This window comes from Gobius niger, assembly GCF_951799975.1.
Source record: "Gobius niger genome assembly, chromosome: 5".
Taxonomy (NCBI): domain Eukaryota; kingdom Metazoa; phylum Chordata; class Actinopteri; order Gobiiformes; family Gobiidae; genus Gobius; species Gobius niger.
Genome location: NC_136856.1, coordinates 8,579,004 through 8,723,182, shown reverse-complemented (window position 1 = coordinate 8,723,182; position 144,179 = coordinate 8,579,004). Strand labels below are relative to the sequence as shown.

At 40.9% G+C, this 144,179-nt stretch overlaps 5 protein-coding genes across 6 annotated transcripts; 3 read left to right on the top strand and 2 right to left on the bottom strand.

Annotated features, from left to right (window-relative positions):
- The first annotated feature begins 58,513 nt into the window (after positions 1-58,513).
- On the top strand, positions 58,514-76,111 carry LOC306962883 (endothelin receptor type B-like). Its single transcript, XM_079556254.1, has 7 exons — positions 58,514-58,984; positions 69,142-69,254; positions 70,318-70,522; positions 72,398-72,547; positions 72,626-72,759; positions 72,841-72,949; positions 75,700-76,111. The coding sequence occupies exons 1-7, from the start codon at positions 58,598-58,600 to the stop codon at positions 75,841-75,843; spliced, it is 1,242 nt and encodes a 413-aa protein (XP_079412380.1). The 5' UTR covers positions 58,514-58,597; the 3' UTR covers positions 75,844-76,111.
- Positions 76,112-95,484: 19,373 nt separating this feature from the next.
- Positions 95,485-102,123, bottom strand: polr1d (RNA polymerase I and III subunit D). The gene is made up of 5 exons (XM_079556305.1): positions 102,025-102,123; positions 100,310-100,407; positions 100,110-100,186; positions 97,859-97,941; positions 95,485-95,681 (listed from the first exon to the last, which is right to left on the bottom strand). Exons 1-5 carry the CDS (start codon positions 102,061-102,063, stop codon positions 95,634-95,636), a joined length of 345 nt encoding a protein of 114 aa, XP_079412431.1. The 5' UTR covers positions 102,064-102,123; the 3' UTR covers positions 95,485-95,633.
- A 296-nt stretch (positions 102,124-102,419) lies between these two features.
- On the top strand, positions 102,420-107,056 carry sybl1 (synaptobrevin-like 1). The gene is made up of 8 exons (XM_079556288.1): positions 102,420-102,579; positions 103,819-103,998; positions 104,185-104,242; positions 104,597-104,734; positions 104,804-104,894; positions 106,501-106,568; positions 106,669-106,761; positions 106,942-107,056. Exons 2-8 carry the CDS (start codon positions 103,853-103,855, stop codon positions 107,008-107,010), a joined length of 663 nt encoding a protein of 220 aa, XP_079412414.1. The 5' UTR covers positions 102,420-102,579; positions 103,819-103,852; the 3' UTR covers positions 107,011-107,056.
- An 11,719-nt stretch (positions 107,057-118,775) lies between these two features.
- On the top strand, positions 118,776-135,230 carry mtus1a (microtubule associated tumor suppressor 1a). 2 transcript variants are annotated; one of them, XM_079556232.1, is made up of 12 exons: positions 118,776-119,134; positions 119,821-119,913; positions 120,227-120,340; positions 123,535-123,752; positions 127,402-127,468; positions 130,466-130,680; positions 131,465-131,570; positions 131,650-131,723; positions 132,840-132,923; positions 133,592-133,708; positions 133,885-133,982; positions 134,840-135,230. In XM_079556232.1, the coding sequence occupies exons 1-12, from the start codon at positions 118,924-118,926 to the stop codon at positions 135,042-135,044; spliced, it is 1,602 nt and encodes a 533-aa protein (XP_079412358.1). In that variant the 5' UTR covers positions 118,776-118,923; the 3' UTR covers positions 135,045-135,230. The 2 variants fall into 2 exon arrangements, with proteins under 2 accessions (XP_079412358.1, XP_079412359.1); XM_079556233.1 differs by lacking the exons at positions 118,776-119,134; positions 119,821-119,913; positions 120,227-120,340 and adding an exon at positions 120,846-121,083 and having other exon boundaries at positions 134,840-135,227.
- A 1,528-nt stretch (positions 135,231-136,758) lies between these two features.
- On the bottom strand, positions 136,759-143,297 carry pdgfrl (platelet-derived growth factor receptor-like). Its single transcript, XM_079556261.1, has 6 exons — positions 143,102-143,297; positions 142,242-142,518; positions 141,280-141,431; positions 138,514-138,807; positions 137,140-137,276; positions 136,759-137,068 (listed from the first exon to the last, which is right to left on the bottom strand). The coding sequence occupies exons 1-6, from the start codon at positions 143,154-143,156 to the stop codon at positions 136,880-136,882; spliced, it is 1,104 nt and encodes a 367-aa protein (XP_079412387.1). The 5' UTR covers positions 143,157-143,297; the 3' UTR covers positions 136,759-136,879.
- Between the last annotated feature and the right edge of the window lie 882 nt (positions 143,298-144,179).

The following is a 144,179-nucleotide window of genomic DNA, read 5'->3' as shown; positions in this document are numbered from 1 at the left end:
TTTCTTCTTCCCTGATGGCACAGGCATATTCCAAGATGACAAAGCCAGGATTCAGGCTCACATTGTGAAAGAGTGGTTCAGGGAGCCTGATGCATAATTTTCACACATGGATTGATCACCGCAGAGTCTTTGGGGTGTGCTCGAGAAGGCTTTGCGCAGTGGTCACACTCTCCCATGATCGATATAAGATCTTGGTGAAACATTTATGTAACACTGGATCTCATGGCAGAAGCTTATTGAAACAATGCCAGAGCGAGTGTGTGCTGTAATCAACGCTAAAGGCCAAGCACTGGAGCGTGTGACTTTTTTATGGGCGAGGCAGTGACGAACATTCATTCTGCTGTTTTTAGTCCTTGAGAAAGACTTGAATGACGGTGAAAGTGCAGTGAATTTCCTGGTAATTACTGGGCACAAAGGGGTCGGATGAGCTTGAGAGGCAAAGAACATAGTTGACACCTCCCAGCACCTCTTCTGAGGCAGGAATTCACGCTTCCATCTGGATGTTGTTATGAATCAACAGCACGATGCAGGGCCAACAGATTAAAAACAAATCTGACGTGATGCAATTCACCAATTAAACGTTCACTTTTGTTTGCCCTGTGAGGAGGGAGCTGCTGTTGTGATGTTGGGTTCTACCAAAACAAAGAAACCTGGTTGTTGTCTTGTTTTCCACTTTTATGTCAAGGGAGGTTCTAAATTCATACATTCCTGGAAAGCTGACAGAAGTTTAGGGAGAGGAAGCTTGTACCAGGGGTTCACAACACGAGGGTTGGGACCCTTCAGCTCGCTAGCCATCGAATTGGGTCCCAACAACAAAACAAATATATTTACACTATATTTGATTTAAAAAACAAACATAAAAAATACTGTAAATATTGCATCTGAATGTTTATTGAGGTGATCCTTTTGCCGGTGCCTTATAAGTATTTTATCTTGTGAATGGACTCTGAAGTACGGATGCTCACTGGCCACTCACTGAACAAACCTGCTGTCACTTTGCCCCTGCCCAGGGACGACAGATGAAAATTATCTTGTAGTTATGTCTGTGTAATAGCCACATATGTAACACTTTACATTACGGGCCGGTAAGTCTGTGGTACTTCTAGTGGTAATTACTAGTAATGACAGTGGTGCTTACAGTGGTAATAACAGGATAATTACTATGATATTGTTGTGCTACTAAAAGTCATAATTACTAGTCATTAGGGTTAGGGAGACACAGAGTTACCATCTCTCATTACTAAGAGATACAGTGGTAACTCTTAGTAATGAAGGTCATACTTCTATGTACTTTGGTACTTTAAATGATAGTTTCTAGTAGTTTCAGTGATACAGCTATGGTACTTATTGCTACAGCAGCAATTCATAAGTAGTACATGTGGTACTTCTACACACAGACGTAATTTCTAGGATTGTGTGACTATAAAACAATATAAAACAGCATTAGGGAAAACAAGAAGCACAACCTTGATTACTAAGAGTTACCACTGTATCGAGAAGTACATAACTTGTAAGTAAGTAATGTTTATTTAGATAGCACCTTTCACAAACAAAAGTCACAAAGTGCTTCACAAAAATACAAAATAGAAATACAAAGTACATTTACATTGACAGTCACAAAAAACGTGGTTATGAAACAAACCCTATTCCACTGGAATTTAAAATGCTTTCTGAAACAAGTAGGTTTTCAGTTTACTCTTAAAAACATCAACACTATCAAGTAACCGCAAGGAAAGCGGAAGATCGTTCCAGAGTGTCGGCGCGATCTCCTCTGGTCTTAAAACGAGTACGAGGGACCATGAGAAGGTTCTGATCCTGAGACCTCAGCCTCCGAGAGGGGGTATACGGACACAACAAGTCTCTAATGTAGGAGGGAGCCTGGCCATGCAAGGCTCTGAAGGTCAGCACCAGGATTTTAAAATGGAAACGAAAACTGACTGGAAGCCAATGAAGGGCTTTCAGAATGGGAGTAATATGGGCCCTTCTGTTTGTGCGAGTCAGTAACTTCACTGCAGAGTTTTGTACCTGCTGAAGACGAGACAGCTGCTTTTTGTTCAGACACGAGAATACACTGTTACAATAGTCCAAACGGGAAGACACAAAGGCGTGGATCATCATTTCAAGATCATCTCTGGACACAATTGATTCTCACTTGTAATTCTCACTATAGTATCCTTTAAGCACCACGATAAGTACGTAGAATTACCACTGTAATTACCACCACAAGTACCACTGTTTGTACCACTGTAAGTACCACCGTAAGTACCACTGCAAGAACCACAATAAGTACCTAGAGTTACCAGTGTAAATGCCACCATAAGCACCACTGTAAGTACCACTGTAAGTACCAAGGACTTACCGGCCCGTAATGTAAAGTGTTACCTATATCAATAATCAGCTTTGTACTTGGCCTCTCAGAAAATGAAGTCAGCAAATATGCCTCTCACTGTTCGCTAAACCCATTCCTAGATTAGTGATGCTAAGGATGGCCCTGTCAGCTTTTAAAGGGCGTGTAAAACATGGGTCACGGTCTGTGCACTGCTGCCGCTCCCTCTGCGTCCGTCAAACTCACTGCAGCTTCAGATGATTATCCCGGACAGAGTGTGAGAGAGCGGCCGCAGATACGAGCCTGGCGTTTCATAACAACTCCAAGGTAAGTCTCACTTCTCTGGTAAAACTATCAACACGGACCCCTTAACAGCAGCCTTGGACCTACACTCACTAATGCCGAGCAGCTTTTGGCCATAGGCTTTATTGCAAACACATGCACTGCTGGACGAGGAGGTGTTAGAAAAATGTTATTCAATTATAGCAAATCGCTGTAGGTACAAAAGCACCATTCAACCCCGATCCAAGTCCGGGAAATGTTCCTCTCAAGTGAAACAGTAGAAGAAACTATATGTTAACAAGAGGGTCAGGGGTTTAAATCCCACCCCAAGCACATACCATTGGGCAAGACACTTCACCAATCATTGTGTAACTGCAGCGCCAACACAAACAATGCGGTGAAGTGCAGTTATTAACATGAATTGCATTGCCACCGGCTGATTCTCATTGGTGATTTGAACATGAAAGTGGGCTCCAGCGTTAGTATTTATGGACAGACTGTGATTCTGTGTTGCGCACTGCATCAACATGCTCCTCTAAACCGCCGTCCGAGCGCAGAGGCTTCATCAGCCTGGACCAGAGACACTCGAGCCTGGGCAGCGGAGACGTTCATGGTGGGGTCGGCCCGTCATTCTGACACACCTCCATAGCGACAATCTGACACTTTTTGACACTGCTATTCCAACAATTGGTCCTTAAGGTTTGGGCTAATGTAAGGTTAGAGTTAGTTTGTAAACTCCACTATCCTTAAGGCTTGGGCTAATGTAAGGTTAGGTTTAGTTTGTAAACTCCACCATCCTTAAGGCTAGGGCTAATATAAGGTTAGAGTTAGTTTGTAAACTCCACTGTCCTTAAGGTTAGGGCTAATGTAAGGTTAGGTTTAGTTTGTAAACTCCACTATCTTTAAGGTTAGGGCTAATGTAAGGTTAGGTTTAGTTTGTAAACTCCATTCTCCTTAAGGTTAGGGCTAATGTAAGGTTAGAGTTAGTTTGTAAACTCCACTATCCTTATGGTTTTGGTTAAGGTAAGGTTTAGTTTGTAAACTCCACTCTCCTTAAGGTTTTGGCTAAGGTAAGGTTAGGTTTAGTTTGTAAACTCCACTCTCCTTAAGGTTTTGGCTAAGGTAAGGTTAGGTTTAGTTTGTAAACTCCACTCTCCTTAAGGTTTTGGCTAAGGTAAGGTTAGGTTTAGTTTGTAAACTCCACTCTCCTTATGGTTTTGGTTAAGGTAAGGTTAGGTTTAGTTTGTAAACTCCACTATCCTTAAGTTTTGGCTAAGGTACGGTTAGGTTTAGTTTGTATCTGTTCCCAGCTGGAGGAAAGCTCTCCTCTGGCTGAGAGGCTTGTACTGCAGTCCCACCCAGCTGACTGAATCCACGGAGCATGACCACAGCCACTTTTCACTGGTTCACATCAGATGGTTCAGATGGAGGCTAAATCAGATGCAGATGCAAACAATACCAATTGGAACAAGGAATAAAGCCATCTGGCAAAATTTGGCCAAAGTTCTGATAACTTCATTTCCCCCAATTGAACGAAGAAATGGCCTTTTTATTGTAGGAACCTAAACACTCTCAGTCTTCTTTCTGCATCCTCCACAACAGCCCAGAGCACTTTTACCCTAAACCCACCTCTCCCCTCATTTCCCTGCGTCTGTGTTCTGCCAAATTCAACATCCACTGTCTCCGGAGGCCCTCGGGAGGAACAGAGAGCCCTATTAGAGACATTACTGTGTTTTTCTGGGCCGCCTCATCTGAAACTTCACGGCCCATGCTTGAACTCATCAGCGCGCTTCAATGATAATCTATTTTGTCCGTTTCTGTCGAGAGTTAAGTCTCGGGATCTGCCTGAGTTGATCGTCAGACTCCTGTTTTCCCTGTCAGGGGGATTGTAGAACAACACAAAGCCATCTATAACATGTGATAAGACAAATGGGATCAGTGACTATTGTGGACGAGGAAGACAAGACATTTTAAAAATGCCGGGCCGGTTCCATAACCAGCTGATACACGTGTTTTCATTGGACGGAGCGAGTGTCCGTCAAATCTAGTTCAAAAACCCGCGAAATTAGCGTAAATGTGACACTTCCACAGATACACATGTTAACCTCTTACCACCCGCCTTAACCGAGAGCATTTTCTCCAGTTCGGCTGAAAGCTAAAATCTAGAAAAGTGATGGTAACTTTTTGTCACGTTGTTGCTGCATTTTTGTCATGTTTTTGTTGCTTTTTCATTACTTTTTTGTGGCTTTTTGGCATTTTTTCGTCACTTTTTTGTCACTTTGTCATTGTGTTTTCGTTTCTTGTTTTTCATCGCTTTTTTCACGTCATTGTTGTTTTTTCATCGCTTTTTTCATTGCTTTGTCGTCACGTTTTCATCACATTTTGTCACTTTTTTGTTGCTTTTCCAGCACATTTTTGTTTTTGGATGCTTTTCTTTTAAGCTTTTAGATTTTAGATTTGGGTAAAGCTCGGTTACGCCCGGGGGTGAGGGTAAGGTAAAGTGAGAGGTCAGACCGGTGGCCCTAGAGCCGGTGGCCCTTCTGTGCTCTTCCAGATGGACATATGGCCAGTCCGCCCCTGAACACAGCTGTAATGTTTTATGTTTTTTTATCCGTAAAATGGCGATACTGGGGGAAAAAAACTTCATCAGTTTCATCACGGACATTTTGGCATCACGTTCTCAAGAGGAACTCCGAAAGAGATGCGGGACTTTGTGGAGAACAGCAGCGGAGCCGAGGCCCGACTCTGCCGGGATGACGAGAGAGAAGTTTCCCCACATTAGACGCACTGGAACCCGGCACGGATCCGAGGCTCGCCGCGGTCACCGGACAACCGGACGCACGGGTGACACGGAGTCTGAGACACGAGGACGTTTGAGGACCGCGATGGAAGAGGACAGATGAGCTACGGAGTTGGCAGTGACGCATATGGTGGAGAAGAAGGACTCACGAAGACATCCATGGTAAGTAATGCTTTGGTGTCGTTGCTGTTGTGAGTAAAATGGCGATAACCTAAGCCACCCATATAACATAATGTGAGAGTGGTGAATTGTGCACAGCCCGTTCAGTTCCTCCACATTGGCAGGGCTGAAGATCTGGGGCTGCTTTTGGTCCTCACATATTGCATGTGGAGCTAAGTTTGTGATTGTGAATCATCATCACAATTGGTCAGATACAATACGTACAATGAAGTTTTTTCTGAATTGGGTTAAATGTACCATAGATAATGAAGTGATCGAACGAGTAGACAAGTACAGTTTTCTGGGAGTAGTCCTGTATCAAAAACTGGAAATCCTACATACTGTATATAAAATTCAAATTAGCCAAAAGCATTGCACTAATAGGCAAAGTAAAATATATTGGACAGCAAATCCCTATACATTCTTTATTGCTCTCTTGTGTTGCCCCATATAAGTTATGGTATTGAAGTCTGGGGTAATACTTATAAAAAACATATAAGCACTCTTATCGTACTCCAGAAAACAGCTCTGAGAATTGTCCATAAAACAGGGTTTCGTGATCACACAAACCCTCTATTTCTAAAGTCAAACATAATCAGCTTCCTTCAAATATTCAGAAGATGTTCAGCAATAGAGATGAAAGAATAAATCTTCGAGGAAAGATGAACCTTTAAAAACAACTGGTCCGCAGCTGCTTAAAGAGTCTGTTCCTGACTGAAGGGATCTTTGGAATGACCAAGATGAGGAACTTAAGGTTAGCACCTCGTTTGAGCAATTCAAACATAAATGTAAAAAAGCAATATTAGACCAATATGCTAATGTGAAGCCATGACCCAAACTGTAACCTGTTGCATCTTAATGTGATCGTGTGCATATGGACATTATTGTTGTGATTATCAACCAAGGAATTGTATCAAAGGAATGAATTGAATGTCAACGGCTTTGTTTGTTAATGTATGAGGGGGTTGGCATTTATAAGTTATCTTCTGCCTACTCCCTTTGGGAACATTGTTGTTATTAATAACAACCCTGCAGCCCAAATAAACCAAATAAACTAAACTAATAGACGTCTTATATGGTCGTAATTCAGGGATAAAACAAACGACCTCTTGTGTTGTTTTCTGTTGGAGGACAGTCTCAACAGAGACCATGCCCTCACCTCACAGCACATTATCTATGCTGGAGGGCTGGACATTGCCTCCCCCTGCCCTATACAAAAAAGGGGACAGACAAATGAAAAAAACATTACATATTGGATATATCATGTTGTTGTTTTTTTTTTTTTTTTTACTTAATAACCACATCTGGACACATTTCAATAAAGCAGATGTTCTGTATGTCTTTGTATGTGTTTTGTGGGTTGTCTTAAACAAGGAAGTCACAGACCTCTGCAGTTGTTACTTCTATAAACTCCCTTTATAAACAGATTTACATGTTCAGTGACTCACTGTCTCCTCATCCAATTGACCAATTCAAGCAGCATTAGCAGCATCAGTGAAGCGTCCTCCGGGATTAATGTCCTTATTGAGTGTAAGTGGTAAAGCAGTCCAATCAAATACACTATTGTTTACTATAGTAAACAGGCCTGGCTCTGTGCACGTATGACCAATGGTTGGTTTAATGCCATGAAAAGGGGCTTTGTAATGTTGAAATGTCAAAATAAATGTGATTTTAACTTAATTAACGTCCATATAGGTCACAACCCTTTATCTAGTTAAGAAAAAAGATCGTACCCTTTTCTCACACTAGACTGAGCTGCTCTTGTAACTGAAATATAAACTTTTGCTTCCAGTACTTTTATGACTTGGCAAAAACACTTTACAGCCTGTTGAATGTTTATGGCTGCATCTGCCGTGAACTTCACAAATAAACAATGCGAGACACAAGGGGAATGTCAGTAACACTGGGGATTAGCCGGTGCTCGCAGACAACGTGTTGGTGACTCGAGGCAGAGCTCCTTTAATAACCTGTGCGTGAGATCCTGCCTAAGAGAGTCTGAACGAGCAAAACCCAAACTTCATATACAGAGAAACAACAGTGGAATTTATAAAACCCTCCATTTTCAATAAAAGAATTGTACAAGTTACATAAAATTGTGTCACACACATTAAAAGAACGGAGCTTCCTCAGAGGATAAATTCTCTGTTGACCTTTTTTAATAATTGCTTCTGTATTTGACTCGAACTTTAGCTGAGTCAAATACAGTTGCGTTTTGGTTCATATGGCTCTACCCATGAAAAGACTTGTCCACAAGCAGAGCTGTTAAATAAATAAATAAATTCTATTCTCTGAGCGACAGGAAGCCAGTGCAGAGACCGGAGCACTGGACTAATACGGTCGTATTTCCTGGTTCTTGTCAGAACTCGAGCAGCAGCGTTCTGGATGTTCTGCAGCTCTGACAGTGAGCAGCCGTTACAGTATCTAACCTGTGGAGACAAACACATGGATAAGTCTCTCTAAGTCTGGTTTTGACACTATTCCTCTGATCTTAGCCATGTTTTTCAGATGGTAGAAAGCTGCTGATGTCATTGCTTCGATGTGGCTGTTTAAAGGAATAGGCCACCGTTTTTCCATACTGAGATATGTTCTTACCTGAGCTTTGACGAGTTCTTTAGGACCTGTCTGATCTTCCCCCGTGCCTTCAGTCACGTAAACACAGCGCAGACGGCGTTAGCATTTAGCCTCTCCCTCTCTCCACTATAGCTCCAAAACAGGTCAAGATAGAAGCTACCAAGCTCTTCCACGTTTTCCCTATTTAAATATGGTTACGTGAAGTGTTCCACTACAAAGTATAATTACACATTATAACACCAAGAGTAGTTCGAAATCCGTGCAGTGATATCTTCACTTTACTGTGCGGATGCCAAACTACTCCTGGTATTATTACGCCTTACAATATAGTCCCCCCTTTTATCCGCTTAGAAAATCCACATTGTTTAATTTTGTGTAAATATACTTGGAGCTATAGTGGAGAGGGGGAGAGGCTAAATGCTAACGCCGTCTGTGCTGTGGTGATTGAAGACCAGGCAGGCCCTAAAGAACTCGTCAAAGCTAAGGCAAGAACATATCTCAGTATGTAAAAACGGTGGCCTATTCCTTTAAGTTCAGGTCTGAGTGAGTCCACGATTACTCTGAAATTTCGAACCTGATTTTTTTTGTTTTAGAGAGAAATTACAGCTACAGTAAAACTTTCACACACTACAAGCTCACAATTAAAAAGATGCCAGAAGCAAGTGCACAACACTCATTACTCAAAGTCCCAAAGCCTTAAAAAGCTGTATCGCTATAGCATACATAACCTTACCTTACCTTACCTTATATTACCTTACCTTACCTTACCTTACCTTACCTTACCTTATATTACCTTACCTTACCTTACCTTATATTACCTTACCTTACCTTACCTTACCTTACCTTACCTTATATTACCTTACCTTACCTTACCTTACCTTACCTTACCTTATATTACCTTACCTTACCTTACCTTACCTTATATTACCTTATATTATCTTATTATTACTTTACCTTTCATCCCTGTGGATCGTTTCAGCATGACCCCACTCTATAGTTACTCTGAAGATGCAGATGTTGGTGAGTGAGATCAGAAATGTGGATCCACATTTTGGGCCAGAAACACACAATAAATCCCCGGCTATAGTTTCAAACATTTTTTCTGTGTCTCACGTTAGCACACATTAAACTTTGGCGTAGGTTTTATCCCGAATATCCCTCTAGTAACAATCATTTCTATTCATACAGCTGGTATTGGCCCAAATGGCAGCGAGTGGTTTTGTATTATGTATTATATGGGGGAAATGCATGACTTGGGCCATTTCTTTGACAATATTTTCTCAAATCCGCATCCTCCTCACAGCCACCATTATATTGATCTTACTGAGCCGTGACCTGGCCCTGAATGTGTAAAACTATGAATTTCTCACAGGAACTAAAAAACTGACAGAAAAGCGTCACTCCAGCCAGCCTCATGTGGAGTCCACCTGCTAAACATCACACACCCATCCTCTTTCCAGTGCGGATTCACAGTCCTGAAGACCAAAACAGATTTTGGCTGTGCTGTTTGGCGACTGCTCCTCGGTGGGTCCAGATGAGAGACATTTATGCGTCTATTGTTAATGACAAGACTTGGAGATGGACTGGAGATTGCTGATGTACTGTCTTCATACACTGTAACAGTAAAAGCTCCCACTGATCCGCTTCCAAAAGGGTTTACGGCCAACAACTTTGAAGGAGCGCACATAAACGTTGAATCAACTTATGACAACCAAAAGAAAGATGTACGGCTTATGTCAGTGTCATTTACACAAACAATATTTCACTTTGCTGTTTTGCTATTGTTGTCTGTACAAACAGTACTGCACAGGAGTCACTATGGAGTAATGGTTGCAGAGCCGACACAGTGGAGCTGGAAAAACAGGGAATATCTCAGGCACAGAGGATGATACTTTAACCAAAAGACGGGTATAATAAGACACATAAGTAATGTGCATAAAAATATCAATATGTCTGTACCGGGGCATATATCAAAAGTATGGTCTTTATCCGGGGCTGCCAAACACTTTGGGCCCAGACCCCAAAAATGCCCACACAAACAACCCGGGAACCGCATTGTTAAAGTTATTGACTCTTATGCTATTTTAAAGCCACACCACATAAGATTTCAACCAATAGACAGAATAAAATCCAACTTTATTCATATAATAATAATGCATCGGTTTTATATAGCGCTTTTCTGGACACTCAAAGACGCTTTACATTGCATTATTCATTCACTCCATACCCGGTGGTGATAAGCTACTATTGTAGCCACAGCTGCCCTGGGGTAGACTGACGGAAGCGAGGCAACCAGTCTGCGCCATCGGCCCCTCCGACCACCACCACTCACTCACACACTACATTCGCTAGGCTTCCTGGTGTTCCCAAACGGTCTCCCATCCAAGTACCGACCAGGCCCTTCCCTGCTTAGCTTCCAAGGTCTGACGGGATTGCACTTGTTGTCCAAAATGCAGTACACAGAACAGGGCAAATACAAGCATTTGTTTCATTACAGAGATCTTTCTTTAAGAAATGCTTAAAAATTAGCAAACAAACGTGTCGGCTCACCTCTCCTAAGACTTGACTTAACTTTCCTGGGAGCGGGACGTCTCCAGCTCGTCTCCATGGAGACACTGACTAAAGGCAAGGCAGCCAAATATGAAATTTATTTAGGTTAGGTCCTCGTCCAAATCCAGTCTTGTAGTAACTACTGCAATGACATTTTCTGTGTCGAGCTGGTTGTTTGGAAAATGTTTTGTAGTGTGACTTTAAAGAGGGGGTATTATGCTTTTTTCAGTCACATAGCACCAGTCTATATCACACTACAATGATGACCAAACCTTCTGTTGGTCTGTAAATGCAGTCAATTAGAATAACTGCCTTGTATAAAATGTCTCTCTCAAAATGGCTGTAGTGAATGTCTTGAAATAGGCCTCTGTCTCTTTAAGAACCTCTGACCCTTTCCGACACGCCCCCTCCACACGCTGTCTGTGGCATCAGTGGGGAGGGGGTTCTGCTGAAGAGCAGTGGTTGGTTACTCGGCTGGTGACGAAAGCTCGGAGGCGTCTCCAGGAGGTGGGGGCGTTCCTAGGAGGACTCAGGCAAACCTATCCCTAAAATGGCCGCCATCAGAGTTTTTACAGATTACTCAAAAATACGTGAATGTGCCAAGGCAACACTTCAGGCATGTTTTTAATGAGGGAATGACATAATAACATGATGTAAAGCTTGAAAAAGTCGATTTTGCGTAATACCCCCCCTTTAAAGAAACTATTCACCTTATTCCGCCCCGCCCACTTTTGCCACTTTTTGCTCAAAAAGGTGTTAATTCGGGTCATGCACGAGCTTAATATAGAAGCTGCAGTTACGCGTAAGGCCTGAGGTGGCAGTAGTGAGTTTAAAAATTACCAACTTGCATCTAGGCTCTTTAAGACAGAAAAACATTTAAAAATCAAGTTAAGTTTTTTAGTTTTTCCTCACCGTGTAGGAGAGTCTAAGGACAGGGGACAAACACGCGGCTTGTTACTGCCTAACGCTGCCTGGGTACTTCATTTGTCTTGGTTACTTGGTTCTCAGTGTTGTTAAAGCTGTCGTCTGTACTGGTTCTTTACACGACATTTCTCCTTTAACCAAAAAGGCTTTGTCAACACTGAAATTACAACGAGCATCCTGGCTCTTTGACAGCGGAGTGATTTAAACTTATCATTGGCACCACTTTCTTCTCCAGCCTGCGCACCAAATGTAGAATACTTCCCCAAAGGTCAAATAGCTATTTTCTGGTCCAAACTCATCTCAAACTTTCCTAATGCATTTACAACATCAGAATTGGAAAACTGTCACTTCACTGTAAAATATGCCTACTAGCCTGACATTTTATGACTGTTTAAAAGGCTTTAAAACCAGTATTTTTTGGATAAATGTCTGCTTTGACCATATACTAAAGGACAAAGAAAATTTTATTCCAATAACAGAAAATAAAAAAATCAAGGACAGTTCCTTTAATAATGAATGTAGAAATGTCCTCTACTCTAAAACAACCCAGGACAGATGACGACTTAAATGATCTCCCCTGATGTTTTTCTTACATTGTATCCGAAATTGACTTTTTAGAGCTTTTATCATGTGACAATGTTGCCCTCTTTGGATCTTCCCCACTGGCTGGTCTTTGCAGCACAGGCCCCACATCCAGGAAAGGCTTTCTGCTTAACCCTCTCATCAAGAAGTGAAAACAGTCGCCATAGCTACTCGGGCCCGTTTTTTTAAATATATATATTTAACTTTATTGAAACAGCTGTGCAGTGGTGGAGAGAAAGAGGACGGTCAGTTGTGTGGAGGATCAGTAAGTGAAACTACTGGATAGTAACTTTTTGTTGTCTTAGATCAATATTGCATCACCAATTGTGATAAAGATTTGTGTGATGTAATAACCAAATATGTGCAAAAAGCAAAATGAATCTAAAAGGTACCAGAATAAAGAAGAAGAAGAAGATATTTATATAGCGCCTTTCACAGACATGGTCACAAAGCGCTTTACATGAGACAATTGTACATTCACTCCATACTCGGTGGTGGTGAACTACGTTTGTAGCTTCAGTTTCCCCTGGGGGAGACTGACAGAAGCGCTGTCGCGAATGCACACGTCTGCGCCAACAGTCCCTCTGACCAACACCATATATTCACTCACACACATCATTCATCCTGGCCTATTGTACATATTTTTAGTGGTAGGGGAAACCAGAGTACCTGGAGGAAACCTACGCAGACACAGGGAGAACATGCAAACTCCACACAGAAAGGCCCCGTCAAGGTGGGAATCGAACCCTGGACCTTCTAGCTGTGAAGCGAGAGCGCTAACCACTCCGCACGGTAGGAAGACGGATGTTGAGCATATTTTAATGCATGTGTCTCTTTCCAGGACTAAATTTGAGCTAAAAATATGATTGTAAAAGAAAGATATCACTGAAATGGCTTAAACGCGACAAGGGTTTCCAATGTTCCCAGTGCAAGGATTAAATGGATCCATGCATTTCTGTACGCCATGTTGCGTTTCACTGTTCACCAGAGATTTGTAGCCTTTCTGTTTCCTCAAACAAGTCATAAAACTGTCAACAAACCAACGGTCTGAGCGAACAAACAGGCGTAAGCTACAGCAGAGTCACGTTCAGGTCAATTACTTTACACCTTAAAGGTTCACTTTTGGGAAAACTGCTCATAATACACATGTTGAGTTTTCTTACACTTATGCAGTAATACCTCTTAATGTAAGAGTAAAACTTTGTATCCGGGTGATGCAAAAGAATGAAACGGGAGGTATTTACAGCTCCACATATAGGCCCAGGGTTTGCAGTAGATCTCCAGCTGTGGAATGACTTGGACCAATGCAGCTGTTGAAAGAAGACAGATCCGATTCCAGATCATATCAGGAAGCAGCAGAGTCTGAGTGTGCCTGGGCCAGAAAACAAACTGATACAGGCTGCTGAATTCAAGATTTACTATGGTAATATAAGTGTCTTTGGCTTAGGAAACCGAAGCAGGAAAGTGTTAGAATATGTGTGCATTACATTTGCACCAGCCGGCTATTGCTTCATGAAACCACCACTACTTTACAAAAAAGAAAAGTCGCCACCTGGATTTAACTAACGGTTCTGATCTGGAGTTGCTGCAGCTGGTCAGGTCTAGGTTCAGCAACACTATGAGCCCATCAATGAGATCAGCTGAATGACCTGGTTATTCGATCAATGGATTTCTTCTTCCCCGATGGCACGGGTATATGCCAAGATAACAATGCCAGATTTAAGAGGGACATCATTTTCACAGATGGATTGACCGCCACAAAGTCTAGATCTTGACCTCAATGAGAATCCTTGGGATGTGCTCGAGAGGGCTTTACGCGGTGGTCACACTCTCCCATTATAAATACAAGATCTAGGTGAAAAATTAATGCAACACTGGATGGATGGATGGATGGATGGATGGATGGATGGATGGATGGATGGATGGATGGATGGATGGATGGATGGATGGATGGATGGATGGATGGATGGATGGATGGATGGATGGATGGATGGATGGATGGATGGATGGATGGATAGATAGATAGATAGATAGATAGATAGATAGATAGATAGATAGATAGATAGATAGATAGATAGATAGATAGATAGATAGATAGATAGATAGATAGATAGATAGATAGATAGATAGATAGATAGATGGAGGCAGAGGAGGCTCTGATAAGACAGGATCGTCCTGATCGTCGCTTAGAGAGCGTCCTCTGTTCCACCACCTTCTCCACTGAGTCCAGGTCCAGTCCAACCACCGAACCCATTGCAAGGACAAACAACAAACAACAGCATAAAAAAGGACACCGGACACAATGGACTGATAAAACATGTACAATAACTTAGAGCAGACCCTGAATGAGGCCAGCCATCTAAGAAAGTACATCCTACTCCTGCCCCTTCTTGTAAACAGCGTCCATGTTCACAACTTGTTGTCCAACTGCAGCCCCAGGTACTTATAAGAAACTACTTCTACCTCCGCTTGCTCGATGTTGATGGGCTGCAGAGAGGGTGGCGTCCAGTGGTTCAGCCTGATGCGCTGCTCTAATAATATGCACGAGGCTGTGTGCGATGCTAATGTAGAGAAGAGGAAGCTCTCGTTGTAGTCAGTGTTATTCATATAGCACACTACGCCTCACCCGACCCCTTTTTTCTCTTTGTGATGTACTGGTGAAAACACTGGTGCACCATTGTTTGTATTCACCTTATTCCGGAGGTTCACGTGAAAATCAGTCACTACACAAAAAACAAAATATTTTCGGCTGTGCAGAGAAACAGTGCTGTGTTGACTTGTTGGTGCTTATGAACATTGGACATTTTATCCAAATTAATCTGCTGAACATCAGAGTTTAGCGGCAAACGTTTTCCCTCGCTCTCCGTTTAAATGAACGGCTTTCACGCTCGACCGGAAGTGTCAGGACAACGGAAATGCCGCAAAAAGAAGCAAAAGTGGGCGGGGCGGAATAAGGTGAATACAAGATACCAACTTTGTCTTGAGCAATGCTGTTGTTGCACCAGGCCCCTCTGTTTCTTTCCTGTAGAGTTAAATTACATTGGCCTGTGCCCGGCATCTGGGTTAATTATATATCTAGAACAGGGGTGCCCAAAGTGGGGCCTGCGGGCCAAATGTGGCCCGCTGAAACAATTCTGTTGGCCCGCCAGAGAGTGACCTACTTTAGCTCTGCGTGTGGTTAATATTAACTCGCTTCCATTCATTCGCAATAGTAAATAAGGATGCAGTACAGGACGCTGTTTCTCTCCTTTCGCAAAGTTCAGGAAACACTGTTGTGGTGTCTTGGTGTTTATCAATCACAGAGCGTTGTAGCATCAACTTTCACAGTTTTCCAACTTTTATTGCAAAGGTTGTCGACCTTATAAAAAAAATTGATGCTGAACTGACACTTTCAAAATAATCTAATGTGGCATTTTCTTTGAGTTAACGAATGAGGTAAAGTCACTGTTGGTGATTTTTGTTTTTTACATTTTGCACTCTATTGCTACAATTGTTGATTTTGTTCTACTAAAACTAGGCTTTTGCCATAGTTACCATTTGTTTTAATATAGCATGTTATTTGCATAGATAGAATCAAATGCAAATGTCGAAAAAATACTATTATTATATGCAGTTATATGTGTTTCGTGCTTGACATCGCCGTGTTTGACCCGCGACTCACAGGCACTTTTTTATTTTGGCCCTCGGAGACAAAAAGTTTGGGCACCCCTGGTCTAGAACATGCAAGCAACCTTTTTTGAATGAATGAATTAATATTTAAATTTCACTATTCTTGAAGCTTATGTATGCTTGATTGTGACTTTTCCATTTCAGAGTTCTGTGATAAATCTTAATGGAACTTTTATACGACCCCCATTACTCTGACTCGGTGGCACCTGTAGTGGTTATTCAGATTCCAGGGGTGGCACGCTCCAAGGTTGTACAAGGGCCAATGTTTTTTTTACGGTTCCATGGGCTTCACCAAGTCTGAAAAGAACAGTGGTACAGGCTTGTGCTGAAGCTGGAGACGCACTGACCAAAGAAGATTCTCCTGGCGCTGGATCTGTTGCATGTAAATCAGAAGAAACCTCAACCCAAACCTGTCAATCTGTATCACTTTGAGAAGCGGCGCTCATGACAAGTGAGTGGTTTTCTTGTTGCTCAGCAGAGACGTTGTTCAACACAGCAGGGTTTGGTTTGCGGATCAAGGCCGCAGACTGACAGAGGAGCGTAAATCTAAATCTGAGGGATATATTTTCTGTGCGCTTCGATCCAACGCCGAAAATCAAAGTCACGGAGACGGCTGAGAGTTGCAACACTGCTGCTTTGGCTCCGTTTGAGATTGAGACAACGCTCAATATGAAGAAACTGTATAAGAAGCTTTACTGCAGATGGTGAGGGCGATGGACCTTCACTGTGCTGTCTAAAAGTAAAGAAGTTATCACGGTTCAACAGCAGATAATGCCTCTCATGAATATTGATGGGAAATGATTAAAGGATGGGTTGAAAGCATGGATTTTCAATTGTTGTTCAGATGTGTAATCAAGGGTCTGTTTTGCAGGCTGGAAGTTGGCGACCCTAAGACTGCGGCGGCGCCAGACATTTATCTCAGGGGGTGCTGAGGTCTTTCTTTGGAGTGCTGAACGGAGGAACCCTACACTCTGGAATCTGAGGACTGGACGGTCTGTGATCTTGGCCCGTCTGCTGAGGGATCCTTCGGCCCTGGGTCTCTATAGCCTGTCCGTCCATGGGAGTGGATCTCTCCTTCTGTGGTTCTTCCCAAGGTTTCTCTTTTCTCCTGCCGGGTTTTTGAGTTTTTCCTCGCCGTGCTGGAGAGTCTAAGGACGGGGGACGCCCACGCTGCTCGTCGCTATCTGCTGCCGACGCTTATTCGACATTATATTTGCCTGGATTCACCTGAACTTCAAATTGTCATATTTATTGCTCTGTTTTATTGCCTTGATGTTTGGTGCAGCTGTGAGGCGACTTCTGTTGTGATACTGGCCTATACAAAACCATTAAACTTAAACTTAAACTCACAAAAAATTACATTTTTGGGGCGATTAGTCAACATAGCACACATGTAATAAACGTGCGTGCACCTGCAAGTGGTAAGTGGTCTCAACTTACAGCGCAAAGGCATCGTGAGCGGTAAAAGTGCAGTGGATCAGGAGGAGGAGGAGGAGGAGGACGCTCTGGACCTGCCTTTAACTCCAGCGGCACTGAGGAGCCTCCGTGAGACTCACACTCCTCCCCATCCTAGCTTCTATCTCGAATGCTATTACACATGTTAAGGTTAAGGTTGAGCTGATTATCAGACGAATGCCCACGACTTGAGATAAGGGCAACTATTTTCCCCCGCTGTTGTGTGTAGTTTCCTCATCCGGACTCTGTCTCGCTGCTGGAGGACTCGCTCTGTTCCTGTCCAGAGCAGAGTCTGACTTTACAACATCAGTCTAACTTCAGCTCATTGATCCCCCCCCCCGGTGCCTCTCCTGATTACCAGCGGTTCTCAAAAGGAACACAGGTAGTCATGGCGACACATAAGCAAGCAGCAACTTCACTCTCTCTTGGTACAGCAACGATTTTTGCCTTTTTCTGTGAACTGCATTTTGTTAGCCACATAGCATAACTGCCTAAGTCATTTTGTATTGTTAAAATGGCAATAAGAGAAAAACAATGTGTTTCCTATAAAACATCTTTTTACATGTTTTCCAAAATCAAAACAAAATGAGTTAGGCAATTATGCTATGTGGCTAGCGATTTGTATTTACTGCAGAAAGTCCGTATTAGTCATGAAGGATTTTTAAAAAGTAAATAAATTTATGAGCTAAAGACATTGGAGACCTACACATTTCCTCTTTTGAAACACTGACGAGGCACCAAGAGCCCCCCACACCACAGGAAACAAAAAAAGGGACAAACAAGGAGGTATCCAGGCAAGACTAACAGCTAAGCCACACAAGCCTTCTTTCCCTGTACGATTGTTCATTCACTGGAGACAGATTTTATTCGTCTGCTACGCTCTTCCCAGACGATGGTAAAAGACGGAGCGGTGGGAGCGGAGGGAGTGGAGGGAGCTGCGCAGGAGGAAGAGGGAGGAGGAGGTGGAGGAGCGGACCAGTGCAGGACACCATGCTCTGAAACAGGGACAAACCCAAGAGGTGGTGCACTGTTTCGGAGGATCAAGAGGAGCACTGAAGGCAGAACTCTGGTTTCCCCTACCTTTAAGATTTTCTTAATTGGTACTTTGTGTTAAATGTTTGACTGGCTTTTAGATTTTTTTATCAGGATTTTAATAACGATTGTCTTCCTACACGTTAAATATGAGTCAAATACAATATCAATGCAAAAGATATATACAATAATTCACATTCATATATAAAATGGTCAGCACATAAACGTAAATGTAGATATGCCCTAGAACAGGGGTAGGCAAGTTTACTTAGCGGAGGGCCGACTTTCTATAATGTAAACAGACCGAGGGCCAAAGCCGCTGATTTTTAGCCCAAAGTAAAGCACAACACTGGAAAAAAGACCATCTTAAATGAGATAAATGACTTAAAATTGCTTGAATTAAAGGTCTTTTATGTTGAATTTGATTCGGTTTGAACTAATCCAAGATACAAATGCTGTAGCGCCAACGGAACAAGAATAAAACCCACTTGAAATCAGACAAATAATTGTTTTTCACTTCACCAAATTATCTGAATTAAGAGAATAACTACTACTAGAGGTTTTATCTCGTCTAAGACCAGACCAAATCTACTCAATCTTTCGATTTAATCTGTTAATTCAAGTAGATTTATGTCATTTTTACCTTAAAACGATTATTCTTTTCCTGTGCACTTCTTTCAAATGCCAGTGTTGTACATAATATATGACCTAATTGTGTGTATTGACAGTATTTCTACTTTTTTTCCTCCCATTTAACTCTAATAATGTTAAAAAGTACTCTCTGATTTGTGTAGTAATGTTTCCCAAAATCATCTTAAGGGCCACAGGTGCTGTGCTGGAGGGCCGGATTTGGCTCCCGGGCCTGACGTTGCCTACCCCTGACCTAGAATGTACAAAGGTCAAAAGCATTTTTAGCCTTCAAAATGCCTGAAATCTTCTGTACACATGTTCTCTTCATTGTTTTCCCTGTAGGGTGCTATACCTGGGGCTAATTTGTGGTCATATTACTTGACAAGAAGATTATGTGTGCATTGAAAGAGAGTGGTGAGGGCTGTTTTATTACAGTTTAGCATTTGTGTACCCGACCCGTTCTCCACTAATGAGAAGTTCTGCGAGATTTATGTTACATATTTGGCTTCAATTTTAACATGCTACATGGGAGGAATGTGAGCCAAAGGTGCACGTGTATAGGTCTCATTGTTTTTCCTCAGTAGTTTCAGATACAGATACAGTTGTTGAGTGAATAGTGGTTCATTTTGGGCCAATAACACGCAATAAATCAGTGGTTTTGACTCTGGACACTGAACAGAGGCAGGATGCTGCTTGAGCTCTCTCCAACTTACCATCGATCAAAGGCATGTAAAGATGATTTAGTGAGTTTAAAGTCCAGACCCCAAAGCCTTTTCATCCTCTGAAACAGGTATTTGAATCTGCTGGTGCCGCTCCTGAACATCGGGACCTTCCAGAGGCTGCAGTTGTGCATAAACCTTCTATCCGACCTCCCCTAAACTGAAGCTCATGAACAGAAGTGGCTGCAGTGGCCCAGAAATACATGAAGACTCATTTCCAAACAGTCTTGTTCACTGATGAGTTCCGTGTAGCCCTGGATGGTCAGAGGGATGGAGTAGTGGATAGTTGGTGAATGGCCACCATGTCCCAACAAGGCTGTGACGTCAGTAAGGAGGGGGGGAGTCATGTTTTGGGCCAGAGTCAAGTTGCATTTTCCTGGAGTTTTGTTTACTTTATTGAAGTCTTTACAACATGTGCGTCCCCAGTAACAAACCGGCTGATGGACATGTGGCTTCCCATCTGCGTCAACAACTATTTCCTCCAATCCATCTCCGCTCATTCAACACGTTGACAATAGCAATGTGAATGAAGTGTCTTGCCCGAGGACACAGTTACAATCTCGTGGTCATGTGTGAAGGAGAGTGCTGAACAAAGGACTTGCGTGGAGTGCGCTGGGAAAACTTTAAGCGCGTTGTAAATCTGTAAGTGTGAAGAGTTCCTTTGGCTTTTCGCTGCTGCAGCTGTCAACCCCTCATGTCTCAAGTTATTCCAAGCAGTCAGATTTAGTGCTAAGCTGTTGCATCTTTCATCGCCACATCAGCTGCATCTCTTTGAATTATAACTCAGTGAAATGCCTTCAAAACGTTCTCACAGACTGGCAACTATACAATCATAAACCACCGTTAGCATATTATTAGCCACGTTAGCTTCTTGATACTAATTCTGATAGTGGCGCCTCTTCTTTGGCTTTGCACTTTACAGAGGTATTTGTCCACAGTGTTCTGCTGACTTTCCTGGCTTCCTTTTTGTCGCCTCCTTTGTGTTTTAGAAAGCGTAAAGATTTGGCCCGGCCTTTATAATTCTTGTTCTATTCAGGGCTGTCATGGGAGTATAATACATTTTTGAACATAAAAAGCCAAATGTGTTGAGAACAGAGGAGGCTCTATAAAGTGACTGGAGGACAGTGCATATGACTCTTCTAAATGATGAAGCGCTCAATATAAAGTCTGTTTCTGACCAAGGATTTCTTGTGTAAAGTCTTTAGGCACAAATGGATTCAGTGAAGTGGTTATTAGATGTTCCTTTCAAATGGTGTTGCTTTGAGGCTACACATGCTCTTGACATTCGATTACATTTGCTTTTGTCTTGATTCGTTCTTTTCATTTTCAAACTTTCTCCAATTAGAAAAAAAAAACATTGATTGATGTTTATTTTGGTGTTTCAAGGTTGTCAGAAGAATTATTTTGTCCACTCAGTCAGAAAGAAGACATTTTCTACAAGACAACAAGCACAAGGAGGAGTATTAGTTGTGGCATATAGTGCTAGTAGCTGTTGCACTGTAATCCATCCATCCATTTCCTTCCGCTTTATCCGGGGCCGGGTTGCGGGGGCAGCAGTCTCAGCAGAGATGCCCAAACTTCCCGATCCACACACACCTCCTCCAGCTGTTCTGACCCCGAGGCGACACCAGGCCAGCTCGGAGACATAGTCCCACCAGCGTGTCCTGGGTCTTCCACGAGGCCTTGTCCCACTAGGACATGCCTGGAACACCTCCCGCGGGAGGCGACCAGGAGGCATCCGGAACAGATGCCCGAGCCACCTCAGCTGCTCCTTTCGACGTGAAGGAGCAGCGACTCTACTCCGAGCTCCTCCTGGGTAACTGAGCTCCTCACCCGATCTACACAGTAATTAAAAATATATATATATTAAGTAGTAATACTATGAGCTGAAAGGTAGTCACTATTCCAAACCAGGCCACCCTTCTGCACTATGATATTTTCACATATCATACTGCATGACATGGACCCAGGCCACTCCCTCAGCCACTAAACACATCAGGTCATTATACAATCAAACTGTAAAGATTATGGACAAGAAGACAATCCGCCACCATCACTGCAAAATTCTCCAGAAGTATAAATTGCTACGCTTTCAAAGCTTTAGCAATTTATGCAACAAAGTCACCAGACGCTCTATCAATGACAACAGTACAGTTCCTCACCGCAAGACTTTATTTGGTCAGTGTACACTTATGTATAAAAGTGCAAAGTTGTGGAACTCATTACCCACTGAACTTAAAACCATGACTTTAAAATGTCGAGTTAAAGGGACTATACAGAAAAAAAGTTCAAACTAAGTATTTTCCTCCCCCTAATGTTCCAGCCATGTCCTTATGTGTAGAATGAGCTCAGACTTATTCACCACAACTGCCTCTAAAATCCTCTCAAAAAGTTGTGCCCATGCCGAAGTGCCCATGTCCGATCTTAATATAGAACCTGCAGTTACGTGTAAGACCTGAGGTGGCAGTAGTGAGTATAAAAATGACCAACTTGCATCTAGACTCTTTAAGGCTAGGCTGAAATCGAAACAACAATGTACCCATTTGTAAATTTGTAAATAAATATAAAACTGAGTTGAGTTGAAAATTGTTGTGTAGTGTAGAAAGGCCCAACGAGGGACTGGAGTTGAAAATTAGCACAAGCTATAAACTCTTTTTGCATAGCATCAGTTACAAGCTTGTTTGTACTATGTTGAATTGCAATGTCCCTGTCAAATAAATGAATAACAAACGAGTTATCTACGTTTTAATGCAGCATTTGTGAAACAGACTGCGCTGTTTTGTCTAAATATATCTAATTTCTCCAGCGTGGATGAGTAAATCATTTGACACACTGTAGTGTTAGCTTGGGTGGTCCCCTCTGTTCTCATTTAGGTCCAAACAGGGACGAAACAGTCAAACTCTTAAGTCCATGTGTTCGATCTCTTTTGAAAATTCCAAGCGTCTTACGGACAGATGACGGACAGAGCCAGCATTAGCAGCAATAATGTGTCCGTTTAATAGGACAATATTGGCCAGCCTTCACTCCCTGTGTGACTGGCTGCAGGTGCGTACCCAACGCTTCAGCACACTGAAGCACTCTCCCACTTTCCACACGCTTTGAGGACCAAATGTTCTTGTAGACTCATGTTTTCCATCTCCTCTTTCACCAGTGCCACAACAAAAAGGCAGATTTTTTAAATGATTTAATTTTTTTTTCTTTTTTTCCATAAAGGGACTATACCTAATTTTGAAAGTTTTTAGTCAAAATGTGAAATGGTATTTTTACCGTCACGGCCGTCCTTCGAAGTCACGAAGTATGTGATGAAAAAGATTAACCGCCTTTAGTCACATACACAACAAATCATAATCTGAGTGACAGTGCAGGATTTTAGAGGCAGTTGTGGTGAACAGGTCTGAGCTCATTCTACACATTAGGACTGTAACGGCCCCCGGCCTCCAGGCTCCCTCCTTTTGTATATTTTTGTTTGTGTGGCCTAAACCTGTCCGTTGCCTCCATGAAAACCTGGCTGTGAGAGCTCTGGCCTGCGATTGGAGGACTTGTTTCAGTTCTTGGTCCTGATTGGTGCGGTATCGGAACGCCTGGCCCCCAATCAACCACCTGCTGCAGCCACACCTATAAAAGGCCACGCCCAAGAACATTCAGGGCTGCTGGTCTGTGTGGCCAGTACGCCATTTTGTGTCTGTGCACCTTTGTTGTATTAGTTAGGCCTAATTTTGATAGTTCGATTTAGTTTGATTAACTTTGTTTTGGTTAACCTTTTTGTAAATACTGTAAATAGCTTTTGTTTGGTTCACTTTATTTATCCATTTTGCATCTTTGTTTTTGTTACAACTTTTATCTAGCAGAGCCGGGTTGTAACAAGGACATGGCTGGAACATGTAGGGGGAGGAAAATACTCAATTTTAATATTTTTAAACTTCGTATAGTCTCTTTAAGGGGCGCAGCCTAAAATGGAATTTGTATTCACGTAGTAAGTAGTATTTTATCCTGACTTCTCCAGTCCTATGTAAACTAAAAGGAAAGGGACAGGCACAATTCATGGCGGCGTCCACGCAAACTTCTGGAATAAGGTGAATAACTCCTTTAACCATGAAAGTCCCAATGAGTCTTTAGAGTTTCTTTTGTTTGGGAGCTTCGCAGGCCCTGTCCCACACAAAAGGAGAACATGAAAACTCCACACAGAGAAGTCCCACTGGCCAATGAACAAACTCTGGACCTCCATGCTGTGAGTTAAGAGTGATATAATTAAAAACCATGAGGTCCATAGGTTTATGTCATTCAAAGAGTGAAGGAATGGCAGCAGTAGCAACGGCAGCAAGAAGTCCTTCCTTTGTTTTGGTTCTTAAGTTTGTCCAATGTTCAAACTGTTTTTTGTTCTACGCCTTCATTTGCTTTGGTTTATAAGGTTAGAAAAGCTCAATGTTCCAGATCGATCAAAGTCAGAGAACGGTTATGTTCACAAAGTCGACTTCCTGCGGAGTTCGTGTTTACGCTTCTGGACCAAGAGTTTACACAAGTATCTGAGCGTCCCATGGGTCAAGGACGAGGCTGGACCGTCCTTCCTGTGCCCCTATCCTAAACATGTACAGGAGTCCTATACACATGCTGGGGTTATCTGTATTTCATTGAGGGACTATAGAGACAAGCGGGAAGTGGCCGTGTGGTGAACCACAGATTGTTTAGTATAGCGCTGGTAGATGGAGTCGCTAGATCTGCAGATTACGGTGCTTTTATTTAAAAAGATGAACAAGGCATGGGCAAAGGAGGAAATCCACATACACAGCGAGTGTAAATGAAAGAGAAGAAAAAACAAAGTTAACCTGACAAGAAAGAAGACTGCTTTAATTGCAGTTTGTTGTAGCTATAATTCATGACACGACTCAGCACCTGCTTTAAAATTACGTGTTTAAAGGGGACTTAATATCATACAAAATCTACTTTTTTGCATTTTACTTTAGCCGTTTGTTTGTTTTCTTTGTTTTTTAAGAATTATGTAGACTAATATGCCTATGTCTCACGATGTGAGCAGGGCGGGGGGTCACGAACCCCTTCAACTGTTATAATGGGGGTCGTAGCTCCAAAAGGTTGAGAACCAGATGGATAATGGACTTAAACTGTCATTGGACCTGTTCTGAGCAGTTTCAAAGTGGATATATGTATATTTGGGGCCTAAAAATGTAATAACATTACTATGGGGGCCTCAGCATTGATATGTTGCGTTCCATAATTTGAAACTATATTTTTGCAAGGGTAAAATGGTAACAATGAAATACAGATGCTTTAAAGGAATAGGCCACCGTTTTTACATACTGAGATATGCTCTTACCTCACTTTAGCCGAGTTAATATATCCCCGTCTGGTCTTTGTCCGTGCGCTCTGCCAGGCAAACGGAGCACATACGCAGCCTCTCCCACATAGAAGCTACACTGTAAACCCAAATTTTCTTTCACATAATAAGTTAAGCTATTATTACTAATCTTTTCATTATTTTACAAAAGGCGGGACCATTACTAAACCAAATGTGAATTGTAAACGACTTAAAATTAGTATTTGCTATACTAATGACTCTGAGCAGAGATACCTCACATTTACATGTTTTTACCGATTTTGGGAGGGGCTTCACCGGTGAATTCAAACAGGAGCACGCCTCTTCAGACTGTTGGCTGCAGATTGACAGTACCAGAGCTTATGAGATGAAGTGGATGAATCAACGGCAGTCTGGTTCATAATAGTTTATCAACGCATGGTAAGTGCACACATTTGGTTCCGTTAGCAGCATAATATTTCAACTTGCTTAGTAAAGTAACATTTTCGACGCACGTACCTAAGACAATGTCAACCTCGCAATGTATCCCTAACCTGCGTTATAAGTCAATCATATCTGAGAGTCCTTTGTAGTTTTCTTTTCTTTTGTGACTGAAAAGTGCTTGTAGTGAACATAAGGCTTACTGCCACCAACAGACAACGGCTAATGCTAAGTGGTAGCCATCGGTAATGTTAGCTTGCTGTTGTGTACAGAGTCATTTATTACATGCTTTACATTTTTCGTAACTTTGACAGACAGGGAACAGTGCAAACAGTGATTCCTGGCGCTGTTGCCATACATTTTGCTTTAGCATAAAAGCATTCATACAAGTGAAGAGTTCTCCTTACATACATAATGCAAAATCTGATGTGACTTCTTTCCTCTAGATGACGGCACCTGAGAAAAGGACCATGAGGGCCATCTTTACTGAAGCTAATGCACTAGAACTGACACTGGAGACCAGACCCACAGAATCTTCCCCAATAGAGAGTGGTGCTGTGAGTGGGGACCTGGTCTGCACTCCTTACTACTGAGCAGGTATACACAACTATTCTGTATGGTCATTTGCTCTCTAGTTGTACAGCACACTAACTTCTTTCTTCTTCTTTTTTACATTTATCTGGAAATCCAAAGGATTGTGGGAAATTGTCAACATTTGGCACAGCTTTTGCAGCAAATGCAGGTAACACTTTATAATCGGGACAACACAACAAAGCACAAATTGTCTTGTATGTTTGTGTCTCTGTTGGAGTGTATGAGATACTACTTTTTCTTTTAAAGTATCATGCTTTCTGTCTTACAGTCACTGGATCCCTCTGGGAAACAAAGAACAGTTTCACTGAGAGGACTTCATCACCTACTCTGAGACAATCACTGAGTTCTTCAAATCTAGCTTTGTAAGTATACATTTAGTTTGTAATGTGCATCTTTAATAATTTGACATTCATTGTCTAATTTGAACAAGCCAAAATTAGCCTTCATTAGGAGCTCCAGCCAGTCCATATATTCTTAATTTAACACAAAACAAAAAGCGAGATAACGTTTCAACATAACCAAAATTAATAATGATTGCAAACAATTTGAAGTATCTGCCACCTGCTTGCTATATGAAACCGCACCCTTAGACACCTCACAGGTCGTCTTTAACTAGTTCCTGTTCTTGTAAGTCTTAATGGTGGTCTGTTGTAGCTCAGTCATTTTTTTTCAATAATGGTTATATTTCTGGCAATGTTTTTTGTTTGTCTTTAGGACGGTGATGAGTGCTTTGGCCAAATGGACGTTGGGATCTTGTTGGTGAATCCGGAAGATGCCTCTCCCTCAACATCAGATCTTCACCCAGCAAGCCTGAAAATCATCGAGGGCAAAGTTGTGGAAAAGCTGACGACCCTACCCAGCTGTCTGCCTCCTTTTTGAACTCACATATGGACTCCACCTAAACTACCCCATGAAAATCTGAAATACCCTCCAGTTCATTCAACAGGTATTTTATAAAGCAGAGACTTCAAACACTGAAAAATCTATTACTTATGTAAAATAGTGCCGGTCCTATTTTTTTGGCAAGACAAATAGGTCAACAAAAAGTTTGGTGTTTTGAAAATTTATTTAGCAGCTAGAAGTTTGTATTTTAAAAGGTGGCTACAAATATATCCAGCAGTACATATTTCATTAAAATGTGAAGTGAGTTAAAATGTATGTTTACCTGTCTAAGCCATTCCTGGGTTCCATAGTCTTTTGACCACATTAAAGATGTAAATGATGTACTTTACTGTACTTTACTGTACTTCTTTTTGTTTTATATTAATGTTAAAAATGTTTAACGCTTTGCTTATTGGTAACAGAAGACTGGAATACTTACATTTAAATGTTTAAAATGTTGCTATTGCACTATTTTTACAAAAAAAATTGTGGAAAATAAAATGAAATTGTCTTTTTTATGTAAGAAACAACGGATATACAGTCTATTATTGTGTAATGTAAAATAAAAAACATGATTATGATTTACATTTAATAATTCTAATAAACAAGGGTAATACATTCTCATGAATATGATGCATAAATACTCATAAACATGATAAATAAATAATGATAAACATGTATAATGATTACTAATATACACGGGTAATGGTGAAGTTGATTACTCGTAAACATTTGTTTTAAAAGCTTGAGTTCTTTAGTTATGAATTATCTTGGACACAAGACTTTACGTGAACAGAGCTTGATTTGTTAGGTTTTGGATTTTGTAAAAACTAGACATCCCAGTGCAATCACTTACCATGCGCGGCTTTAGTAATGATTACTAATTTGGGTTTACAGTGTACCAAGCTCTTCCACGTGTTCCCTATTTAAATAAAGTTACGTGAAGTGTTTTCATGCTAAGTATATTTACACAGAAATGTAACGTGTCGATTTTATAAGCAAATAAAAAGGGGGACTATATTGTGAGGCGTAATGATACGAGGAGTAAAACGTCCGCGCAGTAACTCCTAAAGGTTATTGACGGAAGTGAGCGGGGGGAAGTCTTTAGGAGTTACTGCGCGGACGTTTTGCTCCTCCACAGACTCCTCCTGCCCAGCTCTGACGTAGCATGTTCCTAATAAGGGCATAAGGGCGGGATCTTCACTCTAGACTCGTCCATCGCAGGGGGTTTAGCTCGGTCATTAGCTCTAATGCTAACGGCCTGTCAATCAATCTATTCTGCCGCCCTTATATCAAGCACTGCCATTGGTTAAGACTCTGACTGGGGCTCCCTCCGCTGGCTGAAGTGGGTATTAACTTAAAAAAGAAATAACCTTCGGTTTCAATTTACACAAATAAAAAAGTAGATTTTGTATTATATCTCTCCTTTAAAAGGAGCCAGCTGAGGTGGCTCGGGCATCTGTTCCGGATGCCTCCTGGTCGCCTCCCGCGGGAGGTGTTCCAGGCATGTCCTAGTGGGACAAGGCCTCGTGGAAGGCCCAGGACACGGTGGTGGGACTATGTCTCCGAGCTGGCCTGGTGTCGCCTCGGGGTCCCCCCAGAACAGCTGGAGGAGGTGTGTGTGGATCGGGAAGTTTGGGCATCTGGATGGATGGATGGATGGATCTCTCCTTTTAACCTGCTTATCACTATACCATTGATTTGTTGGCCCGCCAGACTTAAAAAATGTTTTTTTACCCTGAATAGTGGAAACTTCACTCACAGCACGTCCACCGCAGCCACTGACCCAACAAATTCTACAAATTCTCTCCAGTACGATCTTTTCAATGGACTGTTGAGTTTTTGGCTCAACAACACTGATCTGGACAAGGCGACCGGCTTTACTGCGGCAAAGAGAGGAAAAGATATCAAGCATTTATCTCACAGCTTCTCCGGTCTTTCCCTTAAGGAGTCTCAATCCACACCAGGTCTAACTGACTAGTTTAATCTTAAAGTTATTTATCGGAAGCCTCTCTTCAGTTCTCTCTATGTTCTTAAGTTTTCTTAGTTCAAGTCATGTGAAAAGGTTGATGTTTCTGTAGTGTCTTCTCTTTATATCAGATGGACAGGCACCGAACAGAGACATTTCTTCACCAAACAGCCGACAGCAGCGAGAATAACAATTCTTTTCTTCACAGGGACAGAGTTGCCAACTGAAGTCCCACAAAGACAACCTGCTGTGCCATTTGGAAACTGCATCACTTTGTGCTTTTCCCCACTTCACTGAACCGCTGCATATTTCATCAATCACTCTGTTCGTTTCTCGCTCCCTGCAGCGTGTTTCCAAAAACTTCCCCCAAAAGAAACTCTCAGGACCAAACCAGACTCTGTATTTGTTTGTCCTGCATTTGTGGCTCTAGATTTGATTTGGTTTGGTTGAGCTTGTTCCGCATTCAAGGCAATTTTTCCACAACTTTTATCTTGATTTTCATTTTTAAACTTTTCCAAATAAGAAAATTGATTGATGTTTAATTTGGTATTTCAAGGTTGTCAGAAGCATTCGTTTTCTCCCCCCCAGTTAGAAAGTAGTAATTTTCTATTAAACAACAACAAGCACAAGGAGTAGTAGTGGCGTGATAATAGTGCTCGTAGCCGTTGCACTGTAATTAAAAGTATTAAGTAATTCTTAAAGGAATAGGCCACCGTTTTTACATACTGAGATATGTTCTTACCTTTTTTTTGCTCTTTTGAGGACGTTTGTGACTAGTTCTAAGGTAAATCTCACTTGAAATAAGAAAGTTAAACTGCCAATGAGATAAGATCAATGTTCTTGCCCCATTGGCAAAGAAAATTACCTGAAATAAGGACAAAATGTATTGAAACGAGTCAGAAACGTCTCAAAACAAGGGAAATAATCTGGGTCAGGCGCCCACCTACACCTTTCATTGTCAAAACATCTCAAATTCGGATTATTATGCTCAAATTGAGACTTTTATACTAATCTACTTCATTACTTTTTGCAGTGTATATTGTAAGGCGTAATAATACCAGGAGTAATTTGGCTTCCGCGCAGTAAAGTGAAGATTACTGCGCGGATTTCGAACTACTCCTGGTATTATTACGCCTTACAATATAGTCCCCCCTTTTATTCTTTTAGAAAATCCACATTGTTTAATTTTGTGTAATTATACTTTGTAGTGTAACACTTCACGTAACCGTATTTAAATAGGGAAAACGTGGAAGAGCTTGGTAGCTTCTATCTTGACCTGTTTTGGAGCTATAGTGGAGAGAGGGAGAGGCTAAATGCTAACAAAATAAGAATAAGCTATAATAAAATAAGCTATAATAAAATAGAAAAAGCTATAATAAAAGCTAATAAGCTAATAAAAAAAAGAAGATACAGCATTGTATCGCAACACAAAGTGACCACAGCACCACATCGCCACATCATCAAAGTCCCCATCAGACACAGATCGACAAACTCCACAAAAAGAGAGAGAAATAAATAAACAACAACAATAAAAAAAAAAACCTTCACTTTTACGTAACCGTGCAATTTTGTTTTTGCTGTGTGAGTAAAAACAGGTTTCAGGTTTGAGCACCTGAATCATCCTGGAGCTCTGTTTGCCCTGGGTAGGGTCTCCGAGGTGACGGGTCAGACCAAGAGCTGTTCAGAAGCCCCTTATGAGAGACCAACAGGCCCGGTTTGAACCATGAGGCCGTCCTTCTGTGGACCCACCTGCTGGAGGAGCCATAGGGGGCTGGTGCAATGTGATTTGGGCAGATCCAACAACAACCCGGAAGTGGAAAACTGGAAGAAAATGGATGGATGTGTGAGCAAAAAAGATGATGGTGGATCCCAGTGATTCTGTGACTATTATTATATGGATTTGGCATAATATTGTGCAGCCCAGTTGGTTGGTTGGTTAACTGTTTTGGCTGGAACTTCGATGACATCTTTAAACCTACTTTATGTAAGTAAGTAAGTGCTTTATTTGTCATTGTTCAGTTGTTTGTCCTGAGCCACTGTGGGTCAACCTGAGCAGCATGTTTTCAGAGGTCGAGGAAACAATAGAGGAAACCTGGCTGACTGCCTACAGTCTCCTCTGATCCTCTGAAACGGTGCAGCACCTCCTGGGTTTATTCCTGTTTCAGAGCGTGGTGTCCTGCACTGGTCAGCTCCTCCTCTTCCTTTCTCTTCCTCCTGCGCAGCTCCCTCCGCGCCACAACAGTCCTTCACCATCTTCTGGAAAGAGCTTAATCTGTTTTATTCTCCAGTGAACGTCTATTAGCAAGGCCGTGGGAACCAATGGCCGCTGGCTGCCCTGCTTTTTGACCACAAACGTGGGGGCCGCCATTGCTCCACCGTTGCTGCAGTACCTCCATATCGCCGCTAGGCCCCCATTGAAAAGCATTGGACTTTAGACACGTTAAAAACTACTTTAAAGCCTGGTTTCAATTGTTTCAACACTAGACTAGGCTAGATGTTCCTCCTGAGATAACGCTGGGTTAATAACAATATATGAAACCAGGCTGGTTTTCGTAATATGAATTTTTGAAATCTCGTACTTAATGAGGCTCGGACTGTTAGCATTGGAGCAGCGCGAGCCACACGTCAGGCAAGGGCCGAGTCTACGGTGAAAATCCCGCCCGTATGTCCTTTTTAGGAACATGCTTCGTCAGAGCTGGGGAGGCGGAGCCTGTAAATCCGCCATGAATTGCCCCACGGCCGTGGTCATTCTGGTAAACGGGGAGGAGTGAGCATAAGACGTCCATTTTTTCTACAGTCTATGGTGGGAACCCAGGGTGCTGAGGGCGCTGCAGCACCCCCTGGCGGATAGTTTGTGAACTGCAGGCAATATTAACCAAAATTTACCCCCATAATACTTTTTCTGTGCATAAATCCTATTTCTTAACCTCTTAACTCCCACCTGAAGCAAGCACATATTCTCCAGCTTTACCCCTGTCCAAAAGCTTCTGGAATAATGGTGTGAAAATAGCAACAAAACTGAGACGAAAACAAGGATGAAAATGTGAAAAAAGTCTGAAAACATTGACGAAAAAGTGACAAAAATTGACAAAAATTTGACAAAAAAGTGAGAAAAACTTGACGAAAAATGGCGAAAAAAAGGACGAAAAAGTGATAAGAATTTGACAAAAAAATGCAAATAATTTGACGAAAAATTGACCAAAAAAAATACAAAAAATGACAAAAATTGACAAAAAATTGACAAAAAATTGACAAAAAAGTGACAAAAAATTGACCGAAAAGTGAGGAAAAAAAGAAAAAAAGAAAAGAAAAATTGGACGAATAAGTGACAAAAAAGTCACGAAAACTTGACAAAAATGAGACAACCGCCCAACAAAAAAAGTGATGAAAAAAAAATCTGATGTGAGGAAAAAGATCAATTTAGTTTTGTCGGTCTTTCAAATGAGGCGTTACACTGGCCTACAGGATTTGGGTAAAGCTGAACTGGAGAAAATGCTCTCGGTTCAGGCGGGAGTTAAGAGGTTAAGAAATAGGATTTATGCACAGAAAAAGTATTATGGGGGTGAATTTTGTCCCTCAGCGCCCCCTAACTAAAATATCTTCCCACGGCTCTGTCTATTAGCCAGAACAATAAAAGGCATGGTGGCTTAGCTGTGAGTCTTGCCCGGATACCTCGTCATTTGTCCCTTCCTTGTTTCCTGTAGCATCTCCTGTGACGCCTCCACTGTGCTGCAGGGCTCTTGGTGCCTCTTCAGTGTCTCAGAAGAAGAAATGTGTAGGTCTCAAATGGGTTTAGCTGTTTAGTTTTAAAGCTGCTTTGTTCAGGACCAATATGGACTCTTTGCAGTAAAAAAAAATCCCCCGAACTTCACAGAAACACGGCAAAGATGTACAAACATGTCCAGTAAAACAATGTGCAACAAATGCAGTTCGGAGAAAAAGGCTAAAAATACAGCCGCACCGAGAGGGAGGGACGTTGCTGTCTGTTTACACGTCGCCATGACGCCAAGAAACCACAGCTTTGGAAGTGCTGAGGAATGTGTAAAAGTAGCCACACACAGGTGCATCTTGAATTGGATAATGCATCTAACTATCTCCCTAATAGTGCAGCTAATGGTTTAATGAGGTGAGTGTGAGCTAACTACACCAGTGCCCAGAATAGACCTGCTGTCCCGAAATAGAACAGAGGACAGGGGTCATCAGACAGGACGTTGTGAGGGCCTTTTGTTGGGTTTAATAGCACCTTGTCCTAAGTGTTTGAGAGCTTTGTTTTTGTGGATTTCAGAGGCAGAGCTATAAGCTGATCACAAGTTGAGCCAAAACACAGTGGTGAGTGTTGTTTGGTGGTTTACGGCCGTCAAAATTCACTTTTTTTTGTTTTTTTGGAGGCATGATTTGAAAGCGCCACAGTTGCGGTGGTTTCTTAACAGAATTTTTAAGTTGAACATGAGTCATAAAGCTGAAAATAACTGGAGATGAAGAGATTTTAATGCGTTAAAAGGCAGTAAAAATACAAACGAAGCAATGTTGTAAAAGCAGAATCAGGGTAAATGAACCGTGAAAAGTAAATGAGTTCTTAACCGAAGTCATAACAGATTTGGAGGGAGAGGGTGGTTCTTTGATTTGAGCACAATGTTTGTATTTCATTTACTGTATGTGGAAAACATGTAGAGTGTATTTTAGGCATTGAATTATTGTGTTTGTGTGTTGTATTTGGGAAAATTGTCAGCTGAAAGTTTCCATCTCTATCACAATTTGGTCCAGGTCGTAGAGCAGGGGTGGGCAACGTCAAATCCGGCCCTCCAGCATAGAAGGTCTGGCCCTCTGGATTTTTTGAATGATTTTGAAGATGATATTATTACACAAATCACCCATTCTGTTTTCACTGCACTGGCTCACAGTTTTTGCCCGGATCGACTACAAAATCCTGCTGCTCATCCATAAATGCATTACTGGTCATGCTCCACAATACCTGCAAGAACTCATATCACGGAAACCCTCCAACCGCACCCTCAGGTCATCCAGTAGCCTCCGCCTCCATGTTCCTTTAACCAAACGCCGAACCATGGGGGACCTTTTGTTCTGCTGCACCAAGGCTTTGGAACAGCCTCCCCCTGTTCCCGCTGCCCTTTCCTTTATGAACAAGACGGGATCAAATTGCCCTGACACGGCTTTTTTTTAATCTTTGTTACTGTCAAGTGGCTTAAACTTCAGTTGTTTCTGTACCAAAGGCACATCCTGTTAGTATCTGGAGCACTTACAAGTTTTATATTTAAATATATGTGAGGTTTTACCTTTGGATAATGTGTTTTAATGTGTCGACTAGTTCTCAGAATTGCAAGACGGATTTACCCACGGGTACAAATAAATTGACCTAACCTAACCCGTGGAGTCGAGAGAAACAAAAAACCTGGACTTTTTTAAAGCTATATTGAAAACGTTCCTTTTTAAGAAAGCTTTTAATTGTTGATGTTTTTTAATGTGTGTGTTGTCTTGTAGCACTCTGAGATTCTCTGAATGAAAAGTGCGTTACAAATAAAATGTATTATTATTATTACAAATCAGACGTCAAATGCATGTTTGAATACTCCAAAAATGTTTCAAATCTTTCAAAAATTCTAAGCAGAACACCCAATTAGGTCATGTACCGTTTAACATCTGAACGATGCTTTATCCGATATCTATACTAAAATATGGGTTGTCTAGAACCAGAAAACAGAACAATAATGTGTGGAAGATCTGCACATTTACAATACCGGGTTCATCTCCAATGACAGGAAATGTGTGAAACTTGGGGAATTATTTGGGGGGAAATGTGGCTAAAAATAAGGGGAAATCGTGTTAAAATTGTTTTGGGGAAAAAGGGGCAAAAATAGGGAATCAATTTGGAAAAATTAGCAAGAAGGAAAAAGCAATTGTGAAAACAAAAAAAATGGGAAAAATGAGAAAGAGGCAAGAAATTGAAAGAGATTTTTGGGGGAAATGCTGAAACAACAAAGTGTCTTCCTTTTAATGTTGTTTTTTTCTTGCCTGCTTTACATATCAGTAGAAGCTAAACTTTTTTTTCCGATACCAGACTGGTGTTGTTTAACGGTGTGGCCATAATCATGTACAGACAATGCTGGCATTTGTAGAAAATGGTGCTTTGCTTTGGGCTAAAATTGGCAGATCCAGCCCTTGGTCTTTGAAGAAAATCGTCCCTCCGCCAAGCAAACTTGCCTAGAGGCTGAAGGTAGTTTGTCCCAGAGCAAATGTGGCGACACAACAGTTGTGGCCAGTAACAATATGATCAAATGTAAATGTTTGGGTGGTATTAGTTCAGGCAGACACTGTTTGTTCTTTCCTGGGATTTTGATGAAGATCAGACCACATTTAGTGACCAATTTAGGCAGAAATGTATGAAATTCTAGACGGTGTACATACTTTTTCTCTGCACTGTCCCAATAAATCTGAGTTCGGAGGATAATTCTCTGGGTACTCAACCTTAGAGTTTAAGGGAACTTTGAGTAGAAATGAAAGACTGGGTGGGAAACACTGTTCTACATGAAAAAAAAACTGGATATTTTTGAGCTGATGTGGTATTATTCCTGCAGCAGTTGTGTTTGCAACCAAATGTGTTTATGGTAAAACTCGCAGCTCCACATCACACCACTCCATGATTAATTTTATTTTGCCTTTCCTCACCTCAGTTAAACTCTGCAGAGTAAAAGAATAATCTCTTTGATGTTCTTTTGTTGTCATTTAGCATCACTCGTGACTTTAAAGATGCATTGCGAAACTGTTTACGCAGATAAAAAATGTTTTATTAGTTTGTATTTCACCTTTAAGTCACCCAGCAGCTGTGGGCGGTCGAACTGGCGCCTTTGCTTTCCATCCCGGTGGCCTCTATGATGCTCCAGGATCAATTGTTTTTTAGAGCTGCTGGTAGGTTTTCACCTTTGTTGAAAGCCTCTCACCAGAAAATCTACAAACCAGCTGATCCTGGAGCGTTGCAGAGGCCGCTGTGATCGAAAGTAAAGGCGCCGTGATAACCACTCAAACAGCCATTGTTCACAAAAAGATAAATTATGCACAAATATCAAATTTTGTTTTGGTTTTCTGCATAAAAAAGTTCCAAAGATCACCCTTAAATACTTTGGGTGTTTTCCCTCAGAGATGTGTTCGGAAATATTTTTGCATTGCGGTTTTATATCTCTTTTCTTTGTAATAAAACAGTTTAAGTCAAAGTCAAAGTTGGCCCCTGCAGCACATCATTCATAAGAAACACAATTTATCCATCCAAAATCATCTGCTGCCGGATGCTCTTCAAAAGATCTTTAAATATAGGCACTGTTTTTTGTTCCTTGCAGCTTTGAAACAGTGTCCTCTCACATGAACGCTGAACATAATGTCAGTTCATAATAATAATATGGCCTAACCTAACTCTCATGACTTGCGTTGGGTCAAAGATCCCATTGTTGTGCTGATGTAAATGAGATGATACAGAAAGGGTCAAAGAACACGTGCGTCAATAGATGTGCACGTGCCTTCAACAAACAACTTTACAGCTTTCAAAAGACTTAGGGTTACGCACTTATGAACTGAAGAGGAATATATAAGAAAGTGATGGGGAAATAACAATAACATTTGGTGAAATCTGAGTAATTGTTGACGATGACATAATGCATTGGCGAGGCATACACAGTAAACCTTAACAAGCTGATCGGACTTTGAAGTTACGGCGTAATCTGTTTCAGCAAAACTTTGAGGTTCAGCTTAAAAAAACGGAGAACAGTTTTGGGCTAAATTGAGTTTTGTTGAAACATGGTGCAGCACAAAGGGAGCTGACTGGGTTGAGATGGAGAATGAAAGTTATCCCACTGCCTCCTTACAGGCATTGATTTATTCTTCCCTAAGGACTAAGTTAAAAAGTCTTGTAGTCTCTTATCCTGTTAGTTAGTCATTTTATGCTCACTACTGCCACATCAGGTCTTACGCGTTACTGCAGCTTCTATATTAAGCTCGTGCATGACGGCACTGGTTGTCTACACATTTGGACATGGCTTGAACATGTAGGGGGATGAAAATACTTAACATTTTTAAACTCTGTATAGTCCCTTTAAACCCAGCACTCCGTGAAGTAGCTTTTTCTCTGTGGAAAGCCAAAGGAATACATTCAATACAGGATGTGTTTATTGAAAATGTGTTTGCATCTTTCGATCAGCTGTGTCAGAAATATCAAATTGCTAATGCAGATTTTTTTAAAGAGGGGGTATTCTGCTTTTTTCAGTCACATAGCACCAGTCTATATCACACTACAATGATGACCAAACCTTCTGTTGGTCTGTAAATGCAGTAAATTAGAATAACTGCCTTGTATAAAATGGCTGTAGTGAATGTCTTGAAATTGGCCTCTGTCTCTTTAAGAACCTCTGAGCCTTTCCGACACGCCCCCTCCACACGCTGTCTGTGGCATCAGTGGGGAGGGGGTTCTGCTGAGGAGCAGTGGTTGGTTACTCGGCTGGTGACGAAAGCTCGGAGGCGTCTCCAGGAGGTGGGGGCGTTCCTAGGAGGACTCAGGCAAACCTATCCCTAAAATGGCCGCCATCAGAGTTTTTACAGATTACTCAAAAATATGTGAATGTGCCAAGGCAACACTTCAGGCATGTTTTTAATGAGGGAATGACATAATGACATGATGTAAAGCTTGAAAAAGTCCATTTTGCATAATACCCCCCCCTTTAAATATATTTACAAGTCCATAGTTTTGTTAAATCAATGTTCAAATCTTTTCCTTATCAGCCTCCTCGCTACTTTCCAAATGTTCCATGGGGTGAACACAGCTTGTGACCAGTACAGGAACAGGCTTCACTCACTCACACTTTTTGGAACTGTCCTAACATAACAGTTTACTTGATGTCTGATGTTTGTGGAACACAGTTACACCCTGACTCTGTGCTGTTTGGAGGACCTCCAGCAACTGCTAATCTGATTAACAAGCCGAAAATGGTTGTCAAATGTGTTTCAGTGCTATCTAGGAGGCTGATCCTTATTGACTTCAAGCAGATTCACCAGACATTGCTTCCTGGCTCAGCTGGCTCCTACATCTGAAAAATATGGAGGAAGTCTGCAGAAAGCGAGGAATGTGACCAAATTCAAAATCTGGCAACTGTGTTTTAAACTTACTGTTTGTCTTCCAGAGCTCGCTCATTCTCCTCTTCACATCCAGTCAGAACATTCAAACAAGCTCTCACATGCACGCACGCACATAAGCGCACCCACACACACCCGCCCAGTACGCCTACCTATACAGCCTATGAAATTCTTCCCAAAAGTTTTCTGGTTTAATGTCACATGAGATCTGTTGTCTGTTCTTTGTAATGTCTGTTGTTCTTGTTTTCTTTTCTTTGTAATTGTCACAATAAAAAATAAAAAAAAAAATAAAAAAAAAAAATAAAAAAACATTCAAACAATCTGAAGTGGAGAGCAGCTAATAATTCTGTGGTAGAAAATGGACTTTAAACTGTCATTACAGATGTTATGTTAAGGCGAGACGTTGCAGGTGAATAGGGAAAAAATGAATATTTACAGATATCAATTTGAAACTTTAGCTGTAGATCACTGGCATAAATGTGAGGGGAAAAAATACATAGCAAGTTTTCTGTCATTTTATCTTTTCATATAAGAACAAGGTGTTTTATGCCTAAAAATGCCCCAAATTTCCCATCTTTTCGGCGACGAAATCTGAATAATGGATAGAGCTACATTCAAATTTATGGTTTCATTTTATTGGTAAATGAGTTACCAAGACTTTTTTCAGAGGGGATTTTGGATTTCTTGTTTAGTTTTAAAATAAGCTGTTTTTTAGTGGAAAATTTTGTAAAAATGTAATTTTCGCCTTATTTTTTGACATTCAAAACTCAATAAACGGGGCAAGGGATTAGATAATAAAAAATCCCTCTGAAATAATCTTCCAAATATTGTTCAGTCCAAGGCTGGAAAATGTGAAGTCTTTACATCCGACTGACGTGGACATAGTGTCACCACAATGACAGAAAAATGTGTTTTGAGAAAAAGGCCCTTGAAATTGCATTCTCCCATATAAGTCTATGGGGGGACATTGAATCAGCGCAATATTTAAACATGTTATTGTGAAGATTAGGCATATTTTCTGTTTCCAGGTGAAAGCTTATATGTTCAGAGACCAATTTGGCCCAAAACCTGAAAACTGAAAAAAAAAAAGTTTTGCCTTAAACATTTTCAAAAAACAACTAAAGTTTGAGTTTGTGGAGTCAGTGGAGTTTGTTTACACTGGAAGTATTTGCTGATTTGAGTGGGCCACGTTTGGGAGACCTCTGATAAGGCTGGACTTCCACTCGGGTGAAGGGTGCAGTCGAGAGATAAACAGTGACGTCACAGTAACGGGGCCAGTGCAAGTGTTGCTTCTGTTAGATAAATAAATCTTACTCACCACCCAACGTTTACAGTATGCGGTGTAATAACGGGTGCTTGTTAGGTATTAATAAGGATTACTCATCTTTTTAGAGTTAGGGTCAGGATTAAACCAGGAATAAGCATATTCTTCATGTATTAGCGTGGTGATAGTAGTAAAATGAGCGGCTTATTCATATCTAGGACATGGATATTGATTTTAGACGCACTTCATCCTCATCATCATTCATGGAGAAGTGGTTGAAGTGGTGGACAAGTACAAACGGTTCTTGCATTCAGGGGCGGACTGGGACGGAAAAACAGCCCTGGACTCTGGTCAGCCTGGCCCAAATTAGCGTAAATGTGACACAAATACATATGTGAACCTCTTAACCCAGAGCATTTTCTCCAGTTCGGCTTTGCCCAAGTCTGAAAGCTTCTTGACTGGAGAGCAACACTGTAACCACTGTAACGCCTCATTTTTGTGTTGCTTTTTCGTTGTGTTTTCGTCTCTTGTTTTTCTTTTTTTTTTTTCATGTTATTATTTTTTCGTCGCTTTTTTCATTGCTTTGTCGTCACGTTTTCGTCACATTTTGTCACTTTTTTTGTTGCTTTTCCAGCGCATTTTTTTTTTTTGGATGCTTTTCTTTTAACCCCTTAACTCCCACCTGAACCGAGCACATTTTCTCCAGTTTGGCTTTACCCCAGTCCAAAGGCTTCTGGAAAAAAGGTGTGAAAATAGTGACAAAACTGAGACGAAAACAATGATGAAAATGTGACAAAAAAGTGAGAAGTTTGACAAAAAAGTGACGAAAGATTGATGAAACATTTACAAAAAAATTACAAAAATTAGACGAAAAAAATGACAAAAAAATGACAAAAAACAACAAAAAAGTGACAAAAAAGTGACAAAAATTTGATAAAAAATTGACCAAAAAATGACCAAAATTAGACAAAAAAATGACAAAAAAATGACAAAAAAATGATGGAAAAAAACGTGAGGAAAAAGATCCTCTCGGTTCAGGCGGGAGTTAAGAGGTTAAGCTTTTAGATTTGGGGAAAGCTCGGTTTCGCCCGGGGGTAAGGGTAAGGTAAAGTGAGAGGCCAGACCGGTGACCCTAGAGCCAGTGGCCCTTCTGTGCTCTCCCAGAATGGACATATGGCCAGTCCGCCCCTGCTTGCATTGGTAACAACACAGACTCAGACATTTTTAATTGCAGTCAATAGAGAATCTATCTTTGAAGGAAACTGAGCCCTTTTACTGTTGTGTTTCGAGACCCTCTGAACTTTTTCATTTGCTGGTTCAAAGGGTTTGTCTGTGAAAGATAAAAACAAACCGCAAAACATTGTTAAAACCTGCCGTAAAATCACTTGGGTTAAACAAAGAGACTTCTCTATGGGAGGAGCAGGCGCTAAAGTGGGCCACATGTACCTTGAGTCTCCAGGCTCTGTCCTCAGAGTTTTCGCTCATGGCTTCTGGAGGTCGCTTTTATGCACCTTCTCGGAAAACTAATCGTATCTCCAACGCTGAACTGTTGAATTCTGAAGGGAGTGTGTTTATTAAGTAACATAGATGATTTATGCTCTTCTATTATTGTTGAAGAACGATTCCCTCTTCTTTTGGGAGTGACTGACTGTGATGTGTTTGTGAAATGTTCTGAGGTTTGCTATAAATAAATTGCTCTTTGGGATCAATAAAGTTTTCTGAATCTGTATATGCATTTTATTCATGGCCTATTAATTGCTAATGCTTATTAATATCTTATACTCTATACTTAAAGGAATAGGCCACCGTTTTTACATACTGAGATATGTTCTTACCTTAGCTTTGACGAGTTCTTTAGGACCTGTCTGATCTTCCCCCGTGCCTTCAGTCACATAAACACAGCGCAGACGGCGTTAGCATTTAGCCTCTCCCTCTCTCCTCTATAGCTCCAAAACAGGTCAAGATAGAAGCTACTGAGCTCTTCCATGTTTTCCCCATTTAAATATGGTTACGTGAAGTGTTCCACTACAAAGTATAATTACACAAAATTAAACAATGTGGATTTTCTAAGCGGATAAAAGGGGGAACTATATTGTATGGCGTAATAATACCAGGAGTAATTTGGCATCCGCACAGTAAAGTGAAGATTACTGCGCGGATTTCGAACTCAGACAGGTCCTAAAGAACTCGTCAAAGCTAAGGTAAGAACATATGTCAGTATGTAAAAACAGTGGCCTATTCCTTTAAAGGGACTATAAGGAGTTTAAAAATGTTAAAATTAAGTATTTTCCTCCCCCTACATGTTCCAGCCATGTCCTAATGTGTAGAATGAGACCTATTCACTACAACTATCTCTAAAATCCTGCACTATCACTCAGAAAGGTGTTAATTCGGGTCCGCAGTACCGTCATGCACAAGCTTAATATAGAAGCTGCAGTTACGCATAAGACCTGAGGTGGCAGTAGTGAGCATAAAATGGCAAACTTGCATCTCGCCCCTTTAACAAGCACCCTTTAAGTATTACCCTCAAAAAGAAGTGGGAAGATGTATGTACTGAATTCTTTATTACCATAAGCAAGTAAAACACTTCACACAGACCGGATACATTGAGGCTTACTGCATTAAACAACCATAACAGACATGATATAGCTGTTGTGTACTTTATTAAGTTGAAATGAAAGTTGACAGTCCCCGGAGAAAAAATGTTAAGCCCTTCACCCAATCTTGTACCACATCACTCACTGTCTACCACTTGGCACCGCATTAAAGCCTCTGCGTGAGACATACGGCTTATAAAACATGGCCGTAAAGAAATCCAGCCCAACGCTGCATGTGTAATAAAACTCAACGTACCGTGAGGGAATAGAGAACGCATAATGTATAAGACAGGGAAACCCACTCGTATGTACATGAACATGCGGCTCACGTATGCGGTCGACCCGAGGGGCGTTTTGGCAGAGCGTCCGGGCTCTTTGGGGGAGAACCCTCCATTTACCCCCTCCACGGACATGAGGATCAGTGCCAAACCGCCGCCTGAGCCTGACGTGAAATATCACATGGAGGAACTCATATTAGATAAAGACCTGCAAAAGTGATTTCATTTGCTCTTATCCCAAAACACTCATAAGCATAGCAATGGGTAATAAATAGTTTTCCTTGAGGCTCTGCCCTCTTCATTATGATCAGATTCAAGTTCGGGCCAATTTTTTTTCTTGTCAAAAGACTGGGACATCCCGTGACCCAAAGTACTTTCATCCTATAACGAGGGGGTTTGGGAGGGCGTCCCAAAATCCTCTTGTTGACGTGTTTACAACTTTGTTTTATTAAAGCGCTTTTAGAGTTCCACCTAATGGTTCGACATTGCTCTACGTCATTTTCTGTAAATGTGCACAATGTACTTGAGTAACTTACTGAAGTAACTGAAGAGCAGGCCCGTGCAGAGGGGGGGGGCGAGGGGGGCTTGAGCACCTGCCCCTTTTGCTCCATGCCCCTGAAGTGCCCTTTTCCCTCCATACCTTTTATTTATTTGTATTATAGTTTGTTTATCCAAAGCTTTGCCAGGGTCCTTATTGTTGGTTTTGTCCCAATAAGCCTTAATAGCTTATATTAATAAATTAAATCTGAAATGAACCTGCCCTGTGAGCATGCTGGTTCCTCGTGTGTTCTCGGCCCTGCAGCAGCAGAGAGCGGCGCTCAGAGAGGAGGAATGATCTCTGCACCTGGTGCTTCAGATCGCTCTTTATTTTGTATCAGTCGGCCTCATAATCACAGACCAATGAGGTCAACAAGCGACAGTTTTGTATGATCTAAGTAATAAACCTTGTGTCAGACACTAGCGCCGTTTAGCGCGGCTCAGCGCCGCTTTCGCACAAAGTATTTTTGTCAAAATAGTTCAGCTCTATGTTCTCTTAAAACAACGTGAAACTCACGGCCAGACATTCTCAATAGTTTATGTTCTTTTCTTAAGCCTCTGTTTTCAGCCTCAGCCCAGAGAAGAGAGAGACATCAGGGAGACAGGTGTGAAAGTCTGTGTTGCAGGAGCGCTGCTAACACACTTGGGGCCTGGGGCAGAGGCCCCTGAAAAGCACCCCACTAGCAAAGGATACTGGCAAGAAATAGTGTTAATAAACTGAAAAAATAATAGCAGTTGGCTTTCCCCAAATCTATATTTTTAGCTCCTATACAGCTCCTTTTATTTTTGTATAAAATAAATAAATAAAATGGATTTGAAATAAATGTCATTGTGATGAGAGTGTAAGAGGAGCGGGAACGGACGGTTTGTCAGGGGTCGCGGGGCGAGAGGTTGGGTGTAGTGCCCTTTTGATTTTTGAGCCCCTGCCCCTCTGTAGCTCTCTGTACGGCCCTGCTGAAGAGTAGCCTTATCATGGTACTTTTCACCTCTTAAGTAATAATGAAGTATCTACTACTGCAGTTAAATGGTAAATGGACTCAACTTATAAAGCACTTTTCTACCAGTAGTTTTGATTTTTTTTTCTTTTTACCCTACATACATAATTGCTGAAGCACAAATCAGACGTTTTACCCCAAACAGTTACTCAGTCCTCAATAATCATTTGTACTTTTTTGCCTTTACCAATGAGATCATTTACGAAACTATCAATTCTTCTGAGGGACGTTATTTTAACCTCTTACCCTGCCTTAAAGGGGCTGGAAGCAAGTTCGCCATTTTATACTCACTACTGCCACCTCAGGCCATATGTGTAACTGCACCTTCTATATTAAGCTCGTGCATGACGGCAATTCGGGCCGAAGTGACAGCTTTTTGAGTGACCGTACAGGATTTTAGAGGCAGTTGTGGTGAACAGGTCTGAGCTCATTCTACACATTAGGACATGGCTGGAACATGTAGGGGGAGGAAAATACTTAATTTTAACATTTTTAAACTCCTTATAGTCCCTTTAAAGGAACAGGCCACCAAAACGTGATGAAAACACGACAAAAACGCGCTGGAAAGGCATCAATAACACAACAAACAAGTGACAAAAAAAAAAAAAAAAATATTAATGAAAAGGTTTTACATACTGAGATATGTTCTTACCTGAGCTCAGATGAGTTGATGCTCCAAACGGGGGTGAAGTTGGAAGCTACGCTCTTCCATGGGCACAAAGACTAGACAGGTACGCATCAACTCGTCTAAGCTCAGGTAAGATCATATCTCAGTATGGAAAAAACGGTGGCCTGTTCCTCTAACTGAGCACATTTTCTCCAGTTTAGCATTACCCAAATCTAAAAGCTTCTGGACTGGAGATGACATTTTTGTCGCTTTTTAAAATGATGTTATTGTCACATTTTTGTCGCTCTTTTTTTGCTTTTTCATCATTTTTTTAGTTGTGTTTTCATCACGTTGTTAGTTTTTGTCACTTTTTTATTGTGTTATTGTTGCTTTTTTTGCTGTTGTTTTTTTCTTAGCTTTTTCATCACTTTTGAGTCGTGTTTTTATCACTTTTTCGTTGCTTTGTTGTCACTTTTTTGTTGCGTTTTCAACCTCATTTTGACGCTTTGTTCAAGAAGCTTTTAGATTTGGGTAACCTCGACTGGAGAAAATGCACTCGGTTCAGGCGGGGGTTAAGAGATTAAACTATGACCATACTTGTAGACATATTCAGCCTCTCTAACCCAGAGCACAACCAGAGGCGGTTCAGTCGGTCACCCTATCCACACCGCGCTCTGGTGCGAGGATGCTCCGCTCTCGGATCTGATTGGTCGCCTGCCCAGCCTCCGGACTCGCGGCTATAAAACTCCGCTCAGTCTGCGGGCACCGCAAAGGCTCGTCCTCAGAGCTGCCGGGACAGAGCGCGCGCAGCATGACGCACGGCACGCACCGCATACTTTTAACGGTCTGAACTTAGCAACCAGACACATTTAGGAAGCTCTCGCTGCGCGCGGGTGGATTAGCTGTCCGGAGGGGGGAAAGAGTCGCCTTTCAACCTGCGGATTTGGTAAGTCTTTGTTTTGGCTACTTTTGTTGTCTTTGTTTACTGGAAAATTACTTGGAAAATGAGGAATATGGGTTTATAAACGGTCGCGGTTTCAGTTACCGCGACCGTTAAATTGAATTTAACGGTCGCGGTAACTGAATTCGCGTAGCTATTTTTCATTATTTCGCTCCGCTGTTGCTTATTTTCTGTTTCAAGTCAACATTGGCCTGTTTACTTCTTCGTATGATTTCATGCGGCTGTCGTGAAGTGGTTATGTTGTGTTTGATCAATTTTACAACCCGAACCTGGTGACTTTGGGGATTAGCCACGTGATTTTTTGGCTAGTTAGAAGAGGACGCTTTTAGTAAACAACGTGTTTTTCTCACGCAAAATAATGATTTACTGAAGTCGAGGTAAAAATAATAATAATAATACATGAAAAAATAATAATAATAATTTGTGACACAAACAGTTACTTAAGTAGAAGTAAGAAAAAAATAGGCTAGGCTAATGTTTGAGGGTGGTTTTTGTTTTAGTGTTGAAGTAATCGGGCGGACAAAACATAAAATCATATGAAAATTGTGATATTTGAAAGATGATTAAAAAAAAAATAGATACATTTGAGAAACAGTATTTAACCTCTTAACCCGAACCAAGCACATTTTTTTCAGGCTTTACCCAAATCTAAAAGCGTGAGCCGCCACTGAGGATGAAAAACGCAATAAAAAAGTAACAAAAAAGAGACAAATATGCAACAAAAGAGTGACAGAAAAGTGATGAAAAAGTGACAAACGCCACAAAAAGCAGCAGACGAGTAATGAAAAGAAGTGTCTAAAAGGTTGCGGCAACACGGCAACAAAAAAAAGATCCGTTCAGATCAGTTTTGTAGGTCTTAGCTTTCAAATGAGGCGGAACACTGGCTTATGGGCTGTAAGCTTAGATTTGGATACAGCTGAAATGGAGAAAATGCTCTTGGTTAAGGCAGGGGTTAAGAGGTTAATATAATACAGCCTACCAGAGCAGTGGTTCCCTTATGGTGAGTCGTGACAAAAAAGTGGGTCGCAGAACCATTTTCAGTGGGTCGCGAGCCTTTCCTAGAAAACATTTCTTTTCATTTTCATGGACAGATAAGGTTGAGTCATAAGTTTTAAATATATGATCATAATTTCAGCTTTTTTAATGCTCATTCAACAACAATTTTGGAGGAAAAGACAATATTTTACATTGTAATCTATGTTGTATTTGGGTCCCGACGCCAGTTGAGAACCACCGTAGAGCTAGGGCTGGGCGATATGGACCAAAAGTCATATTCCGATATATTTAGGTTGAATATCGATATACGATATATATCCAGATATTTTTTCCGCAAAGTGAGAGCTGTGAAATGAAATGTTAAATCAAAGTCAAAGCCAAATACGAGTAGTTTTATTGAAAACTCACTATAAAATGTAAACATAAACACTGCATAACAAAGCTCCGTTAAATAAAAAAATGTCTTGGATAAAAATTGCCTGTAAAATAAAATAGGTCAATCTTTTTCTGGGAGCAGCATTTATATACGAGATAACAAAATAAAGTACTCTGACTTTAAAAATCAGCTTGAGATTACCCATTTCCTTTTGTTAATAGCTTATCTGAATTTGAAATATCCCGATATACATATAGATATATATATATATATGGTCTAATTCCATATCTCATTTATAAATATATCGATATATCGCCCAGCCCTAACTAGAGCGTTAAATAAAGCTTTAATTAATTACACTTTGATCCATTTTCATTATTACACATTCACTCACAGTGCAAAGAGTAGTACACTGTGGTAAAACTACTCCAAGAAGTTCAGTTCAAGTGCATGTAGTAAATGTACCGGAGTATTGCCCCCCTTTATGAGTTGGCTTTATATGAAAAGTACATTAGCAAAAGCAGATATCTCCATTTTCTATTTTGTTGTATGTGTTACTGTACTCGACAGATGCCACTTATGGAAGTAAAGTTGTGCGAGTTTATTCATAACAAGCGACTTTCATATTTTTATGGCACTGAAACAAATCTGGTAATGAAAAACGCTGCTATGTAAAGAGAAATGTTCAAGCGTTGAGTATTTTCAATGGCACTTTCCTGTTTTTGCAAATGATATGTATTCCTATAAGTCATATACATCTGGAATATGAATCCATTATTAGTCTTCTGGAGGCTTAGAGCTGTAGACTTGTAGGAAAAGTGGGCTTCATGTCACTGTCCTGTGGAGAATCCCACATATCCAGACGCTCTACAGCTATTGAACCATTAGTTAAAGTAAATACGCACGCCAATACAGAATTGCAGAAAGAACTGGTGGTGAATTAATGAATCCTATTTCCCTACATTGGATTCAGCCTCTATTTAAAGCAGGAAAGATGTGTTACTACTTTCCACACAATGTTTACTTAAACTCACAGAGAACTATCGGTTTGTGCAGAACTTCCCTTTGACCCAGACCAAGTATTGACGCTTTGCATGTGCTTTTTGTCTGCTTGTTTATTATCAGCCAGCGCGGTGATTATTTGTAAAGTCTGGAGGGAAAAGCTGGAGAGCAGTTGCACAAACGGAGATCGGTCCATGTTTGCAATAGTTTAGATGAATGTACAACAAAAAAGCCACAAAAGTTGTCTCCGGTTATTATGTAAATCCACAAACATATATTACTGATCTTTGTCTTGTGCCTGCCACAAGTTTAAGATTGTGTTTGAGAAAATGATTTCACCTTTCATTTGCGGTTTAACTCAGAGCAATGAACCTTAAACCGCAGTATTTTTGGCTGATCCTGTCCTGACTCCTGAAAGTACTAGCCCTTTACCATTTCATAACACAACGTGATCGCAGCCTCTGAGACAGATTAAAAAAGCAATAAAAGATACAGCTATTTTCAGTTAGCTGTATCTAATTATCACGCTTTGGTCCTATCGTCCGACATCTGTTTGGACCTGATTTGACCCATGATCTCGCTCTGCTTCAGATTAGTTCTGGTTCAGTCCTGTCTGTCCGATTTCAACTCTGGACGTCTTAGATTAGAGTCTGTTTAAGTTTGGTTTAACTCTAGATTAGTCCTGGTCAGTCATGTTTTGACCCTGTCGATCATTATCTACCAAGATGTTTGTCTTGGATTTTTCAGAACTGGGTGAAACTAAATACTATCTCTGACTGGGGGGATTCGGTTCTGTTCAGTGCTGAGAATCTAGCAATGTGTTTCCAAATGCACACGTGTTCCTCAAAGGAGATTTACATCACAACAAACTAGAAAAATCGTTTCGTATATCCTTCTATTTCATCACTTGTTATTGAAATTTCTTCCAAAATGTTTGTGTAGGCTGTCATCATCCAGGAAAGTAGAGATTTTCACATATAGTCGACTGGACTGTGTTGGTTTAGATGAGGACAATTCTTCAGAACCTTCTTCTCGTTCTTTCAAAGACAAAATGTAAAATTTGAATTTCTCTACGACCAACAATTTCCACATTCCGTCGAGGACAATGTGCTCCAGACTAGGGCGGCGCGAGTGACATGAGAAAATACAGCGGTATTCAATAACTGACGTGAACATTGTGAAAGCATAATGATTTCAGCACATTTCAACACAGAACTTTCCATTGTATTGAAACAAAAATAACTAAAACAAGAACTAAATGGAGCTCATTTGGGAAATTCATGACTGACAAAGAACTCTTGGACATTTTGAAGTTCACATCCTTTTTGTTTTAGGCAGCATTGGTGAATATCATTTCTAATTTTCAGAAACCTCAGTGATTTTGCAATATTTGTTCAAATGGATGATGCAATATCTGTAGTTGGTAACACTTTATTTTACATTACCCTTGATACATTGCGCCTGCCACATTTTGTACAATGTAATGTTCTATGTATCAATGTGTAATACATGTAATAATACACGTGATACACAATGGAATAATATGTATTAGTACTTTGGAGGTGCATAATGTAATAACATATGCCCAAACTCTAACCCTAACCTTAAGCCCTAACCCTAAGGGTCTTATGACTTATTACAGTATGTGTACCTCCAAAGTACAAATACACATTATTCCGTTGTTTATGTACTACAGGTACAGGTTATTACACATTGTTACAGAGCAGATTACTTTGTACAAATTTAGTTTGCTACACTGTATCAAGGTAGTGTAAAATAAAGTGATCCCCAGTAGGGGGCGATATATTGCGCAGCTGCACTATTGCACTTCTACAGTCCACGTCTTGTCCTTATAAACTCATTTGGTCCAATTTAAAAATCCATTACTCGTGAATCAGAGTTCTTTAGTGCCTTGGCCTGAATATTCCCCAATCTTGTTTAGCCAATTTTTCCCCCTCGTTACCAAATAACTTGTTATCTCCGGTTGAGCTTGTTTCGATGCCAAATTTCCACATCAAAAATGCTTCCTGTCTCACGTCAAGGTCGGACTTAGTTTCGGCGGTGACCGGTATTAGATTAAGTCTTATTCTTGGAAACTGTAATAAACTGCCATTCAGGCCTGGTCTAAAACAGAAACGCGATTGACAAAACACAAGCGATACGTGTGGAAAACAGACAAACTTTCTGTTTGTTTTTTCAGACTGATTATGTCTTTGAGTTAGTTCATGTGACTTCTGTGTCTTTTTGCCAATAAAGCGCTCTTTGTTCAGAGGCCCCATAGGAATACTGGGTTTATGCACTGACGGTAGACATCACTATAAGTTGGTATTAGGCACTATCTGGTTTTCTAGCCATGAAATTCAAGTCTTGAGTCAGTGTGTTGCCACCCAAAAACACCGATGTCTAAATAGATCTCGGGCTGTGAAAAGTTGTCCCGAACTGACACTGCTGTTTATGTAGAAGTGTGTTGAGGACGTTACACAGATGATTCAAAAAGCTGCTGATGCTTTACCTCTGACATCAGAGCAGTGTCCGACCATTATTACCCCGGCTACAAAGACACTGGAGGGTTAGTCGCCATAGCAACATTTCAACACAATTAAAGAGAATGACTCGAGTTTTCCAAATTGTACTTCATTTGCCTCATCTCAGCTTCAGAGCAGAAAGAAAACGTGGCTCATCATGTAGAGATACATCAGACCTGATGGTAACAGTCTTGTTCAGTTTCTTTTTGTTCCAGTTCCTCCTATTCGTTTCTAGGACAGTTCTGATACTGTTCAAATGTCTTGAACCTTACCCTATACATTTTCTTCATCGTCAAAACACCAAGAGCCAAACCTTCTGATTGTAGCTCGAAGTAAAGCACCACTTTTAACAAACCCCGGTGTTTTGCATCATGTTTGACCTCATGGCGTGTTTAGACGGAAACTTTTAAACGAGTTTACAGTCTTTTAGAGTACTTGAACAGGTATTTGATAGGGATGCACCAATCCGATACTGGTATCAGAAATCGGAGCCGATACTGGAAAAAATACAATATCGGCTACAAGTATTTTTCATCACCGCGCAAAATGCCACGGTTTGCATCAGCATTGTATTTTAGTTTCAGAAATATCTGATCATATTTGTAATGATCAGATTACTTCATGTGAGTTCATATTAATATAACCTAAAGCCTGTCACAAACCCAAGGATATTTAGTGTAGAAAAGTTTAGTGATTCTTGTTAAATGTTTATGCAGGAGTTTATCAATAGATATAATTGATCTGTAACACCATGACAATAAAATATGACTTTATTGATCTTATTGAAAAGAGTCAACTAAATTTTTCACTCAGAGAAATCCACTTTTAAGAACGTCTCTTGGTATCAGTAAATATCGGATATCGGCAGATGCTCAATCCCCAGTATCGGTATCGGTAGCAAAAAAAGCTGTAACAGTGCATCTCTAGTATTTGATCTCTGTGTTTGAGTATAGATTTTGATCTGGTCTTCGATAATATAAAACCTCTTATTGCCAATGGAATAAACTTTTTTTTTTCTTAATTCAGATTCTTTTGTATCATTTCAAGTGAAAAAGCTTCATCTTTATGTTAAATTAGTTCAAACTGACTCAAATTTGCCATAAAGAACCTTTTATCAATCGATTTTCAGTCATTAATCTCAAGTAAAATGGTCATTTCCCCTCGTGTACTCCTGTTATACAGTATTTGGACTGGTCCCCTTTAGCTTTAGGTGTTACCCCTAACTTTAAAAGTTTAAACTCGCTCCCGGTGGCACTGACTGAAGAGCGACAAAAACCTCAATTTAAGCGGACGCGCTGTGGTCGACCAAAGAGCAAATACACAGCACATGTATCATTTTGAGTCTGTGTCGGGTGGAGTCCTGATTGAATATGTCCGTTTGTGCCGAGCCGCCCCGGGGCATGCTGGGATACAATGATACACATGACTGGAGTGAGGCCCTGTGCCTTTGTAAGGGAGAGCAGCTGCTCAGCTCCTTCCCAACGTCACTGATACTCATGATGCTCGCTCAGAATGGAATTGAAAGATCATTTCATTTTTGGCTTGTGCTTCTTGAATATAGTGAAGCGAACATGTCAAACAAACACAGAAAAGTCCAAGTCCATCATTCAGGCCTGGATGGTGAGTCTCAATCAAGGGCCGCTGGTTGCTCTGCTGTGTGACTGCGACGCTAGGGGCCATTGCTGTAGTACCTCCTTATGTGGGCGGCAAAAGAAGCTAGTTTTCCAATAGAAACCAAACCATAGCACTTTATACATGTGTTAAGCAACTGTAAAGCCTGGTTACTCATTTTTAGGAACTTGGGGCTCCTGGGTTAGTCACATTTAAAGAAACCAGGCTGGTTTTCGCAAGGAACGTTTTAGAAATCTCGTATTCTAATGAGGGCCAGACTTAGCATCACAGCTAATGGCGCGGGTGTTGCTACGACCGAAATACGAGCCCCGAGTCTACAGTGAAGGTCCCGCCTCTTTTGCCCTTTTTAGGAACATGCAGGGAAGGAGGAGTCTGTAAATCCGCCATGATTTCCCTTTCGAACGTGTGGTCACTATGGCAAACAGGGAGGAGTGAGGAGAAGCTGTCCATTATTTCAACAGTCTATGGTCTCAATCCACAAAGTTTCTTCAACAAAAAGGATGTTCTTCCTTTATTGGCGATCAAACCAGCAGCTTTTTAAAGTTTTACAACCACCAAAGTGTAAGATAGTGATAAAGATGCGTTTGACATTATTATCAGATACCTGCAAGGGTTAGCATAATACCCCATCTACCCCATTCTTTCTTTTCCTAGTTGTGGAATAGCATTGGTTTTGTGTTCAGTAAGTTGTAAAAAAGCAGACTTTTGGGGTAAAAAGTCCTGCGTAATTATAAAGACGTTTTATTGATTGTGAACCATAGCAGGCTTTTGTTGTTGTTTTACGTCCCCTGCTCTCTAAAAGCTGAGAAAGTGCTCATAAAGTCACCCCTGGTAAGTAAGAAAACCAAAATAATCAAGCCGGGAGCCGTTTATTGTTTACCACCTGTTGCCTTTATAGTTGTACTCGGCCAAATAACCGCCTATTACCTCCATAGGCAGGTGGTAGTTTCAAAACGTTAATTTAACTAGATTGTTCTACCTTTTACCTACTATAACTTGAGGTATGCACTAATAGTAGCAGTTTTCAGTGCTTGCCTTCTCACAAAAAGAGAACAAGGAGTCCTAAATTAAAACTGTTTATTTGTTTTCTTCCATCGAGCCTTTTCAAACCACACATTTTTACCGTAATCCCCCCTTTAGGCGCCGCGTGTTATGCTCTCGTTGTCAGTCAGCAAAGCCAGGTTAATTACATTATTCCCATTATGCTAATCTCGCTGGTAACGTCACCTCTGTCCCGGGGCAGTGCGCTCTGTTGGTGGGCCCCGGCTCCTGTGTTTTTACAGAGGGTCGGAGTCATTAGCAGAAGCGAGTAGAGCTACGTTTCTGTGGCGTAAAGGTCGGCAAAAGGGAAACTCTTTATTTCCTCTTATTAAATGTCATTGAAGCTTTACTGCCAGACATAAAAGCAAACCGATGAGTGATGCGATAAATGTGTCGCGCAGGTTCTCCGTCGTCTCCTTCTATTATAAAAACTTGACTATGTATGGTGCAATGAATAGTTTTTGAATGGATAAACTTTAGTGCTCAGATCCCAGCAGAAAGAGGAAGTGATGAGGGTAGAGAATGGTAGATTTGTTGGGTATTCCTTGGGGCAAAGACTGTGGTGGTGGTGGTGGTGAAGAGGAAGTTAGGAGTCTGGTGGTTCTGCTGCTACGGTGGGGATGAAGGATGGATGTTTATTTTACCAAATTTTCTGCGATTTTACACTTTTGTTTTTTACTTCCTTACTGGAAACAGTCACGGAATGCGACATAAGAAGCAGGAGCAAGTCCTTGTCAGAGGGCATGCAGGGGGTGCAGGTGATTAGGGTCCGATACCAATATGAAGGGGGTTGGCATGGCTGATAGCCGATATAAAGGCCGATATTTTAAAGGGGGGGGTATTATGCAAAATGGACTTTTTCAAGCTTTACATCATGTTATTCTGTCATTCCCTCATTAAAAAAACATGCCTGAAGTGTTGCCTTGGCACATTCACATATTTTTGAGTAATCTGTAAAAACTCTGATGGCGGCCATTTTAGGGATAGGTTTGCCTGAGTCCTCCTAGGAACGCCCCCACCTCCTGGAGACGCCTCCGAGCTTTCGTCACCAGCCGAGTAACCAATCACTGCTCCTCAGCAGAACCCCCTCCCCACTGATGCCACAGACAGCGTGTGGAGGGGGCGTGTCGGAAAGGCTCTGAGGTTCTTAAAGAGACAGAGGCCTATTTCAAGACATTCACTACAGCCATTTTGAGAGAGCAATTTTATACAAGGCAGTTATTCTAATTTACTGCATTTACAGACCAACAGAAGGTTTGGTCATCATTGTAGTGTGATATAGACTGGTGCTAAGTGACTGAAAAAAGCAGAATACCCCCTCTTTAAGTAATTTCATTTGATAGTGTTTTTTAATCGCTCAAATAGTCTAAAATTAAGCATTTATTATTGTAGTAAAGTTTTATATCATAGAAAAATATAGAAATATTGGTCGAGCGATGTGGAGATTACAGATGGAGATTAGCATAGTGCTAAATCTTGTGCAGCCATCTTTTTAACGTAACTGCACACTGTCCTTTCAATAAACTAAACTACTAAACAATTATCGGGTATTTTGTTTGTGTGTTGAATGACAGCAGGGGGCGCTGTATGATTTTGTTTTGTAGGTACTTCAGATGGAGCTTGTTTGAAAGAGAAAATTGTTTTCTGTTTTCAATTTTCTTGTGGTTCCGAAATTATACACAAAAGTTTCTAAACTAAAATATGTAAAATAGGTGTACAAACTATTTCCACTGCGATGTTTCTCCGCTCCCCTGAGGCCTAGGAAGTTGTGAACTTTCAGTCCTGGAGATACCGGCCTTTATTTCTGCCGATATCGAAAATATCCTAATATCGGGCCCTACAGGTGATGCAGGTGGTATGCAGGTGCACTTCACAGCATCAGCAACTGAGCACATTTTCTCCAGTTTGGCTTTACCCAAATCTAAAAGCTTTGTGAGAAAAAACGTTAATATAGCAACGGAAATGAGGATGAAAACGCAACTTAAAGGTGAAAAAAAAAATACGACCAAAGAGCAACACAAACAAGCTAGAAAAGCAACAATAATACAACTAAAATGTGACAAAAACATGGCGAAAACACATCACAAAAAAGTTAGGATCCATTTTGTAGGCCTTAGCTTACAAAGAGGGTAAAGATTTGGGTAAAGCCAAACTGGAGAAAATGTTCTGGTGTTAAGATAAGAAGTTTAAGTGTCAATGCCGGTTTTTATTATTTTTGATTTGACATTCAGTCCAGGACGTGGGGGATCTGTTTAGAATCACAATGATGTAAAAAGAGAATGCACCTCAAAGGATCAAAAACTTAATTCAGCCAAATAAAACACACGTCTGTTGCTTTTGTAAATACTGCAACAGTCGGTGATCTTCCACTTCCTGCTTCACTTCACCGCAGCGCTCGCCGTCGCTCACATCCACAGAGTAATGGTTTTCGCAGCAGCCCTTGGTATTTTAATGACTCTGACTGTACATGTGTGGCCAGCAGCGCTTCACAAAGGCCCGGCTCCTGTGTGAAAGTCTGCACCGCTTTCCCGCAGTTTCTCTTTAGATTTCAAACAGAGCTGCAAACTCACCGTGTCGGAGCTGAATCGCGGTGTGCACTTCAGGCTGCAGCAGGGTCTTATCAGATACAGACTGTGTGCCCAATCAAATCAGTGAAATGAATGCTCTTTCGTGTCTTCACCGTGTTTTGCATGCACGGGATGAAAAGACAAAAATAGGTTTCGCAAAATCAAATGCAGTAACGTGGACTTGAATGTTGAGTAGGGCTGGGTTACCGTAAACCCCTTAACTCCCACCTGAACCGAGCACATTTTCTCCAGTTTGGCTTTACCCCAATCTTCTGGAAAAAAGGTGTGAAAATAGCGACAGAACTGAGATGAAAACAATGATGAAGATGTGACAAAAAAGTGAGAAAACTTTGACCAAAAAAGTGACGAAAAATGACAAAAATGTGACAAAAAAGACAAAAAAAGACAAGAAAAAAGACAAAAATGTGACCAAAAAATGACCAAAAAAATGATTTTAAAAAAATGACAAAGTGAGTTGAAAAAGTGAGTTGAAAAAAATGAGTTGAATACCCCCCAAAAAAGGATGGAAAAAAATGACGGGAGGAAAAAGATCCATTTAGATGAGCTTTGTAGATCTTAGCTTGAGGCGTTACACTGGCCTGAAGGATTTGGGTAAAGCTGAACTGGAGAAAATGCTCTCGGTTCAGGCGGGAGTTAAGAGATTAAACGATACCGAAAAAAATTTAAAGCAGTACTAAGTAACTTATTTACCTTAATAAATCCTTTCCGTAGTCCCTGTGGGGGTAATACAAGTGTTTATGGGATGATTGGAGGGTCTTTCATCTCCCCCTGGTGTCTCTGGACAGAAAACCATGTTTGCAACTTGACTGCCCCCGGTGCGGAGAAAGCAATACACAATAATGTAATCACGAAGAAGAAGCTAACATGCTAACGGGCAAAGCTAACTGCGGGCTAACGTCACTTTAAACCAGGGGTCACCAACGTGGTGCCCGCGGGCACCCAGGGGCCCTTTGGGGCATGTTCAGTAGCCCTTGGGACTTTTTCTAAAGTGTAAAACATTTCTTTCTTCTCTTCTTCATTTTCTTGAATCTAATTCTTAAAATTACAGTTATTTCGGTTCTTGTGACTCAGTATGAGTTTAAAATAAAGCTATTTTAATATAATATGGGGTCAATATCCTATAAGTGAACAGTGTACGTTTAAGTCTTTAAGATTTGTTTTTAACTGGTAGCCCTCGAACAACTTAATGCTCTTAAAGTAGCCCTCAGCTGAAATAAGGTTGGTGACCCCTGCTTTAAACAGTATTTACAGCCAGGTTTGAGTGAAAAAAAATATTTCTATTGTATAATTGGATGCACAGTAACCCTCTCTCCCTTCGCCTTTCCTGTCTACTCTCCAAGACAATTAATAAATTAAAAAATCGTAACTTGCTACTACACCTGCAGTTGCGCTTATGGCCTCTAGGGGGAAGAGTTACTTAGTACTGCTTTAAGTAACGAAAGCAGAAACCCGAAAAGAAATATAAAATCTTTATAGTTTCTTTCAAGTTTTGACCGCTGTTGGTCATCAAAATTTAAAACGAAATAAAAAGTGAAACACAAGTTTAAAAAAAATGGGGTAAAACAAGTGGGAGAAATAAAAATTGGGAGAAACTGGGAATATTTGGAGCAAAACTTGGGGGGGAAAAAATTGATAAAAATGTGGGGGGAAAAACTCGGAGAGTGTTTTTTTTTCTCTCCTTTTGTCGTTAATGGAAGTTTCTTGGTTGTTAACAAATATGCTAATATGCTAAGATAACAGAGAGTTCAGGGCCAACATGGTCACTCGCCTCGCCGACTTAAGCGAATATCTCCGCGAGTAAATGTCGTAGAGACTTACCTTTTTTACGTTGGGAAGAAGAGGGTTGGGGCTTTAAAATGAGCCCCCCCATGTCCCTCTAAGTGTCTGGGAAGCAATGTAAGGTTGCATTGAAAATGTGTGGCATTGCCGTGACAACCTCTTCAATGTTAGTATATAGACTAGTATTTGTCCACTATCTTCTATTTCACAATTATGTAATCATGTCACTACAATTTGAACACGCCTATTGGATTCCTAGATACTCAAAACATGGGGTTAGACACCAAAATTACTTGTCCAGGATGAATAATAAAGGAGTAATGGGCATTTTAAAGATTTGGCCACCCTCATGGACGCCATCTTGAAAATTAGACCTTTCCAGTGGTCAGATTGTGGTAGACTTTTAGTATGTTATAAAGCACACCTGATACTACAGAAAAACATTGAAAAAGCAAAGCAATTTTTTGGGGGTCAAACCATATTTTCAGCCGACTAGTTTCACCTCTAACAAATGATACAAATGCAAAAGAAATGAAATGGCAAGTTTATTTATACCGCGCATTTCGTACACAAGGCAACTCAATGCGAAATGGAAGGAAAAGGGATGAATTAACATTATCAATTAGTTTTTTGGTTCTATATGACAAATTATTTAGCATAGGTAAAAAGTATCGTTCAGGTATCGGTATCGAAAACCAAGTATCGTTAAAGAAGCGGCATGAAAACAAATGTAACGGTACCCAACCCCCTAGTGGCGATTAGCACATCACAAAGGCTGACGTTACTGTAAAATGTCTGTGTAGGCTCTCAGTTATAAAGGAAGTTACTGTATAATATATTTTGTGACCAAATATCCATCTCCAGGTCCTAAACCCATTAGTTCTTCCCTCAAATGTGAGAACTTTTGGACAAGTTTAAAGTTCACTTCTTTGAGTTTTTGTTTTCCTTTCCACGTGGGAGGGGAATGTGTCCATCTGCTGCTGACTGCTTATTTAAACATTACATTTGTTTGGGCTTCGGTCATTGCTCATTAGTTTCAGTTTTAATGTTTGGTGCAGCCCTGCGAGGCAACTCCTGTTGTGATATCTGGCGTTAAAAAACAACGTGATTTTATTTAACCATGTTATAAGACGAAAACGCAGCATAAAAGCCACAAAAAAGTGAAAAGGCATGAAAATATTCCCACAATTTTAGTAAACACTTCCTTGCAAATGAGCTGGATTCGAGGGTGCTTGTCAGGTCTCAGGAGATGAAAGTTTGCAAACATTGTGCATATATAATGGTATTTTTTGCGTCTCTCTCCAGGTCCACGTCACCCATCCTCGAGCAGGCCCCGCTGTGTGAAAGCCTCTGCATGTGACCGTCCCATCTGTGCGCTGTGAGATCGTTTCAAGATGAGGCTCCCCGCTCTGCTCTGCCTCCTGACGGTCCTGACCTTGGGGGTCGAATGCGCTCGAATCACCCGAGACTCCCCAGGAATCTCCGAAACCGCGAGCCCTTCCAACGACACCGTCCCGGGACCGCCGCCCCAGCCCGGCCGACCCCGCGGAGCCTTTCCACCCATGTGCATCAAACCCACGGAGATCAAATACGCCTTCAAATATGTGAACACAATCGTTTCCTGTCTGATTTTCGTGGTGGGGATCATTGGGAACTCCACGCTGCTCAGGATCATTTACAAAAACAAGTGCATGAGGAACGGGCCGAACGTCCTGATCGGGAGTCTGGCCCTGGGAGACCTGCTTTACATCATCATAGCCATCCCCATCAATGTATTCAAGGTAAGAGCTTTGCAATATCGCCCTTAAAAACAGGATTCTGGGTGCCTCGGCATTGAAATGACAGAGCTGGTGAAGACTTTGACTGGGGCTCCTCCTGCTGGCAGTTGTGGGAATAAATTAATCAACTTAACCTCTTAACTTTAATTTTCTCTGGTTCAGCATTATCCAAATCTAAAAGCTTCTCAATTGGAGCTTGCAGTCTATAGGCCAGTGTAAAGCCTCATTTGAAAGCTAAGGCCTACAAAACTAGTTAGGACGTTGTCGACACTTTTTTGTCGTCTGTTTTGTTGCGTTTTTGACGCTTTTTTTGACTGCGTTTTCATTCCAATGTTTGTATCATTTTTGTCACTATTTTTGCTTTTTCAGTCAAGTCAAACTGGAGAAAAAGTGCTTGGTCAAGTCGAGGGTTCAGAGGTTAAAAAAACAATCTTTCAGTTTCGATTTGCGGTGTGGTTTACTGCACATTGTGATGAACACGGGACTATGCAGAGTTTAAAAATGTAAAAACTATGTATTTTCCGTCCCCCTTCATGTTCCAGCAATGTTAATAATAATAAAAATAATAATAGATTGAATTTATAATGCACTTTTCATTCGAATTAATCTCAAAGTGCTACATTTAAAACACTATAAAACTAACACTTAAAAGCTTTCCTAGATAAAAATGTCTTTAGTTCAGCTTTAAATGAACCCAGACTCTGCACTCCTCTTAGCTCCACGGGGAGGCTATTACAGAGCCGTGGTGCAACTGAACAAAAGGCTCTCTCACCCATAGTTCGGAGCTTCGTGGGGGGGACTGGAGGAGACAACCGCTGGATGATCTCAGGGTGCGCTGTAGAATGAGCTCAGAACTGTTCACCAGAACAGCCTCTAAAATCCTGCACTGTCACTTAAAAAGATGTTACTTCGGGTCTGAAGTGCCGTCATGCACGAGCTTAATAGAGAAGCTGCAGTTACACGTATGACCTGAGGTGGCAGTGATGAGTATAAAATGACCAACTTGCATCTAGCCCCTTTAAATTGAAAGTCAAACCTTTTATTTGTCAAACCATGTGAATGATTTCCCCTCCCTCCCAGTGAATGTGTGGGAGGACAGGGCAACCCTCTCCAGGTTGGAATCAAAAATGACCTAAAAGTGCTTGAATTTGTGCTGATGTGCTGATGTGCTGATGTTGAAGTTTGTTTTTTCTTGCTTTTTTGTCTAGTTTCAGGTGATTTTGTCCTATTTATTTGAAGTGCACAAGTCCATTTCTCTTATTTTCATGCTTACTCCTTTGGCTCTTATTTCAAGACAGTCCAAACCTCTTCAAAATCAGCATAAATTGTATCAATTCAAGAACATTTCAAGCTATTCATTCAGATAAACAAAGAGAGAAGCATTATTTCCAGCGTGTTGCACTTCTTCCTGAACGCACAAAGCCACCATCAATCTTTAACAAATAGTAAAGTTTCAAGAATGCCATAGATAAGAATCCAAAATGGCGCAGCCCTGGTGAAAATAATCAGGCAGACGCTTAAACGCTGAAGGAAAAAAACGGGCCAAGAACTTGTGAGAGAACTCAAAGTGCAGATAACCTTCGCCACAAAGGAAACTGTAAAGTCGCTACAATGACTTTTCCTTTGTACTGGCTTCATAATAAAACCATTTAATCGGCCGTACACGTTTCTACAAACCACACTTTTCGTTTTACACCTAATCAAATACTTCAATAAAGCTGCGTTTTTTCCATTTCTTACTGAACTTGCAGCAAAGTCTTTTATGGGACAACTTTAAAGCTGTAATATCCTCCTTTACAACAGAGCCATGTGGGACCAGCTTTGAGACGCCGTGTTGTGGGTCTGCGCTTGATTAGACTTTTATTGCTGCGGTCTGGTGGGGACATTTTGAGTGATCTTTTTGGTTTCCTGTTTCCAAAGAGACTTCTTTTTTTTTCCGTCTGGACCAAACGCCAAGGACGGTCAGTAAACAAGAAAACAACTGAGGAAAGAAAGGGTCGCGCCCAAGGAAACAGTTGGCCTTTTTTGGTGGCATCTTTAAATAATAAAAAGAAGGATAGTATAGGGATGTCTGGGGCGTCTCTGCTCAGACTGCAGAAGAAGATGGATGGAAGCCTCGACAACTTGCGAGAATAATCAAACTTCTATCAGATCTACATTTTAACTGAGCCACAAGACTAAAAGCAGGTTTAGACTTAAACAGGACTTAACTTGGTCTAAGATGATATTGAAATTGCTATTTGGAAGATATGCAAATGTACAATATCGAGCATATCTCCCAAAAAATCAACACAAAAGTTGCAAAAACTGCTGCTAAAAATTTAAAATAAAGTGTTCTTGATGTGCAGTCTCTCAAAAAAGGGAATTAAGCCTGTTTTTTCTAGAGGTTTTATAGAATTGGAGATTTTACAGTATCGGCTATCGGCTGACCTCGTGCCGATAAAAGCCGATATCTCCGGGATTGAAAGTTATAGAGCCTGCCCTTTTTTGTATTGGAAAGCAGTGTTAATTTCGTCGACTAAAATATTTAGTCTTAATTTTAGTCAAAGTGATATTTTTGACGACTAAAATTGGACTAAAACTAAATTAAAAGTTTTTCATGAGACTAAAACTATGACTAAAATGTCCAGATATTTTAGTCGACTAAAATAAGACTCAATAAAAATGAAAAGGAGAGACTAAAATCATCCAAACTTCTATTGACCGTCTGAAAGAGCCTCAGATCATGTAAATTCTCTGCCAAAGGATCAGCTGAGCTTTGTTCATGTGGAGCAGCTCCATGAAGCAGAGGAACCAGATTAAATATGATTATAATGAATATTATCAATGCAAAGTCGACTAAATTAGTCTTACATTTAGTCGACTAAATTGACATGCAATTTTAGTCGACTAAAACTAGACTAAAATTGAAAAGATTATTTCGACTAAATCTCGACTAAAAATAAATTAAAATATGTTGTCAAAATGAACACTGTTGGAAAGGGAAAAGTCAGGGCTTCCACAACTCCCGAGGCCTCTGGGGAGCTGAGAAACCTCGCAATGAAAATTGGTTTGCTACAATTTGGTTAAGTACAAGTTAAATCTCAGTGAATATGGACATGCTGTGTGTCATTTTGAAGCTAAGAACATGGAGAATTTAATCACAGAGTTAGTTTAAAACCTCTGCAGTTATATTTTTGATCGCTCTGCAAAATATAACTATAGAATCACCTAGAACAATAAAATTAAATAGGCCAAGTGTTTATGTTTTGACAGGATTAACCAGACACATGGAAAAATCAACCAAAAATATCGAGCGAAAATATTGGCCGAGCATATCAGCATCGGCCATTATAAATAAATAAAAAACTTTGCCGGCCTTAGAAGAACCCATATTGGTCGACCTATAGTTTTTTTCCTGCACTTTTAACTTCATTATTTTCGCCTTTTTCTGATGGTTTGGATAAATATCACTTCATCATCGTCTTTGAGAAAGTCCCCCAGAATATTGAGACATTCCTTTTTGTCAACATCTCCCACCCCCTGTCTAAACTGAAACTTAACGTGGACTCAATCAGATCTAATGACGTTCTATCTAAACAATAATAATAATAATGCCTTACACTTGTAATGCGCTTTACAAGCCTGTATTAACAAGTTTCTCAAAGCGCTACATTGTCGTCATTATTCATTCACTCCATACTCGGTGGTGATAAGCTACTGTTGTAGCCACAGCTGCCCTGGGGTAAACTGACGGAAGCGAGGCAACCAGTCTGCGCCATCGGCCCCTCCGACCACCACCAACCACTCACTCACACACCACATTCACCCCAGGCTTCCTGGTGTTACCAAACGGTCTCCCATCCAAGTACCGACCAGGCCCTTCCCTGCTTAGCTTCCAAGATCTGACGGGATTGGGCATAGCAAAGGCTATGCCCAAAAACCTGTCAAAACACATGAGTGAATGCAGAGCTAATAATAAAGAACAGGGACGCACGCCGAAAATCATGTCAGAGGAAAATCTTCAAAATTCCAAAAAGCAGCATCGCACACTCAAGTAGCCGATGTCTAAAGGTTTATTTATGACTTAAAGGTTGCTTTTTGGCAGAGCCTTCTTCAGATCATTTTTTTTCTTTTTGAACCACAGAGTAGTGTCTGAAAAAGGTTCTGCAGAACTAAAACTTTGCAGAACTAAAGCTTTAACAACGTAGCTGATAAAAGTGGTCAATGCTGCTGCCCCGACTCTGGGAATTTCTCCATTCGCTTCACTCCCCTTCACACTGTTCTGTCCTGACCAATAAGGCCACATTCCAAAAACAAATTACCCAGGACTAAATCAAGTTTACCTCCAGACTCCAGCGCAAATTAGAACTGAACCCCATGAAAGACAGCACTATGTCAAGTTTAAACGAGGTTAAAACTAGAGCGGCGTAATATGGTCTCGAAAAAAAAGGTTAAGGTACTACTGGAATGGATAACTAGGAGAAAGGGGGGGCAAAAAAAAACACAAGTTAAAAACAATTTGGAAATAAAGGGGAGGGGTGTTGAGGAGTGTTTTTTTTTTGGCCCTTTTGTAGTTAAAGGGGGGGTATTATGTAAAATCGACTTTTTCAAGCTTTTCATCATGTTATTATGTCATTCCCTCATTAAAAACATGCCTGAAGTGTTGCCTTGGCACATTCACGTATTTTTGAGTAATCTGTAAAAACTCTGATGGCGGCCATTTTAGGGATAGGTTTGCCTGAGTCCTCCTAGGAACGCCCCCACCTCCTGGAGACGCCTCCGAGCTTTCGTCACCAGCCGAGTAACCAACCACTGCTCCTCAGCAGAACCCCCTCCCCACTGATGCCACAGACAGCGTGTGGAGGGGGCGTGTCTGAAAGGCTCAGAGGTTCTTAAAGAGACAGAGGCCTATTTCAAGACATTCACTACAGCCATTTTGAGAGAGACATTTTATACAAGGCAGTTATTCTAATTTACTGCATTTACAGACCAACAGAAGGTTTGGTCATCATTGTAGTGTGATATAGACTGGTGCTATGTGATTGAAAAAAGGATAATACCCCCTCTTTAAAGGAAGTTTCTTGGTTGCTTCACCACAATTAACTGATACAAATGTTGATGAAATTAAATGGAAGGAGAGGGAATGAATTAACATTATTCATTTGTTTTATGGTTCTATATGTCATATAATTTGACATAGGTATCGAAAAAAGTATCGTTGAGGTATCGCTAAAGTACCGGCCTTGAAAAATAATGTAACGGCCCCCACCCCTAGTTAGAAAGAGAATTAGAGTTTGACAGTTTTACTATTTTTCAAACCTGAATCCCTTTAAAGCAGTTACATTTTTTTACTCATTAATTGTCCGTGAGAGTAAATACTACGCTGACAGAAAAGACAAAGGGAGAGAGGGATATTGTACATCTAATTACACCATGGACTTTTTTTTTTCACTCAAACTTGGCTGTAAATACTGTTTGTGGCGCTAGCCCGCAGTTAGCCTTGCCCGTTAGCCTGATAGCTTCCCGGATGCAGGAAAGTTGCAATTGTGTTTTTTTGGCCAGAGACACCAGGGGGAGATGAAAGGCCCCCCAAGTATGACCCCCAGAGGGACTACAAAAAGGATTTATTAAGGTAAACAAGTTACTTAGTTCTTAATAAAGCAAGTGATATTGATATATTGCGGGGCTAGCCAAGACAGAAAAGCAGCTGGAAATTGTCTCAAAAGAAAGATAAAAGTTGACAATCAAAAAGTAATAAATATTTTTTTCATCCAATTCAGGCTCACAGGGATTGAAACAGGGATTGTCTGCATGAAAAAAAAACAAGTCTTTCTTTGTAGTGTTTCTGTGTTTCTGTATCAGTCAGGATGATAAATGTGTAGATTAGGGTGCATCAAAAAATATTTTTTTTGAATTTTGATATGGCTGGGTGCCAAAAGTGTTCCAATGTATGTTTTAACAACACATGCAAAATATTTTTCCAATACATCAAGGTTTAGGGGTGCCAACTCACATGTGTTTCTGTGGATAAAGGGGCAATGATGCTAACCGGTCACCATAGAGCTCTGAGGTAATTTATAAGGTATTTATAAGTTTGTGTTGGGTATGTGTACTCTTATTACATATCATTACCATATCTGCAGTTGTTTCTTTGTATATTGAAATGCTTTTAGTGAAATGTAGTCATATTTAGAGGTATTTCGTGCTCACAACATCTAGGTTAGCTTGCTAGCAACAGTTAGCTGGATAAGTTAAGTTACACTAAGTTCCTTTTATTAATGTCTATAGAGAAATGTGTTCTCTTCATTTGACCCATCCTCCACTTTTAGTGGTAGGGAAAACCAGAGTACCCGAAGGAAACCTATGCGAACACGGGAACAACATGCAACCTCCACACAGTCCCTTGGTGGGAATCGAACCCGGACATAAATATGTTAGCAAAGCTATCAAGCTTGTCAAAAACAGTAATTTTGAGAAAATATCATATTCAGAGTATTGAAGTCTCAAATTTATTGAGTGTAGCAATGTAGCTGTTCAATTCACATTAATTTATTTGTGAGTGCAGTGCCTCTGATAGTGATGTTGTTGTAGGTTCTCATTGTTATGATGAATTTGACTATGTAGAGCTTAGATTTGAGGCTCATGCATGCATAATACATCATAGTGATACTAGGTATGCTAAGATACCCAATCCTATATTGTCCTTGTATCATTTTCATTCTCAGGCACTCTACAACACAACTAACGGACAGCACGGTAGTACAGCGGCTAGTGTTCGTGCTTCACAGCTAGAAGGTCTTGGGTTCGATTCCCACCCGTATGGGGCCTTCCTGTGTGGAGTTTGCATGTTCTCCCTCTCCGTGTCTGCATAGGTTTCCTCCGGGATACTCCGGTTTCCCCTACCACTAAAAACATGTATAATAGGTGAATCCTTCAGCCAAGTGATTCTGACCATCAGCCTGGCTCCACATGGCGGCACTGCCGTTGCCCACTGCTCCTTACGGGCTGCCCAAAACAAACAAAGCCCCAGGATCCAGCTAAGATGCTGCCCTCACCAAGTGGTCCAAGCCAGACTAGCAGTCACAGCCTGGTCTTTGTTCTGGTCCCTAGCATTACCAGTAAGGATGGCATCATCACTGCCAGCTGTCAGATCTTGCGATGCATGCTTGCCAAGCGGAGGGTGTCCGTTTTGGGAGCCTCAAAATCAGGACCTTCAGCGTGCTCTGGGCAGCTGAGTGTGAAGTGGTCGTGATGAGGATCAGCACCTCCAAATCCAAGGCCATGAAAAAGGTGCTTCAGCAGTGATGTGGTCGCTGTATCGGACTGTTGTGGTGAAGAGGGAGCTGAGCTCTCGATTTTCCGATCGATCTCGGTTCCCACGCTCACCTATGGTCATGAGATCTGGGTAATGACCGAAGGGACAAGATCGTGGATGCAGGTGGCCCAATTGAGTTTCACAGGGTGGGAGTCCTATTGGGAGGAGGCCCAGGACACGCTCGAGGGACTATGTCTCTGAGCTGGCCTGGTGTCACCTTGGGGTCCCCCCAGAAAAGCTGGAGGAGGTCTGTGTGGATCGGGGAGTCTGGGCATCTCTTCTCTGTCTTTTGACTCCACGGCCCGGCTCCGGATAAAGTGGAAGAAAATGGATGGATGGATTTTCCACTAGGGTTTGTCCTTTTAAGTGTCTCACAATTCAATGGGCGAGGAAAGCCCTTCTCTATGGTCCTCATGGAGCTGACATTGCTGTAGTACCACCCTCTGGTGACCAGGGGTGGTAAACAGGATTCTGTTTGGGACTTCAGACCTCCCTAGAACAGTTTAAAAGCCTAGCAAGATTTATATTTTTTCTATAACTCTCTATGACCCATGAGACAACGCTGGGTGACATATTTTAAGGAACAGGCTTCAGAGAAGCATCCATGTAAGCTTCACATATGACTCAGGACCAAAACTATGAGTGGGGCTGAATGAAACACCAGCTATATCCAGTTATATCTATGGTAACAATAAAATCAATTAGATGACAAAGAAAAATGTGAAGCATCATCCATTCCAACATGGCGCCCAAAACATTTTGTTTTGGATCTAACGTGTCTGTCCGTGATTTCCATTAGGGGTTTGGACCAGAATCACACAACATATAAAACAGATTTTAGACAAACTTGATACAGGCTAGCCAACCTAGAAACACTAAAATGTTGGTGTGGATCCAACCCACAAGGAAGGTTCACAGGCCATGCGAGGATGTCCCATTGCCCTCCATTCATTTGTCTATAAGCTGTTGTAAATGAAGAATCTAGAAAAGTCAATTCTAAGAAATTCCCAAAGTTTCCCAAAGGACAGACACACTAATGTTGCTTGAGTTACCCTATAGAACATGTTTCTGTGTAAAATGTAACCTTATTTTACCTTTCTGGGTCAACTTTTTGGAAAATAGACTAAAAATTGCGCATTTTTCGATATTTTACAGAAGTTCACGTGCTAGTTGGTACCCCTAAATCTCAATGGATTTCCACAAAACTTTACAAAAGTCATTTGTATATGAATAGGAACAAAATGCAATGCCAGCCAAATTGATATTTTGGAATTAAAATTTCACCATGTAAATTTGATGCACCCTAGTGTAGATAGAACAAGTATTTCGGAGTGATTGGGAGGATGGGAAACAGCTTGCTTGGATTGGTCCCAGCCGCGGTTTGAAGGCGATGATTCTTTCCAGACTCGGGGCAAAAGAGCGGCGTGAACGCTCTGCGGTGGAGGAGATGACAGATACTACAGAGAGGACCTCATCGGAGACGGACGTACAGATGAATGGCAGCTGTCCGTGAACAGAAGGGTTCTTGTAATGAAACTAGAAGGATTGAAAGATTGAAATGATCGTAGACAATATCGTAGTTAATAGTACTCAGCAGGATATGTTTGTACAGATCTGCTGCTTTTCATAAAACTAATCCAAACAATTAGTTACATCTTCTTGAAGTAAGAATGTTTGGTTTTGATTTGTAAAGCATTTTAATAAATTCATGAACTTCAAGGCTCGTTTTCAAGCTTTTTGTGAATGTGACCCTGAAAAGTGACCCCGCAAGTTGTGAAATGTGCCAATAAACGTGTTCCTGATAATAATTTGGATGCTAAAATATGTTAGGAGAGAGAAGAATAAATTTGAACCAAAACTGCCATTTTAATGTAGTGGTTTCCGCTTTCCTTATTTGTAATTTTAAAAAAAATCATCTTGTATTAGGATCACGATTATTTTCCCCATGTTGATCGATCTCGATTTTCGACAATAAATGAGGCTTTTTCTGGACTAGCAAATAAATAGATGAAACAGACTGAAAACTGTGGCTAACTCAGCAGCAAAGACAAGCTCCACACTTCTAGCCTCACAGTAAAACATCTGCACAAAACACAAACATCTGCAAAGGAGCTGCAAAAAAGTGAGAATGTGCATAAAGAAAAACTAGTAAACAGCACATTTATATATAAAAGACGATCAAATTTACTGTTAAAAGTCCAGATAATCCACAATTCTTTCAGCTGCGGCCTCAAAATAATCCACATGGTCCAAATACAGCAATCGATAGTTTTGCTCCTCGCATGTTTCTGTTTTGCCCATTAGACGAGTTGGCACCAATTTGTTGCTGATTTTACACTTAAAATCACCAGATCGCAGATCCACTTCCCGTGCCTTCTAGTTTGTTAGTCAGAGTATTCCCTGGGCTTGATCAGGCTTCCAGACTATTATAATATTTTTTTTTTTAAATGCGACAGGACTGGCCAATCATCCCGTCGATTAAAACGGGCCATGAGATCATTGAGCTCGACCCTTATTAAAATCGGAATTAGATTTAAATCGATTAGTTGCCCAGCCTTATCTTGTATCGGGCCTTTAAGTATAATCAACCCTTTTGTATTTGAAATAAGAAGATCTTACTGAATAGATGGAGATGTCCTGCTGAAGGTGTCTCTTTGGTGTTGGTTTTGAAATGTTCTCAGCCTTATACTTCAGAGCTTAGGTTGCAATTAACAATTTGGAAAGCAATTGTTAAGGTGCTGCGGCATAAAGCCCTCTTTGCACTTTCTTCAGGCTTGTTCTTCCAAATGCAGTGAGCGTCTCTGTAACTATGCATTTATAAATGATTATTACTGACAGCAGCGTCTCTCGTCGTCTCTCACAGCTCCTGGCAGAAGACTGGCCGTTCGGGGTGTACGTCTGTAAACTAATGCCGTTCATCCAGAAGGCCTCCGTGGGGATCACCGTCCTGAGCCTGTGCGCGCTCAGCATCGACCGGTGAGTGGACGAGACATCCGCGATAAACACGGGAGATTCAGGGGGTTAGACTGAGCAGTGAGTTAGAAACTGATCATCGTGAGAACTGCGGGAAACTGAAGGAAGTCATGATTTAGTGTTTGTAGAAAAAAATAAAATGTCCCGGAGCTGGTAAATTATCACAATAATACTATACTGTAATACTGTATTTGTGACTTCTGCCATTGGTCAATGATCTTATTCAGCAGGTTCTGCACCTCTCTGATGACCAGTCACTTAATCACAGTAACAACACCTTTACCACCTGATTGGAAACATCGTGATTTCTAGCCTTGTCGTACAACGTCTGTTATGCAGTGGTTTTTAATCAGGCCGATATTGGAGTATGTTACAATATCGGCCATCGGCCGATTTAATGCCGATAAAAGCTCTTACAGACTTGTGCTTATAATTTCGGAACCATAGGAGATAGAGCCGTTTTTTGTTTTGGAATCTGCTGATTTTTCTCTTTAAAATTAGCTCGATCTGAAGTATCTACTAAACAGGAATGCCTTGAATAAATCAGCCCTATGCCCCTAATACAGCGCCTCCTGCTATCACAGTTCAACACTGACACATTTTACAGTTTAGAAGCATCATCCACAGGATTGTAGGATTGTAAAAATCGTCCAAAAATATTGGCTGTGCATATCGGCTACAGCCAATATAAATCCCCCAAAATAGTTGAATAGTTGAACCTTAAACCCAAATTACCTGCCTTATACAAGGGACAACAGAGTCAAAATGAATTTAAAAAAAAGAACTCTCAACTACAATCTACATTGATTGTGTACAAACGATACATTGATATTTGGGGTAAGCATGGCCTTGGCCTGATGACGCCTGTATTGGCTATTGTGTGAACCCCACACTTTGGGAGCAAACATTGGTGTAAGAATTGGAAAATGATACCTTGGTTTGTAAGTGCTTAAAGTGCCCGATGGGGGTCGAATAAAGCGCTGTATTTATGAGAGAATTAGTGACTGCTTCATTATGTTTTTGGAACAATACCCTTTTTAAAGTCAGCGCCCGTTCCTGCCCGTAGGTACCATGCTGTGACGTCGTGGAGCCGCGTGAAGGGCATGGGGATCCCGTTGTGGAAGGCGGTGGAGGTGACTCTCATTTGGCTGGTGGCTGTGGCTCTTGCGGTCCCTGAAGCTCTGGCCTTCGACATGTTGGAGATCCCCTACAGAGGAAACAAGCTGCGCGTGTGTCTGCTGCACCCAGAGCAGACCACCAGCTTCATGAAGGTACGGAGGGGAAAAAATAACTAAAACAGCTCTTTTTTATGCTAGTGTGTTATGGTAATGGTAGTTGAGGACCAAGATGAGCATTGAGTATTACGATACGTGAAGTCCGAATTTAGATTGACGGGTGAGGGATTGTGGAAGAAAGAGAGAATCCCTTTATTTTCATTTCAAAAAGTTTTTAAAGTCTGTGGTCATGGTTTAAGAGCAAGAACATTCTGCCCAATTACAGAATGCAGGCCGAGGTCCTGTCAAGTGCTTTCACTAAAACACTTCATTATCAAATTCCTCACCGCGGCACAAGAAAGTGAGCACTAATCGACTTGACAGAATGAGTCATGTTTTGGCAAAAGTTCACTTTATAAAGGCTGCCCCGCACATGTGCAAAGAGATGAAAATATAGAAAGGGAACTATAGATTAAAAAAAGGGAAGTGAAATCATGGATCTCATCAAGTCTAATCAATGATCTGCCATTAATTTGCTTTATACATGTGTTAACAATGTTGCGCTGATTGAAATCTTTGTATCAAAATGTTCTCGGAGGGAGTGGGGATTATCTGTGGGGCCGAATCACTTGCTGAAGGGGAACAGAATTGGTCTTTTTCTGCTGCAGCATCTAAGATATCTGTTTCAAATTCAGCCAAGAACCTGTCGCTGATTTGATAACATGAAACACACTTTCCAGAGCACACTCCTTCTTGGCTGCACGCTGACTGACAAACATGTCTCACATTAGGATCGGATTAGGACCAAAGACTAAAGAGGAAATTGGGCTTGGATTTGTTTTTTTTGTTTTGTTTTTTGATCTTCTGATGAGAGAAACCTAGACTTATTTTACAGTGAGCAAGTGTTGAAGACAAATTCAATTTGATTTAGTTCAAAATCAGTCCTGTTGAACGGCATGCGCAAAAGAGCAGGACTGAGGTAATATTGATAACACTTGCCTAATGTTTCTATATTACACATGCTGAAGATTTCATCATTTCGGACCAAATACAAGTAACAGCTTTGAAAATGCACTGCCTCACCAAGAAAAACATAAACTGCTGCAGTTCAGCGAGATTCAGGCGGTGCACTAACTTATTCCTCGCTGTCCTGTGAATGTTTACAAGTGATGGCTAATAAAAATGTAAATGTTTGGGTGGTATTAGTTTAAGCAGACACCGTTTACTCATTCTTATGATTTTAGTAAAGATCAGACCACATTTTAGGACCAATTTAGGCAGAAAGGTGAGAAATTCCATACTTTTCCTCTCACTGGTCCCAGTGCCATCAGGGAAGAAGAAATCCATTGATGGAATAACCGGGTCATTCAGGATATTCAGGTCGTCAACTGATCTGGTCTTTGGGCACATAGTGTTGCTGAACCTAGACTTGACCGACTGCAGCAACCCTAAATCAGAACAGTCAGTTAAATCCAGGTGGTCAGACAGTGTAAAACATATGATGAGCTTGTCCTGCTTAGGAGTTGGGAATACAAAGGTCGATCTATCCCTGACAGCAATTAAATCCCTGACTTTGCTCTTTCCAATGCAAGAAACAGGAAGTCTCTATCACGTTTGGTCCCGGAGATATCGGCTTTTATCTGCGCTAGATTGGGCCGATAGCCAATAATGTAAAATCTCCAAATATCAGTCGTCCTCTAATAATTAATGCTCATGATTCTCCTCAAAGTATAGGTTTTTACTCCAAAGTTGCTCCACCATTTAACAAAAAAAAGAAAATTCACACTAACCCACTGCCGTTAACTAGACTAAGCAGCAATGCAGCCATCAAGCTTTTTTTTTGTGGTCTCTCAGTACCATCCCAAAACGACCATTTTGTCGAACTTCCTTTGTCGTTTTCTCACAACACACTGTGACCTACTGCTCCCTCAGTTTTACCAGAACGTGAAGGACTGGTGGCTGTTCGGCTTCTACTTCTGCTTCCCTTTGGCCTGCACCTTTGTCTTCTACACTCTCATGACCTGCGAGATGCTCAGCCGTAAAAAGGGGATGCGCATCGCCCTCAACGACCACATGAAGCAGGTGAACGCCCAAACAATCGCTTTACTTTCGACTTCTAATGACGTCACTCAGTCCAACAATAACATGTTTTCTCCACAGCGGAGGGAAGTAGCCAAGACGGTTTTCTGCCTCGTGCTGATCTTCGCCCTGTGCTGGCTGCCCCTTCACCTCAGCCGCATTTTGAAAAAGACCATCTACGACCAGAACGACCCGAACCGCTGTGAACTGCTGAGGTATAGCCCCCAAGATAACAATGTGATAATATCCTATTGTTTGTGGCTCATACAGTATCCTCACTGCTGTCAATGTTGCAGTTTCCTGTTGGTGATGGATTACATTGGGATCAACATGGCGTCACTAAACTCCTGCATCAACCCCATCGCCCTGTACTTCGTCAGCCAGAAGTTTAAAAACTGCTTCCAGGTAACGGGGGTCAGGGACTCATTGATTAATGTGCTGTCAATTTGAATAAGGCAGTTCAAGTTATCGAAGTCAAAGTTCAACATCAGCTTTATTGTCAGTTTCACCACAGTTCATACCGAGCATTGGACTGACATTACTCTCATTCCCTTAAATCTAAAATGTTAAAATATGCACACAATATATAAACACTAGGGTGGATTCAGAGATCAGGGTCCACAGTTTGTAAAGGCAGGTGGAAGCAGTGGGAGGGCAGGGAAGGGAGAGGGTTCAGCTTCTGTTTTATTAGTTTCAGGACTCCACTGTCATATGAACAGTGTTGGGTAGTAACTGAATACATATATTCAGAATACGTATTTTGAATGCTAATTTTGAGTTACTGTATTCAGGTACAGTTACTCTTTTATTTGAGGGTATTTAGAATACAGTTACTTTTCTAGAAACAAAGGAATAATCTCTGTAAATCATTGAATTTCAGTTTCATAACATTGATCAGAAAGTATAGCCGGGGGGGGGTTTAGCTCTGTCCCTCTGGGCTGTGTGCATTTGCAGTGTTTTTTTACATTCCTAATTTATTCCTAAATAAGTTCATAGCATTAATCATACACCGCTTTTATACATTAATAAATATTAATGTATAAAAGCGACGTATGATGCAAATCAACATGAAAGTATACGTTTGTTAAGTGTGATGTCACGACTTCTGCTTCCGGATACTAGCAGATCTGCAAATATGCGAGAAAAAAACATACAAAACTCTTAAAAACAACCATCAATATTTCTGAAACTCAAAGCAGAGTTACTGAACCTACTTATTTCTCAGACTCATCAGCCAAAAATGCAGGACCTACTGCTAAAAAACGTATACTTAGTCACTACTTCCGGGGTTAGCGTAGCTGCTGCGCCATTAGCATTTATCTCCGCTAAACTGGAAGTAACGATTTAGTTAAATATTACTTTTATAGCAGTAGGTGCAGCATTTTTGGCTACTGGGCCTGATAAATGAGTATGTTCAGTAACTCTCTGTTGAGTTTCAGAAATATTGATTGTGGTATTAAAGAGTTTTTTGTAGTTTCTCGCACGTCTGTGAACCCGGAAGTAGAGCTGTGACGTCACCACTTAACAAACGTATTCTAAGTATTGAGAATACAATATTCTGATTAGACAAAGTCTAACAACAACAATAGTAGACTGGGACTTTTTTTTTTTTATTAATTCCGATTAATTCATTACATGAGGTTTAATGGGATTAAAAATATCAAAATAAATCACACTTAACTTTCCTGCAGACGTCGCTTCGGGGCGATCACAGTGTAAAGCCAAAAAGCAATTAAACTGTCAAACTTATTTATTCACACAGTTAAGCCAATATGAAGTTATTTTTGAAGATCATTCTCCAAAATAAATCAAACTGCTATTGTCTTTGAAGTGCTTGAAATGATCACACAGGCCTGACCTCACAGCTCCACATCAGCCACACCGCGTAAAATATCACCCAATAAACTAAATTGAAATACAAGCAGTTATTTCATGACAGATATTTTCATCATTGAAAAATACCTCATAAATGTACAAACAAACATGTGCTTTTGCTGTGAGCGGCTCGGCTCTCCTGAGACAGGAGTGGGTGCGTCTGCAGCTCGTCTCCATGGAGATGTTGACTAAAGTCAGCAGAATTTGAGATTAAAACCACATCCAGATCCATTCTTTGATTAATACCCACTGCATTGTTACGCCGTGTGCCTTTAAAATAACTTAAAACGTTGGAAAATACAAAGAACCATCTAAAATAAACCTCGAAAAAATAAGCAATTCATTGCGATTAATTGATTACAAAGGCCATAATTAACATGATTCAAAATTGTAATCGAGTCCCACCAGTAATAAATACATTTCAAGGCGAATATTCAGTATTTTGTTACTAAACACAATTTACTTGGAAAGCACAAACATTGGCTGTGCATTACAAGATAATGTTTGACAAGCATGAAAAAAAAAAAAAAAACTGTGAAAGAAAAGCTCTAATAATGTTCTTAGTTTAAGAGGGGCTAATACGTTTTGAGACATTTGGGCATTTGCTTACCTTGAAGAATATAATTATGAACCAGGCTATTTATTTAAAGAATTAAATAAATATTTAGTGGCCGACATCATTGGTTTTGTCAAAAAGCAGCTGCAGATTTATAAAAACATTGGAGAAGACATTTATAACCAGAGCTTACATGAGCAGTACACCTAATTTATTTTATGGTAATGTTTATAACAACCTTAACTCAGTACAATGACTGTAAATTACCAGGAAACATGGATAGTTTTCTTGGTACTAATATGGAAACATGGCAACAAGCAACTTTGAAGTCAAATGGACATTTCATGTAAATTTCTTGGAGGATAATGATACAGAAAGAAAGACACAAAAATGATGGTTCAAAACGCATTCAGCTGCAGTTTTGGCTAAAATTGTGCACATTTATTCGCTCCAAGGTTTCCCGTTGTGTCCAATTCCCTTTTGAATATTGAGATTTCCCCTTATTCCTCTGTTTGATTAATTGTTGCTGATCTTGAGAAATAAAACATGTACATTTTTTTTGCATTTGTGGCATTAAAACTATAGTATTTGGGCGATAAAATGGCATCGCTGCTGCCTGTACACTGAAAATCATCTCTAGTCGCCATTTTGGCATCTCCATCCTATATTTCTGTGCTGTGAAGCAAAGTGTGACCAAACAAACGAATATTTCTTTGTCCTCCAGTCGTGCCTGTGCTGCTGGTGCTACAGAACGTCTCCTCTGGACAAACAAAGCTCGGGGCGCAGCTGGAAGGGCTCATGTCACGGGAACGGACTCGACCGCTCCAGCTCTCGATCCAGCAGCCAAAAGTACTCCTCCTCTTCATAAAAACATGGGAATATCGTCACCGTACGGACTTCGGACAGCCCTGCAGATCGACTGAAGCCTAAAGGGTGATTCTACAATAGGAAAGGACAGCGACACTGAAGGAAGAGAGCAAAAAGACTCGACATTTCCTCTTTTCTGACAATGAAGGACAAGCGTTGACTTCAGTAGAAATTAGACCGATAGCAAACGGCCAGCGTTCACTTGCATGACCTTTCACCGGTTCACCACGTGCCTTCCTTGGACGACTTTTGATCGATATTGACAACGCCAAGAAAGCTTTGCTACTGCTCTGATAGATTCCGATCACAGGCAAACAAGAAACACGCCAAACAGCTCAAGCGCGAGACAATCATGGGGTTGGGCAGGAAATGCAGCAAGAACGACAGGGAGGATAATTGCAAAGCTCACTCGAAATAAGTCGTAAGTCCCGCTTTCCCATCACGATGTCGCATTGCGTATGGGAGGAGCCCAAAGTGAGTGGCTAATCATGTAAGTCGCCAAAAACATAATCACTTCTTCATAACAAGTGATGTTTCAGTATTTTGCCATAGGGTCTCATTTCCTAGTTATCCAGAGTGTTGTTGATTTCTGGAGATATATATTTTTTGAATTCATGCAGTCCTTATATTTGAAGAGTTTAGTGGTGCTAGGCTAGTGCTAGGCTAGCGCGTGCCTCTGGTAACTAGCAGGGGCGGACTGGGACTGAAAAACAGCCCTGGACTCTGACCAGCCTGGCCCAAATTAGCGTAATTGTGCACTTCCACAAATACATATTTTAACCTCTTACCACCCGCCTTAACATTAACGAGTGCATTTTCCCCAGTTCGGCTTTTTATTATTGTTTTTTTTTTATTGGCATCATCAGCAAAAAGAACGGGAAAGGTGGTCGTAGAAACAGAAGCAAAATCATTCATATAAATGATAAATAATAATGGTCCCAAAATTGAACCTTGTGGTACACCATACCCCAGGGAATTCCTTTTAGATTCATGTTTTTTTTATACTAGGCTTTACCCAAATCTACAAGCTTCTCAACTGGAGAGCAACAATGTGACGCCTCATTTGAAAGCTAAGACCTACAAAAGTGATGGAAACTTTTCGTCACGTCGCCACATTTTTGTCATATTTTTGTTGTTTTTTTAATAATTTTTTGTCTTGTTTTTCTCACGTTTTTGTAGTTTTTTGGGCCGTTTTTCTCATGTTTTGTTGACTTTTCATCCTCTTGTTCTCGCTATTTTGATGCTTTTCTTTTTAGCTTTTAGATTTGGGTAAAGCTCGGTTGAGGCGGGACTGGTGGCCCTAGAGCCAGTGGCCCTTCTGTGCTCTTCCAGAATGGACATATGGCCAGTCAGCCCCTGGTAACTAGTATCCTGCATTAAAAACCTCTTCAAAATCATGAAGTCGTCCTCCTAACGTTGCCATATCTGATTTGTAGAAAGCTCTTTTGTGAATTCCACGTGTAGTAATGTCGGCTGCAGGTAAACAAACTACTGTAGATCCGGTAACCCAGCAGATCACTCGCTGTGTAGTTTACAACCAGGAAGCTGATGCTGCTCAAACATAAGTTCTTTTAAATGCAAAATGGCTATATTTCAAACATGATTCAGTCAACACAGACATTTATATGGGTAGTCTGGTGTTATAAGTGATTTGCCTCAGGTGCTCTGTGCTTGGGTCAGACTGTTTTTAATGCAGGCTATAGTTACCATAGACATGCACTAGCCTAGCACTAGCCTAGCACCACTAAACTCTTCAAATATAAGGACTGCATGAATTTAAAAAAAAAGAAATCTCCAGAAATCAACAACACTCTACAAGGAAATGAGGCCCTGAAATATTCCTTTAAGGCAAGTTTTTCCGCGTGAGAAATGCAGGATGTGGCCAATGCGTGAGACTTGAAAGCCCAGTTCACCAACTTAACTTAAGGACAAAAGGTTCACTTGTGGCCTTACGATGTGCTGGTCTGACGAGAAATCTGCATCATTCGCTTCATTGATGGTTGTATATAGAGACTATCTACTGAAACCACATGTATATAATCACGTCGTATTACTCCAAGTGACAGATCTTTAATCATAACGTGCCTAAGGGCTCTACACATGTACCTGCAGTAACTCAGCTGGGATCAGTCTTTAGCTTCGATACCTCACGAGACACAAAGGCGATGATTAATTGCATTCATCAAGGCAAGGCAAGGCAAGTTTATTTGTAGAGCACAATTCATACACAAGGCAATTCAAAGTGCTTCACAGTTGCATAAAACAAATACAATCAATAAAACATCAACATAGAATTAATCAATTACAGTAAGAGGCAAGAGTGTAGATAAAATACTTTCAGTTATATGCATTTTTAAGTCTTGTTTTGATTCGCTCTGTCTTGAGCACTATTTTTAAGTCTTGTTTTGACTCGCTCTGTCTTGAGCACTATTTCGCTCTGTCTTGAGCACTATTTTTAAGTCTTGTTTTGACTCGCTCTGTCTTGAGCACTATTTCGCTCTGTCTTGAGCACTATTTTTAAGTCTTGTTTTGACTCGCTCTGTCTTGAGCACTATTTCGCTCTGTCTTGAGCACTATTTTAAGTCGTGTTTGGACTCGCTCTGTCTTGAGCACTATTTCGCTCTGTCTTGAGCTCTATTTTTAATTCTTGTTGTGACTCGCTCTGTCTTGAGCACCATTTTTAAGTCTTGTTTTGACTCGCTCTGTCTTGAGCACTATTTCGCTCTGTCTTGAGCACTATTTCGCTCTGTCTTGAGCACTATTTTTCTTGCTCGTTCAAAAGTAAGTTACCTAACCTCTGTTTTTGTCGCTCCTTCTCCTCTGGACATCAATATAAAATTAATCAATTACAGTAAAAGGCAAGAGTGCAGATAAAATACTTTCAGTCATATGCACGGGCAAACAGAACTGTTTTCATCCTGGATTTGAACATTGTCAGAGTTGAGGCCTGTCTCACATCCTCGTGAAGACTGTTCCAGATTTTAGCTGCATGAAACTGAAACGCAGCCTCACCGTGTTTATTATTGACTCTGGGAACCACCAGGAGGCCCCTCCCTGAAGTTCTCAGGGCCCGAGATGGTTCATACGGCTGTAACATGTCAGAGATGTACTTTGGAGCTAAACCATGAAATGACTTGTACACAAGCAGAGCTGTTTTAAAGTCTATTCTCTGAGTGACAGGAAGCCAGTGCAGAGACCGGAGCACTGGACTAATATGGTCGTATTTCCTGGTTCTTGTCAGGACTCGAGCAGCAGCGTTCTGGATGTACTGTAGCTGTCTGACAGCTCGTTTAGAGAGGCCAGTGAGCAGGCCGTTACAGTAGTCTAACCTGCTGGAGACAAATGCATGGATAAGTCTCTCTAAGTCTGGTTTTGACACTATTCCTCTGATCTTAGCAATGTTTTTCAGATGGTAAAAAAGCTGCTGATGTTATTGCTTTGATGTGGCTGTTTAAGTTCAGGTCTGAGTCCATGATTACTCCTAGATTTCTAACCTGATTTTTTGGTTTTAGAGAGAGAGACTCAAGGTGACTGATAACACTTTGTCTTTGTGCCTGTGGGCCAAAAACAATGATCTCAGTTTTGTCTGAGTTTAGTTGGAGAAAGTTGTTTTGCATCCACAAACTGATCTGTTGGATGCAGTGACAGAGTGTATCTACAGGCCCATGTTCACCAGCCGTCAGTGACACGTAGATTTGAGTGTCATCTGCATAGTTGTGGTACGACACATCAACACGATCAAGAATCAAACGTGTGGTTTTGCTAAGTTTGCCTTAACGCTCATCATCGCCAAGACAGAAAAAGAAATGGTTTCGTCTCGTGTAGCTGGGTTAGGTTTTGACTATTGTGGGAATAATCAGGGGCCACGATTGAAACCACTTGTCGGATATTTTGGGAAGCGACCACAATCTAATCAGTTTTGTTTTGAACATAGGCAAGGCACGTTTATTTGTAGAGCACAATTCATACGCAAGGCAATTCAAAGTGCTTCACAGTTGCATAAATATAAGAAAACAAATACAATCAATAAAAACATCAACATGGAATTAATCAATTACAGTAAAAGGCAAGAGTGTAGATAAAATACTTTTAGTCATATGTACGGGCAAAAATAACTGTTTTCAGCCTGGATTTGAACATAGTCAGAGTTGAGGCCTGTCTCACATCCTCGTGAAGACTGAGTTCAACCAACACCAGTCGAAGCCACAACTTTTTTTTTCTTTCGCGATACCTGCAATCTGACGAGATATTATTGCACTGTTTGAGTTCAGACTGGCTAAGGTCAAGTGTGGACTTTATTGTCTCCATTGAGAAATCTGTCCCCTGGATTTGACAGCAGTGAGTAACCACGGCTGGGCACCATTAAACAAGGCCAGTGAGGTACAGATACAGACGGCATCGCGTCATAGAACGTGGCCTCGCCGAGGGGGAAACAGAATCTTCTGGGACTTATTTAATACATACAAATAAAGTCAAGTGTAAATCGGGTCCATATGGATGTTTATTCACAGCAGATTGTTCAGTGGAAGTGAAAAAAAACGGCAATCGTAGCTAGTGCTAGTTAGCGTTAGCATTAGCACGATGCTAGCTTGAAACATCATGTTAGCATTCTCCGTTATTTATGTATTTATGGGCTTTTGCACCACTTTGCTCCGCCCCATGTCTTTGTTTCTTTATTTAGTAGAAACTATATTCATAATTCAGCATTTGTTAAAGTAGTTTTTGAATAATTAGAGAAAGTTTAGATTATTTTTTCCTCAAATTGTTTTCCCCCTTAACTGTTTTCAAACATGACCATATGTGGGCGATTCCAGAGATGCCGTCTGTATCTATAGAAAAAAAGTTAAAAGAAGTTACTTGGTTGTTTCACCTCAAATAAATGATACAATTTACATTTAACCTCTTGCCTCCCGCCTTAGCTTAGTGCATTTTCTCCAGGTCGGCTTTACCCAAATCTAAAAGCTTCTCGATTGGAGATTTTACAGCCTATAAGCCAGTGTAACGCCTCGTTTGAAAGCTAAGACCTACAAAACTGATCGTGACTTTTTTTGTTTCATTGTCGCAGCGTCTTTGTCACATTTTTAAACCATTTTTGTCTCTTTTTTTCTTTGGCACTTTTTTTATTGTGTTATTTTTGCTTTTCCGGCACATTTTATTTTTTTGGCTCTTTTTTTAATTGTGTTTTCTGTCGCTCTTTTGTTTCTAGTTTTTATTCTCATTTTTGACGCTATTTTGATGCTTTGTTCAAGAAGCTTTTAGATGTGGGTAAAGCCAAACTGGAGAAAATGTGTTTGGATCAGGTCGAGGTCAAGAGGTTTTAAGAAACAGTCTTTTCTGGAATAAATTAACATTGTGAGTCAGTTTTTGGTTCTTTATGACAAACATTTTCGTATACGTATGAGATAAAACATACTTGGTTTTCAATACCGACAGGGGCGGACTGGCCATATGTCCATTCTGGAAGAGCACAGAAGGGCCACTGGCTCTAGGGCCACCGGTCTGGCCTCTCACTTTACCTTATACCCTTACCCCCGGGCGAAACCGAGCTTTACCCAAATCTAAAAGCTTAAAAGAAAAGAAATGTGCTGGATAAGCAACAAAAAAGTGACAAAAACGCAACAAAATGTGGCGAAAACGTGATGAAAAAAGCGATGAAAAAACAACAATAACATGAAAAAAAAAAAAAAAGAAAAACAAGAGACGAAAACACAACGAAAAAGTGACAAAAAAGTAACGAAAACATGCCAAAAAGCCACAAAAAAAGTAATGAAAAAACAACAATAACATGACAAAAATGCAGCGACAACATGACAAAAAGTTAGCATCACTTTTCTAGATTTTAGCTTTCAAATGAGACGTTACAGTGTTGCTCTCCAGTCAAGAAGCCTTTAGATTTAGGTAAAATGCTCTCGGTTAAGGCGGGGGTGAGAGGTTTACATATGTATTTGTGGAAGTGTCACATTTACGTTAATTTGGGCCAGGCTGACCAGAGTCCAGGGCTGTTTTTCAGTCCCAGTCCGCCCCTGAATACTGATACCTGAACAATCATTATCGGTAACATTATCAAAAATGGAACGGCGCCCAGCCCTACCCGGGACCCAACCCCAGATCTAGAAGTTCATTTTGCTCTGATCTGAACGCACTGTTAAAATTACTCCAGTTTCTGCACATTTAATCGAAACAGAAACAATTCGAAATGGCCGAAATGAGTGCATTACAAAGACCGTGATTAGCTCGTATAATGTCTTCAGCTTCCTCGACGGGGTCTGGCTTATAAAACCTGCTGGCCCTGTTGGTTTAGACCAGTGTTTCCCAACCAGGGGTACGGGGACCCCTGGGGGTGCTCCGGGACCCAGTAGGGGTAGATTTAAAAAAAAGTGGGAAACTGAACATCATTTTCACTGGAAAAGCTATATTTTGCAATAAATGGTGAGAATTTTAGGCTTATTTTTACCACAGCATTGTCCTTTTTCTTACAAATACCACTTTTAAGTAATTACATTCTAAATAAACTGCAATACCCTTGAGGTAGGGGGTACACGGACGACCACTGAAAAGCCCAAGGGGTACGCAAGACTATAAAGGTTGGGAACTACTGGTTTCGACCTCTACAAAGAAAGTGCATGTGATTCTTGCATTAGTTCAGCAGCTCATAGTACAGTGCTCTCTCGAATGTTTGAACTAGGGATGCACCGATACCGATACCAGTATCGGGTATCGGGCCGATACCACATGCTTGTACTCATACTCGTACTCATTCATGAGGTCCCGATACCAGAAACCGATACCATTTGACGTGCGGCCAGCGCACCTACGAGGCGCAGCTCTCAGCTGAGGAGAGAAAATAGCAACAAACTGGAGAATTGTTTAGTGGAAATACAATAATCCACATAGAGCTGACTTTATTTCAGACTGCGCTCTCTAAATGAGAGTCTGTGCTGGATTTAACCAGAGCTTATGTTGTTAGTGCTGCAGCGTCTGCAGTGTTTACAAGATACAGGCTAACGTTGCTAACTCGCGGCTAGCGCAGTTTTGGCCATTCTGACGCCGTTTTATGCCCAGGGGTTTATTCATCTGAAAAACTAACCCAGCGACTAAAAAGTCCTCAGAAAATCCAAATAAAAGAGATACAGCATGTTTATATTGAGCGAAAATGAGCTGCAGCAGAACAATGAAAACGCTGTAGCTACTCGCTAAGTTGCTACAAAACACACGAGAAAATCTACAGGAGCTGAAGTAAAGACGAAAAGAGACCATTTAAGTAACATCTCAATACTATTGTTAAATAAAAATACATAAATGAATAAAGCACAGGCATTGGGGAGATTTTGGACATAGACTTTTCTGTCTATGATGGACAGTGCAATAAAAATAAAACATTATAAATTATATTGAATGAAAATAAAAAAATAAATAAATGGCATCAGCACCATTCTAATATAACTGCTCTTAAATGTGTTGCCTACTTTACTTAAGGAAATGTAGATGAGTAAATTTACTAATTACAAACCAATCTGCTGTAAAAAAAAAAAAAGTAAGAATGTTGAAGAAAATGCCTTGTACTCGTATCGGTATTCGGTATCGGCGAGTACTTAAATCCAAGTACTCGTACTCGTATCGGTTTTAGAAAAAGTGGTATCGGTGCATCCCTAGTTTGAACCCCTATATATATATATAATAGCACTATTTGTATCGGCTCTACCCGTCAGAAACATCGCAGTCAGTTTTGTTTTGTTTGTCTAAATGAGGGCAGCCCTTCGTGACGGTGAGGTTGCGTCCAAGGCTGGGTCAGATTTCCAATAAAGTGGAGCTTGATTCGCTGCATCGGACGTGGAAGAATCACACGCACGACCGCAGACAGAGCCACACACCTGACTTAACACCACCGCGGGCTCCCGGCTCGACGTCGGCGCAGCGTTTCGCAAAAACAGACCCCACGGCTTGTCTGTTAGTCACAAGGACGAGGAGCGGGAATCTGACGTTCTTTATCGGTGAATCTCGCAGTCATGAGGAGGACGTCACATGTTTAGGCACAGCAGACCTGACACAACGTGCTGAGGTAAACAGGAGAGCGCTCTGTGTCTCTATGAAGACCTCGCTTGTGCATTTTGCTCGGTAGCTTTTTATTTGTTTCTTGGAAAGCGACTCACGGACAGAGAACAGCCAGAGGATGCTGCCATTTTGTATGATTTACATGTGGAGTTTGGTATAGGAATAACCAATTCAGTCTTAAAGCTATCCCGTTATACGATTTGCTGGAGCTCACACTATTTTATACCATGTTTGTATCGAGTAGAATAATATTTTGTAAAGGATTCTATGTTTTTCTCGAGTTAATTTATTTCCCATGATGAACAGCCAGTTTTGGAGCAGCAGACAGGAGGTGGATGCATTCACTTTACATGTTTTATAGTTATGTTCAACAACTGCATCATTCTGAGCGTCCTGGACTGAACTTCTGCACGAAAAAGCTCAAACTGTAGCTATTAGGCAATACTGCACATTGCCCATTAGCTAGAGTTGTTTTAGATCTGATCTGTGCACCTCTTTGTCATCAAAACTTATTATTGAGTAATATAAATGCGTCTTTTATGTAATATTTGAAAGCTTCTCCAATCTTTGTTAAAGGAACGTAGCTTTTTCCTATTGTGGATGATGTTTCAAGGACTGTTCACCATTCAAAAGGTAGAATATTCAGTTTTAATTTTTTTATTACTCCATCCGAGTGTCTTAACCGAGCACATTTTCTCTGGTTCACTTTTACCCAAATCTGAAAGCGCGACTGGAGCCTAAAGGTCAGTGTAGCGCCTGCTTTGAAAGGTAATACTTAAAAAACAACTGATTATGCAAACAGATTTTTTATTATTTTTATGTTTTTGTCATTGTATATTTGCCTCTTTTTCTTTTGTCATATTTTTGTGGCTTTTTTCATTGCTTTTTTATCAAGTTTTTGTCACCTTTTCGTCGCTCTTTTCTTGCTTTTTTGTTTTGTTTTCATCACGTGTTTTTCTCTTTTTATTGTTTTGTTTTTTTCATTATCATTGCGATTTTTACGCTTTTTTCCAAGAAGCTTCTAGATTTGGTTAAAGCCAAACTGGAGAAAATGTGCTCAGTTCAGGCGAGACACTGCAGGTGAAAAGGGAGAATTTGTAAATTTACAGATTTCAATTTGAAACTTTTGCCCAAACTGTCTTTTCGGTGATGAAATCTGAATAACGGATTGAGCCAGATTCAAATGTATCCTTTCATTTTATTGATAAATGAGTTACCCAGACTTTTTCAGAGGGAGTTTTGGATATAATGTTTAGTTTAAAAAAAAAAAAGCACTTGTTTTAGTGGAAAAAGCTCTAAAAACTGAATTTTCGCCTTATTTTTCAACATTCGAAACTCAATAAATCAGACTAGGAATTAGATATTTAAAAATATTGTTCAGTCCAAGGCTGGAAAATGTGAAGTCTTTAGGAGCTACTGACGTGGACATATTGTCGCCACAATGAGAGAAAAAATGTGTTTTGAGAAAAAGGCCCTTGAAATTACGATTTCCCATATAAATCTATGGGGAAACATTGAATCAGCGCAATATTTAAATTTGTTATTGTGAAGATTAGGTATATTTCTTGTTTCCAAGTGAAAGCTTTATATGTTCAGAGACCCCCCCCAAAAAATGTAGTTTTGCCTGTCGTGTCTCCCCTTAAGAGGTTAAGGTTTGACATAAGACAGGAATGTTACAAGTCTGTGCATGTCATGAGCGTTGACGGCCATTTTATGCTTATAAATGATAAGGAATGCTTTACAAATGCTTCTGTGTCAAGTGCAACAGATATCTGGCCTTTAAAGCCGCATTATGCAACTTTTTATGTGAGAAAAAAAGATGATATTTACGTATCTGACCTTGTACTGACCCAGCAGCTGTATGGGTGGTCAGCGTGACACCTTTACTTTCCATCACAGTGGCCTCTAGGATCAATTGTTTGTAAGGTTTTCACTGCTGACTAGAAAACCTACAAAACAAGTGACCCTGGAGCGTTGTAGAGACCACCGTGATCGAAAGTAGAGGCATCATTCTGACCACCCATACAGCCAGCGGGTCACGGCAAGGTCAAATATATACAAATATCAACTTTTTTTCCGCATTAAAAAGTTACATAATGCAGCTTTAAACAAACACCTCATGACATCAATAAGTAGTGACTGCAGCTCCTTTCTGCTCCTCCAAACTGGTTCATATCTTTATATACATCTACTTTAGGCAATAAACCACTGATCCTTGTGAAAGCTCTTGCATATAAAGTGGTGAACAAGCACAAGGTGAAAAGATTCTATATATATATTTTTGCTCTTAATAGATTAGTCACATTTATTTTGTATCACTGAAGAATATAGCGTGTGTTTGTGTGACCAAAGTTGTTCGGAGAAGCCAAACAGTGCACGTACCGAGGCGCTTTTTTTAAACTGAACTCGATGGGATTAACGATGCGCATTGGGACGAACGAGCTCCTCTTGCGGCCGCGGGATCATCTGACGAGGCCGTGTGCGTTTCATTATGTCCCTATCTGTGTCGGCCACCTTTGTTCTGAGCCACATCTGAGACGGGCTCGGAGACGGAGCGTTTTTATGGACGGACCACCGGGTTTGAGACGATGAAAGGCGATGTCACAATTAGCTGCTTTTATTACATTATATACAAATGTTCTTTTTGTGGTGGTAATAAATAATATTTTACAGCATCTGTGTCGTCTGTTTGATGTGTTTGAACACACTGTCACATGTCACAAACCAGTAGGGCGTCCCTGTAGCCCTATTTAAAGTTATGGGAAATTACATCAGAGGCAATATGAAAGTCATTCAATCTGTTGAGAGCTGTTAATGAATCAAACACAATTCAGATTTCCATTCACACATTTATTTAAAGCAGTACTAACTTGTTTACCTTAATAAATCCTTTTCGTTGTCCCTCTGGGGGTGATACAAGTGTTAATGGGATGATTGGGGGGTGTTTCATCTCCCCCTGGTGTCTCTGGCCAGAAAACCACAATGCCTCTGGGTCGGAGTCACCAATACACACTCATGGAATCATGAAGAAGAAGCTAACAGGCTAACGGGCAAAGCTAACGGTGAGCTAGCGCCACTTTGACAGTATTTACAGCCAAATTTCAGTGGAAAAAATAAATCTCCATTGTGTAATTGGATGTACAATATCCCTCTCTAAGTTTGTCTTTTCTGTCAGCGTAGTATTTACTCTCACGGACAATTAATGAGTTAAAAAACACAACATGCTACGACACCTGCAGTGGCGCTTATGGCCTCTAGGGGCACGAGTTACTTAGTACTGCTTTAATAAGAGAAGACTGACATGTGACTGCGCCTCTTTAGCCTCAATGGTTCAGTCAATTAATCAACGTTCAAAAAAGAACAGCACGAAATCTTGTTGGAGCTTGATAAAAAATAAATACAGTAGTAGTATAATAAACATGGCTTATCAAAAGTGTTTGTTGACATTCAGTGACATTCACAGCAGCAAAGAGGCAAAAACAACCTAAAGGCATCTAAAACAGAGAATATGGTCAGAATTGGGTAGATGTACTTAAAGGGACTATACGGAGTTTCAAAATTTCAAAACTAAGGATTTTCCTCCCCCTACATGTTCCAGCCATGTCCTAATGTGTAGAATGAGCTCAGACCTGTTCACCACAACTGCCTCTAAAATCCTGCACTGTCACTCAAAAGTTGTTGCCTCGGGTCTGAATTGGCGTCATGCACAAGCTTAATATAGAAGCTGCAGTTACACGTATGACCTGAGGTGGCAGAAGTGAGTATAAAATGAATAACTTGTGATTTTGACAATGATTTTACCCGCTGTTTTTACCACCCGCTGATGGGCCTTAATGCAGCTGGAGCACCATACTCTCAAACCTCACGCCAAGAACCAACTCATGACATACTTGATCTCAGTCCAGGCCTGGATCAAGATGAAATCACGGCACTGGAACTAAAATAAATCTGACAGAATATATAAACTGTGTAGTGCCAAGGTCTAGGTCCAGTAATGCGCTCAAATAATGAGGACAGCAGAACATCCTGAATTACCAGGTTATTCCCTCAATGGATTTCTTCTTCCCTGATGGCACGGACATATTCTAAGATGACAATGCCAGGATTCATCAAGCTCACATTGTTAAAGGGGGGGTTTTAGGCAAAAATCAACTTTTTCAAGCTTTACATCATGTTATTATGTCATTCCCTCATTAAAAACATGCCTGAAGTGTTGCCTTGGCACATTCACGTATTTTTGAGTAATCTGTAAAAACTCTGATGGCGGCCATTTTAGGGATAGGTTTGCCTGAGTCCTCCTAGGAACGCCCCCACCTCCTGGAGACGCCTCCGAGCTTTGGTCACCAGCCGAGTAACCAACCACTGCTCCTCAGCAGAACCCCCTCCCCACTGATGCCACAGACAGCGTGTGGAGGGGGCGTGTCGGAAAGGCTCAGAGGTTCTTAAAGAGACAGAGGCTTATTTCAAGACATTCACTACAGCCATTTTGAGACAGCAATTTTATACAAGGCAGTTTTTCTTATTTACTGCATTTACAGACCAACAGAAGGTTTCGTCATCATTGTAGTGTGATATAGACTGGTGCTGTTCAGGGGCGGACTGGCCATATGTCCATTCTGGAAGAGCACAGAAGGGCCACCAGTCCCGCCTCAACCGAGCTTTACCCAAATCTAAAAGCTAAAAAGAAAAGCATCAAAATAGTGAGAAAAAGAGGATGAAAAGTCAACAAAAAAAAGAAAAAAACACGGACAAAAAAAACCTAACAAAAAATGATAATATGACAAAAAAAATATGACAAAAATGTGGCGACGTGACGAAAAGTTTCCATCACTCTTGTAGGTCTTAGCTTTCAAATGAGGCGTCACATTGTTGCTCTCCAGTCGAGAAGCTTTTAGATTTGGGTAAAGCTCAGTATAAAAAAAACATGAATCTAAAAGGAATTCCGTGGAGTATGGTGCACCACAGGGGTCAATTTTGGGACCATTATTATTTATTATTTATATTAATGATTTTGCTTCTGTTTCTACGACCACCTTTCCCGTTCTTTTTGCTGATGACACCAATAAAAAAAACAATAATAAAAAGCCGAACTGGGGAAAATGCACTCGTTAATGTTAAGGCGGGTGGTTAGAGGTTAAAATATGTATTTGTGGAAGTGCAACAATTACGCTGATTTGGGCCAGGCTGGTCAGAGTCCAGGGCTGTTTAAAGAGCTTTTCATGGAGCCCAGATCTGAACCCCCATTGAGAATCTTTGGGATGTGCTGGAGAAGGCTTTGCACAGCGGTTACACTCCCCAATCATCAATACAAGATCTTGGTGTAAATTTAACTTAACACTGGATCTTTATACATTGCAGACGCTTATTGAAACAAAGCCTCGGTTGTGATCAAAGCTACAGGCGGCCCCCCGTTACAGCATGATAGTGATTTTCCTTTTCCTCCCTGACTCTGAACTCTCAACATAAACATCCCACTGTCCATTCACATGCAACGTCAGGGGGTCGAGTACTGTTTCCACTTTAAACTTCTGAAGCGGTCCTTACATTTGGTTTACATCACATTTCAACCCCCCCCCCCCCTCTTCATGATCATCACCATAACAAACATGTCAGGCTCGACCCTGTATATTTCACCTAAGGGGCTTCGACGGCCTGAAGGGATCGGCGATGACATGGGGGTTTTGTGTCCAATTACCTTCGGCACATCCGCTCCTGGTCACGCTTTGATTCTTGGAGAGGAGGAAGTGGAGTTTGTTATGACTTCATTAAGGTGCTTGCTTTTGGAACGTAGAGAGAGGCAGAGGGTGCAAGCTGAGGTCGCACATGAGCAGCGGTGTTTAAGTCGAAAAGGTAAACAAGTGTTAGAATGAAGGAGGAGGAGGAGGCTGCGGCGAGGGCCCGGTGTCACGAAAACACACATTTCCTCAAATTCATGCTTACATAACCAGAAGAGGGGAGATTCTAATGAGTTTAGACAGAACTCCTGTTCACCATCAGTCAACAGCACAAGCCCATCTATGGAGAAGTGCTGCCAATTTGAGCTTCTGCTATGAACATGCTGGACCGCTGCGCTAGAATCTGTTTTGTTATTAACCTCTTAACCCCCGCCTGAACCGAGCACATTTTCTCTAGTTCGGTTTTGGCCAAATCTAAAAAGGCCCTTGAAAAACGAGCAAAACGAGGATGAAAATACAACACAAATGTGGCAAAAACACAACTAAAGAGTAATGAAAATGCACCAAAAAAGCAACAAGAAAGCCACAAAAGTGACAAAAATGTGACAAAAACACAACAAATACGCAACAAATGAAGCAATGAAAAAGCAAAAAACACAATGAAAAATGAACAGATAAGTGACACAAAAGAGAAGTTATGACCACTTTTGTAAGTCTGAGCTTTCAAGCGAGGCATTACCCTCTTGCTCTCCTGTTGAGAAGCTTTTAGATTTAGGTAAACCCGAACTGGTGAAAATGCACTCAGTTCAGGCGGTAAGAGGTTAAACAAACCCATGGGGGAAAAAAGTTAAGTATAAAGGACAAAATTCAATTCATTTTCTTCAAAAGGAATCCTGGAGCCGCCACCTTAACGTGGTGGAGGGGTTTGAGCACCTGAATGATCCTAGGAGCTCTGTTGTCAGGGCTTCGTGCCCCTGGTACGGCCCCCCAATGGCAAACAGGTCCTTGGTGACGAGTCAGACAAAGACCATACAGTCACCACCTCTCCAAAGATCCGAAATCTTGGTTTCATTTTTGACCCCACACTCACATTCCAGCCCCACATCTGTCAAATCACCAAAACTGCCTTTTCCCACCTCCGTAACATCGCTCGCCTCCGCCCCACCCTCTCCACTCCTGCTGCTGAAACTCTGATCCACGCATTTATCACATCCAGACCCAACTACTGCAACAGCCTCCTGTACGGTCTCCCCTCCTCTGATTTACAAAAACTGCAATATGTTCAAAACTCCGCCGCCCGCCTCCTCACCCACACCCGCTCCAGAGACCACATCACCCCCCGTCCTCCAACAGCTTCATTGGCTCCCCGTTCAAAAGCGCATCCACTACAAAGTTCTGCTCATCACCTACAAAGCCCTCAACAACATGCCCCCCCCCCCCATACCTCACAGACCTCCTACAACGCCACCGCCCATCCCGTCGCCTCCGCTCTGCCGACTTAAACCTTCTCAAACCCATCACCAAATCAAAGCACCGAACCTTGGGGGGACCGAGCCTTCGCCATCACCGCCCCCGCCCTCTGGAACTCACTCCCCATCCACATCAGAAACTCAGACTCAATGGCCACCTACAAAAAACTTCTCAAAACCCACCTGTTTCAGCTCACCTACAACCAACAATAGCTCTGCCATCTTTGTTTGTTCGTCTCATCTGTAAAGCATCTTTGTGTCCCCAGAAAAGCGCTATATAAGACTTATATATTATTATTATTATTATTATTATTATTAAAGAGCGGAATGAATGAATGAATGAATGAATGAATGGATGAATGGATGAATGAATGAATGAATGAATGAATGGATGAATGGATGAATGAATGAATGAATGAATGGATGAATGGATGGATGGATGGATGGATGGATGGATGGATGGATGTGTGGATGGATGGATGTGTGGATGGATGGATAGTTGGATGGATGTGTGGATGGATGGATAGTTGGATGGATGTGTGGATGGATGGATGTGTGGATGGATGGATAGTTGGATGGATGTGTGGATGGATGGATAGTTGGATGGATGTGTGGATGGATGGATGTGTGGATGGATGGATAGTTGGATGGATGTGTGGATGGATGGATAGTTGGATGGATGTGTGGATGGATGGATAGTTGGATGGATGTGTGGATGGATGGATGTGTGGATGGATGGATGTGTGGATGGATGGATAGTTGGATGGATGGATGGATGGATGGATGGATGGATGGATGGATGGATGGATGGATGGATAGTTGGATGGATGGATGGATGGATGGATGGATGGATGGATGGATGGATGGATGGATGGATGGATGGATGGATGGATGGATGGATGGATGGATGGATGGATGGATGGATGGATGAATGGATGGGTAGCTCAACAGGTAAAAAGAAAAAGTTCGGGACCCCTGATCTGGACTCTGTGGAGGCCAATCCATGTGTAAAAATGATGTCTCATGCTCCCTGAACCACTCACTCACAACTTTTTTTCTTTGTAGAAGGTTCATACTGTCTTCTTAGGTTAAGTCTGTTACAGTTTTGTTTCTTATAGTAAGCCAGAAGGTTTAGTTTACCTGCTTGACTAGTTTCGAACACTTCGTGTGATCTTCCTCAGAGGCGACACCTGGTGGTGGAGGTGCCGTGTCGTAGTAGTAGTGGAACACACTCAGTGAGTCCGATGAACCCTGGCGTTGTCATCTTGGAATATACCCGTGCCATCAGGGAAGAAGAAACCCATTGATGGACTAACCTGGATGTTCAGGATGTTGAGCTGATCTCGTTCTTTGGGCTCATCGTGTTGCTGAGCTGAGACCTGACCCTCTGCACAGGCGGGTTGTTCGTTAGTTTCCTTTATTCCTTCAAGGCAGTTTTCTATGCCTTGTTTTAGTCACATGCACTCAACTCGCCTCACTGTAACATAATTTGTTGAAACACTAAACTTCTGTCGTCTCTTCTGCCTCGGGATTAAGATTCTTTTGGTTTTTCCATTCTGGGATGCCACTGCTAATCATCTGCCTCACAGCGTCCGGCGAGTCCGTTTTTATACCCACTTATTCTCAGACTTAAGACTTACACAAACTAACTCACACAAACTTTCCCCTCAGTTTGAAGGTGTCAGTGCGTGGCCATGTGACTGACAGGCGGATACAGCTGACCTCAAATAACTTTTGCCTCATTATTTTCACCCTTTCTCTCGCTTCCTGGCACTGTCCCTCAGAAACGGCATTCCTGCGCTAATCAGGCCATTCTATCTCCCTTTAACTTCACTCATCGAATGCGGCTTCAAAAGGCTCTTGAGAGTGATTTTACTGTTTTTGGACAGATCCTTCTGGTTCGAGAAGTTATGATAATAAATGTTACACGCTGACACAATAAGTTATTAGGATTATGAAAACATTCAGCGAAAAATTCCAAGCACTTTCAGAGAAAAGACCAGCTCTGATGAATTAATAATCAGTACTTGAACAATTCTTTTTCAGGAGTAAATGCTCCCAGAGGTTTATGACACGACGAGAGGCAAAAATCACCTAAATTGTTTGAGGACTTGAAAAAAAAGCCATTCAGACTTTCCAACATATTTAATCTCATTTCCTACTTAATTATTCTCTAATATTTACCTAAATGGTTGATTATGTTTAACAAGTCATATTTCTAGGCTTTGGAGAAGATCCATTTATTTTCATTTTCATTTATTTATTCATCCATGTTCATATTTTTCTTTTTTATATTAATATGAACAGTACAGTGTTAATTTTGTCAACATAATTTAATTTAGTTTTAGTCTTAGTCTTTTGACTAAAATGTAATTTAATTTTAGTCTAGTTTTAGTCGACTAAAATTAAGACTAATTTAGTCGATTTTGCATTTATAATATTCATTATAATCATATTTAATCTTGTTCCTCTGCTTCATGGAGCTGCTCCACATGATAAAGCTCAGAGCTGATCATTTGGCAGAGAATTTAAATGATCTGAGGCTCTTTCAAACTGTCAATAGAAGTTTGGATGATTTTAGTCTCTCCTTTTCATTTTTATTTTAGTCGACTAAAATATCTGGACATTTTAGTCATAGTTTTAGTCTCATGAAAAACTTTTAATTTAGTTTTAGTCCAATTTTAGTCGACTAAAATATTAAGACTAAATATTTTAGTCGACGAAATTAACACTGGAATAGTACATGGTGAGAAGGAGCACGATGAAGACACTGTCTAATTGTTCATGCTCCTGTGTAATAGTTACAGAAAAATTGTAAAAAAAAACAAAGCGGCGATGATCCATTCAACTCATTTGTAACACAGTTTGTGGTGTTTCCAAATTAATAATTTCACCAATTTTAGAAAACAAAACAGTTTTTCCCATTTCAACATACAAGTTATATATTTTTTTATAATCCTCCACCTGCATCTCCTTGAACATATTTTTTAAAGGGACTATACGGAGTTTAAAAATGTCAAAATTAGGTATTTTCCTCCCCTTACATGTTCCTCCATGTCCTAATGTGTAGAATGATCCCAGACCTGTTCACCACAACTGCCTCTAAAATCCTGCACTGTCACTCAAAAAGGTGTCACTTCGGGTCCGAAGTGCCGTCATGCACGAGCTTAAAGGGATATTTGGGGATTTTTGACATAGGGCCTCATTTCCTAGTTATCCAGAGCGATGCTGATTTCTGGAGATATATTTTTTTGTAATTCATGCAGTTATTATATTTGAAGAGTTTCGTGGCGCTAGGCTAGTGCAAGGCTAGTGCATGTCTATGGTATCAGCTAGCCTGCATTAAAAACAGTCTGACCCGCTCCACAGAGCACCTGAGGCAAATCACTTATAACACCAGACTAACCATATAAATGTCTGTGTCCATAGAATAATTTTAACCATTTTGCATTTGAAATAACTTACATTTGAGCAGCATCAGCTTCGTGGTTGTATAAGCTACACGGCGGCGGAGTGATCTGCAAGAAAATAGTCCCTCAAAATGCCATCATTCATGTGATGCAAGGTCAGTTATATGCCGATCTATGGGGATATCTATCAAAAGACATTTTCTTTGGTTGTAACAGGACACAGGCAGTGATACCTAGAAAGTCAGCCGTCTTTGGAGAGTAAAACAGAGCAAAAACATCAGTTTGAGCAAAGAAAATGACTGCTCTAGAAGGCTGGCGAAATGTGACAGAGTTGTTTCATCACAACATGACAGCAGTCAACTGTGTCTCCTTATTTCGCCTTCATCTATTCTAACCAGTGAGATCCAGAGTCTCCGTTACAGGGGACTTGTGGAATAAATGTGAGTCAAAAGTTGAAAGAGATGGAGTGTTGCAGCCACGGCGCAACAGATTGATTTGGAATCAATACCGTGTCCAATCAGTAATAAAATGACATTTACTTGAACTGTTTCAACAATACAAATTGACTAATGAGTAATTAATCTCAGTATCCCCTCCTGGAACTGCCACCTTAATGTGGTGGAGGGGTTTGAGCACCCAAACAATCCTGGGGCCTCTGTTCTCGGGGGCTTCGTGTCCCTGGTAGGGTCTCCCATGGCAAACAGGTCCTAGGTGACGGGTCAGACTAAGAGCGGCTCAGCAGCCCCTCATGAGAGACCAACAGGCCCGGTCTGAACCATGAGGCCGGCCTTCTGTGGACCCACCACCTGCAGGAGGAGCCACAGGGGCTGGTGCAATGTGACCCACGACCCGGCAACGGACAAGTGGAGGAAAATGGATGGATAATCTCAATATATGTTGTATGATATGTTTGCACTGGTTATCACTATGTTGGAGATTGGATTTGAATCTTATTCCTGGACCTTTCCTCTAAAAATAACCAAAAACATAATTTAAGCTTGCTAACAACATTCTTCTGTGATGGATGTATAAAGAACAGACATGAGAAAAAAAGGCTTTAAGATACTTATTCATTGAAAACAAATCATACAAAACTGTACATATTATACACTGAAATGAATCCAGATTAAAGAAACGATATAAAACAACATTTTTACAGATGTTTTGAGCAGGTTCTCTGGTCGCTCACTCCATGGGCTGGTCCTGCTTCTCTTTGAACTCGTTAACTCGTGCCTGGAAAACCACACATTTCACATAACGTATCAGGGGGTGTATGGACCGTCTTACTGCTAATCGAAGCGGACTTTTATGATCCCTCCTCGGCGGATGGTGCAGCTACATTCCCAGAGTTTGAGCTTTTTATCTCTCACGAAAAACGCTTATTGCATTTGGGGAAATTAAGGTGAGGAGGAGTTTGAGAGACGTCAGAGTTCAGCCGCCTGATGAAAGAACACCGGCCACTTTGACAAATGAAGTCCCACTGAAGGAAAGGAACACACGTTTCTCAAATCATAAGAAACATGTGTAGGGCTTAATTTATCTTGTAGATTAATTTCTCTGGATTCACATCATATATTACTCCATTCAGATCCCATAGAAACTGCTGTAAGCGATTTACTACATGTGATGCAAATGTGATGGATTGTTTATATTGGAGGTGAGCGAAGTCACAAGTCAATGAATTTAATTATTCAATTCTAATACTATCTAGTACCTGTGTGTATTTTTGCGTAGAAATATGACCCATTAGCCTGGTTATCAGACAAAAGGAGAGGTGTGGTTTATGATCGTCCATAGCCGTTTATGTCTATCATGCGCCTGCACGAGGCCACAGCCAATCGTATCATTGTATCCGATAGGGATGCACCGATACCACTTTTTCTAAAACCGATACGAGTACGAGTACTTGGATTTAAGTACTCGCCGATGCCGAATACCGATACGAGTACAAGGCATTTTCTTCAACATTCTTACTTTTTTCACAGCAGATTGGTTTGTAATTAGTAAATTTACTCATTTACATTTCCTTAAGTAAAGTAGGCGACACATTTAAGAGCAGTTGTATTAGAATTGTGCTGATGCCATTTATTTATATATTTCATTTTCATTCAATATGTTTTATTCTTATTGCACTGTCCATCATAGACAGAAAAGCCCATGTCCAAAAGCTCCTCAATGCCTGTGCTTTATTCATTTATGTATTTTTATTTAACAATAGTATTGAGATGTTACTTAAATGGTCTCTTTTTGTCTTTACTTCAGCTCCTGTAGATTTTCTCGTGTGTTTGTAGTAACTTAGCGAGAAGCTACAGCGTTTTCATTGTTCTGCTGCAGCTCATTTTGGCTCAATATAAACATGCTGTATGTTTTTAATTTGGATTTTCTGAGAACTTTTTAGTCGCTGGGTTAGTTTTTCAGATGAATAAACCCCTGGGCTTAAAACGGCGTCAGAATGGCCAAAACCGTTAGCCGCGAGTTAGCAACGTTAGCCTGTATGTTGTAAACACTGCAGACGCTGCAGCACCAACAACATTAAGCTCTGGTTAAATCCAGCTCAGACTCTGGTTTAGAGAGCGCAGTCTGTAATAAAGTCAGCTCTATGTGGATTATTGTATTTACACTAAACAATTCTCCAGTTTGTTGCTTCTTCTCTCCTCAGCTGAGAGCTGCGCCTCGTAGCTGCGCCTCGTAGCTGCGCCTCGTAGCTGCGCTGGCCGCACGTCAAGTGGTATCGGTTTCTGGTATCGGGACCTCATGAATGAGAACGAGTATGAGTACAAGCATGTGGTATCGGCCCGATACCCGATACTGGTATCGGTGCATCCCTAGTATCCGATGACGTATGACGTACCCGCTGTAAACTTTCAAGCTAAACAATTTAGAACATGGTCTAAATCTTGATGAAAATATGGAGTCATGCTGGATCTGTAAATAAATGTTTTATCTGTAAACAAACTACAAGCTTCCGTACATCGTATAGCGCGTCATCGTCTCGCCCTCCTCGTTCTGGTCCCCAGGCTGCTGTGCAGTTCCAAATGATTTGAGCACAAACAGCAGCGTGGGTTTTCCCAGGCTAATGACCCATGGAAATAAACACTATATTAAAAAACATTTTTATCCATCCCTCACCATTTGGCAGGCCTTTCACTTCCATTTCTACAGTCACAGTATGAAGGTTCAGCAGATGCAGTATAATGCATGCTATTGATAATGGTAATAAGATTACACTGTTGCATTCCTAGTAAAGCTGCAGAGCACTTGAAGACTTTAGAGGCCTCTGAACTCCCATGATAAGATGAAAAGTTCAACTTGAGGCTCATGTTTTTTACAGAAAGTGGTTTAGTTGCTACTAATTTCCCATAACCTGTTTATCTTCTGCAGGGTATAAAAACAGCCATAAAACTGCTCACCTGAAAAGTGTTGAGAACATGTTGACATGCTTCACTCAGGTCGGTCAGGCCCTGTCGAAACGCCTCTGTGGCCGGAAGGTTCCCTTTGACACAAAACATACCGTCAATAAATGATATGAGCACCATATTCATGAGAGCCAGTGACTTGTAAAACACAGATTAATGTTCGTTCACTGGAGAATAAGAGGGATTATATTCCTCTGCTACGCTCTGTTTTGGAGCGGAGGGAGCTGCGCAGGAGGAAGAGGAAGGAGGAGGAGGAGCTGACCAGTGCAGGACACCACGCTCTGGAACAGGGACAAACCCAGGAGGCAGGCAATTCTGCGGCTTCCCCGACTTCCAAAAACAATCTGCTTAAAGGGATATTTCAGGATTTTTGACACAGGGCCTCATTTCCTAGTTATCCAGAGTGTTGCTGATTTCTGGAGATATTTTTTTTTAATTCATGCAGTTCTTATATTTGAAGAGTTTTGTGGTGCTAGGATAGGGCAAAGCTAGTGCATTTTTACGGTATCAACTAGCCTGCATTAAATAGAATAATTTTAACCATTTTGCATTTAAAATAACGTATATTTGAGCAGCATCAGCTTCGTGATTGTATAAGCTACGCAGCGGCGGAGTGATCTGCTAGAAAATAGTCCCTAAAAATGCGATCATTCATGTGATGCAAGGTCAGTTATATCCCAAAAATTATTCTATGGACACAGACATTTGGTTAGTCTGGTGTTATAAGTGATTTGCCTCAGGTGCTCTGTGGAGCGGGTCACACTGTTTTTAATGCAGGCTAGCTGATACCATAGAAATGCATTAGCCTAGCACCACGAAACTTTTCAAATATAAGAACTGTATGAATTACAAAAAAAAATATTTCCAGAAATCAGCAACACTCTGGATAACTAGAGTGTTGCTTTAAAGGAATAGGCCACCGTTTTTACATACTGAGATATGTTCTTACCTTAGCTTTGACGAGTTCTTTAGGACCTGTCTGATCTTCACCCGTGCCTTCAGTCACGTAAACACAGCACAGACGGCGTTAGCATTTAGCCTCTCCCTCTCTCCTCTATAGCTCCAAAACAGGTCAAGATAGAAGCTACCAAGCTCTTCCACGTTTTCCCTATTTAAATATGGTTACGTGAAGTGTTACACTACAAAGCATAATTACACAAAATTAAACAATGTGGATTTTCTAAGCGGATAAAAGGGGGGACTATATTGTAAGGCGTAATAATACCAGGAGTAGTTCGAAATCCGCGCAGTAATCTTCACTTTACTGTGCGGATGCCAAATTACTCCTGGTATTATTACGCCTTACAATATAGTCCCCCCTTTTATCCGCTTAGAAAATCCACATTGTTTAATTTTGTGTAATTATACTTTGTAGTGGAACACTTCACGTAACCATATTTAAATAGGGAAAATGTGGAAGAGCTTGGTAGCTTCTATCTTGTTTACGTGACTGAAGGCACGGGGGAAGATCAGACAGGTCCTAAAGAACTCGTCAAAGCTAAGGTAAGAACATATCTCAGTATGTAAAAACGGTGGCCTATTCTTTTAAGCTGGCCCACAATAGCAGCACGCTCAGTCACAGCACCTGAACGCAATTTACTTAAAAGCCAAATATGACGCCAAAACGTGTACAGCAACAATACAGCCTACAGTACATCACAAATGATTAAAAAGTCATTATGACGTCTAACGAAGACCGATGATAAGTAGAACTGTATGCCTCACATGGTAAATCAGACAAATTACACTCAGTAAAATAGTATAGTTCAAAATTATATACATTGAAATCATTTTAAAAACAGAGCAACAAATTAAACAGCAACACATAACCCAGAGATTGCCTAGTCATCCTTCTAATAATCTCCAATGAGCTACTGTCACCCGACCAATGCATCACTGCAAACTGCCCTTTCAATAGTCATCATTGTGTTTGTGTTCATCTTTGCAGGGCGACTTCATGTGATGAGGCAGCTGTTTTCTGCAGTTGTGACGCCACCGATGGTTCAACACAATGTAACTGGTTATAATCCTGTGCTGCAGCAGAAAGAGCCAGAGGGAGACTGGGCTACTCGAAGTCAGTGGCCTCCTTCGACCAAAGTGAAAGCACCGGACTCTCATCAACATGTTTACTCTCAAAGAAGTATTTAGTCTGAGGCAGATGGACACGCGCTTTGGACTTGACAATATATGTGGAAACAATGTGTGTCTGTGTCCAGGGGGGGAGACATTGTTTGGGTTTTCTTACCACGAGTCTGGATTCGAAAGTTGATTTTACTCTCTGAGGGATGTGTGATGGTGTAGCCACAGAAGTCCACCTCTGGGCTAATGGAGAAAGGAAGGAAATACACATATATCTTTATTTAAATGCACAGTAATGAAAATGTCTTGATGAAAGAGCATGAAATTGTAATCTGAGCTTTGAATGAGTCACACACATGAACCTACTTCTTCATGATCATGTAACGCACGGAGTTTCCCAGTGTGTGGTCTTCATCATGCATCACAAATGTCACACAGCCCTCATCCGCTCCATCGGCCTGGACCTAAAACAGAATGCAGACACTGACTATCACTCAGTCCTCACAAGTAGGAATATGGTTACGCAAATACACGTAGAATGAGTAGGGGAAGCTGCAGACCCGGAGCCGAGACAGAAATACTGTGAAGCAAATCCACCGTGACAGCGCGCCCTCTCCTGGTAAAGACGGATACATGACGGTGTTAGGTCTTGGGAAGATTGATTTGATCAACTCAACGAACCTGAGACTTTAACCGAGTCATTTCATTTTTTGATTTCTTATTTCTTATGAACCAATATAGAAATCGTAGATGCTTCTGTTGTTTGATAAAGATAACATGACACATTAATAGCGTTTATGATAGTTGTAAATGAGTAAAAACAATAAATAATCCCAATTACATGATATCCAGAAAATGCAATTGCAGTCTGTAAAGTTAATATATAATTTATTCATAATTATGTATTACGGGTCCCTTTTACTTTCTGTGGCAAATTATTGCATATTTTAATTTGAAACCATAGCACCATTATTAATGGCACATTTAGTGTTTTAGTGAAGTTGACAGAAAGACGCCACTGAATTTAGGAAACAGGGAAGACCCTGACGGTGTGTTGTTTTTTACTTTGTTTTTGCATCTATCAACATTATTAACCCGATTTCTCTCCTTTCTTTACTGATTACAGCAATGGCCGTTACCACAATAAAAATGTGATTTTGTTCCAAAATATTGTCTCTGTCCCTTGTTGAACAAATGAAGGCTCTGTCTACAAAATACAATGAAAGGAGTAAAACATACGGTTTTAATTTCATAAAATAACCCAAATAATTGCTGGGTTGCAGGTGACATCACAGCATTCTAAAGGCCTATACTGTTGTATAGAGGAACAATTATTTTGTTTTTGAGGACTTTTTAGGTCTTGTACAGAGAGATCATGGACCCAGTGACTGATATTAATTATATTTTTTCTAATCCACACATTTTCTTTAGAGCTACGACTTGTGAAAGTGTAATGCTGTTAATAGGAAAAACTGGCTCCTGCCTCCCCACTGGGTCCGATGACATCATCATATTCTAGAACCTGCAACCCAGCAATAGTACATGTCGCCTAAACTAAGTTACATGTCAACACATTCTAAATTACACAAAATAATCCCAACGATACAACTGTAAAACATGAACAATACCGTCGTATATCTGTCTTTGCCAGCAGAGGGCGCACTATCACGGTGGATTCGCTTTTCACGGTAGATTTGTCTCGGCTCCGGGTCTGCAGCTAAACATTATTGGAGTAGAATGAGTTCTGGTGAAATGCTGCCCCGAAGTGGACAAACGTGGCATGGCTCAGTCTGTCTACACGAATTTCATGTCAACAAAATGATATTTAAAAGTCGCGGAATGTTCCCAAAATACTCGATGCGTTCTTGAAAACATTCATGGGGTATTAAAAAGTGTACAGTGCGTCATAATAACGCTTGTTTACATGCTGGTTGACGGCTGCTACATCCCACGTGGGTACTCTATTTACGCTACACACAGAATCCTAACTGTATTCTCTGGAAAATTTCGGTTGGCATCGACCGATCAAAACATTAAAACAACTTACGTGTAACTTCTACGGTAGAAAAACGCATATTTACCATTTCTAGGACCGGCTTCTTCTCGCTTTCTGCAGCCATGTTTCGTTTTTGCTGCGAAAGACGACGTCGTTACGGTAATGCTTCCCCGAGTGTAAAACGGGAGGCAAAACAGTAGTGTATAAATAATAGTCTATAGGAAAAAGCAATATAAAATTTGTTTCCGGAGTGCGATTTAATACGCATTTCAGTACATTAATTGTTTTTATGTTGTTTTGTTTCATACGAATAAAAAGTATATCACGGACAAACCTGAAATATCATGCTCAGGGTAAAATCTCTGCATGACCCGTGACGTGACGTACGTGTGAAAAACACCGTGTACGCGGAAGTTGTAGTTTCTTATCCGAACAAGGCCGTAACGTAAAACGACAACGTCTTTCACACGAACTACATTCCCCAGCGGGCAGGTGTGGTCGATTTCCGTCTGGACTGGAGGTTTCAGAAAAGCAAAGCCAGAAGTCACTCGAAAAGGATTAGCTAACTAAGCACCGAAATCTCTCTAGATGTTGGAAATCTTTGTAAATGGGCTACTTTGACCGGCACTGACCCACACAGGTATTAAATTAAGCATAATGTGTAACGGAATATGTACTGTCCGCGTTGTCCGAAGCGACGTTAACGCGATATATACTACACGGCTATTGTTTACATCCAGCTAATTCAGTAGAAATCTTAATCTTAGACAGTTAGTGTATATTTTACGCTTGGTGTCTTATCCTCGTGACACGCAGATCATTTACCTCTTCAACAAGAGATAATTGTGTGCTGGGGTTTCGTTATGTTTCGTCGAAGTCATGCCGCGTTTGCTATTTTTACTTTCTAAACGCTAGATTGAGCAATAGTTAAAGTTGTGTTCTCTGTAAGACTAAGTGTAATGAAATGTGACAATAACAAGGGAAGAAAAATAAAATTATATTAAAACAATATAGAGTTATGCCTTATCAAAACACAACAGTACCCACGAGTTCGGGAATGTGATGTCATATCGCTAAGCATTATGGGATTAGCAGCAATTGTAAACTAATGGAGATTTTAAAAGTTAAAATACTGGAGTTATTGTTCACATTAAAACACTTGGACACCACAGTGAGTTAGATGTGTTTACCAGCAATAACTCAGCAGCTAATGGAGTTGATCCACGGCTTTTTCTCCACTTTTTATACTGTTTTTTAATTAGTCAATGGAAATGTTTGCTAACAACTGCAAAGATGGCGGATCTCCATGGTAACTGTGGAATTTCCCGAATAGATACAGACGGCATCTCTGGAATCGCCCATATATGGTCATTTTTGAAAACAGTTAAGGGGGAAAACAATTTTGAATTTTTTTGAATTTTCTCTAATTATTGAAAAAATACTTTAACAAATGCAGAATTATGAGTAGTTTTCTACTAAATGAAGATACAAAGACATGGAGAGGAGCAAAGTAGTTCCACAGCCCATAAAATACATAAATAACAGAGAATGCTAACAGAATGCTACATGTTAGCATCGGGCTAATGCTAACGGTTAGCTAGCGCTAGCTACAACTGCCGTTTTTTCACTTCTACAGAACAATCGGCTGTGAGAAAATATCCAAATGGGCCTGATTTACACTTGACTTTCTTTGTATGTTCATATTCCACCAGAAAATGGCTAAAAAGAGTGAAAAAATGTGTTTCCCAAAAGATTCTATTTTCTCCCTCGGCGAGGCCACGCCCCCTTCTATGATGAGATGCTATCTGTATCTATAGACGTTTTCAACAGTGTAAAAAGAATAAAATGATGAAATGCCATGTTTTGTATTTCTTCCCAGAGTGTTTGCTGTTCTGAAGTGCCAACACAGTGCCATGGCGATCCTGTTTGCGGTGGTGGCTCGGGGGACCACCATCCTGGCCAAACATGCCTGGTGTGGGGGCAACTTCCTGGAAGTGACAGAACAGATTTTAGCCAAAATCCCTTCAGAGAACAACAAGTTGACCTACAGTCATGGGAGGTATGACGCATGTTTCTCGTCTTGACATTTCATCACTTGACTTCCACTCTTGAACTCTCACTATTTTAGGAAGTGGGTTGACTGTCAATAGAAGTTAGAACAGTGTGTTTAGTTGATAAGTCAAATGTCTTCACCAGGAAGTTGCAAACCGCATATCTCATGTTTGTTTTCTTCTTCTCCTTCTAGCTACCTGTTCCACTACATCTGCCATGACAGAATTATCTATCTTTGTATCACTGATGATGTAAGTACAACGTTCATTATCATTCTCTACGAAAATATCAAAGAACTACAGGAAATGGGGGAGGAAAGCAGCTAAAACATGCTAACTACTTTTTAGATGAGATCGTCCACTGTATTGAGTTCGGCCACTCTATTCCCATCACAATGTCCCCCAAACAGAGTCCCGATTCTTCTGCCCTGTGACTAATTTTGAGTCGCTTTGAGCAATATTTCAATGCCTCAAAATGTCAAATACTTTATCTGTCGTGTCATCACAGAGCCGTACTTCTTTGCACTGTGACAAAACATGGCGTGTCAGATCAAGGAAGAGTAGAGGATGGATGTTGTCTTTACATTGCATTTTGATATCGTGCAGGACTTCGAGAGGTCGCGAGCGTTCACTTTCCTCAGTGAAGTGAAGAAACGCTTCCAGACGACGTATGGGTCCCGAGCACAGACCGCGCTTCCTTACGCCATGAACAGTGAATTCTCCTCTACACTGGCAGCTCAGATGGTCAGTAAAGTTTAGTTTGTGTGTAACAGTTTCTTTATAGACTTCAATTAACCGTCAGTGCTTTGATAGAAACATCAGTCAGACCCGCGGGGATCGGATCGTCTCACTGAAACGCAGATACAGGTGGATGACTTGAAAGGCATAATGGTCCGCAACATCGGTGAGTTATATCTTTAGTCAAAGAAGAAATTCACTGGCTCTTAGAGGATTTCACGAATATTATGTGTTGCCAACTTCTGTCAGCTTTTGCAAACCCAGAAATATCCCTGAACGTTTTGAAACATAAACTTATAAACCTGCCCGTAAGAAGTTTACAGTGCATTAGAAAAGTTAGAAAGGAATGAGGTTTAACCACTACTAACTATTAAGACTCCACTAGTTCCCTCCGGTATAGTTTGAACACATGCAACAAAATCTGGCTTGGGAGTCAGGTTTTAAGTCACATTGAGCATTCACATTTATTTCCTAATATAGTAAATATTAGGGCCAAAATATCAGATCAGACTTGGATCGCAATACTTTGTGCTGCAATACCAAGTATCGATGCTTTAGTATCTCAATATTTTCAATACTTGTGTTTGGAAGTATTTTTATCACACACTCCTTTGTTTTCCAGTAACAGCACTTTGTTACATTGTGTGTCAAGGCACTTTTCAATCTTAACGCTTCAGTAAATGTCAAATGGCATTTGATTTATAAACTTTGGATACATTACTTTTTACACATTTTAAAGTAAGCATATTACTTATCACAATATTGCTGGGTTGCAGGTTCTAGAATATGATGATGTCACCGGACCCAACGGGGGGCGTGTGCCAGTTTTTCCTATTAACAACATTACACTTTCACAAGTTGTAGCTGAAAAGCAAATGTATGAATTCGAAAAATGATCAGTCACTCGGTCCATGATCTGTCTGTACAAGACCAAATATGTCCTTAAAAACAAAATATTTTTTCTTCTATGTAATAGTATAGGCCTATAGAATGCGGTGACATCACCTGCAACCCAGCAATTGCAATACGAATCGGATCGTGATACGTATTGGATCGTGACAAAAGTGGATCGTCCCAGTCCTAGTAAATACTAGTAAATACTAGTAAATATTAGTAAATATTAGGGCTGGGACAAAATATTAGATCAGATTTGGATCGCAATACTTTGTGCTGCAATACCAAGTATCGATACTTATTCAAGTATCGCAATACTTTCAATACTTGTGTTTGGAGGCATTTTTATCCTGTACTCCTTTGTTTTCCAATATCAGCACTTTGTTGCATGTTGTTATTTCAGTTTTTGATCTTAAAGGGACTATACGGAGTTTAAACATGTTAAAATTAAGTATTTTAATTTAATTCAATGTGTAGAATGAGCCCAGAACTGCACTGTCACTCAAAAAGGGGTTAATTCGGGTCGAAGTGCCTTACGCATAAGACCAGAGGTGGCAGTAGTGAGCATAAAATGACTAAGTTGCATCTCGCTCCTTTAACCCTTCAATAACTGTCAAATGGCATTGGGTTTCTAAACTTTAGACACATTTTTTATACATTTTAAGGTAAACATACTACAAATTACTTATTGTGTCGCAATACGTATCGGATTGGCCCCCGAGTATCGTGATACGTATCGGATCGTGACAAAAGTGGGTCATCCCGGCCCGAGTAAATACAGTGACTTTTCACCTGCAAGTCTTTGTGCTGCCACAGCGTGTACCTTCATAATAACACTGTCCCGATGCAGTAATTGTTGTTTTCTTTGACTTTTAAAGACCTTGTTGCTCAGAGAGGAGAAAAGCTCGAGCTGCTGATCGACAAAACAGAAAATCTAGTTGATTCAGTGAGTAGCTTTTTTTTCTTTCTTTTTCAAATGAAGTGCTTTTGTGTAGCTGCATTTTTCAGCGTTAACCTTTTTTTGTTGTTGCAATTTTACCTTTCAGTCTGTCACGTTTAAGACGACAAGTCGAAATCTGGCGCGAGCAATGTGTATGAAGAATCTCAAGCTCTTTGTTCTGATCGCCTTTGTGTGCCTGGTGAGTAAATCAAGTTTAGCAACATATTCCTGTCGAAATCACACCTGGATTGCATTGTGTTGAGCAGCTGAAACATACCGTGTTAAGAATTATTTTGAAGCAGAGCTAAAGCAGGAAATACTTCATGTTGCTCTCTTGTGTTGATCAGGAAATAAATGTTGCTCCTCTTCTTCCACTCAGGTGATCATATACATCATTGTTTCTGCGTCATGTGGAGGTCTTGCCTGGCCAAACTGTGTGAAAAAATAAGTGGATTTTTGGAGACGTTGGAGAAGAAGAATGGGAAAAAAAGAAACACCAGTTAACATTTAAAGCTGCAACAATCTAGCTTTTAAGTCAATGCTCCTTCTCCTGTCCCGTACTCAACTGCACATCTACAGATTGCCTTTCGGAGTCCCGCATCATTCCCTCAGTTATGGACTGATAGTCTCGCCTTATGGTCAGAAGTGGAACTAAAGTCTTGTTTTACATTACGCCAATAGTTTCATGTGTTGGTTTGTTGTACCACCACCACCAATCTCTGTATGAAATCCATCTAAAACCTCACTGTGGATTATAATGTGAACAGAATGCCTGTTTCTGGATGCAAAGATTTGACACAACTTGTTGCTTATATGGGTAGGGGAAAAAAATAGCTTTGCAATTTCCTGACTGGAGAAGTGTCTTCAATAAGAAAACCCTTTGTTTTATAACCAAGCACAGTTGTATTCTTGTTACTGGATTAAATATGATTAGAGATTATCTCACAACTTAATTGTAAACAGTCTAATAAACAGTAATCAGTTTTAGAGGTGCCATAGTTATTTTTAAGAGTGATTTATGTGGGTTATTTTCTCTTTAAAGTAAATGGGATGCTTCCTTCACCGGTCACCATCTGTCATTATCTTGTAGTGTCTTCATGTTTATTCTGTTTAATAATGCACTTTTACATTGTAAATATGTATGCTTCCTGCCCTCATGATTTATAACTGTGTAATTATTAAATTATTGTACATTCAGATTTGAACTAATAAAATCTGCTCATATTCAAATCCTTTTTTTTTCATTGTAGGAAAGGTTAGGTGGACGGTCAGTACCTATAACGCTTGAGAATCAGATTAACGTTTCCATCTGTTGCATTGATGGGGAACGCTTCAAGTAAATTGGACTTGAGTAATACATTCATTGTTAGTACTGTAAAACGTACAAACTTATACTCATTTAGCCTCTTAACCCCCGCCTTAACTGAGCAGATTTTCTCATACAATTTTGTAAAAGCGACAAAAACAAGACAAAAGACACAAAAGAGCAGCAAAAAAGTGACAACACGAGGGAAAAGACCCATATAGATCAGTTTTGCAGGTCTTAGCTTTCAAATGAGGCACAGTTCACACGTTGCAAATGGAGCATGATTTGTAGATTTGTCAATGAAGTTAGATTTACTCCACAAAAGAACAGTCTTTTCATGCATCAGCGCGGTATCGCCACTAGGGGTCGTAGTTTCCCAGTTACTATAGGCGGCAATGGGTCAAAACCATTGACAGTCCATTGGTCAAAAACTGCCAAGTCCAGTTCAAAAGGGGGACGTCTGCGTTCATGAATGAGTTACGATTATTGACAGTAAGTAGGCTAGTGCTTAAGTTTGGTTGTTTACCACCTTTGGCTGAGACATTTTGGAAGAATGTAGACGTCATTAGGAAAACCAGCAGGTGCGTCCCTGATTGCTGATGAGTAACTGGCTCCGCGTGCGTGAAAAAAACGCTGGATCTGACAACGACTCAGGTAAAAAGTTTGTTCATTTTAGAAACAAAACATGATTAACTTTACTGATTCATTGATCCAAGTTATGAAACATTTAATTCATCGCTCCTTTATGTGGCAATTTCATTAATATTACGTGCGTTAGCGTCACCGTTAGCTTGACCAACGGCTGGTGTCCCCAAAGTGGCTAAATGTGTAAATTATGTTTTAAAGAGTTAGAAGAAAGGTTTTGGATCAATATCCCTCATGGTCAATGTGTAATGTGATGTTTGTGATAATGAAGCTTCCTTCCGTCCACAGAAAATAATGATTTTTGGACAGTGGTTTTCGAGCAACAACTTAGAACAACAACAAACAACAAAGTAACAACGTGAGTATAGCGACCACACACAAAATAGGTTTGATTTTGACCAAGTTGTCAATCATGTCTAGGAAAAACACCGAAGAAACCATAAACACAAGGCCAAAGTGTAAATTAAGTTGTTTTAGGAGAAAGGTTTAGGATTACGTTTCATCCATGACATATTTATCTGTTACACTTGTCATGGTTTAACCTCTTACCACCCGCCTAAACCAAATGCATTCTGTCCTCTTTGGCTATTATTATATAGGCCTGTGTAATACTTCATTTGAAAGCTAAGACCCACAAAACTGATCTTTTTCCTCGGGTTATTGTGTTGTCACCTTTTGTATGTTTTTTCTTTTTCTTTTGTCACAGCTGTCACATTTTTGTTGAGTTTTTGTCACTTTTTGGTTGAGTTTTTGTCACTTTTTGGTTGAGTTTTTGTCACATTTTTGTTGAATTTTTGTCACATTTTTGTTGAATTTTTGTCACATTTTTGTTGAATTTTTGTCACTCTTTGTAGAATTTTTGTCACTTTTTTGTTGCATTTTTGTCACTTTTTGTAGAATTTTTGTCACTTTTTTGAATTTTTGTCACTTTTTGTTGAATTTCTGTCACTTTTTGGTTGAGTTTTTGTCACATTTTTGTCACTTTTTGTTGAATTTGTCACATTTTTCTCACATTTTTGTTGAATTTTTTTCACTCTTTGTTTGATTTTTTGACACATTTTTGTCACATTTTTGTTGCATTTTTGTCACTTTTGGTTGAATTTTTGTCACTTTTGGAATTTTTGTCACATTTTTGTCACTTTTTGTAGAATTTTTGTCACTTTTTTGAATTTTTGTCACTTTTTGGTTGAGTTTTTGTCACATTTTTGTCACTTTTTGTTGAATTTGTCACATTTTTGTCACATTTTTGTCACATTTTTTTCACTCTTTGGTTGAGTTTTTGACACATTTTTGTCACATTTTTGTTGCATTTTTGTCACTTTTGGTTGAATTTCTGTCACTTTCTGAATTTTTGTCACATTTTTGTCACTTTTTGTAGAATTTTTGTCACTTTTTGTAGAATTTTTGTCACTTTTTTGAATTTTTGTCACTTTGTCGAATTTTTGTCACATTTTTGTTGAATTTCTGTCACTTTTTGGTTGAGTTTTTGTCACCTTTTTGTCACTTTTTGTTGAATTTTTGTCACATTGTTGTTGCGTTTACACCCTTGTTTCCTTCTCATTTTTTTTATGGCTATTTTGGTGCTTATTTCCCAAGAAGCTTTTTGATTAGGGTAAAGCCAAAGTGGAGAAAATGGGATCTGTTCAGGTGGGAGGTTAATGCTATTTAAAATGATGATTACTCCTCTCCTACTTGTCACCAGTGTCTCCCACAGTAAGCCCTGCCTTAAACCATTATGAGCAGGAGGTATTTTTTCTTCTGCTATTTGTAGATTACCATGTTTACTACTGACTGGGCTAAACATAGCACTTGAGTGAGTATGTGTGTCGGAAGCCTAGTCACAAAGGGATAATCCACTTTCAAGGGCCGTTGTGCTGACAAGGAATTACTGTATCTGTGATTGACTATAATGTACTATTAGTATTAAAGGATAACTGTCTTTTGTCTTGGAGTGGAAAAGTGGTGAAGAAGTGGTGAAACGAGCCCTGTAAATAACTGTCCACTGTCCGCAGTGTACTCTCTTGATGGCTTAAAGTGACCAGGATCCAAAATATCTGAAACAAAGGGCCACAGCCTGATGGTGGTGAGATTTGGCTTGTAATTAGACAAAGCTTCTTAAAGGAGCTATCCTTGATTTTTTTATTTTTTTTGTCTTTTATTGGAATACAATTAGTCTTGTCCTTTTTAGCAGGGGCGGACCCCCACCTTAACCGAGCTTTACCCAAATCTAAAAGCTTAAAAGAGAGGCATTGAAATGGCGATTGAAACGAGGATGAAAAGCAACAAGAAGGTGACAACATGACGACATAGCAATGAAAAAAAGCGATGGAAAAGGAATTAAAAGTGACAAAAAAACAACATAAAATGTGACAAAAATGCAGCAATCACTGTTGCTTTCCAGTTGAGAAGCTTTTAGATTTGGGTGAAGCTGAACTCGAGAAAAGGCACTCGGTTAAGACGGGAGGTAAGAGGTTAAAATATGTCTTTGTTGAAGTGCTGCATTTATACTCGCTTGGGCCAGGCTGGTCAGAGTCCAGGGCCGTTTTTCAGTCCCAGTCCGCCCCTGCTTTTTAGTATATGGTCAAAGCAGACATTTATCCAAAAACACTGGTTTTAAACCTGTTTTAAACCGGTTTTAAACAGTCATAAAATGTCAGGCTAGTAGGCATTTTTTACAGTGAACCTGCTTTAAACTTTTGAGATGAGTTTGGACCAGAAAATAGCAATTTGACCTTTGAGTGACCTGTTTCTTTGTACAATCAGGTGTAGCTCCTTTAAGGTCAAACATGCAGTAAATGGGGCATTTCAATGATAACCCTCAATAAGAAACTTGAAGGCCAACGAAACTGATCAGGGGACTGCATTGGGTATCCTGGCCATAGGATTGACTCATCACCCTTAAATCATAACCTTTTTGAATGAATGGAGGATTGGCATGTTTGTATCAATGCTGTGCTGTTAAGGGTGGGAACCTCTCGGTACCTCACGATTCAATACGCGATACATGGCTCACCATAACAAACACCTTACATTTTGCTGATACTGTGATAATCAATGTAAATGATCCCTTACTTGCTGAGAATGTGTCTATTGATCTGTCATTTCATTTATATTTAAAAAAACAAACTATATTGCAATATATTGTCACAGGCTAGTACTGATGAGTACTTTGCTTTGGTTCTAACTTTCTTGCATAAGTGTCCGTTTGATAGAGCTCATTCTGTCTCCCCTCATGCTGACTGGTGAGTGGAGGCCTCAGTGTTGTGCCGTTTGTCTGTGCGTTACAGAGGGCGGCGTTGTCTCCTGGTATGTTCGATGGAATCCCCCAGCGTGACCTGTTGCTCTGCTGTAAAAGTGGGCGGCTTTGTGCCCCGGACTTTAGAAGCTGTTGCTACAATTCACTGGGTGCCACTTCATACGATTTACAGCTTTTATATACCATTTAGATTAGAGATTTTTTTTTTTGCATCCGAGTTCTTTAGATGAAAGTGGTAGCGTTTTGAGAGCAGTTGTCACTCGCTGTTTATAATAAAACCTGTATTGTGTTAATAATTTTGAGACTAACTTACTCCAGAATGTGCTGTATTTGTTCTGCTCTTGACAATTGAAAGACTATACGGCTCAATGCTTTCGGCTCTGCATTTATGGTTCACTCCCTTACTACTGTGGTGTTGCTTTAGGGACAGTTTGGAAATGTAAGCCTTTTTTGTTCTGTGCTTTAAGTCACTCCTAGTTAAGATTAGCTCCCAGGGTCGTGCGTCGCGTATAGATTATGCAGAAATAGCGCAGGTCTTAAAGGTCTTAGACTCAGGTGTCATACTCCACTGTGGGATCATATGTTAGGCTGTTTGTTCACTTCCAATCCCGTCCCTGGCATTTGTGTTGTGTTTGGAAAACTGTTTGGCGTCTGTAGCTTTATGCAAATTGTCTGCTCCATTCACTCAGAAAAGAGGGACTTTGGTGCTTGGCAACAGTGAATGCCATCACAGCCTAGTGGACTCAGGCCACTCCCTTTACGCTGTGGTGCGCATGGATAAGGTAACATGCTTTTTCAGGCTGAGCTTCCCTGTAAACTTTGGAGCATAGCTTTGCAGCGGGGCACGCTGCTTGGCTGGACCTTGACACGCCTGTTATTGACAATTTGCCAGGGCCAGTCACTCGGAGTCGCTGCCCTGTGAGACGATCGCTGTCCACTAATACAAATCATTTCAACTGTTTAAGTTGAACTGAAGCTTAAACTGCATGGAGCCAGCTTTTTTCAACCTGGGACTTTCCTGCTGCTTTTAAAAACAGTTTGTTTTCTCAGAGATGCTCAGTTTTCTAATGGATAAAATTGACAGATTTTTTTTTATTGTGGACTTATCCATGATTTAACAGCAGGACACTTTGAACTCAAGGTAAGAAAGTGTTTGGTAAAGTGTTAAAGTTCTAAGTGGCCTCGGTGTGTGAACCTGTTTGTGTTCTTGTTTGCAGTGCTAATTTGTGGGTGCATTGTGAGGTCAGGGACCGCGTGTCAGGTGCACTCCTATAACAGAGCAGGTCCAGGGCTATATTGAGTGGAGTTCCTACTTTGTGTTCTCGCCTTATGTCAGAAAATACCGCATTGGCCTTGGAGGAGCAGCCCGTGCTAAGGTTCAATGTGCACTGCAGCCTGCCCAGCCATTACTTTATCTGACTGGACAGATTCCAGCGCAGCGTTGCTCTTCCCTGTTTTCAATTACTTAACTACTCTCTCGCATGTTTGCTGAATGAGCGTGTAGGAGGTGGTTATGTTCAGTGACGAGCGCACATGTTTGCATTTTACACACAGCCCTGTGGTGATTACTGCTGGTCTAAGCTCTCAAGCCAAACAACGCTGACCTTTTGCAAATGCGCTGGTTATTTATTATCCCTGTAATGCATGTGTGGAGTAAAGCATTTATAGACCGCCAAAGAAAAGTGTTTGGAGTTTGCCTTGTACCGCCTTGAAAGCTGAAACATGTTTACTACCAGTCTGCCAGACATGAGCTTATCTTAACATCGGGCTTTTTTTAACCAGACAGCGCCGTGACATGATGTAATTTATCATTGCTCAGATTACAACTATGAATTGATGTAGTATAATTTAACTATTTTAAGAATTGTAGAATGGATTTGATTGATACACTAGAGCATTATTGTTTGTACCGAAAGTTTGTAAAAAGTAGTCATTTGGACCAGGAGGGGAACATTTTGAAGGCCTTTCATAAAATGAGTACTTAATTACTTTTTCAAAACTTGTACAATGGTAGAAAGGTCCTGGGCGCCTGAGCTTACGTAGACACTGTAGCATTATGTTTAACATTTGCATTTTTAATGTCCAGTCGTTAATAAGTCATTGCAGCTACTGTTACCAATCAGGAATCACACACTGGTAAAGGGACTCAGGTTTCTTAGAAGTCTGCAGGAAAAATGTTTTCAGTACCTGTATTAACGCATTCAAAATAGTAATGGCAATATGACTGCTTTTGTAATGACATCCTAGTATAAATAGAATTTCTGATATATTGTATATATGAAACTAAATTGCATTAATGTTTAGTGAAAACGTATTTCTGCTTTCTCTGTTTGCAGGTTTTCAATGCAGAGTTTTGAAAGCTCTTGGAACTCTACAATGTCAGACGAAAACTTTAATCTGCCCTGTGAGCACCAGGCGCCATTATTTCTTGCAAACAGAGGTCGGTTGTTAGACATCGACAGCACCTACTCATTGTCCCTGACACCTGATTCTGCCAGTAATTTTAACCTGTGCGAGAGCGACTGCTCGCCCTCTGGTATCAACCCGCTCATTACAGGTGGACGGCTCTCCTCTGTTTTGGACACTTCTTTAATCACCACATCGGACAATGATCGTGTCTGTCTTTGGGGGGACGACTTTAGTGTTCGGAGCTACCAAGATTCGGATGAAGGAATGAACAGTGCTGCAGTGTCTCCGGACTCTGTTGAGATGAGCTCGTGCGGGACGTCCTGTCGAGGATCTGTTGACCTCTCCTTCAGCTCTGGAGAAATGGTGATACGCAGCAACAGTTCTGTCCTGGAGGATCAAACTGCACCTTTTGTGGTCTCTTCTTTGGAGGAGTCCGCTGCCCTTGTGGTCACAAGCCACGCTGAAACAAAGTCACTTTTATTCCCTATGTGTGAACAGGAAGGTTCAGGAAGCCACGACTTCCTTTGTAGGACATTTGAATTTGGAGACCGGGCACAGCTTCCTTGTGAAGAGGATTTAGCCATGTTCTCCCAATCCTTGGCTTTGCCAGGTGAGAAAGGTGTCGGGACCACTTTCGTTTGTGAAAACTCGCCAGCAGCTGAAATGTTGAATGATTCCGATGCTCCTGAAATGCCAGACCAAGCTATATTAGATAGGCCAACGTGTGCTGCGCACGATAAAGACATTCTCCTCTCCAGTAGGTCCAGAGAAATGCCAATGCTGGAAGAGCAAGCTGCTTCTTTAGTGGTTTCTTCAGTCAAGGAGCCCCCTGCCCCTCCGGTTACAAACTGCGCTGAATCAAAGTTGATTTTAACCTCCGCCTGTGGACGGGAAGGTGCAGGTGAGCATGTGGAGAACCACCCCTGTCTCGGTATGACATTTGCAGTGGGGGATAACATGGAGCTCCCGAGTGAAGGGGATGCGTCTGTGTGTAAATCCTCCTTAGCTTTGCCTAGTGAGAAAGCCGATCTCTGTGCCACCTTTCTCTGTGAAAATGCTCCGGCAGATTGCGCAAATGAGGCTCAGTTTATTTGCTCTTCCCAAGCTGAAATCTTGAGTGAAACGTACACTCAAGGAACACCAGTCCAAGCTGTGACATTTGATACCCCCTTGTATATGTTGCAGGATGCAGGCATTTGGTCTTCCACTCCATTACACAACATTAGGAGCAACATGCCGAGCCGGCCGTCTTTTACTGCATCTCCCTGCACTGAAAATATCGACAGCCCTGCTCTCCGGCCAGTGTTGAGGAGGAGAAACCCTGTCACTCCCAAGCAAATTGAGGGAAACTCGTCGATTTCAGATGGCAAAGTCACTAAAATGGAAATGAGAAAGTTTCCAAAGTCAGACCTGAGCAATTTGAAATGTAAAAGGGAGGCAGCATCAAGCAGCGCATTGTTGGATAAAGCTTCACAAAATAACAACAAGCATGAAGGGCATAATGGATCTTTTAAGCCAAGTCCTACCAGGAGTTTTAGCGGCTTGGCATCCCCACCGTTTAAAGCTGTCCACAATTCGCAGAAAAGAAACAATTCAGGAGCAAATGAAGTCCACCTGCAGAAAAGTCCCATTTCTAATGAGGTGCAAAGCGGCTGTAAAACATCAGCAGGTACATCAGCTGTCCTCTGCAGTCCGGCCAGCCCCGATGCAGGGAAAGGTACATCAAGCCAAACCAATTCTGTTCCAAAAGCACATGGCGCAAATGCTACCTTCTGTTACCCCGAGAAGTCTCCACAGAAAAGTAACAAAACCGCTCCTAAACCAACTCCAAAGAAAGATGTGCCCGATAAAATCAAAACTCCAAATTCTTGTCCATGTTCAAGTGCAACCACTGTGTCCAGGCTTCTCAAAATGGCGCAACCTCGCAAACTTCCAGACAGTTCAACTCTTTCCACATCCAAAACAGAAAATCTGAAGCGGCAGAGTAAGCCAGCCAGTCAAGACAGTGCTCAAAGTCGTGCTGGAGACAATGCAACGGAAGCTATGGCAACCAACTGTAGGAATGTGAAGAAAATTGGACTGTTGGTGAGTTCACTGTTTCCTTTTATTACAACACATAAAAACACTGCATTTTTGGTTAAACTGTCTTTTTCCCCCCATATTTTTAAGGTTGATCCCAAAAAAAATTCAACAGCCTCCTGCAGACCAGACTCTAATGCCAGGGTTCATGGACAGCCTTTCCCAAACCAAAAAGGCAGAGCTTTCACCTCCAAAGCTCCAGCTGCCAGCCCCAACAAACAGCGACCGGGAACATCTGGGACCACCGCAGCTTTGGGCTCTCCACTGTCCAAGAAACCCACAGGTAACCAAATGTTAATATTAATCAAGTATGTAGCAAGAGAACGCCCTGTTTTAATATGGTGCAAAATATATAAATAATACAATATTGGGCACGACTATAACTATATGAACTAATAAGCTGTACGTGTTCTAATAAGAGTGATCAAAATAATGACTTGGAAGTAATAAATGTACAGCCCAGGACTAGCCCAGGCAGCTGAAAATACTGGCCTTCTCCAGCAGAGGGCACCATTGAGCAGTTTACATTAAACAGGCCCAGGATCAGAGGTGGCCACAGATGTCACTGTGTCCTGTTTTGATCCTGGCTCTAGACCCACATACGGGTCCCAGACCAGGCCCCCATTGTAGACGGCCTCGCAGTGACAGGAGGCTGAGGCAAAGGCCGCAGACTCTTCCTCTCTGGGGAAATCATCTGCTCCAGTGGAAAGTCCAGGGGAAGGAAAGGGAGGTTTGGATCTGACTATATGGCCAAAAGTGAAATGCAAGCTTTAGATTTTAAAACGGACGACCAACATAAGGGCTGACCACTTGCTATTACTCTTACTTTTTTACTTTATTTTAATATCATATTTTGAATATATTTGACATGCACACTGTGGTATGTGGAATAGGTATGTTACTATGATGTGTAGGGTACTGTAGGGTATTGTTCATTTTGTTTTTAACGTTTTAAACATTTTCTTTCCATTTGCTTTCAGGCAGTCAGAAAGCCACTAGAGAAACCTCCCTTCCAGCGACCCCATCAGCCAGGACCAAACCCGCTTCATCACAACGTCTTCAAACCACCCCTCGCTCCTCTGTTATGGGCCCCCCTCTCACACCTGCGACCAGACTACAACAATGCAAGGTCTTTGGACCAAGGACCCAAAGTGAGTCCTGTGACGGTGCCAGGGCAGCACAAGGTGAGCCAAACCGGGATTTACAAAGACCTTGACATTAAAAGTAGGAGGGTTAGGCTTTGCTACTGACCCACTTCAGAGCTGGCTGAATCCCATCTTTTTTTTAAGCAACCCATTATTTAAGTGTACTCTAATTTGTAAAATATAAATCTAGATATTTGGACCTACCCCAAATATTTGTTTGATACTTATTCTTGAGACGTTATTTGTGCTCTTAAAAAAACTAATCATGGTTTTGAGCTTTTAAATTACTTTTTATATCCAGATGACACTAAAAGACTTGAACTACAGAGTACAACTTTACCAAAAGTGTCATTAAAGGTCCTATACCTGATCTTTTTTTTTTTTTTTATATCACTTTGCTTCCCAACTTTCCCAGTTCTTCTCAGGGTTGAGAGTATAAGTTATTTAATTAAAATCTCTCATCATATATAAATCCTTGATTATTTTTCTTCTTGGATTTTGCGAATGATATTTGGTGAAATGGAAAATTAGAGAACAAAAGCTGAAAATGGTACCACTTTTTGTGATAAATCAGTCCAGACTACAGGTATATCCTATTGTTTTAATGGTGATTATAATGGCAGTATGCAACAAGCATGCTGACACTGTGGTGCTAAAATGAAAGGTTCCCAGACACGTGTTCCATTTCTATAAACTTATTTATTTGGTTCAACAACCCCATATCCACATCCACATGTGACACGGTCAAGGAGAATTGTCCCCAATTAAGCAGCACCTGGTTACATAAGACTGACTTATATAGGCTGTATAAATGTACAGTGTTTTTTCACAAATCGTTTCACAGTTCAACTATTTAATTCGACTACCAGGAAGAGTATCGGGTACTTTTTTACTGTGTTTATTAGTATATTAGAAATTAAAGAACATTTCTGTAAAAGTGTCAGTATTAGCTGCAGAGCTAGTTTTCAGCTGTTGTCCCCGGGAAAGCTGTATCATGCCAGCAATTACAAAACATTTAGAAAAATGTGAAAGTTGAGGCTATATAATATGGCACGTACATCACACATAACCCTTGCGCCAATGTCTTGTGCAAGTCCCAGAACGGAAGATGTATTTTATTGGCTACAACAGTTACACAAAACTACACAATATACATTATTTTGCACATTATCGTGGCGTTAACAGGACTCTCATTATCTCAAACATTTGTCCTACCCTTTTGTACATATGAGTATCATTCTCAGTCATTCAAAGCTTACAACTGTGCAGACTTTTCCCTCTCCTCACTCGTCTCTCATTGGTCAATGCTCGTGTGTAGTAGACGCCGCCCCCTTGTGTCCGTCGTCATAGTAACAGGTCTGTTCCAGTCTAGTTCACACAGACTGCTCTGCCTCGAGGTGCGATCAATAGAACAGACTCCGGCTGAAGCTGCCTGCATCACGAGACCGGAGCATCTCATTTTGATTTTAGTTGATTTTTAGTTTTTTTTTTTATTGTTACACTTCTGCTTAGTTTACCTCCATGGCTGTTTACGCTGCTCTACGATGCGGCACCATGACCGATTTTTCAGCTCACGTTTTCAGCAACTCCTCACTGATGGCACAGGGTGGCGGACACAGCGGGACCAGCTGCGATCTCACCCTCTTGACTTGTGTGCTCATCGGATCCTATCGCTTCTGTATCTTTCCTTTGTTTGCCGCCTTCAGTGGGAGACACAGGAAGCTCTGGAGGTGTAAGTGACAATCGCGGCTGCCTCTTGATGAATTCCCTTGTTTTGGAAATATGTGTGACAAATCTATTGTCCGAGGTGTGAATATGCAAGTCGATCTAGTATTCGTTAAATAAATATCCTTTCAATCCTGTTAAAACGGCGAATTTTCTGCAATTGAAAGCACTGTGTTCCCAATATTTTGATTAGTGAAAGTTACAGTGACCTAATCATGCAAAAGAGTAGCCTTGTTGGGGATCTCATTTACAATTTCTATATGAAACTCTTAACTGAAGAAACTTTAAGGAGTAAATCTGAAAGGAAAGGCTGATATTGGGCAGAGCAATATCCTCGAACATATCATAATCCTGTCTCTATAGACCTAACCCTGTAGTTTAGACATCTATAAACTGTTTTCACTCTCTCTCAAAAGTGAAGGCTCATGAGTGTTTAAAAATGTACACAATCAACCAAAAAAAGCAAAAAAGTCGAATGTAATTGCACAATAGTAGTCAGAAAAATCTCCACTTCATCCCTAATATGTTTAAGACTCACAGCTCTGAACCAGACATTGTGTTTTGCAAACTTTCTATTTGTTTCAAGTTCAACCCATTTCCTGAATAAGTCATGAAACCACATGTATCCTTTTGTACTGCTGAACATTCTAATTATTTGGTTTTGTGTCCGCTTGATCTTTTTTGTTTCTACAGTTTCTGGCGTCGCTTTAAGACGCGCAACACCTTGCAAAGTCCCAGTCTTCAAATTGAGGCTCACCGCTACTCCCGCAAAAACCAGCACACCAGGTACAACCAGCTGAAGCTCGGGCTAGGAACTAATCATACTTCAGATCATTCAGCTTTTATTCACACACTGATAAGAAACAGCTCTCACATTTTCACATTTGCGTTGAGTGCCCTGAGGCGACGGTTTTGCTTGATCACAGCTGATTGAGTCATGCAGGTCATTGACTGTTATCTCTTCGATCAGACTCTAATTCAGAACCTCTCGGATAAAGCTGGGGAGGTTTGTGGCTCTCCTCAGACGTCACTCTCCTCTTCAGCAGCAACAGGATGGGTCAGTTTAACTCCAGTGTCCTCTCTGTTTTCCTTGTGCCAGTGTTGACCACGGCATGTAAGGCTGGATCGACCATAAGGGGACTGCCCAACGCCGGCCACACCACCTCGCCGAAAAGAACCACCACCACCAAGCTCATCCGACCCAGCGCTTCTGGTAAGGGCTCTACGATATTACGCTAAGATTTTGTCTGTTTTTTATGTCGGCGTTGTGTTTCAGGATCAAACTAATGGCACAAATATAATCTAATGCACTCTATGCTTTGAGTGTGGGGTTTATTTGGTGATGTTCATAGACACTGAGATGAATTATCGAACCACACGCGCTCCACTGGCATGCCTCTCTCTCCCTCCCTCCCATTGGCCGCTGCTTCTCTCTTGACCCCTCCCCCTTCCCTCACTTGTCGGTGTTTCCCGGCTTTGCCACAGCACCGCCATCATGAAGCCTGGGGATGCTGTTGATCTCTGCGTGGACGTTTCTCTGTGTGGTTTGTGGCTGGAGCCCATTTTTACCCTGAGGATTATGGGATTTTAAATACGTTTTTTCATCTCCCAATGCGTCTATCAGCCTGAGCTACAAATCTCTGAGCAGCGTTAAATCTGCTTTGTATTTGTCTAGCTATCAGTGCATTTATTTTTTTTTCCATTTATCAACATCATTTTTGTCAGCGGTTGACTCTCGCCGTTACCTTCGTTATGGCTGAGGTTGCAGATTTATAGCTGCACTAGTGGCTTCTCATATTCTTTGCCAATTGGATTTCCTTCGACTGCTGTGCGAGATGTTATGGTCTCCAAAGCTCTCCCTCTCAAACATCCACGTGCGTCTCACAGTGAAAGGTTTGCTCCAAAATCTCCACCTGCTTTCAGGATGCAAGAGGAACATAGTGGTTTTCCGAACAGGTCTGTCTCTCCTCTGTAAAAGATTCATAGCGTTTTCATGGTGTGTGTGTGTATACATGTGTATCACGGCTGTGGCCAGTGGCGCCTTCTTACTGACCTGTAGCTGTTTACCAAATGTATTTTTAGAGTGGTTTAACTAGGGCCAAAGGTTCAGCTTTCACTTACCTTGGTCACTCAAATGACCCTCAGCAGACGAGCGAAGCCAGAAGACGCCACTTTTTTGATTTTAGCTCTTCAGAAATGTTTTCCAAAACAAAAATGGTTCCTTCTAGTTAATTTCCATCTTTCCTCTTGCAGTAGAAGTTGTTTGTTTAATGCCTTACATTTACAGTTGCAATTATTCAAAACACAAGAGTAAGAGCTCCTGTTTCAATGAAGATGTGCAGAGGTTATTTTGGTTCTCTGGGTAACGCCATGGAAACCTGTTAACACAGCTGTGATGCACTGCGGGTGATCGTTTTAATGGTGTTTTGTAAAAATTACAACTGTATATCTCTAAACTAAAGATTTAAGAGTCAGGTTTTGTTGATACAAGGTGTTTAGTGTAGCGCCTCATATATACTGTAACAACATTTTATTCTCACATCTTTAGACTTGATTTCATTCCTATCTCTTCATGTAAGATATAGTTACTTTGTTGCCATTGGATTTTAAGTCGCCATAAAACAAGTGTGTAATTGTAGTGAATGTGGTCTGCCCTCATGTTGAGTGAGTGCTGTGTTGAGACGTCTCCTTTCATTGGTGAACTGCGCTCAAGAGCGAGAGCCTGGCTCCACAGACCGTCCAAGAGCCTGGAGTGACCAGTCTGATTCAACAGCAACACTGTTTAAATATACAGCATTGTACTGTAATATGCAGTAAAAGTTAGCCAAATGAGGAAATATACTGAAGGCGCTAACAACTTCCATAACAAATCCGTGATAATGTATTCTTAAGAACAACGTGTTAAATGTAGCTTTTCGTTTCTATGTTAGAATCATGGAGAAACATCGTGTCCAGTTAGAGCCTTTGGACATTTTCTTTTTTAAATTATTTATTTCAGGGCCAAGCATACATTTTTGATAGTTCAGCAGAAAGGTGTTGCATAATAATCCCTCAGGACCCAAGCCATGACCAGTTACTGCAGCGTGTACAGCGTGTGCCTTTAGAGTCATGACTCGGTGGCACACGCTGCTGGTCTTGTCTGGCCTTTTATTTACTACAGTTATTTACCTGAAATGTGTAACTGGTGACCCATTCTGAGCTAATGCAAATTCATATTTTATTTGTCAGTGTTTTCCTGTCAGCCCCTCAGATTTTGTTTACTCTATCCCACTATTGCACCAGTTGCAGTATGTTACTTAACCACTAGAGGGTGCCCTGATGAAAGAAACATCTGTAAATGTACTGCCCCAGCAAAGACCAATTCTGATCACAAACCCTGAGAAAGTTTTGACCATTTTACTCATTAATTCAGACTTTTAATGACATTAGAAACAGACTGCAGTTTCCCCAGAGACGTGTGGTACATGGTGACGCTGTACTTTTTAAAATAAAAGGACTCTTAAGACGCAGAGTTATCACACTGTACTTTTTATATCTACTTGAGTAATGCTTTTACAGTACTCTAACCGGAATAAAACATTTACTTTTTTCCACTATAAGTAAACCTATACCAGACAAAGTTGACACAATGAGCATTGTTAAATAAAGCATTGTTTACTTTCTCTAAAGTTTAAGTTGTTTACTTTGAATTGATCAAGATTTCTATGTTTTGTCTGAGGTTACATCAACACTAAATCATAAATTAGCATAAATCGGACTTTTCAAACAGTTACTCAAGTAGTTTTTAGTTTTACTTGGCTTAATAATAATGATGAATTTTGCTTAAAACAGATATAGTTCTACTCGGCTACAGTTTAGACATATTATTTCTTTGTTTTGGCCTATTTTGTATATTTGTTCCTTTTTTAAATGAAAGTGAACCAGACAAAAAGGCTTCATGTTGTGCCTCGAGGCAGCATTTAGTCCATTCATTACAGCTGGTTCTTCTCATATGAACAGACTGTCCCCACGACTGTTACATAACAATGCACCAAATAAATTCATGTTGTGCTCTAATCTCACTTGACCCCTCACTTGTAGCTCTATAAACAAGGTCTAATGGACATAGTGTGTTATTATATAGAGATATTTATAACGCTGATGTAAAGCAAGACCACAGTGCAGTAACGGGGCCTTGCTAAATTAAGTCGTCCTTGGAGACCAGTGTCTGCAGAGGACGGGCAGAGATAAATCGGGATATGGAAAAGTAATTGCATTTACAAGGTCCACTAGAGACACAGGGAGTGAACAGGCGTCAGGGCCGGAGTGAAGGCCTTAGGAAAGTGTTCGACAGACGAGCAGAAGTCATGGAGTCTGGACTAATGATCATCAACTTGGTGACCACACTCAACGCGTGTTCTTTTACAGTGGACAAGGGCAAAGCCGGAGCGCGCCCCCAGCAGCAGCAGCAGCAGCAGCAGGGTGAGAGGAGCACATCCAGACCACAGCAGGGGACAGGAGGAACTCGGGATGTGGGGCTCGCGAGTGTCACCGAGGCCCGGGTCCAGCACCTACAGACGCAACTCGCCCAGAGTAACAGCAGATCTGAGGCTCTCACTGTGGTGCTGCAGCAGACTCTGGATCAGGTAATCATTTGTTTTCATGGCGAAAAGGGGAGAAATGTTTGTATTGAAAGTCTGTCAAAATGCAGTAAAGAGCAGTGTATATGTGCCGATATGAACCGTCATAATTAACGACAGTGCTGCTGGAGATATTGTGTTTCATGAGTTGCAAACGTCTCTGGAAGTTGTCCAACGTAAGAGAGAGGCTCGTTGTGTCGTCCACTGAACAACTGCTGTGGATCAGATAGTGTAAAATGAGAAGTAACAAGGAGCATTAGTCTGTCACACTCGCACTGGGGCTGTATGAGCTACTGCTGCTCTGTTTATGACGGGAGAGGAGGTGCTGGACTCACTTGTTGCTAGAAATTATGGGTCTCTGTTTGTGGCGATCGCTTTTGCCCGCTACTGTAGAGCATCTATATTCTTGTTTTACTCCTGGTCCTTTATTTTACCCTTTTTGGTTAAAGTCTGGTTTCTGATGAAGGCGAATATGTTCTGAGGAGACACTTGCTCTGAAAAGTCCTCTAAATGACTGACTTTTGTTTGACTTGTCAGCTCTACAGTTGGAGTGGTGAGAGTGAAATCTTGTGCATTTGCGCGCACCATTGGCGGTGCGTCAGTTTTAACAGAGGAGCCTTGTAATTGGTTCCCTGCAACCTGACGCCTCATGGGATTATGTATCTGACTGTACAACACAAACAGGCTCATCCCATCAGCTACTCTCCACTAACCATCACACACTGTTTATACGATGTTATAGTCATGGTCCGAATCACTGTTTGAGCACTGAAGAGAACAGGAAACGGAGAAAAAAAATCTGCAATGGACTATTTGGTCTAGACTACCAGCCCAGCTCTAGTACACAATCATTTGCTGCTTCTATTCCTATGCATGAAAACAGAAAGACACATGCTATAGCAGTCCGTGGATAACTTTAGACCCCACTGTTGCATAATATACTCTCGCCGTATGTTGTGGGTGTGAATTGAACAGCGAAGACAGCTGCACTATACGAGAACAATATAGTCAGCTGTCTGTAACACCAACACGTCACCGGAATGAGGTCTGTATTAAACTTCAGAACCAACACAGGGGCGACTTGTGAAGGAAGTCAGTTATCTGCTAATAACTGGCTTAATTAAATGGGAGGGGAGAAACATGGGTATAAAAACAGGACTATTATGAAATCAAAAGGTCAGATTGCACCTCTAGTTTCTTTAGTTGTGTTTACAGTTCTCAGTGACAAACGCTGCTGCTCAGTCACTAATGTATTACAATGAAATGAGTGACTGTATGCTCTGTATGACTGTTTGAAAACGTCACACAGACAAGCTTCAACATGCAGCTTCCAGAGTAGGATAATCATTTATTTCTGATCACATGTTTGCTCATAAAAACATACAATCGCTACATGACATTCAGTCACCGGCAGCTGTGACTGACTCACGTCCATCTGTTTTTAGTTGGATGATTGTGAAACTGTTTTGACACATGTCCTGACTCCTAGCCTGCACACTGACACGGCTGTACTTCTGCTTTCTAGAAGCATGCAACATGGCAGTTCTAGTTTCTCTTTTTTGTTTTTAGATGCGTTGATTTATTTGGTCATAGCATGAAAGAAAACCTTAAATGTCTCAAAACAAATGACAAATTTGGTAACTCAACATTGACTGACGGCTTCACTTCTGCCAGCTAGGACACCATTTCATTTTCAGTTTATACATAATGAGAATTTGAAAACCAATACATTTTAAACCAATAAAATGAGTATACTGTAGGTGTTTTTTTAAGGCATCTCTTCAAATGTATTCCATGCTTATTCCAGGAAAGTGTAACCCAATCTGTCGCAATTACTCATCGATCTAATTCCCCGGCCTCATGTTACTCTACACCTGATCTGATATCATCTTAAAGCCGCACAGACGGCCTTTCAATTCGATACATGCCTCTACATTATGAGACACATATAGGCCGGGCATGAGCTAATGCGAAAACAGTGGTTAGTCAACACCATCACTTCCCACTTGTTTCTATGGCCACACTGTTGCTCATACCCAGATACAGGAAATCTAATCTGCCGTGATGCTATCTCTTAATGTAGCCACAGGTTCTATAGATCGAAGGGTGGCCCTGCATGGGAGGGGGCTGAGAGTTGATTTAGTGCAGGTTTGGGTGAGCGGGGTGGGGGGATGGTGTGAGAGAAGCTCTGATACGTCCCAGGAGAAGGTCACTGCATTGGGCAGAGCCTTCCTCCATCAGCCCCTGACAATTTATCAGCCTCTTCCACACAGCTACTTTCACCTGATTGGTCTAAAGGCAGTTCCTGTCTCGAATTGCCCCACCCCTTTTGTTTTTTTTTCCTGGTAGCTGTACAGTCTGCGGGCAAAAGGCATCGCTCTCCCTCCCTCTCCAGCCTCAGTTGTAGTCCTTGGTGCAGCTGCGGTAGCATGTGGATGTGTTTGGATTATTTTAAACGCTGGAGGAGTGGGTCTCCTTAGCCGGAGGAGGGGGGGCTCTCCGGCACAATAACCCCAGGACAGAGCCTTGATCATGGGCTGCACCGGCAGCAGAGCGTGCCTTTGCGCTCCCTACACTGTGGATGGGGTAACTGGATGTTATTTTATTTTGTAGCAAAACTACTGGGCTGTGTTTTGTTTTTATACTTCCTTATTTGCCTTTTCTGCTGCTCACTTTACATCTTGCATTTAATATGATAGATATTGGAGTGGTGACATGGGCTTTTATTTGTTTCTATGAATCATCAGATACTTAGTCACTGTCTGTAAATGGGAAATGTGTATTAAACGTTTTGTCCAGTGCAAAGTGCTCTCTGCTGCCACAACATCAGCACTTTACTGCAGAAGTGAGTTGAAGCAAAGTCTAGACCCTGGAGTGACTGACTGAATAAGCAACTGCACAAATGCGTAGTGTTAGAAACATTTTATAAGCCTTCATGTTTGCTTTAGGCATGGTTTTATATCAGTATGTTGACCCTTGATAAAAAACGCCTGGATGTTTTATAGTAAAATAGACGCAAACATTAATTGATTTATAATTGTCTTAACCATCAAATGATCAGCATTTATCTTCATCATCATTGATTAACTGTCGCTCTTGAAGTCAGTGGTGAGTAATCTAGACTTTAAACGCTTTGTGACTATATGTCTGTGAAAGGCGCTATATAAATAAAGATCTTCTTCTTCTTAAACAAAGACACTCGTGCACCAAACATTTAAAAAGCCTTTATTTGATCAAGCCTAATTTTCTATAAAGACTTGTGTTGTCTGCTGGGCGTGTTTTGCCCCAGTAGTGGCCCACTGCGTTTTTCAGTGTGTATTGTTAAGCTCTCCCCTTAAATGTGTACAACTTTTAAGAGTCACATGGGGGGAAATATTAAGATTGGTCATGGTAGAACTTTTAAAAATTAAATTAAATCCAGTGAAACAACCCAATAAATTTAAACCCTGAAAAGCAGTACATTCATTAGACAGCGTTGCATTTAAAATAAGTTATTCATGCTCAAAACAGAAAAGTACAACATTAAATCATTGTGAAAGTTCGTTTTGTGGCCAGTTCAGATAAAGATTGAAATCGCAGACTGGCCCTGTGTCTAACCTGTCCTTGCTTGTGTCCTGGATGATTCACGGCGGTGATGTTTACGTTTTGTCTGCAGCGCGATGAGGCCGTCCGACGGAGCAGGGGGCTGTCCCAGGAGCTGCAGGAGCTTCGAAGGGAGCTGAGTGAGTACAGACAAAATCACAGAACACAAGGACACACCTGCAGTCACAACAGGGAAATACAAAACTGACACCGTTTCTAGATTATTTTTTTTGTGATGCTCGTTTTGCATAGTTTTAAAATGAGCGTGGGATGTGGCATAAGAGCATTCCAAAACTGCATTCATACTGTACAAAAGGGCCTGGAGTTTATCCCTCATCTATCCACAGAATGAGGAATTCTCAGTCCTATATCGAGTGTTATGTTGCCTCCTTTTTCCTGCCTAAAATCTAAAAACGTTACTTTCAAAATGGCCACTTCACTGGTACGAAACCATCATTAACTTTCATTTACAGTTATGCGTTTTCCCAATTTCAATTTCTAGCTTTTTATGATGCAGTATTTGTGGTATTCATTATGAGCATGCATATATGTGCCAAGTAAATATGAAAGAAGGATGAAAAATGTATTATTTTCTACCACTGAATGCAAGTCTCATTCCTCGGGTCCAAATAAGTTTGACTTTTGGCTTAGCCTGGCCTCAAAGCTTATGGCACACGCTCCTATAACACTTGGTATTTCCTTTGGCTACTCCTCTTGTAAAATGTGAGCTGACAGTGCATGGGGCGGTAGACTGGACCCCCGGGGAGCAGCACGCGACCCTTGACCTCCCAGTGAGGGCTGCAGCAGCAGAATGTTACACCTCCCAGCCTGGGACAAGTGTTAAATAGGTTGACAACATTTCACTGTAGTTTTCTGTAAAGTAATTAAAGCTGACTAAAAATGTCAAACTCACTAAAGCACAAAATCCTCAGATCTGTTGCCTAATAAAAACACTTTAATTAATGCATGATGGAATTCAACCTTCACGTCCCGGGACAGCGCCGGGGGGCATGTGCCTCGTCTCAGTCGGGCTCTCGAGCCAAAGCTTTGATCTGTCAGACCCAGCAGCTCCTCCCTCTCAATCCACCGCCCGACTCACTCATGACCCCAGTCTGAGCTGTTGAGTCCAGGCATTTTCCCTTTACACATTTCACCAACCTCAGTACCAACGAATTCTCTTAAATATTTAAAACTATTTCTATTGACTGTTGTAGCTGCTATCTGTTAACTGTAAATAAAATCATTACCTTTAACCTAAACTGTTCTAAGCAGTTTTGATCGTTTACATAAAGGTCGGTGTGTGTTGAGTGGGATTTAAACCCAAAGCCTCATATGACCAGATCTGCTGCACATGGGCCATGGCTGAGGAATGCAGAGGCCAAAGTCTGATCGATGGGTTTTTCTGGCACCAGTTTGTGTTAAGGGCAAAGTATGGTCCATGTTCAACCGGTGCTACTTAAAGGAACAGGCCACCGTTTTCCCACACTGAGATATGTTCTTACCTGAGCTTAGACGAGTTGATACGTACCGGTCTGGTCTTTGTGTGTGCCCGTGCAAGAACGTGGTGGCTTCCAACTTCACCCCTGTTTGGAGCTATAGGAATATGTTGGGAGAGGCCAAATGCTAACAACATATATGGTCGTTTTGTGTGACTGAGGTATGTATCAACTCTTCTAAGCTCAGATAAGAACATATCTCAGTATGGAAAAAACCGTGGGCTGTTCTTTTTAAGCTCCAAAGGTATTTACTGACAAAATGGGTTTCCTTATTTTCTTAAGTAGTTTAAAGTCCAGTGTGTTTACTAGAACTACAACTGAGATCCTGGCTGCTCATCATTAATCCTCAGATGATTGTTTTAGGTTAAGCGTTTGTAGCGTTGATTCTCATTGAAACCTTTCCTTTGCTGGTATGGCTAAATGGAGTCTTCAGCCTTTAAAGGCAGTGAGCTGGTCACCCTGGTTAGTGGGCACTGATAAAGTGGTTCTGTTTTCGTCAGACGGCTCATGGAGAGTGTCTCTGTCGCCCACTTCACTGCTCAGATAAACACGGGTGATGGAGACGCCTGTGAAACTCTGACACTGGAATGAGACGCACAAGGGCCCAGTGGGGCATGTCTCTGAAGTCTGTTACTTATAAAGCGGTTTTGTAACTGAAGTCCATCTTTACTGGCAATATTCAGAATCAAATTAAACCACGGTAGACGATTCAGAAGTAGAAATGTATTGTCCCTGTGGGGAAATTCATTTGCAGTGCGTAGATCTGTCTGTTGTCCTTGCGTATTTCTGAACATTGACAACATGTAAAGAACAGACCTGAGCTCAAACATGGCCCATCAACCTCAGATCACATTTTATGTAAACATAAAATTTAAAGGACGTATATAACGTTTTTAAACTGTCATTCTTGGTATCGGTTCCCTCACAAGAAAAGGCTGCTGCTAATAATCAAAATATAAGATTCAGAAACCTGTTTTATCAACATTAAGCAAATGGCCTTCCCTTTGGAACCAAGCCATTATTTCCATTTCTGCTTGAACCACATTTAGAGCCCGTTTTTAAAAAGTGTGGAGGCCAAGACTCAAATTAAATTATTAAAAAATATCAAGTCCATTAGACACTGCTGGTGTTTCACAAAACTACGTGCAATAATCTCTGTATCAGCGCTACTTTATTCCCTGTACCAGCGTCATTTACTGACAACCTGCACTACGACTGTAAACATTATTTTTTTTAAATATTTGTATTTATTCTTGTTTCCTTATTGTTATATATCCGCCTCCCCTAGGATTGTTGCTTTTACTTATAGTACATAAGATACCTCTTTTTTTTCTATTTAACTGTTAAACTGCACATTTCCTGTATATTTTGCACATTTCCTGTATATTTTGCACAACCTGAGTGATCTTATTGAATACCAAATGTAACAAGGGAATTTCTCCGTTGTGAGATCAATAAAGGATTACCTTATTTTCAATCGATTTACAAATAAATGACAGTAGTTACAACCTTGACTAAAAACACATCTGTAAGTGAAAAGTTCCTAGTTTGTGAGTAATATTTGGTAACGTGAGTCTGGTTGTAATGTTGTATTGAAAGCAGCTGATTGTTTCTAACTGAGTGTAATGCTCCTGTGTCCAGTGGATACAGTGAACAGGTCTGAGGGCCTGGCTCAGGAGAAGGAGGCCCTGAAGGCTTCGCTGCAGGAGGCTCTGGAGCAGGTCCAGGCTCAGCACCAGAGAGACTTAATGGAGCTGGAGCAGAGACTGAGAGAGCAGCATCAGATCGAGACCAGCGCAGCTCTACAGCAGCTCCGAGAGGAGGCCGAGAGGAGCCGGGAGAGACTGCAGCTACAGGTCTGTGTTCTGAAGGAGCCACAATATATCACAAAATCACTAATATATTCAATTAATACACTTGAACCACATTGGGATATTTGTTTCCACAGTCTTGGTAACACACTAGCACTGTCCTCATTATGTAACCTTCACCATGTGACCAATAAACTAACCTTGACATTACAAATAAACATTTCAAAACATGGATCTAAAGCAACCAACCACAGTGCATGTAGGAGCCTAAATTATGTTTTGTTCTGTAAATAGTTTCAATCAGTTTAAGACATAATTATTTTTGTTTGGTAACTTTATGGTTATTTTGGTTTATTTACTTCTCTTCAAGTTATTTGGTTTAAGTAATCATTTTCATAATAATTATTTTGGTAATTGGTTTTTGTCACATTTTGTTTGGTCAGGCTATAGGTGTCGCTATATCATGACGCCGCACAGTGTCGCATTTGTGGGGATGGCACAGAATGGAGCCAAACAGTTTTTTGACCACTGCTACCCCTTTTTTGTAATCCCCTGTCAGTCTGTCATGTAATGTATGTTTTTTCTCACTAAAGAGTTTTTAACTGCACATCTTGACTCCATGGATTTTATTATTGACGGTGTTTTGGATTACTTTACGACATGCTAAGGGCGCAGCGAGTCATGCTGGCTTCATATAATTTTAGAACCTACAGTGCAGATCATGTTTATTTAATGAAAAGTCAAGTCTAATTACAGCTGCTCCCTTGTTTGAGCCCGTGTTATTTGACGTGTTAATATTTACTCAGATATTAATATCGTTTTTCCGCAGGTGGAGGAGCTGAGAGACGCTCACGAAGTCGCAAAGCAGGATCTGGAGACGAGCCACAGCCGGCAACTGCAGAGCGTGAGGCAGCAGCACCAGCTCGCTCTGCAGGGTCAGCACCAGCAGGGGCTCACTTTAGCTTCACTAATATCTCTCTTTACTCTTCTAACGTCTGCTGTTTTACCCATCAGAGTTCAGGGACGCCCACGCTCTGGAGCTGCAATCTCTCAACCAGAGTTTGAAAGACGTGGACATGGTTTTCAATGCAAGTTTCACAAATTAAAAGAAACGCAATACACATAACTTCAATTTACACTCACATTTACAAAAGTGTATCCCTGTTAAGATTGCTATTTAACCTCTTAACCCCCTCCTGAACCAAGCATATTATCTCAAGTTTCTCAGGCTTTACCCAAATCTAAAGCTTCTTGAAAAACGTGTCAAAATAGCAACAGAAATGAGATGAAAATGAGGATGAAAATGCCACAAAAGAGTGACAAAAACTGACAAATGTGTGACGAACATGGCAAGAGAGTGTTGGCGAGGTGCGAGGGGAGGAGGAGGGTGCCAGAAATTACAAAAATCTGTGATGAAAACAAAAGAGTAACAGAAAAGTGATAAAAATAAAAGGAAATGGGGGGAAAAAAGTGAAAGTGACAACGAAGATCTATGTAGTTGAGTTTTGTAGGCCTTGGCTTTCAAATAAGCAGTGTTAATTTCGTCGACTAAAATATTTACTCTTAATTTTAGTCAAAGTGATATTTTTGACGACTAAAATTGGACTAAAACTAAATTAAAAGTTTCTCATGAGACTAAAACTATGACTAAAATGTCCAGATATTTTAGTCGACTAAAATAAGACTAAATAAAAATGAAAGGGAGAGACTAAAATCCTCAACTTGTATTGACCGTCTGAAAGAGACTCATATCATGTAAATTCACTGTCAAATGAACAGGTCTGAGCTTTATTCACGTGGAGCAGCTCCATGAAGTCGAGGACCACGATTAAATATGTCGATTACAATGAATATTATATAAGTCGACTAAATTAGTCTTAAATTTAGTCGACTAAATTGACTTGCAATTTTAGTCGACTAAAACTAGACTAAAATTGAAACTTTTTTTTGACTAAATCTTGACTAAAATTAAATTACATTTTAGTCAAAAGACTAAAACTAAAATAAAATATGTTGTCAAAATTAACACTGCAAATAAGGTGTTACACTGGCCTCTAGGCTGTAACCTTTTAGATTTGGGTAAAGCTGGACTGCACTTGGTTGAGGTTAAATGGATTACTTTCAAGCCAAAGATCATCAGAAAATACCGTCTTTGATCCAGTAAAGGCACATATGACGTTCTGAAGCTCTGTTTACATTGACAGGAGAAGATCCGGGAGCTGACTCGGGAAAACGCTGCTCTGACGGACAGACTCGCAGAGGAGGAGAACAGGAACAGAGACTCACAGGTAGAACCCAGATGGCCTCTTTAAATGCTTACAAATTAAGGTTTTCTTGTGCCAACTACACTTGTTTTCTTTTTTATTGGCGGTTGAAAGTACTTTGTTTTGGAAATTTCAATACAGTTGATCATAATCCTTCAAACTCAACAACTGAATAGTAAAATGTAGAGTCTGGAGAAGGGAAAGAGGATTGATGCATTTATAAATGAAAACTTAACATTGGAGCCCATAGAGACACATTCAAACTTATTGTGAGCCAAGTCTTAATCATCCAAATCTGTTCTTATGAAAAGGACCACAGAGAAACTCATGACACGAGGGAAGCTTCGCTCTGAGCAAAACGGATGAGAGGACGGAGATTACGGGGAAAATGCTTGAACTCTGAACTCTGATTTCTTCATTTTTGTGATGATACAAAGCCATTTGTCGCCAAACACTTCTGTCGACTTCAGGTTCTGTTACTTTTTAGCACTGGTTTAACCCTGTTTGAGTTCATTATATGCGCCTCAAACATTGGTTAAAACTCTTGAATTATATTTGAATAATAATGAAGGGGACACATAACAAATCTTCTCCCTTGAAACTAGATGCCGTCTTAATTAGCAGTTTTATGTTGTCCCCTGGATGATTGAGAGTTCCCACACTGGTCCTGATCAGAGCACGTTGTTTGGCAGAAGGACTCGCACACGGTGTATCTGGAGCGGGAGATGGAGAGTCTCAAAGTCGTGTTGGAAATGAAAACCGAGCAGCTGCGCCAACAAGAGAAGAAACTCGTGCAGGTCGACAAACTGGTCAGTCCCATTTCAGTATAAAGATCTGACGACCCGCTGTGGCAAAAGCAGCTCATTGTTTGGAGTTGGAGGAATGAAATTAAAACTATTGCGCTGCAAAATTAAAATTGTATTATCTTGATTGATAAAAGGGAAAAAAACATTGAAACAAATGTTTTTTAATGCTGTGTTTCTAGGCGGAGAAAAACGTGTGGTTGGGAGAAAGTCTGGGGAAAGTCCAGCAGGAAAATGAAGATCTAAAGGCTCGAATGGAGCGACACGCTGCTCTGTCCAGGTACAAGCGCCAAGAGTTAATGTAGTTATGGTTTTGCTTTTTAATTTGACCTTTATTTAACCAGGAAAGTCCCACAGGGGTCAGGAATCATTTCCAGAGGAGTCCTGGCCCCAGAGAGGAACCTCTTGTACATATTTTAGTAGTTGATTACACAATAAATGGTTGTCCTTCATAAAGAGACTGAATTGAGACTTAACATGGTTTTAATGTTTGATAAACTGTTTAATAAGTTGTTAATCTAATTCATTTAATTTAATTCTTTTTTCATGGTAATGCAACATAAAATTGGTACAACAATCCAGAAAACAAAACAATAAAACATTCCTTGAACAGGAGGAACATATCTTATAAAGTCCTTCCTCAATTCAATTAACTAAACAATGTTCCTCCCTCATTATGACTAATGCTGCAGATGTTTCTTCCTCTCTAAAATTAAAGGTAATGTTTGTAGGATATGCTCCTACTCCCGCAAGTGGACTTCAGTTTCCTAAGCTGAATGACGTCACAAACCCTAGTTTCACATGACATGAAAATGTTGTTACTCAATTGAAAGCTAAGAACCTCGTCAGAGTTCAGTCTGAGCTTTAACTACCGGAGGCTGCTCTAGCACAGTACAAATTAGGACGTTTTTCTTTATTTTTTTCTTTTTCTTTCCAAATAGGTTTAACTATAGGACCAGGCTGAGTGTCGGGCTCATTCTGCCTTCTGATTGGATAGTTGTCTTTTTAAACCAAAGAAAAACTTAACATAAACAACTTTTATATCATGTGAAATGTTCTGTATCATCGAATAGAACTAGGGAGATTCTGTGGGTTAAAGTAAAGGCAGACTTACTTCCTGGTGGTGTCGTCCCACAGGCAGCTGTCGTCGGAGCAGACGCAGCTGCAGGAGTCGCTCCACAAAGAGTCCAAAGTGAACAAGCGCCTGTCGATGGAGAACGAAGAACTTCTGTGGAAACTCCACAACGGAGACCTGAACAGCTCCAACCCCCCCTCGCCCTTCAAGCTACAGTCCCCCCGCAAGCCGCCCCTGTTCTCCAGCCCCCCCGTGTCCCCCAGATAATGCAGGGCGGCCCTGGGGAGCGCCTCGCTTTGGACTCGAGACCAAAGAGACCAGACTTTTCGCTTCTTGGAGGATTGTTTTAACATAAATGCACTGGAGCACTTAAGACTTTTTGCCTTTTCACGTCTGATGTTTGGATGGGGAAAAATCTCAGGAGATGTTCGTATTCACTACTTTTTTTTTTTGTTATTTATCGTTCAGCTTGAAAGGTGAGTGTGGCAGCGGATGGAAAAGTTTCTACATTCACTCTGACGGAGAAGCATCATTTACATGTCTGAAAGCCTTTGTCTGAAGCCAAAAAACAAACTTCAACTCAAACTTTACTGCCCATTTTCAACTTTGCGAGCCTTACTTTCACAACTTTACATCTGCTAATGCCTCCACTTCGCCGTTACCATCATCTCTGCCTGGTGTTTCAAAAGCCATAGTCCCACTTTGCACGGTTTTAATGCAAAAGCCTTCTCTAAGCCATAAACGTGCATCCCTCTTGGTCCTTAACACTTTGATGTGATCTAGTTTGTACATCTGTGGGCTGAAATCTATTCTGTGCTGTCCATGTTCTTTCTTTGACCGAGGGACCAACCTGCCTGTCTGTCCAGGTTTGTGTGAAATGCAAACGTTGTTTTGTCTGAGTTGGGTTTTAATGGTGACGTTTGGAAATATGCATTTAATAAAGTCTTGTATAAAAGTTGACCATAGCAAACTCATTAATCTAGTTGAAGCATCTTGAGTGCAGAAATGTAAGTTAACGACAGTCAGTAGGTTCAGGTGCTTGGTGGCGGGACGATTTTCTTCATAGTTAAAGGGATATTTCAGGATTTTTGACATAAGGCCTCATTTTCTAGTTATCCAGAGTGTTGCTGATTTCTGGAGATTTTTTTTTGTAATTCATGCAGTTCTTATATTTGAAGAGTTGCGTGGCGCTAGGCTAGTGCATTTCTATGGTATCAGCTAGCCTGCATTAAAAACAGTCTGACCCGCTCCACAGAGCACCTGAGGCAAATCACTTATAACACCAGACTAACCATATAAATGTCTGTGTCAATGGAATAATTTTGACAATAATTTTTACACACAGCTGGCACTGCCCCAGAGTGCTGTACAGATTCATAACATAAAACAATCAACATTTAATACAAATAGAAAATAAAATCAACACGAGAAAAATGCTCAGCTCGTGCCAAAGGCCAGTGCAAAAACGTGAGTCTTCAGCGAGCGCTTGAAACTTTCCAAAGATGTGGCAGTTCTAATATGTAAAGGGAGAGAATTCCACAATTTAGGGCCAGCTACAGCGAAGGCTCTGTCCCCTCTGCTCTTCCGCTTAGACCTGGGATGGTCTAGAAGATATTGTTCAGCGGACCTCAGAGCTCTGACAGGACTGTGCAAAGATATCAACTCTGACAAATAAGGTGGAGCTAATATAACTATAATATAACTGACCTGCATCACATGAATGATAGCATTTTGAGGGACTATTTTCTTGCAGATCCCTCCGCCGCTGCATAGCTTATACAACCACGAAGCTGATGCTGCTCAAATATGTTGTTTTAAATGCAAAATGGTTAAAATTATTCTATAGACAGACATATCATTAGTCTGGCGTTATAATTGATTTGCCTCAGGTGCAGGTGTGGAGTGTGTGAGAATGTTCTTAATGCAGGCTAGCTGATACCATAGACATGCACTAGCCTAGCGCCACGAAACTCTTCAAATATAAGAACTGCATGGATAAAAAAAAAAAATCTCCAGAAATCAGCAACACTCTGGAAAACTAGGAAATGAGGCCCTATGTCAAAAATCCTGAAATATCCCTTTAAAGTTCGAGCTCGGGAAGTCTATCCAGATTCCACGTTGGCGGCCACGATAGTCTCTCCGTACTTGTTCTTGGCTTTGCAGACGTAGCTCCCGAAGTCGCTGGAGCTCATGTCCTGCACGTTGAGGACGCTCTGAGAGACCCGCGTGGTGTGTCCCAGACCCCTCTTCACCAGGCGCCACGACGACTGCACGTGCACGGGACGAGTCGGCTGGAAATAGACAGAGTACTTCTAACACCGCAGGGTATGACGTACTTGAAAGTGCTTTTGTGGACTCGTACCTGGTTGGGATGGATCCAGGCGAAGTCCACGGGGACCTCGGGCTCCCCCAGCACGGCACAGGTCACATTCACGGAGTCGCCCTCCGTCACAGAGTCTGGAGACACTCGCACACTGACGAACGGGGCGCCACTGGGAACTGCAAATAAAACTATGAAATACGGCTGAACCCGGTCCATCCCAGGTTTAGACACAATATCTGTCCCGCATTTTCAGACTAGAATAAAGATAATTTGGCAAAATGGGAAAACGGGTGCGGTCGTCTGTTGTAATAGAGGTGTTGGAGTAAGAGTAGGCCTAAAGAAAGGTTCACTAAATATACAGCACATGCTTCAGAGCAGGGGAAAATAATGTCAAAAGTGAACTTCACAAAACTAACTGCTCATCTATTACAGGAATTACTGCAACCACAGGGAACTTCACAAAATACATCTGAACCTCTTAACCCCCACCTGGACCGAGCACATTTTGTACAATATGGCTTTACCCCCAAAAAAAAGCATCAAAATAGCGAAGATTTTTTTTTTAAGTGACAAACCCAACAAAAAAATGCCCAAAAAATTACAATAAAGTGACAAATGCAGAAACAAAAAAGACAAAAAAATACAAGAAAAAATTACAAAAAGAAAAAATACTACAAAAAGTGACAAAAAATACAACAATAAATGACAAAGTGACACAAGTGCAAAAAAAAAGCAATGAAAACGACAAAAAAAAGATGAAAACAGACAAAGTTACGATCACTTTTGTAGGTCTTAGCTTTCAAATGAGGCGTTACACAGCTCTCTCCAGTCAGGATGCTTTTAGATTTGGGTAAAGCCGAACAGGAATGAGTTCGGTTAAGGCAGGGGATTATAAGTTAAAGCGTAAAAATAAATATTAAGTATTTAGCTTAAGATGCTAACGAATGATTAGCAACTGCGCCGACAGGTCTGACATATAATGCAACATAAAAAGTCTCCGGGCGAGTGAAAGACGACTTGTAAATATTTGAAACTTTCAGTGTGTTCGAATTTGGTTTAATTATGTCAAATTTCACACTTTTATTGAAATATATTGATCCGTTTCTGCCAACTTTAAGTCCATGGAAAGCTGTGTGTTAATCCCTGCTGTTACCATGGAGATCAACTAAGTCAGTTTTTACACATTTTTCAACTAATTTTACTAACTCCATTGTAAGAGATGGGTAGAGTCGGCAAAAATATAAACTCGAGTAAAAGTGGCGTTACTTTAAACTAGTTTTACTCAAGTAGAGGTAAAAAAGTACCATTATCTGTTTGAGCGTGAGGCTGAATGTTAAAAACACAAATAATATGTTCCAAAACGCAAACTTTAAACAATTAGAAAGACTCTACGCTGCCAGGACTATCTCGTACCCTCCACGTAAAGCAGCTGGTACTTGGTGGAGACCTGGGGCGCCCCCCTGCCCTGGGCCCGACAGTAGAACACTCCCTGCAGTTCAGGCGCCGGACTCTCCAGGACGAAGCCCCTGGTGGGGTCGTAGCTCACGCCCGTCCCGTTTGTGGACATCTCCTCCGGCGGGACCTCTCTGTGCAGGGACACTCGGGCCTGGGGGTCCGTCACCCTGCAGGGCACCACCGCGGGACGGTCCGGGCGCAGGTACACCAGCTCTATGTGGATGGGGGAGGGCACGAACAGGTTGTCTTTGTCTGAGGAGAGGAGACACAGTTTACTACATGTACTATTCATTCAAATACTTCCTCTACTACTGCGAATACCAATGTTAGGGCTACTACAACTTTCAGTACTACAACTATCACGCATCAAAGTACAGTTCAATGCATTGTCCCATTCAAAGAAATGAAATGCAATAAAAGATGGCAGATCCGATTGTTCTTCTCTGCTCAAAAAGTCACACATTGAATAAAAGCTTCAAAAAGAGGTGGTGAAAATATAGAAGTACTACTAGACGACCTAAATAATAACATAAACATCTTCATATAAGCAGTGACGGCCTCCGATGGGAACCTATTGTGCATGTTGTAGTAGGAGGAGAGAGTGGTCCGCTCAGCAGGGGATCCTGCACTACAAAAAGTAAATATCAAGCATTGGCTTAAATGACTTGAATTGAGGAAATGTATCTTGTTTTGAGCGGTTTTCACTCATTTAGACACTTTTCCTGATCGGACCAAGCTTACTTTGCTTGTTTGAGGACATTTAATAATAATAATAATAATACATTTTTAAAAGGGCCTTTCAGAACACCCAAGGACACTGTACAATGGACACATTAAAAACATTAAAAACAAGAGCAACAAAATAAAACAGAATACAGACGATTGAGAAGGTGAGCGCGTAGCTAGGTGGTGTAGGACTGTCTGAACAGGTGAGTTTTGAGTTTGGATTTGAAGAGTGGCAGAGAGTCTATGGTACGGAGGTCAGAGGGGAGAGAGTTCCAGAGCTGGGGAGCAGAGTGGCTGAATGCTCTGTGCCTCATGGTGATGTGTTTGGCCGGTGGGACGGAGAGTTTGAGAGTGGAGGAGGAGCGGAGAGTGCAGGGCAGGAGTTGCGATGTGGAGGAGGTCAGATATGTACGGAGGTGCTTTGAATGTGATGAGTATTTTGAAGTTGATTCTTTGTTTTATGGGGAGCCAGTGGAGTTGTTGTAGGACAGGGGTGATGTGATGAGAGGTAGGGGTCCGTGTGATTATTCGAGCTGCAGAGAATTTCAGACCAGTTCTAGGTTAAATCTCGCTTGAAATAAAGTAAAATTGCCAATGAGATAAGACCAATTTCCTTACTCCATTGTTAAAGAAAATTACCTGAAATAAGGACGAAATGTATCGAAACGAGTCAGAAACATCTCAGAGCAAGTGAAATGATCTAGGACAAATGCCCAACAACTTCTTAACGAGTCAAAACAACTAAAATTTGGATTTGGATTTTCAAATTGAGATGTTTTTACTAGTCTAGTTAATTACTTTTTGCAGTGTGAACATTAGTCTTACTAAACTGGATGATATTTATCAATCAAATTTAATTCATAGAGCCCTTTACAACACTCAAGGCGACCAAAGTGCTTTACAATAAAACCACATAACATCCATTAAAAACATTGATGCAACCAAACAATAAAACAGATAAAATGTACTAAAGTGTCGCCGTGCTACTTAGTGTTAAAAGCCAGTCTGAATAAATGCGTCTTGAGCCTGGATTTAAAAAGTCAGTGATGGTGCATATCAGGGAGCGGCTTATTCCAGAGTCTGGGTCCAGCTCCTGAAAAGGACCGATCACCCCAGTGCTTGTACTTGGACCTGGGCACGTCCAGCAGGAGCTGGTTTGACGACCTCAAGGATCTGCCCGAGTCACGAACAGTTAAAAGTTCAGACAAGTACGCAGGGGCAAGACCATTGAGGGCTTTAAAAACAAAAAGGATTTTAAAATCAACTCTAAAAGAAACTGGAAGGCAATGCAACGAAGAAAGGACTGGGGTGATGTGCATTTGTTAAAAAACGAGCTGCAGCATTTTGCACCAATTGAAGACGATTAAGACAGGACTGGGAAACTCCAAAATAAAGATAAATAATTTACACGGGGGATATAGTAATTATCGTGACAGGCCTAGGTGGGGCACATCGTATCGTATATTGTTATTGCAATATAATTTTTTGATATTGTGATTTCTGATATCGCTGTGGACACGATGTAATTTATTTTGACGTCAGCTCCATCAGAGCAGCATAAACACTGTGTAGGAAACAAGGACAGGTGCTTACAGGAACAGGAAATTAGTATTAGTGATATTAGTATTAGTAGTAGCCCTAACTTACACCCCGATATGCCAACGCAGCCTGAGAGGGTCAGGAGGGACACCAGCTATCCTGATGATAACCTGTTCTCCCTGCTGCCAACAGGGGGCGACACCACCTCCGCAGGACAACACCGGAGAGGATGAGAGGGAGCTTCTATCCTGAGGCTGGGACCCTTTCCAAAACCGCTTCCTTTTCCTATCCACTTCAGGTTTGGTACATTATATTACATTATAATGTTTTCAAAAGACACAGTAGCAGTATTGCTCTAACCACTCAGCCATTCATTCAGTGAGTATTAGTGATAAGGCCTGAGACCATTAGGGGTTCAAGGTTAGAGCTTTATGTCATTGTGATGTAGGTTTGACTCACCAGTGAAGTAGACGTATGAAGAGTAGCTCCTGTCGGTGTCTTTGCTGCACTCTGTTCCATCACAGAGAATGACCCAGCAGCTGTAGAGCCCCGTGTCAGCAGCAGAGGGCGCTGTGAGGATGAGCTGCCCGTATTTATCGATCTGGTTCACGCTGCAACACAATTTCATACATTTTTCATACATTTTTCGTCACATTTTTAATCACTTTTTAGTCACATTTTCGTCACTTTTTTGTCACATTTTCGTCACTTTTTTTTATCACTTTTTCATCACTTTTGACAAAATTGTGACTAAAAAGTGACAATTTTTTTGTCAATTTTTCATCACTTTTACGTCACTTTTTCAGCACATTTTTCGTCACTTTTTCATCACTTTTTAGTCCATTTTTCATCACTTTTTCATACATTTTTCATCACTTTTTTGTCACTTTTCCATGACTTTTTTGGCACATTTTTGTCACTTTTTCAGCACATTTTTCGTCACTTTTTCATCACTTTTTAGTCACATTTTTGGCACTTTTTTTGGCACATTTTCATCACTTTTTTGGCACATTTTCGTCACTTTTTTGGCACATTTTCGTCACTTTTTTGGGACATTTTCATCACTTTTTTGTCACATTTTCATCACTTTTTTTGTCACATTTTTGTCACTTTTTTAGCACATTTTTGTCACTTTCGGCACATTTTTCGTCACTTTTTCATCACCTTTCTGTCACTTTTTCGTCACTTTTTAGTCACATTTTTGTCAGGTGTGGGTTAAGAGGTTAAGTATTTATTGCACTTATTTCATTATAACCTAAGTTGACTTGAAATAAGCATAAACACACCGGTACATTTCAGTGCAAGCCACGTCTTGAACAAGACTCAAACGAAGACTCAACAGAGACCTGACCCCTCACAAAACCACAGAGACCTGACCCCTCACAAAACCACAGAACTAAACCAGGAGGAATCATCCCTACCTGAGTCTGGAGTCATTGTAGGTGTCCAGGTAGGAGGGATAGGCCCACCCGATGTTTCCGCCTTTGCACCTGAGCTCCACGGTCCGCCCCGGGGGCAGGGAGGAGGTGTTGCCCAGCCGGAGGAAGCGCCCCTTGTCCAGGACCTGCGTGAGGAGGGACTGGCCTCTGGACCCGGGCTCTTTGCTCTTAGGAGGACGAGGTTTGGTCCTTTTACCTCCAGGTCTGACGCGGCTGTCTGCAGGGTCCTTCTTACGTTTGGGCTGTGTTTGGCAAAACGCTGGACACAAAACGAGAGATTTTGGATTGATTTCAACTTCAAACAACCACCTTTTTCACATAAGTCTCTTGGAAAACTCTCCTTCACTGATGTTTTACAGCTGAGACAACACTGAGGCAGGAAGCACAGATTCCCCTGGCTTCAAACTTGGATTTCTCTCACACAGCACATTCAGCCGATCCACAAATGTGTTGTTTTAATCTTCAGAAGCACAGGAGTGGGAGAAAAGGGAAGAGTTGAGCAGAAGAGGGCATTTAATTAGAAACGCCTGGTGCACATGCCTCAAATGCAGCTGCAGAATCACTCAGACGTGTGGAAAACTGAGAAGAGCTGTTAAGACAGAGCTTAGAGAATGTTTTCAAGCTGCGTTTTGGAAAGGTGCACGTATTATGGAAACAATAGGACACAACACTGCAACCTTGACACATTGATATCAGTGCAGATCTACAATAAAGAGTTCTGTCCCACGAGCTGGAACCACTGTCTGCCAGGAATTGTTACCTCACGACTTAAGTTTTCTTTCTGTCGTCGTTTTTACCAATACTTTGAGCGTTCATAGGTAGAAGTTTGAAGATTTACTCACCATCTTGCAGCTCCACCAACACCAGAGTCAGACAGAGGAGAACGTGCAGCTTCATGTTGGAGACTGAGAAAAGCAGCTCCAGTGTTTATGTCGTTTTCAAAGTGACAGGGTTAAGTTTGCGGCTCCATCGTGACCAGATGGAGAGAAAAAGGGGGAAAATAATATTGGAGCGTGACTGCAGCGCAGCGTCCTCCCCTAAAACTGTGGAGCTGGTGAGGTTTTGGCGCCCTCTGCTGGAGAAAGGATGAACCTCAGTATTTATATTCACATTTACTGTATTATATTGTAAATTTTCTTCTTTTTTGCAATTTCTCCATATTCATCTGTAGCACATCTACGGTGATTTCGTTATATTTTTCTTTAATATATATTTACGATATAAATATGTAGTTTTTCATATTTAGGTATTTTTTTCCAACATATTTAGATAATTGCAAAAAATGTTTAAAAAAATAAACATGGACTTTTTTTCTCTTGCCAAATAGATATGCCATTTGTTTTATTGAGTTTTTTTTTTTGCCCCATATTTCAACATTCTAAATTATTAACATGATTAAAACAGTCACTTCTGGACTAAGCACTTAAAGTCCATTTTTACATCCTGAGATCTGTTCTTACCTGAGCTTAGACGAGTTGATGCTTACCTGTCTGGTCTTTGTGTGTGCCCTCAGTCCCGGAAAACAACCAAAGATGTTGTTAACATTTGGCCTCTCCCAATGTATTCCGTGAAGACGTGGTGAAGTTAGAAGCGACCACGCTCTTCCACGGGCACAAACACCACACAGGTACGCATCAACTCGTCTAAGCTCAGGTTAGAACATATCTGTGTAGAAAAACGGCGGCCTGTTCCTTTAAAGTGCATATGACAGGTTTTAATGATTTTGAAAATATGACTTATTTAGAAGGAAAACATCAGTCGCATAATTATCATTTTATTTTAGTGAAGAAATGTTGGACAGAAAAGTTATTTTTATTAGAATTTTTTTTTAACTGCTGACAGGAAGTGACATAGATAAAGGTAACGTTCCAGAGCAGTTTGACCAACTTCCCATTGACTTAACATGGTTGGCACGGCAAC

Bases quoted from the DNA above. Each gene is read 5' to 3' on its own strand.
- polr1d (XM_079556305.1), bottom strand. From the start codon at position 102,063: ATGGCTGCAGAAAGCGAGAAGAAGCCGGTCCTAGAAATG. The intron at 97,942-100,109 runs GTAAGAAAACCC...TTTGTGTCAAAG, and splicing joins CTTTCGAATCCAGACTCGTG to GGAACCTTCCGGCCACAGAG. The intron at 95,682-97,858 runs GTGAGCAGTTTT...GTGGTTTTCCAG, and splicing joins ATGTTCTCAACACTTTTCAG to GCACGAGTTAACGAGTTCAA.
- sybl1 (XM_079556288.1), top strand. From the start codon at position 103,853: ATGGCGATCCTGTTTGCGGTGGTGGCTCGGGGGACCACCATCCTGGCC. The intron at 104,243-104,596 runs GTAAGTACAACG...GATATCGTGCAG, and splicing joins ATCTTTGTATCACTGATGAT to GACTTCGAGAGGTCGCGAGC. The intron at 106,569-106,668 runs GTGAGTAGCTTT...TTTACCTTTCAG, and splicing joins CAGAAAATCTAGTTGATTCA to TCTGTCACGTTTAAGACGAC.
- mtus1a (XM_079556232.1), top strand. From the start codon at position 118,924: ATGGCTGTTTACGCTGCTCTACGATGCGGCACCATGACCGATTTTTCA. The intron at 130,681-131,464 runs GTCTGTGTTCTG...GTTTTTCCGCAG, and splicing joins GGGAGAGACTGCAGCTACAG to GTGGAGGAGCTGAGAGACGC. The intron at 131,724-132,839 runs GCAAGTTTCACA...TTACATTGACAG, and splicing joins ACGTGGACATGGTTTTCAAT to GAGAAGATCCGGGAGCTGAC.
- LOC306962883 (XM_079556254.1), top strand. From the start codon at position 58,598: ATGAGGCTCCCCGCTCTGCTCTGCCTCCTGACGGTCCTGACCTTGGGG. The intron at 58,985-69,141 runs GTAAGAGCTTTG...CGTCTCTCACAG, and splicing joins TCCCCATCAATGTATTCAAG to CTCCTGGCAGAAGACTGGCC. The intron at 72,760-72,840 runs GTATAGCCCCCA...TCAATGTTGCAG, and splicing joins AACCGCTGTGAACTGCTGAG to TTTCCTGTTGGTGATGGATT.
- pdgfrl (XM_079556261.1), bottom strand. From the start codon at position 143,156: ATGAAGCTGCACGTTCTCCTCTGTCTGACTCTGGTGTTGGTGGAGCTG. The intron at 141,432-142,241 runs GTAGGGATGATT...ATTGTGTTGCAG, and splicing joins TACAATGACTCCAGACTCAG to CGTGAACCAGATCGATAAAT. The intron at 138,808-141,279 runs GTGAGTCAAACC...TCCTCTCCTCAG, and splicing joins TTCATACGTCTACTTCACTG to ACAAAGACAACCTGTTCGTG.